At 35.9% G+C, this 133,087-nt stretch overlaps 2 protein-coding genes across 3 annotated transcripts in view; one reads left to right on the top strand and one right to left on the bottom strand.

The window, feature by feature from the left end:
- LOC120176253 (ferrochelatase-2, chloroplastic-like) overlaps positions 1 to 9,839 on the top strand; it is a 19,521-nt gene extending 9,682 nt beyond the window's left edge. The window contains exons 3-4 of one of the 2 annotated variants that reach the window (XM_039182708.1): positions 8,782 to 9,048; positions 9,561 to 9,839. In XM_039182708.1, the coding sequence (XP_039038639.1) occupies positions 8,962 to 9,048; positions 9,561 to 9,743 (270 nt within the window). In that variant the 5' untranslated portion in view covers positions 8,782 to 8,961 and the 3' untranslated portion in view covers positions 9,744 to 9,839. Of the gene's footprint in view, positions 1 to 8,542; positions 9,049 to 9,560 lie in introns of those variants that run through there. The other variant, XM_039182707.1, reaches the window with a different exon arrangement.
- A 12,794-nt stretch (positions 9,840 to 22,633) lies between these two features.
- On the bottom strand, positions 22,634 to 69,040 carry LOC120176222 (E3 ubiquitin-protein ligase CHFR-like). Its single transcript, XM_039182684.1, has 14 exons — positions 68,910 to 69,040; positions 68,079 to 68,229; positions 60,721 to 60,818; positions 49,082 to 49,143; positions 48,860 to 48,951; positions 48,653 to 48,776; positions 47,060 to 47,146; positions 46,429 to 46,537; positions 31,579 to 31,686; positions 24,594 to 24,694; positions 23,967 to 24,032; positions 23,793 to 23,880; positions 23,057 to 23,117; positions 22,634 to 22,766 (listed from the first exon to the last, which is right to left on the bottom strand). Exons 1-14 carry the CDS (start codon positions 68,968 to 68,970, stop codon positions 22,634 to 22,636), a joined length of 1,341 nt encoding a protein of 446 aa, XP_039038615.1. The 5' UTR covers positions 68,971 to 69,040.
- Between the last annotated feature and the right edge of the window lie 64,047 nt (positions 69,041 to 133,087).

Here is a 133,087-nt window from a genome sequence, read left to right as displayed (position 1 = left end):
AAGGGTGACAAAAACACTTTCCATTTCATAGTTGAAAAAGTGCAACATAAACTTAGTAATTGGGTGGCATCTAAATTGTCTCTAGCAGACCGAGTCACTCTCGCTCGCTCAACTTTGCTTGCTATTCCAAATTATGTTATGCACTCTGTTGCTATTCCTAGAGGTGTTTGTGACCAACTGGAACAAATCGCTCGAAGATTTATCTAGGGCGGATCGAGAAACACACCTAAAGTTGCTCTGGTGAAGTGTGAGACCTATTGTCAACCTACTGAGCATGGTGGTCTTGGATTAAGGCCCCTTCGAGCTTAAAACAATGCTTTCCTGGTTAAGTTAGGATTTAACTTCATCATGAAACCCGATGCTTTATGGTCCAGGATCATGAGAGCCAAATATAAAATTAAGGATAAATATCCATAAGCATTGAAGTGAAAAGTGGTTCTTTTATTTGGAAATCACTCACCCTAATTTGACCTATTATGTGTGATAGTGTTAGTTGGCCTATAAAAAATGGTCGCACGACCAACTTTTGGTTCAATTCTTGGATCACTGGTATGAGCTTGCTGGCTGACAACATCAACACGAATCAACTTCATTTCCCTTAAGCTTTCGTTCGTGATTTGATTACTAGTGATGGAGGTTGAGATGTTCAACGTTTGCATCAATTACTCCCTATTGACCTTGTCCAGCGTGTGTTAGGAACTCCTCCTCCCTCATATGATTTAGGCGAGGATCTTCCGTTGTGGTGCTGGGATCAGTCGGGATTGTGCTCTGTGAAATATGCCTTTGTGTGTACCTAGAAGGATAGTTGGGATGAGCTTGATGCAAAATGGAAGTTAGCATGGAGTTTCAATGGCCCACTGAGGATTAGACAGTTCATATAGTTACTTCTCCATTACCGACTTATGACCAATATCGAACGAAAAAGACGAGGTCTTACGGATAATGATCGTTGTCTGTTGTGTGGCGCTGAGGAGGAATCATTACCCATATCCTCAGGGACTGTCACCAAGCCCGAGCAATATGGAACCATATTATTCCAGCTCAATCTTCTTCTTTATATTTTTTACTGCCATTATTTGATTGGTTGCACCTTAATCTTTCTAACTTTGCAGGGAACGATACTATGGATTATCACTGAAGACACCTTTTTGGGATCCTTAATTGGAAGCTTTGGAAGCATCGCAATAATGTAGTGTTTAACGGGCAAATTATGCTTCCTCCAATCCCCTTCTATCGGGCAAAGCTTGGGCATGCTGGATCAAACAAGGCAAGGCAAGGCTATGTATACAACCCAACTTGTTCAACATAGATGCTCGACCAAATGGAAGCCTCATTCTCTGGGATTTTTAAAGTTAAAAACGGATGAAGCGATGCAACCGAGCTCCATGGAAGCGGCTAGTGGAGGTGTATTTCGAGATAAGAATGGTAAGTGGAACGTTGGATATAGCAGGAGAATCGACAAATGCACTACCCTTCAAGCCGAATATGGGTTGTTGCAAATGGTCTTGAACTTGCTTGGCAACATAGCTTCCGACATATTGTAATCAACACCGATAATATTCAAGTGGTTTGCAATCTCAACTCTCCTCCCAGTCGTTTGATCCTACGCTTCTTAGGAGAATCCGTGCTCTTTTCAACCAGTCCTGAAGTGTTAGAATCAGTCACACTCCGAGGGAAGCTAATCGACTTTCTGACTACCTTGCTCGCAAGGGATATTTCCGAAGCATAGAGATTTCCACGCTCACTCAGTCCCCTCAGAAAGCTCATCACGTTTTTAATTCAGACCTGACTAATATGCTAGATCAATCTACCCATTAATTTTGTGGCTATCTTTGTTACAACAAAAAAAAAAAAAGAATTAAGGACCTAAATCTTGAAATGAAAAACAGTAACGCACTATCAAAATTCCAGCTTTCGAACACCATTGAATTCCTAGCTTTCCATACAGACCACAAAACAACTCCCGATATAAACTTCCAAATAGAAGACGAGGACATTAGATTAGACCAAGAACACAGTAAGGACTTGGGGTCGTTGGGAAAAACTGATGAAATATCTCATACCCTTAAAAATTTATTCCACAGCTCCCCTGCAACTGGACATAAAATGAAAAGATGTTGAATTGTTTCTTCCTCCTTAAGGCATAAGGGACAAAGAACATTATCCACGGGAACCCCTCTTTTCCTCAGCTCCACTCTAATAGCCACTTTATGATGAGATAACTGCCATAAAAATGTTTGAACTCTGGGAGGAGCGAATCCAGACCACACCCACTTATTCCACTGATAATTCCCTCCAGTTATGCAAGACAGTACCAATCTACATGATTTAACCGAGAACATACAATCACCTTTCCTTGACCAAGCCAAAAAGTCATCGACTGAATCAGTTAAAACAATATTACAATCAAAGACATTAAAGAAATCCATTGATCCAATTCATAGTCGCATAAATTCCTCCTTAAACGAATGTTCCACACCCAACCATTGTTTTCCTAACTACCAAAATCAACAACTATTCCCCATTTATTGGTAGATAGAGCAAAGATCCTAGGAAATTGAAATTTCAGAGTTGAGTTGTTAACCCAAACATCATTCCAAAATGCAATTGACCTACCATTCCCCACTTGAATCTTCGAATTTGACCCCAAATAATCTCCAATAGCGTCATTTTTCTCGTAATTGTTCATAAAGCCTCTCCATATCCAAGAATCTTGAGGAGTAACAACCTTACTAATAGAAAGAGATAAGTTACTGATATTATGTTTGCAACAAATCATCTTTTTCCATTGGGAATCTTTCTCATTTGTAAACTTCTAAACCCATTTTCCGAGTAACACTCTATTAATCAAACTCAAATCCAAGCCACCCTCATCAAATGGTTGACACACCAAACTCCAATTAACCCAATGAATTCGATGCTTTACTGGACCACCCCCACAGGAATTTAGCCATTATTGAGTTCATCTTTTGATTAACCTTAGGAGGAATTATGAAAATAGATAGATAGAAAATCGACAAAGAGGACAACACAACCTTTACCAAGATCAATCTCCCAGCCATCGATAGAGTTGAAGCTTTCCAGCCTGCTAACTTGGTATAAAAATTCTGTATTACTGGTTCCCACAACAGTTCTGAAATTTTGATTGTACCTATCGGAAGGCCAAGGTAAGTCATAGGAAAAACACCCACCCCACAACCTGCAGCGAAAGCACAATCCCTTAAAATATCCTTTTCCAAATTAACACCATACAACTTGCTCTTGGAAAGATTAAGGTCTAACCCTGACATTAAGCTGAAAACCCTCAGCACTCTCCTAATGTTAAGAATTTGAGTTGGAGAATCCTTGTAGAAAAGGATTAAATCATCTGCAAATTGCAAGTGAGTTAATCGTAAAAGATTATCAACCCTCCCAATGCTGAACCCTTCAAACATACCACAATTAACAACCTTTGTCAACATTAAATTCAATAATTCCCCTATGATATTGAACAAGAGCGGAGACAAATTGCATCACTGTCTTAACCCTTTACCCATCTTAAATTCCTCTATAGGAGAGACGTTAACTAGAACTGAGATAGAAGCAGATGAAATACAATGTTCGATCCATGAAATCCACTTATCTCCAAAACCCATAACTTTCAATAGCCTCAATAAAATCGGCTATTCCACCGAATCATAAGCTCTTTAAAAATCAACTTTGAAAATAACACATTTCCTCCCCTTATTTCTCTAAAAATCAATGGCTTCATTAGCTAAAAAAAGAACATTCAAGCAGGCGCCTTCCAGGGATAAAGGCAAACTGTGAGAGGCTTATAGTGTCTTGAATAACTGAAATAAGCCTTTTGGATAAGACTTTGGAGATAATTTTATACAGGCTGCCAACTAAGCTTATTGGTTTATAATCTTCAATACCTATAGGATTTAGAGTCTTGGGGATCAAAGTTATGAAAGCATGATTGACCCCATGCTCCTAATTCCTTCCATTATGAAAATAATCAACAAATTTCATAATGTGAGCCTTCAGGTTTATCTAGAATTTCTTGAAGAAACCCATCATGAACCTATCTGGACCCGGTGCTTTGGATCTGTCCGAATGAAAAATTACCTCCCAAACTTCATGCTCAGTGAAATTCCTTTTAAGAACCTTATTTGTACATGATTCAATTTCGCAAAATTTAGATTTAATTCGTCCACCTCTAAAGTTGCTTTTGAATTGTAGTTTTGCTTGAAGTAATCTAAAATACAGCCTCTCAACTGCACCGGATCTGAAATAACATCACCAGCTACCTTCAACGATGAAATGGTATTAATGTTGTTTCTATTCAGAGCACATAAGTGAAAAAACTTGGTGTTTCTATCCCCTCGTTATTCCGCTTCAATCTTGACCTCTGAAGCCAAATACTCTACTCCTTCCTATGCAAGTACCACAGTTCCTTTCTCGATGTACCAAGCAGCTCCTTTCTGAATAAATATCCACCACTCTGAAACTTTAGCTCCAGGTCGTTAATTTTTGCTTCCAATTCTGAAATATCCTCTGAAATCCCCCTATGGTAACTTCTTGGCCAATTCCTGATAGCCTGCTTAATTCCTTTCAGAAGTGTAAACAACCCGCTACAACCGTTATCCTTCCTCAAATTTAAGAAAGAATTTTCAACGACCCCCGTAAACCCCTCTCCCTCTAGCAAATAGTTGAAAAACCGAAACGGCTTAGGACCCCAATCATTGCATTCTTCTACTAGTACCATCGGATTGTGATCCGAGAGGGATTTGGGTAGCATTCTTTAGATCACATTACGAAAATGATTTAATAGTGAACCACTTATCAGAAATCTATCTAGCCTTACCCAAGTTGGAGACTCTCTGAAATTGCACCAAGTGAATCTCCCCTTACTAACAATAAATCCATCAGATTCAAACGATGAACAAACGACCTAAACATCTCCATGGAATGCCAATTATGTGTAAATCCACATTTCTCCTCAGGAACCAAATATGCATTAAAATCCCCCCAATACAGACAGGGAGATTCAAGCTTTGAACGAAACACAAAAACTCCTTGAAAAACTCCTCTTTGTCAGTCTCCACTGAAGGACCATACACATTTATAATAACACATTCAAAATTACTCAACTTTAACTTCCCTGTTAAAGCCATAAATCTTATCTGCTTATATTCCGTGCTGAACTCAAATAGATCCTCATTCCACAAACACATCAAGCCACCTGCAGAACCATCAGCTGTAATAGAGCTCCCACATCTCAGCAAATTGGCCCCTAGCTTCCTTCTCAATCCAGTTCGGCAAACATTAAGTTTATTTTCCTGCAAAAGCAAAATGGACGGCTTTTCTCTAATAACCAGTCTTGCCACAACTCTGATTTTTTCTTTTTTTCCCCAGCCCCCTAACATTCCAAGAAATAATTTTTAATTTTGACATATGATTTGATTATCGTTAACCACCACAATAAATATGAATGAAACGATCAGGGACCTTTTCGAGACCCCTTCATCTGCAACTTAAATATTTCATCTTCTAGAATCTATTGCTCCCCTTTAAAAGAAATTCCCAGCATGTCACAAACCTCCCTAGTAGCAACAACTTCCATCCTAGCTTCAGCAAATTCTTGAGAAGACTGTGAATGGTCCCTGACATGTTCCAAAGAATCCCTGACCATACTACCAATCACCCTTCTATAAACTCTATCAAAAAAGTTTATTGTAACTTCATCAACCGAGCACACACTTCCTGAATGAGAAGGTGAAACTCTTAACTTTCTCTGGTTAGTAGAGATATTTGAACAATAAAGAGCTTGAGCAGGATTTTCTGAAGAGGCCATAAAGATCTCCTTAGCTAAACTAGAGCCATCCTAGATTGCTCCAGAACTGGTTCCATCTCGGATCACCTAGATTCTGTCTCTTCCACTCGAATTTGGGAAGCTATCATCCTTACAGCTGCACAAATGATCCTCCATAACCATCTTTATTTTTTTAGGACCGACCGGATTATTCCCAGAAACAAAATTCCCATGGCTACTTCTCTGCCCACAAGATTGTTCAATATCCAACTGGACATCCTGTTCTCCTTGGATGAGATCCTTCTCCTCCCTTAAAGTCTTTCTCCTCAACCTAGAATCAACATCCTCTACCTCAAGCATAGGATAGGCTGAACTGTTATTAGGTTGCAGTATAAATTTTTCCCCAGTCCATTTTATATTATACGCAGGCCTAGGAAGACGTAAATCCTTAGTAATGGCAAGAGTAACCTCATTATCCTCTGGTTGGGCATTTTCATATGTGAAAAATAATTCTCTCAGACTCATACCCAAGTGATTTCCCAATTGAGAAGTCCTATTATCCATAAAACCTAACGACCCACAATGTGATGTTCCTGCTTTTGACTTACTCGAGGAAGCATGTCTCTCACTAACTCCATATTAGCCACAATTATGACCAATATTCAACCAGGACAAAACTTTAGTCCTAGAATTCTCTGTTCTCTCATTTTTATCTGTTGCTAGAATATGAGAATGAACATCCTCCACCTTGGAAAGGACGTAATTACTGTTTACCTTTTTTGAAAATTTATCATCCTTCCTACTCCACAACTCCTCTGGTTGAATCACCCCAGACCTGATGAAGATCTTGAGTTTGAACGATCTACCGTAAGAGCCTACAATAGCCATTTCTGGGACATCAAATGGACTCTCCACCCTGAGCAAAACTTTTACTGATGATAGATCAGATCTGTTCTTTGATTCTTCCTTAAAACATATAAACCTTCCCATGTCCTAGTAAATTTTTCCAAGAAAGCCTCATTCCAGCACAGAAGAGGCAAACCACATATTTCTACCTAGCACAGATCCAAAGGAACTCCATTCTCATTCAGAACTGGAGGCGACCAATCAAAACAAGAAGATAGCTCAACCTTCTTATTCTCCCAAACATAAGAGAACTCATCAATCGACTCAAAAGTGATGAAGCAAGCCTTCCATGCATAACCCTAACTCAAAACATGGACTCCCAAACCCTCTATCTTCAAAGCATCCTTTATCGACTCATAACTCAAATCTGGTTTCATTAACCTAGTTAATGATCATTTAACTCAATCCGAATTAACTGTCGGAATATACAACTCCCAAACATTCCTCCCTCCACTTGCTTTCTTTTTGACACCATCCAGGTTTGACCCTGAGACTTGTACTCTTATCATGTTGGTATCAGACTGCACAACCTCCTTGTACAATCTATCATCCCTAAAAATTTTCATCGACAGTGCATTCCTCCTAGTGTTAGAAGTCTCATACTTTCCAGACATACTCCCCAACGTCCTCTTCCCAACATCAACCTCCCTCCTACTTGCCTTATGGTACTTAGCAACCCCTATAAAGATTCTTCTCCCATCGAACCACTTCCCATTGATAGACTAAACTTCTTTCTTCCTACTTTCCTCATCAGCGAATTGAACAAAAGCAAAAGTAGTGGACTTATAATTTGATTTCTCTAAACAATGAGGAATGAAAATCCTCAGAATCTGACCATAAGGACTAAAGAAATCCCTTAATACACGCCTTGAGACTCTCTTACTAAGATTGTTAATGAACAAAGTCTATTACTCAACAGAGAAAATGGACATTTCCAAAGCTTCTCTCGCTCTCTCTCTACCCAGCGTGCTCATTTCATGTGCGAGATGGCTGAACCATACATCCACAAAACTTCTTTTGAGTTCTAGTCTTTCTCCAGATCTTACTGCGACAGGAATGAGACAATGCATGATCTTGTTGTGTTACCCCATCTAACCACTCTCGCCAAAAACCCCTCACTCTCTAAAGCTTTCTCAGCGAACTCCAAATCAAGATTCTCTTTAATCAATCCTACAAGAGACAGATCGAGGTAGAATGTGAAACTCAAGCAGACCACCTCACTGTCCCTCTTTACTACTTGGACTTCCTCGCTTTCAGATACCTCCTTCAATCTCGCGACATCCTCCAATGCCATATTTTTCTCCAGCGTCCATTCCTCCTCCGGCCTTATCGCCTTTTCCTGCATCCTGATTCCCTCCGTAATCGGGAACCCATCCGCCACCTTTTCACCTCGAACGACCTCCACGTACTTTCTAGAGTCTCTGGTCTTGTTTGGCCAAACCTTAAGAACTCTTCCTTTCATGATGCCGATTTATGCGCTCCTGAAAGCGGGACCTCTCTCTAAACCTGTTTTCCCCTACTCTAGGAAAACATAGCCTTTGCCGGATATCTCGCCATCGTGACCGAAATGGTTCGATCCTCTAATATCTTCTTATTCATTCTCCTTATGGCCACATCCATATGTCTTCAGGAAGCAAAGTGCACGAAGGCGAATATAGAGCTCCTATATCTAGGTTTTTTATTGTCTGACGGAATGAAGATAGAAGTCACCTTCCCATATTGACCGAAAGCTTCCCTCAACGCTTCTCTCGAAACCCGCTTACTTAGGTTGTCCACAAATGCCGTCCATTCCTCCCTGAGATCGCCGTTTCTCTCATCTAACCTTCTAACCCTGGCATTCTTTTGCTTGTGTCTTTTGCATTTTACTTCAGCCACAACTTCTTGGGCTATTGAAACTGTAGCATTGATTATCCAAGCAAAATATGAAAATGTAGTTACTTTTCAAAATTTTGAGGTTTGACTTGTTGCTTCTTAGGCCAGTAATTGGAACTCTTGAAGAGATTAATGTTTAGTATAAAGAATTGGCTTTTTATCATCTGATTGTGTAATTACCTCACATAGCTTATATTGACTTTTTCTAGTTGCATTATTTGGTCAATCATCACCTTTGCCTTGGGCTGCTAAAACTTTGATATTTGATTCACAGCTTTGTAAGCGAACAAATTGAAACTCTTGAAGAGATTGATGTTGAGTATAAAGAATTGGCTTTAGAATCCGGTATACAAAATTGGGGTCGTGTTCCCGCATTAGGATGTGAAGCAATGTTTAGATCAGATCTCGCTGATGCTGTAATTGAGAGTCTTCCATATGTGGGAGCTATGGCAGTTTCAAATCTTGAAGCTAGACAGGTACTTTAAAGCTTTCCACTATATTCTTATAATTTAAGAGAAGTGCCTTTTCTAGAGCATTGAAATATGGCTTGGATTTATTGAATATATGAAGACTTAAATACGTTTTGAATGTATACATGCTGCAACTAAGCTTATTTGCATGAAAAAGTGCATGGTTGTATCTTGCATAACAGTGATGCCTTGATGTGTTTCATTTATGCACTTGAGTGATGGGACTGTAAGGAACTTCAGATCGTAGTACAGAATTACTGTTTCCTAAAATCACATGGCAACTTTTGAAATCTTGACGGGATAAATTAGTTTAGGTCTGGTACCCCACTGGTGGTGCATTTTTACTGGTCAATGTTATAAAATGAACTCCCGAGTAAGTGAACGATGAAAGGACTTGTAATACCTCAAAGAAGAGTTAGGTCTATAAATAAGATTGGTTATTGTGGCAATACAAAAATGACATCGTGTTGTTTCAATTGCACAATGCTACCATGGTTTGACATTGTGTTTTTGTGCAGTCGTTAGTTCCCCTGGGCAGTGTGGAGGAGTTTTTGGCAACTTATGATTCGCAACAAAGGGAGCTCCCACCACCTGTGATAGTTTGGGAATGGGGTTGGACGAAAAGTGCTGAAACTTGGAATGGCAGAGCAGCCATGCTGGCAGTGCTTGTGCTGTTGCTACTCGAGGTCACAACCGGATAGGGATTTCTGCATCAGTGGGGGATATTGCCCTTGTTCCACTAAATCCGACACACTCGTAATGAAGATAAGTGTAAATTTTGATATGATAAGCAGCAATTTATATACATTGTATTAGAGAATATGTTCATAGATAAAATACGTGGGAATTGGGTGTCGAGATTCAATGCATTAAGATCACACACTGATGCAGGGAATAGTTTTTAAGTCTTTGAGACACAATAAGCTCTGCATGCAATTTTAGTTGTGTGTGAAAACTGAAAAGGGAATGCCGGTCTTGTAATCTCTCTCTCAAATTCAATCTTTATTATCTTTCTTTCTTGACAATGGAGATCACTTATCTATATTTATACATAAGGCTTTGTTGTTATCACGGGTCAATTTGATACGGAATCAGTTGGTAAATTATTAAAATATCTCTATTTTTGAAAATTAATATTATTATAAGGATGTTTTTAACTTTTTCATATAATTTTTAAGTAAAACTAAAATATTATTTAACATTTGAACATCGGAGACCAATCGATTCATATTAAATTCTTTCGTCATTCCACTAATAATCAGGCAGATCTGAGTGAAGGAAAATGTTGTTGCATTCATCAGTTATGTTATGGCAATGGTTTCGGCGGCTGTCGAGGTTTGCTGTTTTATTTCTAACCTTACTTGATCAGAGGTGGACCCAATTGGATTGTGTATAATATCATACCTAATTATCTAGGCTTGTAAACGAACCAAACGTTAAGCGAACCAATCGTGAATCGTTCGTTGGAAAGTTCGTTTATGTTCGTTTATTTATTAAATGAACGGACATGAAAAAGATTTTATATTCGTTTTATTAAATGAACGGACATGAAAAAGATTTTATATTCGTTTAATTAAATGAGCGAACACGAACAAAAGACTCTTCGTTCTTTACGTTTGTAAACGTTTGATAATCTATTCGTTTATGTTCGTTCATTTATGTTCATTCGTTTATGTTCTCCAGACCTGTTTGAAATGTAAAGATTTAATAAATTTTAACCTTAAACCCATTAAAAGTTTAAATTCAATTAATTTTATACCCAAATAAAAACTACTCAAATCAATTAAAGAAAACATAAATCCTAAAATTATTTGAAAAGAAAAAATTTCTTCTCGAATATAAACCCAATTACTTTTATGTTTGTTCATTTATATTCATCCATTTGTGTTCGTTTACATTTGTTTATATTCATCCATTTGTGTTCGTTTACGTTTGTTTATATTCACCTGTTTGTTTCTGTTTACGTTCGTTCATTTGTGTGCGTTTATTATTTAAACTATAACGTCCTAATCCAGTACGACCCGAAGATCGACAGACTAAAGCGTCACATGGACCACTGGAGTGGCTAACCCAATTTTTTTCTCTTTTAAACAACATATTCATTTACTTTAAAATCTATCCATCGTAGAAATAACAAAATAAATACATAATACTTGTTTTATAAATACGGGAGCCCCAAAATGATTTAAGTTAAAATTTACTAAGTATCCAAAACATATCATTTCAAATCGAACATATAAGGGTCCATATACAATACATGCCCAGTAACATAAATCTGAGACGTACTCAAAAGCTGCCGGCTGAGTGCAGGGTGATCTAGGTTATGGCTCCTTCAAAAGCTCCTTCTACTAACCTGGGCGCGAAAACAAATTCTGAATGAGGAGCTCTCAAGCTCAGTGCCACATTAATAACCAAACTATACTACATGCGTCCTAATGCACATGCTATTAACATAACTATTAGCATACGAGTATGCTACACTAAATCATACATACAGATGCAGGCATCGTGGTGTGGTTGAGGGGCTATATCTCGAGCTCACGCAGCCCTCTACCCTACCTAAGGTGGAGTTCCAAAATTCTACATCGAAAACTATGCGTCCGACTAACTTGCTCCGTCGATCCTTGTGGCATCTACACACAATTAGCAAAGAAATGCCTAGTGCACTACCTTGGGTTTGGCAAGATATCCTAACATAAAATCGTTTCTTCTGTTACTAGGGCAGTTCGTGTGTTCGATTCATTTCCCGAACGTCACAAAAGGTAAGTTTTATGATTCCCAAAGTTATAGGGTTTCTAGGTGAAAATTCACATTGTTAATATTGTTCTCACTTGATATCTTATTGGAGAATTAAGGATATTTTGGGTCACTCAGCAATATCTCTAGATTTCATAAATTTCTTATTCAAAAAAGTGTGATGGTATCTGTTGAGTTAATCGATTTACGGAATCGGCCAAGAGGGGGGTGAATTGGCAATTAAAAATTTCGTGGAAGCTTTTGCAGAAAATTTAAAGAAATTGCACAGCGATTTACAGTGGTTCGACTTTCTCAAACAAAGTCTACGTCCACTACCTTAGCTATCCACACTAAGGATTTTCCAACAAATTCACTAATTTGTTCTTTCTTTTGAGGCCAAAGAGATAACCTTACAAAATCCCTCAAGGGTATACCCCAACTCTTGAGAACACTCTCTTTCCCAAAGAGAAGATTACAAATTTGCAAACTTACAAGAAAACCTCACAAGGTAAGATGTTTGCACAATTCTAGAACAAAGAAAAGAACACTCAAAGATAAATACAATTGAGTACAAAAGTGTTCTTGAAAGCAAATGAATATTGGATGAAAAATAGGCTTGAAATGCTCAAACTTGAGGTTTGATGCTTTCTCTTTGATTATCTCTTGATTCTAGTTGCTTGATGTTTCTTGTTTTTGATCAATGGCTCCAGAACTTGTTTAAATACCCCTTGAATCAATTCTGAACGTTGGTGATAATTAGTGGGGATAATAGAGCCGTTTAAGTGTGAAAACAATTAATTTTTCTAGGTGGAGCGTCTCATGCATCGATGCATGATCAAGTATGCATCGGTGCATTCGTGTAAAATTAAAATATTTTGACCGTTGGAACACTTGATGCATCGGTGCACCAAGTGTGCATCGATGCATGAAATGCATTCGATGTTTGAAAAATAGCCTGATGCATCGATGCATGGCTTGTGCATCGATGCATCAAATGCATTCGATGTTTTGAAAATATTCAGAGTGCATCGATGCATGGAGAGTGCATCGGTGCATGGAATGCATTCGATGTTCAATTAATTCATTGATGCATCGATACATGTACTGATGCATCGGTGCATGCCTTTGAATAATTGATTTAAGGCTTGTTTTTGGTTCAAAATACTTTGTGAAAATTGTTTCAAAAATAGTTTAAGTACAAATCACAATTTCACACATTTAGTAAGGATTAAAATTGATCTTGAAAAACTTGGAGTAATAATTTGATATTCGATTAATTGAATCGAATATAAAATTGTAAAATCATTTGTAAAATCTTAAAATTCATTTCACTTAATTTGTTATATCGAAATATCAAAAATGTTTTCAACAATCTCCCCCTTTTTGATATAACAAAACATTTGAGTAATTTTAAGATTTGTTTAAGAAATTATTTTTGAAATCGATTTTGAAAAACTTACTCCCCCTTACTATATAGCACATCTTAAATTTTCTCCCCCTTTTTGTTAAATCAAAAAGACTCTATATAAACGTTTTAAACAAGAATTTTGAAAAACATTAGCCAATTGATATATTAATAATAAGCTGCTAAGATCACAATCAAAAGAGAGATTAGCCATTAGTTTTCATAAACAATATTCATAATAAAATGTGAAATGGAATAATTGGTCATATATCTAATGATGCAAAATGAATAAAATTCAAACCAAATATATTAAAATTAAGTTCAAACATTTAAGCATCCAATAATCCAAACAAACATAAACATTCAAATCAAAAAGTTTAACAATCCAAGTTCTTAAAGTTTAAAAACAAATATCATCAAATAACGTTTAATCATCCATAGCGGAATCGGGAGGAGGAGGAGGATAATGAGCTCTAACTTCAAGAGTAAGAGCATCCATACGATCACGCATCTCCCTCTGAAACTCAGTTATCGTAGACTCCATGGAAGTAAAACGCAGATCAAACGACTCTAGAAAAGATTGGAAATAAGGTGGCGTTTGATCATCTTGCCGAGCTGGTACTTCCTCATCAATATCTCTCATAAGCCTTTGAAGCTCTGGATCATTATCAGCGTCAGGAGCTGGAGGAGGAGGAGGAGCACGAGAAGAACTAGGAGCAGCTCGTGAAGAACTAGCTCCCGGGGTTTGCTTACCGGGTCGAAAAGATCATAGTCCGGTGTTCTCATCCAATTTCCAATCCGATTTCTTTAAGGATGTGATATTGATTGGGTTTTGGAGCGGAATAGGATTGTCAAGGGAGACATCTAGGCCGAGTTTGATAAACAACTTGCTTAGTAGACAACCATAAGGTAGGGTTTCTACATGCTTTGAGGGAATGATGTTTATGATATCGACAAGCGCGCTAAAGACAATATGTGGAAAATTGATTTTCTTTTTGTTCTTTATACAGTGCATCCACCATAAGTCTGTAGTACGTAGTGTGGAGTACCGACCTGCGGATGGTCTAAACCACCAAGAGATCATTAAGTGAAGAAATCGATCGTGGTGAGACCTAAAGGTACTGACACTAGCATTAGGAAGATATGGATATTCCACATCTTCCTTCTCATTAAATAAACCCTCGTCATCTAAACCAAAATGAGATGCGATGAATTCAGAAGTAATAGTGACATATTGTCCTAAAAGATAGGATCTAATCGCTATAGTACCGCACTGAGTTGTGTTCTGAATACAAACCGCATTGGAATAAAAGATGCGGACAAGTTGGTGAAAGACGATGGGTTGAAGAGAAAAGAGTTTATCAAACTTCCATCGGCGAAGAATTGAGAGGTATTCAAATTCAAGTTTTATCATAGCTTGTAGAGAAGGAATACGCTCTTCCCTAATACGATAGGATTGGAAGGAGTTCATGTACCTAGAGTACAATTCATCCCTACGGTTTTCAGGCATGTTAAAACAAGTACTAATGAGGGATGAAGGAATATTGGATGGATTTTGAGGTCTAGGAGCGGGAGGACGGTTTTGGTGAGACCGACTCGAGGATGACCTAGGGCGTTTGGGATTAGACATGGTTAGGGAAATCGGAAAAGAAATATCACCTGCAATTTAAAAACACATGTATGCACAAAATTCAAATCCAAAACTCAAATGAGTCCTCAATAATTCAAGGTTCTCTAACAAAATCCTAATGGGCAAAGTTTTGAAAACCTATTTAAAATTAATATCATAATACGCATAGTTTTCATGAAAACAACACAATTCAATCAATAATTTTCGAAATAATTTTTTTTTAATTCAAAATTTCCAAAAAAAAAATTGAAAAATTATGCGTTTTTGATGAAATTCGTTGTAGAAACTAGTTTAGAATCATCATATAACCAATGCCCGATAATTATTTCAAACTAGAACTAATCTAAACGAGTCCTAAGTTCAAAAATTAATAAAATAGAGTTTTTGAAAAATTACCTTGAAAAAATTCGGATTGAGGGGAATGTAGAGATGTTTTGAGCGATTTAATGATTGTAGCAGGTTTGTAGGATAAAAATCTTGAAGAATCCGATGATTTCCCAAAGGTTTTGAGCAAAATGGAGATTTAGGACGAGAGGGGGACGAACGGTCGGTTTTAGAGAGTTTTGGGGTTTTTTAGAAAAATGAAGAAGATGAAGCATTTTAACCTAAAACCCGACGGATGCATCGGTGCATGGTCTTATGCATCGATGCATATTCAAGGATGCATCGATGCATTGTTAAATGCATCGGTGCATGAAGCGCAAAAATGTCAAAAATCCATTTTAAACACTTAAAATGCTAAATAATTTGGCTCTAATGGTAATGGCAACTCATATATATCAAAAATTAATTATGTTCAAACAATTAAATTAATCTTTAATCGATTTTTGAACATAAAATTAATTTTCACTAAGAATCACAAACTCCCCCCTAACTAATAGCAAGAATGCAATCAAAAATTATTATTATAAGCATTTTTCAAGATTTATTAAAAGTGCTAAAATTATTTTAAACACTAAGTGAAGATAGGTCAGTTAAACCTAATTCTCTCCTAAGTGTCCAAAATCTTTCCTTGTCTAAGGGTTTTGTAAAGATATCCGCTAATTGGTGCAAAGTATCAACAAATTCTAGAACTACATCTTCTTTAGTGACATGGTCTCTAATGAAGTGATGTCTTATTTCAATGTGCTTAGTTCTAGAGTGTTGGATGGATTTTTAGTGAGACAAATAGCACTAGTATTGTCACACTTGATAGGAATAGTACCTACTTCAATTCCATAATCAAAAAGTTGTTGTTTCATCCATAAAACTTGTGCACAATAACTACCGGCTGAAATGTATTCCGCTTCAGTGGTAGATAATGCAACACAATTTTGTTTCTTTGAAAACCAAGAAATCAGCATATTTCCAAGGAATTGGCAAGTACCGGAGGTGCTTTTCCTATCTAATTTGCATCCTCCATAATCCGCATCAGAAAAGGCATGCAAGCTAAAGCTAGAGTCTCTAGGATACCAAAGTCCTAAACTAGGAGTGTCCTTAAGGTATCTAAAGATTCTCTTAACAGCTAGTAAATGTGATTCCTTAGGACATGATTGAAATCTAGCACATAAGCAAACACTAAACATAATGTCCGGTCTACTTGCAGTTAGATAAAGCAAAGAGCCAATCATTGACCTATATAATTTAACATCTACACATTTACCTCCTTCATCTAAGTCAAGCTTTGTTGAAGAGCTCATTGGAGTGTTATGAGGTTTCCCATTTTCCAGTCCAAACTTCTTGAGCATATCTTTGACGTACTTAGCTTGATTAATGAAGATGCCATCTTTTCTTTCTTTGCTTGATTTGGAGTCCCAAGAAAAATGAGAGCTCCCCCATCATGCTCATCTCAAACTCACTTTGCATTAGCTTAGAAAATTCTTGGCAAAGAACATCATTAGTAGAACCAAATATATCATCAACATAAATTTGAACTACTAATAAATCTTTACCTTTTCTCTTTAAAAACAATGTAGTGTCAACCTTTCCTTTTAAAAATCTTTTTCAATTAAAAAATTTGACAATCTTTCATACCAAGCTCTAGGAGCTTGTTTTAAACCATAAAGAGCTTTTGTCAATTTTAAAACATGATCCGAAAAATTTGAATCTTCAAAACCTGGAGGTTGTTCCACGTACACTTCTTCTTTTATAAAACCATTTAAAAATGCACTTTTAACATCCATTTGATATAATTTAAATTCATTGAAACATGCAAATGCCAATAACATTCTAATTGCTTCCATCCTAGCTACGGGAGCGTATGTTTCATCATAGTCTATGCCTTCTTCTTGAGTATAGCCTTGAGCAACAAGTCTAGCCTTGTTCCTCACTATATTACCACTTTCATCAAGTTTATTTCTAAAAACCCATCTAGTACCTACAGTAGATTTATTACTAGGCCTTTCAACTAATGTCCATACTTTACTTCTCTCAAATTGATTTAATTCTTCTTGCATAGCCATAATCCAATGTTCATCTTTTAATGCTTCTTTGATGTTCTTAGGCTCTATGCATGAAATAAATGCAACATAATTACAGATATTTCTAAGAGAAGATCGAGTAGTTACCCCTTTTGATGGATCACCTATAATTTCACCATCCTTGACATAGTTGTACTCTCTTGGAAAAATATACTTCCCTTTCTTCAATGGTTGGATTCTCGAGGGGATCATGAGTTTCTTCATCTTTTGTTTCTTCCTTTGATGATGATTCTCCAACGTCATGTCTAACGTCATTTGCTTGTACAATACCTACATCATCATTAACAGAAGAATCCTTCCTCGGAAGGGGATTATCATCGAAAACAACATGTATAGACTCTTCTACAACTAAAGTTCTTTTATTAAATACACGATAAGCTTTAGAATTTAAGGAATAAACCAGAAAAATTCCTTCATCACTTTTAGCATCAAATTTACCAAGATTTTCTTTACCGTTGTTTAAAACAAAACATTTACATCCAAAAGGATGAAAATAGCTAATGTTAGGCTTTTTATTTTTGAGAATTTCATATGGAGTTTTCTTTAAAATTGGCCTAATCATTACTCGATTTACAACATAACAAGCTGTATTTGTGGCTTCCGCCCAAAAATATTTTGGCAAATTATTTTCACAAAGCATGGTTCTAGCCATTTCTTCTAAAGTTCGATTTTTCCTCTCAACAACTCCATTTTGTTGAGGGGTTCTAGGTGCTGAAAAATTGTGGCTAATACCATTAGAATTACAAAACTCAATAAATCCAAGATTTTCAAATTCAGTTCCATGATCACTTCTAACACTAGTGATAGAGTAACATTTTTCATTTTGGATTATTTTTGAAAATGTGATGAAATTTCTAATGCTTCATCTTTAGTACTTAAGAATAGAACCCAAGTGTATCTAGAATAGTCATCTACCAAGATAAATGCATATTGTTTTCCTCCCAAGCTAGTAGTTCTAGTTGGCCCAAAAAGATCTAAATGGATCAATTGTAATACTCTACTAGTTGATACATCATTAATAGATTTAAAAGAAACTCGTTTTTGTTTTCCTTAGCACAAGCATCACAGATTTTATCATTATCAAATTTAAGCTTAGGCAACCCTCTTACTAAGTCTCCTTGAATTAACCGATGCAAAACACTCATACTAGCATGACCTAATCTCCTATGCATAACCAACTATCATGCTCATCCTTAGCAACTAGGCATAATAGTCATATCAATAGAATCTAAATGCACCATGTAAATGTTTCCTATTCTATGACCAACAAGCATAATCCGTTAGATGCAATGTCAATGACTTTACAACCATTAATTTCAAATAAGACATTGAATCCTTTATCGCATAATTGACTAATACTCAATAGATTATGCTTTAATCCATTCACATATAAAACATTCTTAATTTGTATGGAAGATGTATTACCTATTGTACCAATACCTTCAATGTGACCTTTTGAATTGTCTCCAAAAGTCACTTCTCCTCCATTTTTGGCGTAAGCTCAATGAACCGGCTTTTGTCTCCGGTCATGTCTTGAGCATCCACTATCAAGGTACCATGAGTTTGAATTTGTTTCCCGTGCCTTGTAGCAATGCTCCTTTCCCTACAAACATAGATTAATTTTTGATTTTTGGTACCCAAATTCTTTTGGGTCCATATTCATTAGTTTCCAAATCCTAGTCCCCTTAGGTATCCATTTGTGTAGGATATTTTTATCTTTAGTAGTAATGAGTTCTTTAGGAACCCACATACTTCTAATGATTTTCCATTAGAGGTTCTTTGGGGACCTCTATGATGTAGTTTCTAAAAACTTTTTCTAACAAAGTTGGATTTGAATTTCCACCTTTTTCAAAAAGTTTTGTTCCAACTTTATCAAAGAAGTTTTAAGATCATCAATTTTTTTGATGATCATCATTGATCTTTGAAAGTAAATTTTGCAAATCTAAATTTTTCTTTTCAAACTCTTCTAGTTGATTTGCAAATCTTTGATTTTACTTTCAAGATCGTTGTTGGTTTTGGATATGAGTTTGTTTTCATTTTTCAATTTTGAAACATCATTTTTATATTTTAAAAACATTTCTCATAATCCGAAGCCAACCATTGTACTCCTCAATAACTCATCATAAGATAAATCATCAAAATCGGATGAGTTAGAGGTTACCTTAGAATCTTCCCTGAATGCCATCAAGCACAAGTTTGCTACTTCTTGTTCCTCTTCATCGGAACCTCTTCATCGCTCCATGTAGCCACATGAGATTGGGTCCTTCTCTTTTGGTTCATTTTTGAGGCCTTCGTTTCGTTTGAATTTTCTTCCTTGGTAAGGTCTCATCATTTTTCTGAACCGTTTGGCAAACAATGCCATTTCCTCGTCATCATCATTATTAGAATCACTCTCATCTTTGTGGATTTGAGAGCAACTCCAATATTTTTTTCTTCTCCTTTTCCTTTGGTGTCTCTTCAACTTTATCAAGGTCCACCTCATCTTCGAGCATCATCTCATGAGTGAGGAGTGAACCGATAAGTTCTTCAAGAGTAAGGACGATAGGTCCTTAGACTCGATTGCCGTCTTCTTTGATTGCCATGATTTTGGGAGGGAGTAGACTAACTTCCTCACAAGCTTTTCATTGAGATGATCTTCCATATGATTTGAGACCATTGACAATCGTTGAAAAATATCCGTCAGCTTTGATGTCTTCATTTGGTTTCATCCTGAAATTTTCATAGCTATGCGTTAGAATACTAATTTTTGATTTCTTTACCTCATATGTACCTTCATGTGTGACTTGAAGCTTGTCCCATATTTCTTTGGCGGTTGTACACGATGAAACTCTTCCGTATTCATCTGGTCCAAGAGCACAAAAAATAATATGGATGGCTTTGGAGTTGAGCTGGAACATTCTGTCTCTCCTTCACTCCCAACTTTGGATGAGTGATAGGCTTGATGTCCTTCTTCTACGGCATTCCATGCTCCCATGTCACTTGCTTGAATGAAGTACATCATTCTATTCTTCCAATAGGCGTAATTAGCTCCATTGAAGAAAGGAGGCTTGTTGACGGGCATCGAATCAAGACCGAAGTCGTAATTTGAAGTGGAGGCCATTGATGACTTGGTAATCGATGTAACTCTTCCCGAATCGACTCAAGAGGTGATTAAACCTTTAAATGAGTGAGGCTCTGATACCAATTGTTGAGTTAATCGATTTACGGAATCGGCTAAGAGGGGGGTGAATTGGCAATTAAAAATTTCGTGGAAGCTTTTGCAGAAAATTTAAAGAAATTGCACAGCGATTTACAGTGGTTCGACTTTCTCAAACAAAGTCTACGTCCACTACCTTAGCTATCCACACTAAGGATTTTCCAACAAATTCATTAATTTGTTCTTTCTTTTGAGGCCAAAGAGATAACCTTACAAAATCCCTCAAGAGTATACCCCAACTCTTGAGAACACTCTTTTTCCCAAAGAGAAGATTACAAATTTGCAAACTTACAAGAAAACCTCACAAGGTAAGATGTTTGCACAATTCTAGAACAAAGAAAAGAACACTCAAAGATAAATACAATTGAGTACAAAAGTGTTCTTGAAAGCAAATGAATATTGGATGAAAAATAGGCTTGAAATGCTCAAACTTGAGGTTTGATGCTTTCTCTTTGATTCTCTCTTGATTCTAGTTGCTTGATGTTTCTTGTTTTTGATCAATGGCTCCAGAACTTGTTTAAATACCCCTTGAATCAATTCTGAACGTTGGTGATAATTAGTGGGGATAATAGAGCCGTTTAAGTGTGAAAACAATTAATTTTTCTAGGTGGAGCGTCTCATGCATCGATGCATGATCAAGTATGCATCGGTGCATTCGTGTAAAATTCAAATATTTTGACCGTTGGAACACTTGATGCATCAGTGCACCAAGTGTGCATCGATGCATGAAATGCATTCGATGTTTGAAAAATAGCCTGATGCATCGATGCATGGCTTGTGCATCGATGCATCAAATGCATTCGATGTTTTGAAAATATTCAGAGTGCATCGATGCATGGAGAGTGCATCGGTGCATGGAATGCATTCGATGTTCAATTAATTCATTGATGCATCGATGCATGTACTGATGCATCGGTGCATGCCTTTGAATAATTGATTTAAGACTTGTTTTTGGTTCAAAATACTTTGTGAAAATTGTTTCAAAAATAGTTTAAGTACAAATCACAATTTTACACATTTAGTAAGGATTAAAATTGATCTTGAAAAACTTAGAGTAATAATTTGATATTCGGTTAATTGAATCGAATATAAAATTGTAAAATCATTTGTAAAATCTTAAAATTCATTTAACTTAATTTGTTATATCGAAATATAAAAAATATTTTCAACAGTATCGATACTTATCCCCGCAATATCGATACTCGACAGCTTAAATCAACTATAGGAGAAGGGGTAGTATCGATACCCCTCTTTGAGTATCGATACTCAGACAACTTAAATCAACTATAGGAGATGGGGTAGTATCGACACCGCAAGGCCCTCCCCTAAGGTGTAGCAGAGAAGCCAGAGCCCATCACAGCCCTACGTTCTCTATGAATAACTATTCTTCCAACCGCCTGTTTTGCTAATCAATCAGCCATAGAATTACACCACCTAGGACAAATTTAAGGATGACGTTAGCCTGCAGCAACAGCAACGCGATAGGTAAAAGCATAGAAGAGCAATCCGATGGGGCGATGGATACATTCAGCTACCAGTTAACCATAACTGCACAATCAGATTATATTTCCAGCCCATGGTGTTTAACCACTTGGAGACCATAAACATTCTTATCGCATATTCGATATCCATAAGTTCTGCTTTCAATTAGAAACCACCCCCTATTGGAACCAAAAAAGACAGTAACAGCACACCCGAATTATCCCTTGCGCCTGAATTATTCGAAAAATTAACACTGTTGTATTCTATTATTCTACTTAATTACGTTGACAGAGATGGGAGACAAGAATTTGCGAGTCAAAGAGCCATAGGCTTCCGCCGCTGCCGCTGCTAGAAAGTACACTGCTTCCTGCTTCTGTTTCCCTTGGATGAATAAATAAAGTACCGCTCACGTTGTTTTCGTTGTAGTACTTGTTTGAAGAAAATTGTTGAAACATGCATGCATGCTTATGTTAAATAATACCATCTGACGTCCCATACTCGTCTCAATGCAATGGAACTACTATTATGGGATTTAATGGAAGTTCTAAAAATCAGAACCAGTATTGAAACTGTAAAGACCAAAAAATACCCTCCGACTTGTGTAAACAAAACGAAGAAACACGAGCAGTAAGATCATATATGTTGTTTGGAGGGCCTAAGTTTAATCATCACAAAAAAGAAGCCTACATATTAGCTTCCCCTAGTAGGACGACACACATGGTTCCTTTTCCTAGCATGTTCTTCATTGTGGTGTTGTGTTCGACAAGCATGTCCATACCAGCAGTCCTCCCTTTGCAATGCATCAGGTGGTAGGCGCTATAATCACATGTTGAATCAGCATTGAAGTAAGAAGAAACCATTTATAATCAAGTGCTGCATTCAAAATAGAAAACCATACATCACCATTCTCAAAGCAAAAAGATGGTCAACCCTAGTCCCTAAATATAATATGTCACATATATTCGTATTTATTTTATATGAAAAGAACCAAATATGAGCTTTTGCAGGAAACATGATGGTCCTTTGGGTATCGTTGACAACGGAGGGTGTAGGATCCCTTAAAGATGAAGATTTCAAACCATATCTTAATTGACTCAAAACATTACCTGCAAACATGAGTTTCTGAAGTTATCCCCTCAGCGTGATTGAGTGGCATCCTTGTTCGGTCTGCAAGCAAGCAAAATTATAGTTTTGGAAAATCAATCATGGAGCAAGTGAAACCCAAAAGTAACAAAATTACAATAATATATAGAAGTTTAAAAAGTATTGAGGTCAACTATTTGAGTGTTGTTTGTACATGATTTATAGTACTGTCTCCATAGTGTTTTTAGAAATGACCATCCAGCTCAGTTGGTAGAGCACAAGGTTCTAAACCTTGAGGTCGTGGGATCAAGTCCCACGGAGGGCATTTCATAATTTGGAGGTCTCCTACGGAAGCTGCTCTCAACCTGGTGTTGGGGGCAGCCTACTATCTTACCTCCCCCTTACCCCATACATATGGGAAAAAAGGGACATCCATTTTCTCCATAGTGTTTTTACATGCTGATAAGAACAGTATGTATAAACTTAATTTCGTTTAATACTTTACTGCTGGGACCAGATCTTTTACTTTAATATACCAGCCTGTTTCAGTCAATCAAAACTTTTTCCTCGGTAATTTGCAGCACATATTACTAAAAGATAAGAAAGGTTGGAACAAATGAATAGAGATAAGAAAGGTTAAATTACTAAAAGATAAAGATAAAGATGACGTACCAATAGAACCTTTGTTACTTAGACAGCACACGAGAATTAAGCATCCAATTTTTGGAGCAAAAAGAATATGATAAAATATTAACATACCAATTTCCCTATTGTTTAGCTTTCTAATCCATTCTGCAACAACTTCCTGTAAGGTTCTGCCCGACTGTCTAATACATCTTTCCGTGATCTATGAAAAAAGAAAAGTGCACCAAATCAGAACTTTACTAGTAATGCAGCATAATAGAATACAATATATTAAAGATAAGACCATACATCTTGTTCATGTCTGTTCATTTCGTGTGCCAAGAAAGGAATCCTAGTGATAGTGTGTTGAGATATCTGCACAACAAATTTATCAGTAAAAGTCATAAATTTTGTATGTCATAACATTGGAACCCAAAATAGAATGTCGGCAACGTGAAATTGTACAGCAGTCTTGCAAACAGTGAAAGAGGAGCTTTTCAAACAATTTAAGTTTCAGCAATTATAGTGGGGCATAATGATACTCAAAAACCAGAATACCACTCAAGAATACCATTTACTTGTATCAAATGAAAGGCATCATAAGCAGGGTCCAAGAGAGGGAGATAACAGAAAATGAGGGAGCTATGATCAATATCATAGATCATTTTCCAAATGGGAAGGGGTATTGTCAAACCAAATTGCTCATTCAGATCGACAAAAATTCCCATGTTGGAATATTTTATTCAAAAGACTGCAAAATTTGAAAAGTGCAGGACAGAATGTCAAAGTAAGCTTGCTTGTAGTGAAAGGCATGTTTAATGAAATGTGCAACATCGGTCATCCATAAAAAAACACCACATGCTACGAGAAGAATGAAAACAGTGACATTGGGAACTGTATACAAAAAATAGACATGAACATCAGATCACTATGTACCGGTCTAAATGTCTCATGGTTGCACACAGGATAAAATTCCCCTCTGGTAACTCTTTGAGCGTGCCAATATGCACCACAAAATGTACCATCACATCCCGAACCTGCAAAATGAATTAAAGATTCTTAAGAAATGAAAGAGGTTTGATCTGGAATGTCAAGAGACATTCCCGAGACGATCAGACTAGGAATTCCAAATTTAAAATTACTGTTGGAATTCCTAAGATTAAGGACAGATTTCTTACCTTAGTCCTAGGAGTAACTTTGTAAAATAGGATCTAATCTTAGTCACTGATTCTTAGGAAGTTACTGATTTTTAGGGATTGTTTACTTATTTGTACATAGTCCTCTCTATAAAGGTTGTAAACTAATTAGCAATCTTATCAAAACCGGATCGGACCAGCCGGTTCGACCGGTTGAACCGGGAACCGGTTGCCTGTCCGGTCCGGTCAACCTCCAAAACCAGTTTTGCAATGAACCGCTAAGGGAGTGTTTGGATGGGGGAATGTGGGATTCCCATGAGAATGTAATCCATATTCCCCCGTTTGGTTAGCCCGGGAATCCCATTCCCGGTAATGTAAGATTACCAATAGTAGATTTTTTGGGGTATATTACCGGGAATGTCATTACCTTCCTTTCCTTACGAATTGTTGGATTACCGGCGTTTGGACTAAAATGCCCTTAATTTTTTTTCAAAAATATTTATTCTGTCATTTAATAATAAAAATTCTACGAAGGTTAAATTAGAGATGTATCCATATTCCCCCGTTTGGTTAGCCCGGGAATCCCATTCCCGGTAATGTAAGATTACCAATAGTAGATTTTTTGGGGTATATTACCGGGAATGTCATTACCTTCCTTTCCTTACGAATTGTTGGATTACCGGCGTTTTGGACTAAAATGCCCTTAATTTTTTTTTCAAAAATATATTTATTCTGTCATTTAATAATAAAAATTCTACGAAGGTTAAATTACAAATTTATCCTTAAACTATTTTAGATTTACAAAAAAAATCTATAATTAAAATTTTATATGAAGTTCAGGGGTTAAAATAAAATTTTAACCCTTTCATTAAACCTTTTTATATTTTCAATTTTATAAAAAAATTATATAAATTTTATGAATTTAATTTTTAAAGAAATATATAATATTTCCAAATTGTTAAAAAAACAAATATATAATAAAGACAATTTGGTCAAATATACATTCCAATAATCTTTTATTCCTTTAACCAAACACGGTAATCTTACAATCCTGCTAAGCAAACCAAACACAAAATACAACATTCCCAGTAATCTTATTCTCTGGTAATCTTATATTCTCATTGGTAATCTTACATTCCGTGAACCAAACGCACCCTAAAGAACCGGTAGAACCGGTTGGGAACCGGCAAAACCGATGTGAATCGGTTGGGAACCGGCGGTTCTGTTTTTTTTTTAAATTAAACCAACCGACGTCGTTTGTTATGATTTTTTTTAGCCCCAAATTTATTTTAGTTATATAATTATCATAAAAAAAATGAAGGTTAATCTTTTCTTGTTTATTTTAGTTATATAACTATATTTATTATTTAATATGTTTTACACTTTTACTTGTTAAGTATTGTTTGGAAATTTAAATTTAACTTTGTATTTATTTATCATATTGCTAGGTGATGAAGATCTTGATGCTATGGACTTTCAAGTTCAAAGTGATGCTATGGAGTTTCAAGTTCAAAGTGGTGATGGCGGTGGTAGTTCAACTAATGAAGAAGTTTTTTCCAATATTTTGGAATTAGAGGGAATCAATTTCAATGAATATTACAATAATTGATACTTGTATCAATTATGTACTTTTTTATTTAGTTGTTGATGAATTTCATTAGGTATTGACCTTAAATATTATGTTGTAGTTGATTTGAATCATTTGGTTTCTCTTGATATTATGGTATTTAACTTATATATGTTATAACTTGTGATATTTTTATACCTTTTAATATTGTGAACTTAAAAAGAGTTATATATATATATTGCTTTGAATATTATGTAAAATTTTAAAAATATTATTTTATATAAACCGGTTCAACCACGATTGAACCAGTACCTTCACCAGTTTAAAATTCAGTCCGGTTTTAAAAACATTGCTAATTAGTAAGAAATAACAAACTTCCTTCTAAGTTTGTTCATGGCATCAGAGCTTTAGGATTATTTCAATCCTTCTCTTTCAACTCTGATTTCTCTCTCTAAAAATGCCTCCTTTTTCTCCCATGAGTGACGAAACTCTATTCGAATCTGGAACTTCACAAGTACCTCAAAGTGTCAATCAGGTAACCACTCAAGGTGACCTTAATTCCTCACTTATAATTACAAATCATCGTCTCAATGGAAAAAACTTCTTACAATGGTCCTAATCCATTCTTATGGTGATTCATGGTCGTGGAAAACTAGAATACATCAATGGAGAAATCCCAAGACCAACCATAGCAGATCCTACTTATTCTACATGGGAGCTCAACAACTCAATTATAATGGCTTGACTAATCAACTCAATGGAAAGCCACATAAGTCGTACTTACCTTCTATTCAAGACTGCGAAAAATATGTGGGATGCAGTCAAGGAGAACTACTCTGATCAGGAAAACGCTTCTCAAGTTTTTGAGATCAAACTCAAATTAAAAGATAATCGACAAAGGAAGCTCGAAGTAACCCATTACTACAACAATCTGAAGATCCTATGGCAGGAACTCGACATGTATTATGAGGCAGACCGAGGTGAAGGCTTGGAACACACCAAGTTTATGACACATCTCAACAAGGAACGACTCTATGAGTTCTTAACAGGGCTAAACCGAGAATTGGATGAAGTTTGTGGGCGTATTTTGGGCAAAACTTCTCTACCAACCATCGGTGAAGCATTTACAAAAGTTAGAAGAGAGGAAAATCGTTGCCGAGTCATGATGGGAGATGTAAAGGAATCTAAAACTGTGACAACACTTGGTCACCGCCCTGCTGAAACTTCAGCCCTTATCTCCAAGGGGCTACAATTCCAAAAACACGGGGCTAGAAATGATGGAGGGTCAACCCGACCATGGTGTAACCACTGCAACCGTGTTGGTCATAAAAGGGAAAAATGCTTCAAACTCCATGGCTATCCTGGAAAAAAGCAGAAGGACAACAAGACTGCAATGTTGTCCTCTAACACCTCTACTGCTGCAGATGATGCTCTCAATGTTCGCCTAACCAAAACTCAACTTGAGACTCTTCACAAGTTACTTGGTACTTCTACTGCTCATGGATCTCTAGCCACCCAAGGTATCGTCCTCAACATTGCCTTTGATTCTAACAACTATTCCTCTTGGATACTCGATTTGGGTGCTTCAGATCACTTGACAGGTAACTCCACTTTGTTTCACACCTATACACCCTGTCATGATCAGTCCCGAATCCACATAGCTGATGGCTCTCACGCAATGGTGGTTGGATTAGGAAAAGTACAACAGAGAATTTCTCTCTCGATAAAGTCCTACCTGTCCCAAACTTGTCCTGCAATTTACTTTCAATCAGTAAACTTACCAAGAATGAAAATGTTCTTGTTGAATTTTCTGCAATTGCTTGTGTGGTACAGGAACAAAAATCGGGGAGGATGATTGGCACTGCTATTGTTGATGATGGACTTTATTTTTGGAATAAAGAGAGTGCACAAGAAGGATTAACTCTATCCACTTCAAAAGAGGACACAATTATGTTATAGCACCGTAGACTACGGCATCCAAACTTCTTGTACTTGAAGAAACATCTTCCAGTGTTATTTTGAAATAAAAGTGTTAGTTCCTTGAAATGTGAAATTTGCCAATTATCCAAACATACCTGTGTACTATACCCATTTAAACCTTATATCCAGACCCCACCTTTTTCATTAATTCACAATGACCTATGGGGAACCAGTCGAGTAAAGAATGTTATGGGAGTTAGATGGTTCATAACTTTCATTGATGACCACACTAGGGTCTGTTGGGTCTACCTCCACAAAGAGAAATTTGAAACACCCAAAATATTCCAAAACTTTCACTCAATGGTTCGAACAAATTTAACTCTACGATACATACTCTCCGCACTGATAATGGAAAAGAATATTTTAACTCCGCAATGAACCAAAGATCTTGTCCCGACACCCCTCAACAAAACGGGATCTCCAAGTAAAATAACTGACATCTCCTTGTTGTGGCACGAGCCCTCATGTTCACCATGGGTGTCCCAAAATACTTGTGGGGAGAGACTGTCCTTACTGCCTGCTACCTCATAAATACCCTTCAATAGGCCTTTCCCTTATTTCGTGTTCCCAATCTACCATCGAAAATATTCGGTTGCAAAGCTTTTGTCCATAATCATCAACCCAATCAATCCAAACTTGATCCTCGAGCCTACACTTGCGTCTTCAATGGCTATTCCCCCCACACAAAAAGGCTATAAGTGTTATTCACCCACCTTGCACCGAATGTTTGTTTCTCGAGATGTCACCTTTTTTTAGAGCGAACCATACTTTGCAGCATCTCATCTTCAGGGGGAAACTCTCAATGAATGAGACCTTTAACACCCTTCTCATTATACCACTTGATCCTACCACTACTATCACAAACAAGCCTAACAACCAAGGTGCCATTGTAATCCCAGATTTAGACACTATTTCCCCTATGCGCAAGAAATTAACATGATTAATCACACCACCGAAGGACAGGCACAACCACCTGATCCAGGAAGACAGCAAGAATAGGCTCCAGAAATTCGAGTTTACTCTCGATGGGTTCATCCTCCTGAAACGGATACAACAGTGCCAATTTCATCCCCAACCGAGGACTGTTCTGAAACAGAAGTCTGACCTCCATCTCCATCTATCTATCTTCCAATTGCAATTCAAAAAGGCACAAGGAGTTGCACTCAACACCCTATTTCTCAGTTTGTGGACTATGGAAACTTATCTAAGTCTTACAAAACTTTTGTGTCTAATGTTGATTATGTAGAAACTCCAAAAATATAGAAGCTCTTGAACCGAGTGGAGGCAAGCTGTGATGAAAGAAATAAAGGCTCTCAAAAGCAATGAAACTTCGAAAGTCTCGGATCTACCTAGTGGGAAGAAGACAGTAGGATGCAAATGGATCTTCACTAAAAAATTAAAACCCGATGGCAATATTGATCGACACAAGGCTCAACTTGTGGCTAAGGGCTTCACCCAAACTTATGGCCTTGACTACGAAGAGACATTTGTACCAGTTGCCAAGCTAAACACCATTCGAGTTCTTTTATCCCTAGCTGTCAACTTGGATTGACCCTTGACTCAATTAGATGTAAAAAATGCATTCCTCAATGGAGAATTAAATGGAGAACCCATGACTCAATGGAGAATTAAATGAGTGTACATGGATTTCCCACATAGGTTTGAAGAAAGCAAGAGCCATGGGTGTAAGTTCAATAAGTCCTTATATGGGCTGAAGCAATCTCCAAGGGCGTGGTTCAACTGATTTGCCAATGCTATGATCAATAGAAGTTACATTCAAGGACAGGCAAACCACACCATGTTTTACAAACACTCGGAAAGTGGAAAATGTAGCTTCCTCATTGTTTATGTGGATGATATAATTTTAACAGGAGATGATTCAAGTGAAATTGAGAGGCTAAAAGAGTTTCTTAGTGCAAAATTCGAACTTAAGGATTTGGGGAATTTTAAATACTTCCTTGGAATGGAGGTAGCCAGGTCTAAGGCAGGAATCTCCATCTCCCAAAGAAAGTATGTTATTGATCTACTATCAGAAGTCGGTTTGTTAGGCTGCAAACCAACCAAAACTCTTATGGAATTTAATCTTAAATTGGGAAATGATAAGGATGGAGAAGAAGTCGACAGGGGGAGATACTAAAGACTAGTAGGGAGACTTATCTACCTATCTCACACCCGTCCAGACATTCCCTTCGGTGTGAGTGTTATCAGCCAGTACATGCATGCCCTAGGGAGAAGCACCTGGAAGTTGCGTACAGGATATTAAGGTATCTGAAGGGGACTCCTGATAAAGGCTTGCATTTCAAGAAAACAACCAACCGAAATAATGCAGATTGGGCAGGGTTTTTTAACGATGGATGTTCTACAAGTGGTTACTGTAGCTATGTTTGGGGTATCCTCGTGACGTGGAGAAGCAAAAAAACAGTTTGTTGTAGCACGCAACAGTGCAGAGGCATAGTATCGAGCACTATCCCATGGTATATGCAAAGAAATCTGAATACAACGGCTAATGGGAGAACTAAAAGTGTCCTACACCAGATCTATAAAGATGTATTGTGACAACCAAACCAAACAGCTGTCAGTATAGCACATAATCCTGTTCACCACGATTGCACCAAACATGTGGAAATAGATCGCCACTTCATCAAAGAAAAAATTAACTCAGGAAGAGTGTGTCACCTTCCTACCTACTAGATAACAAGTTGCAGACTTGTTTACCAAAAGCTTGAGCAGAAACATGTTTGAGGAATTGATTGGTAAGCTGGGTTTGATAAATATTTACACTCCAGCGTGAGGGGGAGTGTTGGAATTCCTAAGATTAAGGACAAACTTCTTACCTTAGTCTTAGGAGTTACCTTGTAAAATAGGATCTAATCTTAGTCACTTGAATCTTAGGAAGTAACTGATTTTTAAGGATTGTTTCCTTATTTGTACATAGTCCTCTCCATAAAGGATGTAAACTAATTAGTAAGAAATAACAACCTTCCTTCTAAGTTTGTTCAATTACACATACAACTGGATAGGGACTATATTGAAATTTTAATAAATTGAGTAGAGGAATGGCATTTAAAGCAAGCACCCAGTCAATTACCTACCAGGGTAGAATGAGGAAAAAAGTTATAGAGAGAAAATCCAAGGTGGACAAAATAAACTAGAGGGAAACAGAGGAAATTGGAATGCAACAGGAAAATGAGGGAAAACCAGAAAGAATCATCAGAACAAGACAAATTTTAATACTTACAATGTTGTGGTGCATGCGTATTAGCCCTAGAAGGCATCATTCCACCACAATTTTGACATTGTAAATGGATTGTTTGCTGGTTGCATTGAAACCCACCAATTCCAGAGCCTGAAAGTTGTAGTTGAATGATCATTGATTAGAAAAAAAACAAGAATTAGGCAAAATTAAGCTAATGCAGCGTTTGGTTGGGAGAATAGTCATAACAATCCCCAATGCTAATGCAGATGTTTCCTTCACAGAATGTTTATTCAATGTAATAGCCAATACAACCTCATCACTGAGGCTGTAATAGCTATTCTTGGCTTTGTTATTCATGCTCTACACCATTTAGTACGGAAAGCCTAAAAACAAACCTCTCCTTTTCCGTTCTAAAATGAGAGTAGATAGTGAAGAAAGGAGGAATGAAAGAAAAAAGTTAAATGGAGAAGGGAATGGAAGAGCACAATGATGCCAGATTATGCAGGTAGCGTTGGCTATAGCAACAGCTCCTACAAGAGAGATAAAGTACCGAGAAACCCAAAAAAATCCTCAAATGACGCAATAAATAATGCAAAAACAAAATGATTTTCTCTCTTCAAGGTTTTAGGTAAAGGGAATGTTTTAAGCCTTAAGGGCTTAGGGCTTCAAATTTGGGAAGGATGAATAGGAGTGTCAAGAGATGAGAATGTCAAATTTTGGCAAAGGATGACAAAAAGAGGGCTATTTGACCAGTTTTTTCCTAGGCAGTGGGTGGCAAAAATTAAAGTAAAGCTACTTATAATATGAATAAGAAATCATATCAAACAATGTATGTTTATATTAAACATTATACATATTCGAAATTATTTTTTCAAAATAGTTTCAAACATAATACTTAAATATAAATCATTAAATGATTTCATATATTACTTTTAGAAAATATTAAAAATGATTTTATTTATTTTTATTAAAGAATACCTAAGATAAGCAACAAGTAGCAGCTTTTGCATATTTTCAAGATGAGTGAGAAAGGTATAGAGAGAAATAGAGCGAGTGTGATAGGTTGTTCATCCTCACATGAGGAATGGATTGTCTTTGTTGATAATCTTAGCAAGAGAGTTATTAGAAGTGAGTTAAGAGAGATTTTCAATCATTATGGCAAAGTAGTGAGGGTCTTTATTCCAAATTTTATGGTTAAAACCGAATTACAAATCATCCACGTTTGGCTTTGTTCAATATTCGACGGAGGTGGGCTGTAGAAGTGCAATCCAGAATGTTAATGGAACGCTGATTGATGGGATGAGAGTCACAGTGGGGGTTGCTAAGTACAAGAAGGACAGGAAAAGAGAATCAGGTGATAAAAATCTTCAATTAGACGGTAGTAAGCTAGCTACAGTGGACAAAGGTAGGCAGTAGGAGGAACTGGAAAAATCGGGAAGTTTGAGGGATGGTAGAACGTATAAAGAGGTGTTGAAGACGGATAGAAGGAGATCGGAGCATGTAAGAGCGGAAAAGAAGGAAGGTCAAAGCAAGGCAGCAAATGGATTAAGGAGGGAAATGCACATTCCTACAGAAGATTCAAGCTGGGTGAAAAACTCCTTAACAGGGATTATTAAATATCCCTTAAAGCCTGATTTGGTGAAGAAGGCATTGACAAAAGAAGGATTTGAGGTCAAAATAGTAAACTGGGGTTACGTAGGGAATGCTTGTATTATTATTTTCAATTCAAACGAAGATTTCTTAGATGCGTGGTCGAATGTCTGAGAGAAGTTGTTTTCATGGTTTCTTTGGTTATCTTCGTTGCTGAATGAAAATGGAGTTCCATTGGCGTATTGTCTCGTTGAGCTGGTAGGGTTACCACTTCTTACCTGGAATAAGCCCTTTCTGGAGAAATTAACAGGAAGGTGGGGAGAGTTTGTGTGTATACTGGAGGAGACTAGAAATAGAGAGGATCTCTCATCAACGAAACTATTGTTAAGGGTAGCAAGCCCTTTTGACGTCCCTGAATTTATTACAGTAGGGTCTTATAGAAGATCTTTTAAAGTTAAAATTATTTTGGGAGGGAGTTGTAAGAAATCCTCAGGTGAAATCGGAGATGAGTTGCAGAAGATCTCAGATGATGGTCACAGTGCTTATTATTCGAAGGAGGATGATGGAGGTAATTCAGAAGAGGAAGAAGACAAACTGGGATGGTCAGCAGAGGTGGTAAGGTCAAAGGTGGACATGTGGTTACAGAAAAGTCATGATAGTGGGTGGAATGAAGGAGGTGGAGATCAATGTCTGAAAAAATAGTCCCACACGAAATCCAAAAGTCAAGGGTTGTCGGAAAATTTGAAATTTGAATCTGAGTCAATTCCCAATAGGGATTACGCTGGTCTTGGGCTGAGAGATGTTGAGGACCAGATTTCTTCAGCCCATTCTGATGCAAACTGGGAATCTTTCTCTCCAGTCAAAAAATTAATTCATGATGGGCCTACAGTTAAAATAAATTGGGATGGGCTAGGGAAGAACAATGAATTACCATCTCTGTATGATTCTATAGAGGAAAGTCGAAGCAAACGTTCTTGGTAAGGAAGTACAAGGACAAGTGTTGCAGGAGGAAAATAAGGAAGTCGCTGTGAAGAGCTCTAAACGATGGAAAATGGGGTTTCCTATTTCAGCATGTTTGTCCATCAGAAGTGCACCTGATGGAAGAAGAGGAAGAGGTTGTTTTACTCGAGTGTATAGAAGGACAAGAGAGACGAATCTGGCTATGTTCAAATAGTGAAGCAGACTTATTTTATTCAGAGGATACTCGAAATAAAGAACAAAATATTACAGTTTGCAGGAATATTCAACAGCCTGCTTCAGGAAAAACGAGTGGAAAGGAGAAGGTTATCAATTGTTCTACTAATGATCAGAATATTTCTAGGGCCCCTTTAATTTGCAATAACTACCCAGAGAGTGTGGCAACAGTTTCTTATATTGCTTCAGGGACAGGAAGAGAGCATAGAAGGATGAGAAAATTTTTAATCAATGAAGCTTTGGAGCTGGTTAATATTTTTACGGCTTCCTCACCTTCTTTTAAGAAATGTTTGGAGGAAGCAATGGCCACATGGAAAGTTTGTCAGATGTTAGGTATTTCTTTCAAGGAAGGGAAGAAGGCATTTATTGAAAAAATACTTAATCTTGAGAATGGTTCGGAGGTAGCAAGGAAAGTATGATATGCAGGTCAGCTTATGCTGTTTGCAGGGTGTGTTTTTCGTTCTTAGGAGTAAAGTCATTATATGCAAAAATTTAGTATCCTTTCGTGGAACATTAGAGGTTTAGGGAGGAGAGAAAAGCTTGTTTCTGTCGCAAGGCAAGTTAAGAAGGTCAAACCAATTCTGATTTTTATTCAAGAATCTAAGCTTGAACATTGTCATGAGTCGATTACAAGTAGGATAGGAGGAAATCTATTAAAGGGAGTGATGGTGTCTCTAGCCCAGGGGTCAAAGGGTGGATTGATTAGTATGTGGAATGAAAATGTGTTCAAAATCACAAATCAGCAAGTTCACAGTAGGTTTTTGGCATTGGTAGGGAATTTCATGAACGATCAAAAGGAGTTCGTTTTTATTAATGTCTATGGCCCAGCTATTGAATCTGAGAAGGAGGAGTTTTACGGGGAGCTGCTAAATTTTGTAATTTCGGTGAATCGATCGATTTGTATTAGGGGTGATTTTAATGAGTATCTTGATCCGGAAGGAAAGTTAGGGAAATCACAAAATTGACATACAATTGATATTTTCAGATCTTTTGTGCAACAAGCTAATCTTATTGATTTGCCCATGTCAGGAGGAACTTTCACATGGTATAGCAATAGAGAAGATTCAACATGGATTCGACTAGATCGTTTCCTAATTTGTGGCAGTTTCTTAAATAGTTTTCCTAAGATTTCACAATGCCTTTTACCGAATTCAATTTCAGATCACAATTCGGTTTTGCTGGAAGATAAGAGTTTTAATTGGGGCCCCAAACCTTTTTGATTTTTCAATTATTTTTTACAGGAACAAGGTTTTGATGATTTGGTTGAAGACTTGGTGGCAATTGAGAAGAACAAGAAGATTGGAGGGGGAATTTTCAGGACGTTAAAAACTGCAAAAAACAGATCAGAAAATGGCCTGGAAGTAGACATTTAGGGCTGCCAGATTCCATTTCCTTGCTCGAAGTGAAGATATATGACTTGGAAAGAAAGTCACAAGATGGAATCTTATCCAAGGGGGAGTGGGATCAGTTGGTTGAATTCAAAGGAGAGTTATGGAGGCTGTTACGGATTGAGGAGAGCATTTGGTGTCAGAAGTCCATAAATAGATGGATGAAAAATGGAGACAAAAATACGAGGTTTTTCCACCTTAGTGCTATGAAAAGGAATATAGTCAACACTATCCATTCATTGAAGGTTGACGGGAAATTTATGTCGGATCCAGAAACTATAAGATGTAGTGTACTCAATTTCTACAAGACTACTTACAATACTAATTCAGTATTGGAGTTAGAGGGTTTAAATTTTGATTTTGCGAAGTTAACACCTTCTCAAAGTGCATATCTGGAGGTGGAATTCTCTGAGCAAGAAATGTGTCAAGCAATCTATTCCTCTGAAAGTGCAAAAGCTCCTGGTCTGGATGGTTTTACCATGGGTTTTTATAAAAAAATATTGGGTACATCTTAAGGAGCAAATTATGGAGTTTTTTACAGATTTTTATAAAGGAAAAAAGTGGGAACATGGGTCAATCATGCATTTATTACCTTGATTCCTAAGAAAGGTAATCCCCAGAGAATTGAAGACTATAGGCCTATTAGTCTTGTGGGCAGCCTCTATAAAATACTTTCAAAAGTTCTAAGATACTTCTTGCTTGCGGCAAGGATATAATTAGTCCTTCACAATTTGCTTTTATGCCGGGAAGGTAATTGTTGGACTGCTCTTGTTTAGCTAATGAAGGAATTGATTTTTGGAGGAAGCAAGGGCTTAAAGGGGTTGTTTTTAAGGTGGATTTCAGTAGAGCATATGACACTGTGGAATGACAGATTCTCCTAAGGATAATGAAAGAGATGAATTTTGGTGAGAAGTGGTGTTCTTGGATCACACAATGTATTTCCACAGCTTCAATTTCGGTCCTAGTGAACGGCTCTCCTACGGAAGAGTTTCCTATAGCTAAAGGCTTGAGGCAAGGTTGTAGTCTTTCTCCTCTTCTTTTTATGGTTGGGGACCTACTTCATTTGATGTTGACTAAAGCAGTGGATTTGGGTCTTTTTCAAGGTTTCTCTTTTGGCAAGAATCAAAATTCCTTTACTTTGTCCCATCTTCAGTATGCAGATGATTTAATTATCTTCTGTCGAGCTTCAATTACTCAGATTAAGAATGTTAGAAGAGTTATGAGGATTTTCAGTTTAATGACGGGGCTTCAACTCAATCTAGCTAAAAGCAAATTGTATGGTATTAATGTGGAGAATGACATCCTTGATGATTGGGCAAGGGATATTGGTTGTTCTACTGGTTCATTTCCCATGGTTTATCTAGGCCTTCCATTAGGGGCGTCAAAGAATTCAGAGAAGCTTTGGGAGCCAATAATTGATAATTTCAATCAGAAATTGGCAGGTTGGAAAGCTTCTTTATCTATGGATGGTTGATTGGTGCTTATTAAGTCGGTATTGTCATCCTTAACTATCTTCTACTTATCGATTTTTAAGATGCCTTCTATTTGTCAGCGGTTAAATTCTTTGATGTCGAATTTCTTATGGGGTAGAGGGGTTGAGAAAAAGAAAATGCATTGGGTGAGTTGGAACAAGGTTTGCAAGCTGTTGAGTGGTGGAGGCGTGGGTGTTGTTGACTTGCAACTTACAAATCGAGCATTGTTGGGAAAGTGGTTCTGGAAATTTGCTAATGAAAACAACTCCATTTGGAATGGCTGGTAGATTGGTGCTTATTAAGTCGGTATTGTCATCCTTACCAATCTTCTACTTATCGATTTTTAAGATGCCTTCTATTTGTCAGCTGTTAAATTCTTTGATGTCGAATTTCTTATGGGGTAGAGGGGTTGAGAAAAAGAAAATGCATTGGGTGAGTTGAAATAAGGTTTGCAAGCCGTTGAGTGGTGGAGGCTTGGGTGTTGTTGACTTGAAACTTACAAATCGAGCATTGTTGGGAAAGTAGGTCTGGAAATTTGCTAATGAAAACAACTCTATTTGGAAGGAATTTTTGTGTAGCAAACATGACGTGAGTTGTCATTCCATGGATATCAATAAGGTTCTATCCCAAAAAGATTCTTGGGTGTGGAGAGGAATTGTAAATAACTTTATCAAGGATGATGCCATTGGAGTGTCTTAGATCCCATGCAAAGTTACAAATAGGGAATGGCAAATCTATTTCCTTTTGGAGTGATACTTGGCTTAGAGAGTTTCCATTGAAACATGTTTTCCCTAGGATTTTTGCCCTATCTACAAATAAAAGGGGTAATGTGGCTGACTTTGGGTGTTTTGATTCGAAGGGATGGGAGTGGAACATTAAAACGAGGAGGAATCTTTGTTATTGGGAAGTGGAGCAGTTGGTAGAACTTTTAGATAGTCTGGAAGATATCAAACTTATAGAGTCATTGGAGGACTGTTTGTTGTGGGATGGACCGGGTGAGGGATTGTTTTCTGTTAAAGCATGCAAGAAATCGCTTTATCCTATTTGTGATGAATCATTTCGGTGGAATGAATGTGTATGGCTGGGATTAGTTCCTCCTAGAGTGGAGACTTTCCTTTGGAAACTGTCCCATCAAAAAGTAGTTGTGAGAGTGGAATTGTTGAAGAGGGGGATTCATATAGGGGAGAACATGCTCAGCCCTTTATGTAATCAAAGGGAAAAATCAGTTTAGCACCTATTTATTTCCTGTCATGTTTCCTGGGAACCGTGGAATAAAATTATAGACTACTGGGGTGTTCGGTTTGCTCTTACATCTGACCCACCATCCCTGCTCAGTTCATGGTCTGTTTTAAGGCCAAATTCTGCTATGTGGAAGTTTATTCCGGGGTAGTTTTCTGGTCAATCTGGAAGATAAGAAATGAAATCATTTTTGAAAAAGGAAAGCTGAACTGAGTCTCATTGTTCTTCTATGTTCGTTTAAGGCTAGCTAAATGGTTTTTAGCAAAGTATCCCCTTCTATCTATTCAGACTGATTCTTTAATTGGTGATCCTTCTTTGGCTGATAACTTATCTACTTGTAAGGAACTGAACAGGATAGTGCAATGTTGGAGTCCTCCTCCAGTTGACTTTTTTAATATGAATGTGGATGGGGCTGTTAATAGTGTTGGGATGATGGCTGGAATAGGGGGTATTCTCAGAGATTGGAATCGGGTTACACTTATTTCATTTTCAGAAAATGTTGGTCCTACCACTATTATTCTTGCAGAACCGAAAGCTATCAGAAAAGGCATTGACATCTTTGTTTCTTCTAACTGGGGTTCGAAGGGTAGGCTAATCATTGAGAGTGATTCCAAGCTAGCAGTGGATTGGATCAAAGATCTTGCTTTAGTTCTTGTTTTTCTCAATAATTTTGTTAAGGAAATTGTGTCTATTGTTTCTGTTAAACAGATTATTGTCAGGTGGATTCCTAGGTGTTGTAATAGTGAGGCCGATAAACTAGCAAAGGAGGGGATCGGGTGATGGTGATATTTGTTTTGGTTGGTTGATTTGTTTGACAGTTAAGGTGTTAAAGGAGTGCGTTATGTTTTTATGTATTCTGTTGAAGCTTCTTTTATAAGTCTTATGTAATCGGATTGTCATTAATAAATTAAGGTACTCTTTTCCTCCTACAGTTAGTAGATTCTTGTCCTAGGGTAAAGGACTACTAGGTGGGAGGTTTTTAATGAAACCTCCTATTCCTATCAATCTTTTTTTATTTGATAATTCGTTACTATGTACAACATATTTAAATAATATCACAAAACATTAATAATGTTTATTATTTAATTCAATGGGTAATAAAATGGTCATTTTGTGCATATTCCTTGCAGTTTCTTCAGCATTACTTTCAACAACCAAACAACGTAAATAGTACTTTTTTCCTGGAGAAAAAGTAATAGTATTTTAAATTATTCTATTCAATGAACCAAACATCGAGATACGTATTTTCCCCTATTCTATTCCCTACCGAATATATATTTCATTCCTCATCTTTTTTTTTATAGGATTATGAGGTCTCATTAAAAACCTCACTCATAGTTGCCTCTTAAACAGAGGCAACTAGCGGAAGGAGGAAAAGAGTACCTCAATATATTAATAAACCAGAATTATATACAACTATAATTTACAACCTCACCCGAAATAAAATACCAAACATAACCACCAACACTAAGGACATTCAACCTATCCCCTCCTTAGCTAACTTGTCTGCCTCCCAATTACAAGTCCTAGGAATCAGCCTAACCATAATATCCCTACCAGAAATTACATCCCAATTTCCCAAACCAAAGAACTGAAGACCGAAGGAGCCTTAGGAGGCCTGAAAATCCAATCCACTGCAGTTTTACAATCACTTTCGAGAATAAGTCTTCCTTTCAACGCCCAATCCGAATGTAGAAATAGATCAATTCCTTCTTTAATGGCTTTCAACTCAGCAAACAGAGGAGGACCTGATCCGACAGGCTTAGAGAAATAGATCACGGTAGAACCATTCGAATCTCTCAACAGACCTCCAATTCCACCCTGCAAACCATCACTTCTAACAGCCCCATCCACATTGAATTTATAAAAATCAAGTGGAGGTGGATACCAGCACAGATCCTTCTTCTTCTTGTGAAAATTGACTGCTAAACCATCTGCAAGCCTTGGATCTCCTATTAATAAATCTACCTGGATGTTAGCTTTAGGAAATTTAGCTAGGAACCATTTGGCCAACCTGAATCTGCAAATGAAGAACAGTGTAGAGCTCTCAAAATTCCATTTTTCAAACACCACTAAGTTCCTAGCCTTCTAAATCGACCACATAACAACACCCGGGATGAAATTCCAAATAGAAGAAGCCTTCAAAACAAACCATGAACTAAGTAGAGACGGGGGATCTTTGGGCAGAACTGTATTAACCTCCCATTAATTGATGAACAAATTCCACAACTCCCAAGCAACAGGACAAAACATAAATAAATGGTGAATTGTTTCTTCCTCCTTTTGGCATAAAGGACATAATAACTCTTCCAAAGGAACACCTCTTTTCTTCAATTCCATTCTGACAGCTAATTTTTGGTGAGATAATTGCCATAAAAATGTTTCAACTTTTGGGGGAGCCAATTCAGACCAAACCCATTTCTTTCACTGAAAATTTCCTCCAGAGCTACGAATAAGAGCTGATCTACAGGCCTTAACTGAGAACAAACCATCTCCACTCCCTGACCAAGTTAGAAAATCCTCAACAGCATCAGTCAAAACAATATTATCAATCAAAGTCATTAGAGATATCCATTGATCCAATTCCCAATCGCATAAATTCCTCCTCAGACAAATATTCCAACTCCAACAATTATTATCATAACAGCCAAAGTCCACAACTTTCCCCGTTTTGTTAATCGATAGAGCATAAATCCTAGGAAATTGTTCTTTTAAGGTGAAATTATTAGCCCAAATGTCATTCCAAAATTCGATTGATCTACCATTCCCCACTTGGATTTTGGAATTGGACCTCAAACAATTCCCAATATCGTCTTTTTCTCATAATTATTCACAATTCCTCTCCATATCCATGAATCTTGCGGGTTAGCAGCCTTATTAATTGAAAGAGACAAATTACTAATATTGTACTTGCAACAGATCATCTTCTTCCACTGAGAATGTTTATCATTTGCAAACTTCCAAACCCACTTCCCCATAAGCACTCTATTCGCCATCGACAAATCCAGGGCACCCAAACCACCCTCCTCGTACGGTTGACACACAATTTTCCAATTCACCCAATGAATCCGCTTCTTCAAGGGATCGTCCCCCCAAAGGAATTTAGCCATCAGAGAATTCAGCTTTTGGTTAATCTTTAGGGGATTTTGAAAATAGAGAGGAAGAAAATTGGCAAGGACGACAAAACAGACTTCACTAACACTAATCTCCCTGCCATCGATAATGATTTTGCTTTCCAACCCTCTAATTGCTATTGAACTTCTGCAAAACTGGTTCCCACAACAGATCCGAATTTCTATAAGTACCTATCGGTAAACCAAGGTATGTCATAGGAAAAGCCCCCACATCACAACCTGCGATCGTAGCCCATTCCTTTATAACCTCCTCATCCATATTAACTCCAAATAACTTGCTCTTAGATAAATTAAGTTGGAGGCCTGACATTAAACCAAAGACCCTCAATACTCTCCTAATATTCATAATTTGGGCAGAAGAGTCCCTGCAGAAAAGTATTAAGTCATCTGCGAATTGTAGATGCGTCAAATGAAACTTATTTTCCGCCCTACCAACACTAAACCCTTCAAACAGAGCACAATCAGCAGCCTTAATCAACATTAGATTCAGTAATTCCCCAACAATATTGAACATCATAGGAGACAAACTGCAGCCTTGTCTCAACCCTTTCCCCATCTTGAATTCATTAGTCGGAGAACCATTGACAAGAACAGAAATTGAAGCAGAGGAGATGCACAAATAAATCCAAGAAATCCACCTATCTCCAAAACCCATAATTCTCAGAAGTCTCAACAAGATCGGCCATTCCACCGAATCATAAGCCCTTCGAAAGTCCACCTTGAAAACAACACCTTCCTCTCTTTTTTCCTCCAATCATCAATAACTTCATTAGCCAAAAAGGCACAGTCCAGTAGTTGCCTTCCGGGAATGAAGGCGAACTGAGACGGACTAACCAGAACATTAATAACAGCCGCAAGCCTTCTAGCTTGGACTTTGGAAATTATTTTATATAGACTGCCAACTAAGCTTATCGGTTTGTAATCTTCTATACCTTCAAGATTTCTGATCTTTGGAATCAACGTTAGGAATGAATGATTGACCCCATGCTCCCAGCTCCCAGCTCCTTCCATTATAAAAGTCTTCGACAAATTTCATAATATATGGCTTCAAAGATGGCCAAAATTTCTTAAAAAAACCCATGGTGAAACTGTCTGGCCCCGGTGCTTTGGCACTATTCGAGTGGAAAACTACCTCCCACACTTCCTGTTCTGAGAATCTAACTTCAAGAAGCTTCTTTTGATCATCTGACAATTTAGAAAAATTCAAATTGATTTTGTCCACCTCTAGGGTTGTTACCGAGTTAAAATTGTCCTTGAAATAATCAAAAACAAAGCCTCTCAACTGATCTGGGTCTGAAACAACATCCTCAGCTACCTTCAATGAAGAAATAGTATTAAACCTATTCCTATTTAAAGCACACATGTGAAAAAACTGTGTTTCTATCCCCCTCAATACTCCATTTCACTCTTGACCTCTGTAACCAAATGCTCTCCTCCTTCCTATGCAAATTCCATAGCTCCTTCCTCGAAACAACCAGCAAGTCCCATTCTTGAAAAGAAGTCCCCTCTTCTTGTAGCTTCAATTCCAGACCATTAATTCTGGCTTCTAATTCAGAAATATCATCGAAAAATCCCCTGTGATTATTCCTTGGCCAATTCCTAATAGCCTGCTTAGTTCCTCTAAGCAGTGAAAACAGACCCCTACCACCAATACCCTTCCTTAAATTTGATAATGAAGATTTCACCACCCCAGCAAACCCATCTTCCTCAAGCATGTAATTATAGAACCGAAACGGCTTAGGACCCCAATTATTGCATTCTTCTACCAACAAAATTGGATTGTGATCCGAAAGGGATCTAGGAAGCATTTTATTGATCACATTTGGGAACTGATTTAAAAATGAGCCACTAATCAAAAATCTATCCAGCCTTACCCATTTAGGTGACTCTCTATTATTGCACCATGTAAATCGCCCCCTACTAGCGGTAGATCCATCAGATTTGATGACTGAATAAAAGACCTAAGCAGATCCATAGAGTGCCAATTCTGAGTAAACCCACATTTCTCCTCGGGGTCTAGATAAGCATTAAAGTCCCCCCCCCAAGCAGACCGACAAATTGATGCTTTGAACAGCACACAAAAAATCCCTAAAAAATTCCTCTTTATCAGCCTCTACTGATGGACCATACACATTGATAATGACATTCAAAATTGCTCGTCTTGAACTTCCCTGATAATACCATAAATCTACTACTGTTAATCTGTGCAATAACCTCAAAGTAATTCTCATTCCATAAACATATTAGACCTCCTGCCGAACCATCAGCTGGAAAAAAACAACTACCTCTGAGCAGATTACCCCCAAGCTTTCTTGTTAATCCACTTCGACAGACATTCAATTTTGATTCCTGAAGTAATAAAATAGCCGGCTTTTCTCTAAGAACCAACCTCGACACTGCCCTGATTTTTTAGACTTCCAGATCCCCCTAATATTCCATGTAATCATTTTCAGTTTTGACATTTAGTTTAATAACATTCAACACCATATTCAATCCACAAGGTACAATCAAGAGGCCTTTCCAGTCCCCAACATCTCCATCTTGAAAATCTCTTCCTCTACAATTTGATTCCCCCTTTTAAAAGAAATTCCCAACAATGTCACAAACTTCCCTAGTATATTCCGCTTCCTGCCTGGCTTGAACAAAGTCTTGAGATGGCTGAGACACCTCCCTAGTGTGTTCCACTGACTCCCTGTCCATACTACTAGTCACCCTCCTATATATTCTATCATGAAATCTTACTTCCACTTCACCCTCCGAACATACGCTACCCGAATGACAGGGAGCAATTATGAACCTTCTCCTATTCATTAAATTTTTTGACCGAGGAAAGCCCTGACCAGAATTTTTTGTAGAATCCAAACTACTCTCCTTATCTAAGAATCTGCCATCCACCTCATGGTCACCAGATACACTATTCCTATGAAAGTCCATCTGTCTATGAGAATTTAGCACAATATCCTCAAGTATACTCCGCTGTTCGATAGCCTGCTCTACAATCAATTCAACACCCTGCTCAACTTGTACCAATTCCTTCTCCCCCCTGAAATTATAATCACTTGCCTAGGATTATCAACTTCTACAGGGACCAAAGAATTGACTGAACTGTTATTGGGCTGAAAAATGAGTTTATCTCCAATTCTTTTTACATTATATGCAGGCCCAGAAGGACAAATTTTCATTGTAGAGTTCAAGGAAGCCTCATTAACATCAGATTGGGTTTTTTTCAACGGGAGAAATACTTTCTCTCAATCCTAGCCCCACGTGACCTCCCACTTGGAAAGACCTATCTTCCACAGAAACAGACAGCCCACCATTGGACTTTTCTGCATTTGACTTTCTTGAAATATCCTGACCCTCAGTAACTCCATTCATACCACTATTATGGCCATTATTCAGCCAAGAAATAACTTTATGCAAAGAAATCTCTGCAAAATCTTCTTCAACTGCTCTTTCTGGAACACTCCTCTGACTCGGATAGGACAGAATCACTGTTCACCTTGTTTGAAAATTTCTCTTCCATCTTCCTCCCCAGTTCCTTCGGCTGGATCAACACAGGCCCCATGAGAATCTTAACTTTGAAAGATCTACCATAAGAACCTATAGTAACCATTTCTGGAACATCGAAGGGACTGTCCACCCTTAACAAAACCTTTGCAGACGAAACGTCGGATCTTATCTTTGATTCTTCCTTAAAACAAATGAACCTTCCCCAATCCCCAGTAAGCTTCTCCAAGAAAGCCTCGTTCCAACACAGTAAAGGCAAACCACACAGTTCTATTTGGCACAAAGCCAAAGGAACTCCATTCTCATTTACTGTTGGAGCTAACCAATCGAAACACAAGGACAACTCTTCCTTCTTGTTCTCCCAAGCATAAGAAAATTCATCAACAGAATCGAAAGTGATGATACAAGCCTTCCAAGCATAACCCCATCTCGACACCTGGATTCCCAATCCCTCTAACTCCAAAGCTTCCTTTACCGACTCATAATCATAAGATGATTTCATTATTCCTGTTAATGATCGTTTTACCCACTTGAAATTGTCTGTCGCAATATGCATCTCCCACACGTTCCTCACACCAGCAGCATTACGTTTGCTACCCTCCACAAACATCTCTGACTCTTGTTCTCTTCTCTTGTTTACATCAGACCTCGCTACTTCCTTATACGTTCTGCCATCCCTGAAGCTTTGCAACGACTTTGCCTTTAACCTATTGAAAGCCAGATCCTGCCCTCTTGACTTGATCCTCAACATACTCTTCCCATCATCAACCTCCTTCTTAGTTCCCTTATGATACTTAGCAACCCCTACTGATAGTCTCCTCCCATCAAACCATCTCCCATTCACAGACTGGATAGCTTTTTCCCTACTTTCCTCATCAACAAATTGGACAAAAGCGAAAGTTGAGGACTTGTACTTTGATTTCTCTAAAAACCGCGAAATGAATATTCTCAAAATCTGACCATAAGGGCTAAAAAACTCTCTAAGCACACGTCGTGAAACCCTCTTACTAAGATTATCAATTAACACTGTCCATTCCTCAGCGGAAGCAATGAACTTTTTCGAGTTTTCTGCACTTCTCTCTCTACCTATCTCACTCATTTTTTTTTATCGAAGGGATATTGAAACCTTTGTCATTTCATTCCTCATCTATTTCATTAAATGAACCAAATGTGTAGAAGACAAAAACGCCAACTAAAGGTAGGAAAAGAAAAGAGAGATCTTGTTGCTATCCATTTTTCTTCTTTTGAATGCAATGCACAATAGAACCGTTAAAGATTGAGAAAGATAAGTCTGGCATTGCATGATATAAAGTGAAGAAAGAAAAAAGAAGCTGAGTATTTGGAAAAAACGATATAGAAAAATCTCACCACATTGAGGGCATTGAGGTCCTTCGTCATCACTTTCTTCACCATGATATTCATCATCAACAAATGCCGGACCCCTTTTCCTTTGACTACCTCTTTCAGTCCTAATGACCTAGCACAAGTACAAACAATGTGACAGGAGGAGAAAAAAGAGAAACATCACAAGTAGATTATACCTAAATAACTTATGCAGTACCATGAATATGGCTAACCTCTGAGGATGGATGTTATAAGAAAGAAATTAATTCTAAGGGGACCTCAACCAAAAGGAGCATTTTGCAACACTGATACATTGCGGTGCTTTAGCATTTTAAACTATTGAGGATAGTCTTGAAGGTGTTGCTTAGTGATTTCCCAACTAAAATGAGAACTTCTAGAAGTCCGGTAATTAATTATATTTGAAAACTACAGTTAGGTTACTACAACATAAAAAAAAAAACAGAAGTTAACTATAGCATTGGATGTTAACAGTAGGTTAGGATGCACAACCAATATCTGCATGTTAATCATTAGTCATTACATGTCATATTTGCCTTACCCAGAGCATCAATAGTCGAGGCAATTTATCATAGTAAAGTTCTCTCATTGTCAAACCAGAAAATAAATTACAAAAATTTAGAGTGCAACTACTCACAAGATTTGATCTTATCGTCGCATAAGAGTCTATAAGTGCAATTTCTTCATTTGAACGTTTTAAAGAAGGATCCGCTTGCAGGATCTCCTGAACAAAAAAGCAGTTAACTAGATAAAAACGAGAAGATAAAAATAATATCACACCCTACTCTGGGAAGTTGACACAGATTTCAAACACTTTAAGTGCTCAGTGCTCATAAATAGGAAAAATAATATCAGCAAGATGTGATAAGGAGACCTCGATGCATACAAAAGAGGCTCAAAGAACAGATATCACTAAGTAGCTTTTAAGACGAGCAATAAACTGGAAACACAAACGGGATTTGTGAATAAAAGATATCCTGTTATATCCAGAGATGGCAAATAGCAAGTTTGAGTCGAGTTCTAATTGGGTTCAAATAGTTCTAGATTTGGTTCAGATCATAGCTCAGGTGATTCTTGTTAGTACAAGTTTTGGGCCATTTAAGATTTCAAGCGACTATTTTTGTAACCTAAGATCATTGATTTCTCTTCCTTCAAACAAGTTGTCAAGTCAATATCTTAGATTAAATAATTTCATATAGAAATTTCTCCTCCTTCAAACAAGTTGTCAAGTCAATATTTTAGATTAAATAAATAATTTCATATATAAAAATATTATGTGAAACTAAAAGTTTATAAAGATTCTTTAACAGAAAATTTAAAGTAATACTCCTTCAATATAACTGCATCAGACAGAAATTCAATACCCATATTGCAAATGAAAGAAATATAATTTATGAGGCATTTGAATTTTTTTTTTTTTTTTTGATAAGAGGCATTTGAATATTTTCAATTTTAATAAAGAAATCTAACCTATCTATAGCATTTTTTTCAGGAGATATAACTATAACACCCTAAGTTCAAAAGCTAACTTTTTATGGTATACATTGTAGTCACTTTAAAGTTCATGTTATTTAAAAATAAAAATAAAAAACAGGAAAAATTATGTGACTTCAATTTTCATTTTAAAAAATACATAATATTCCTATCTTTTGTCCTTGATTGCACATACATTTTCTAATTGCTTGTCATGTAGTAGATCTTAGGGGTCGGAAACTGAGAGACCAGATCCCTTTAATAGAGTTGAGGATTCAATAACAAAATTTAACAGTTATGACCCAAAATGTAACCAACTTAGAATTATGATTGTTCATCCTATTTATTCCTATTTCACCCAAAAAAACATGTTCTTAAGGTGAAAAGTAAATCTTTTGAGTTCTATCAATTGACTTTTTAACAAAAGTAATCTACAAATTCTCTTGTTTTATTCCACCCAATTTCAAATTCACTAGAATTTGCTTAATCAGCAACAATAAGAGAAAAAAGTACCAGAAATGCAGCCAGGCATATCTGTAAGTAACACAATATTAACTCCTTACATTATATTGCCTCAAATATATGTTCGCAGTTTGAAGCTACTGACATGATAAATGCAGCAACACCATGTCATACATTTCAGTCATCAGTTATTGGTGTCCTGTCATTTACTTTAGATGGTACTCTACTACTAATTGGGGATGATTCAAGCCATATTCCCAAATAATAACAAAATAAGAAAAATTCAAAATGTTACCTCCTCAATATTGAGCAGAAATGGGTTTCTTCCAGCAAATTCTACAACAGCTCTACACTGGGGGCATAAAACACTTGAATGTTTCTTCTGAGACCGCTTTACCCACTCAGAAAAGCATCCGTTGCTAAAGGTAATAAAAGGAAGTTAGAACTAAAATCAATTGTGGCAATTGACATTACTGAAACAATCAACAAATAAACTACATACCAGAAGTTATGAAGGCAAGAAGAAATAGTGATAACATCATGCCATATATTCAAGCAGATGCTGCATTTTGCATGCTCAACATCCATACAGATCTGGGAAAATGCCATGAACAGAAAATACGTGTGTGTGTGTGTGTGTATATAAATATATGCTATAAACAAACCAATCGATAACACAGTGACAATGAGAGAAAAAATATTAAAAATGATATCTGTGATTCACCTTCAATTGCTTTTTGCAGGTTTCTTGACCAGGGGTCAGTTTAAATATGTAGCTCAAGTATTCTGGAAGAAACAAGAGAAAATTCAGACATTAACCAACCAACACATGTTACATCATTTAAAAAACTACTACTATTATTTAATAAAATATAATAAAAAAATATACAAGTTCTGTTGTACCAAAGATGAATTCTTTCAGTATAAATGGAGCATATTGGCTCATGGACAACAAAAAATAATGACATTAACCAGACAACACATGTAACATTTTAAAAACTACTACTATTATTTAATATAATTATAATAAACAAAATTTACAAGTTCTGTAATACGATGTACGAAAGATGAATTCTTTCAGGCAAAAAGGTAGAAATGGTGCATATTGGCTCATGGACAACTTGATTTATATATATTTGCCTTTTAACAGCAAAACACGGATGGTTGTCAATTTTAATTAAACTCAGGGGTTGTTTGTTTACTTCAGAATGATTAAGCGCCGAATGATTCAAATGCTGAATGATTCAGAGGCTCTGTATGAATTAGTTCTGAATGTGACATGTTGTTTAATAATGACTCTGAATCATTCAAAATGTACTTCTGTACTGAATCATTGTACTGAATCATTCAACACTGTTTTGCAGAATCAGTCAGCACTGAATCATTCAGAGGTGCGAAACAAACGCGCTGAATGTTGAACGATTCAGCATTCAACGCTGAATGGTTCCATTAAGAGGCAAACAAACAAACTCTCAGTAAAGCAGCACAGTAATAGAGAACAAAACAACGATATTGTTTAAATAGGAGGATAAAAGGGAAAAAAATAATAAGGTATGATGGTAAGTTTAAGAAAATAAACAAACAAATAGTCCAATCAAGGCCATAACACTCGTCAACCATAGCTTCAAAACCTGTAACAAAATTCCATCCACCAAAGCTATTCCACTAATTATCTAAAGCCAATTATCCAAATATGACAATGATTTTTCAGTTCCAAAAGGTCCTTAATGTGACATTTTTTTTTAAGAAACTAGGCCTCGTTAAACCCCCCCTTCATATCTGCCACTGTACAAAAGTACCTCAGCGGACATTGGAAGGAGGAAAGTAGGAAGAAAGCAATCCAGTTTGTGAATGGGAAGTGGTTCGATGGGAGGAGAATCTCTGTTGGGTTCCTAAGTATCAGAAGCCAAATAGGAGGGAGGTCGTTGATGGGAATAAGACGTTGGTGATCAGGTCAGGAAAGCAGGATGTTTCTAATAACGAGAGGAACGCTCAGTCGATAAAAAGCTTCAGGGACGGCAAATCGTATAAGGAGGTTCTGAAGTCTGATTTCAACCCGAGAAGAGAACAAGTGTCAAGGATAAATGTGGAAGGTTTCAAACAGAAAGCAAGTGGCGTGAGGAATGTTTGGGAGATGCATATTTAGAAAGACAATTCGGAATTGGTTAAACGTTCATTAACTGGGATAATGAAGCCATCTTGTGAGTACGAGTCGATTAAGGAAGCTGTTGTAGATTGAGGGAATGGGAGTACAGGTTTCGAGATGGGGTTATGCATGGAAGGCCTGCATTATCACATTTGACTCGGTTGATGAATTTTCATATGTATGGGAGAATAAGAAGGATGAACTATCCTTATGTTTTGATTGGTTGGCGCCAGTTCTGAATGAGAATGGAGTTCCATTGGCTCTGTGCCAGATAGAATTATGTGGTTTGCCTTTACTGTGTTAGAATGAGGCTTTCTTGAAAAAAATTACTGGGGACTGGGGGAGGTTTATCTATTTTAAGGAAGAATCTAAGAACAGATCTGATCTCTCGTTGGCAAAAGTTCTGCTCAGGGTGGAGAGTCCATTTGATGTTCCAGAAACGGTTACTGTAGGTTCCTATGGTAGATCGTTCAAAGTCAAGATTTCTTTGGGTTCTGTGTTGGATTAACCAGAGGAGCTGGGGAGGAAGAAGGATGAGAAATTTTCGAAGTCAGAAGAGGAAGTTTGGTCAAAGGAGGGCACATGGTTACAATAAGCACAAGATTGTGGGCAGAATGTAGGAGATGGGGAACACTCTCTGAAAGGATAAAGTCCGGCACGAATAACAACAATAATGGGTTGTCAGGTCAATTTGAATTTGAATCAAACCCAAATAGGGATTTTGCGGGTCTTGGGTTGCGAGAGGAGGTGGATCAGATTCATTCAGCCCAATCTGACTCTAACTGGGAATCTTATTCCCCAGTTACAAATTTAATTCTTGATGGGCCTGCTGTTAAAATAAAGTGGGATAGGTTAGAATTAGAAAAGAATGAAGAAATAATATGTGTCTTATTTCTTGGATGAGTACAAGGCTCCTTTTATACAGAGGGAAATTACAACAAAAAAAGGAAACTAATTAGAGCCAATATTTGACAACTTCTACTTTTCTACTTTTTCTTGATTTACATCTTTTACTTTCTATATTTACATAGAAAACAGATCCTAGAATATCTCACAAATTACGACTAAATCAAGGCTTTTAATGACGAAATTTCCAACACTCCCCCTCAAGCTGGTTTAAAGATATATTCCAAAGCCAGCTTGCTAGTCAGCTTACCAAATTGCTTCTTGTGTAGTCCCTTCGTTAGTACATCAGCTAATTGTTCATCAGTTGGAAGATATGTCATGCATATTATTCCCGCATTGACTTTCTCCTTGATGAAATGTTTATCCACTTCTATATGTTTCGTGCGATCATGAAGAACTGGATTATGAGCGATAGCAATAGCAGCTTTGTTGTCACAATAGACCTTCATTGGAGTCAACTAAGAAAACTTCAATTCTTCAAGAATCCTTTTTATCCACATCGCCTCGCAGATTCCATGGGCAACGACTCTGAATTTTGCTTCAGCACTACTTCTAGCTACCACATTTTATTTTTTACTCCGCCATGTAACTAGGTTTCCTCCAACAAAAGAACAGTATCAAGACGTTGATCTTCTGTCTGTAACACTTCCTGCCCAATCTGCGTCTGTGTAGACTTCAACTTGAAGATGTCCATGTTTCTTGAACAATAAGCCTCTTCCTGGAGTTCCTTTCAAATATCTTAAGATCCTATAGACGGCCTCAAAATGCTCTGCCCCTGGTGAGTGCATGAATTGACTTACCATGCTAACTGTAAAAGCAATATCAGGCCGTGTATGAGACAAGTAAATCAACTTCCCTACAAGTCTCTGATATTGTTCTCTGTCCTTTACTTCTTCAACCTTAGCAGCTTGTAACCTCAAGTTTGGCTCAACCGGAGTTTCAACCATCTTACAATGAAGTAGACCTTTTTCTCCAAGGAGATCAAGAACATATTTTCTCTGATTGACAAATATGTCTTCCTTAGATCTTGCAAATTTCATTCCAAGGAAATACTTAAGAGCTCCCAAGTCCTTAATTTGGAACTCCTTTGCTAGTCTTTTCTTCAGAATAGCTAATTTTGTTTCATCATCACCAATGAGTATAATATCAACATAAACAATCAAAATTGCAACTTTACCATCTTTTGAATGTTTATAAAATACTGTGTGATCAGCTTGACTCTGCAAGAAGCCATAACTGATAATTGTCTTTCCAAAGCGGTCAAACCAAGATCTTGGTGACCGTTTGAGTCCATATAGTGACTTATGTAATCTGTATACTTTTTTACTGCCAAGTTTCTTCTCAAATTCTGGCGGTAGGCTCATATACACCTCCTCTTCCAGATCACCATTGAGAAATGCATTTTTAACGTTGATGTAGAGGCCAATCGAAGTTCACTGCAAGAGATAACAACTCTCTAATAGAATTTATTTTAGCAACAGGAGCAAAAGTCTCTTGGTAGTCAATCCCATATGTCTGAGTAAAGCTTTTATCCACCAATCTCGCCTTGTATCTCTCAACGCTTCCATCATCTTTACTTTTTATTGTAAACACCCATTTACACCCGACTATTTTCTTTCCTTTGGGTAGATCGACAATCTCCCATGTACCACTTCTCCTTAGAGCATTCATCTCCTCCATAACTACTAATTTCCAATTCGGATCATCCAATGCTTCCTGTATATTCCTTGGAACAAACAAATGTGAAATCCTAGATGTGAAAGCTTTATGGTTTTTTGATAGTCTGTGATAGGAAAGATATTTTGCAATGGGATGTTGAGTGCAATTTCGGACACCTTTCCTAAGTGCTATAGGGACATCAAGATCAGGAATACTAGGTGAATTGTTGGACAAAGTGGAGGAAATCAAAGGTGTAGTAGGGATAGGATTACCTGAAGTTTCGACACCAGAACTCAGATCTTCAGATTGGTTTCGTGCAGGGTTGATATTTGAGTCTTTATTTCTCAGATTAAATCTCTTCCTAGTATAAAACTGAAGCTCAGAATTCAAATCACGTTGATTAGTTTGTAGTACTTCTCCCCCCTGAACGAGAATCTCCTTCATTAGGCACCAACAAACCTGGTTCTCCTAGGCAATCATTATTAGAAACACTTGAATTTGGATTTTCAAAGCGACTAATCTAAGAAATGCATGGTTTTTGTGTAGGATAAATGACATTGGGTAGTGGGATAGAAATGTCCCAAAAATTGTCTTCTACATCACTTGTCTCCCCCTGAAGAGAATGTTTTGTGAAATAAGGTTTTTTTTTTAAAAACGACACATCCATACTCACATGAATTTTTTTTGTTTGAGGATCAAAACACTTATACCCCTTTTTATTTGAAGAGTACCCCAAAAAAACGCATTTAATAGCACGTGGGTCAAGTTTTGAACGAAATTGACATGGGACATGAACGTAGATAGTACATCCAAAAACTTTGACAGTTAAATCAGAAAACAACCTTGTTCCAGGAAAAGATGATTTTAGGCAATCGAGTGGTGTTTTGTATGTTAACACCTTAGTAGGCATCCTATTTATCAAGTAAGCGGCTGTTAAAACTGCTTCACCCCATAAGTATTTGGGAACATGCATGTAAAACATTATGGCACGTGCTACTTCATGTAAATGTTTATTTTTTTCGTTTTGTAATGCCATTTTGTTGAGGGGTATCCCGACATGTAGAGTGATGAAAAATCCCTTTTTCTTTCAAAAAATCACCTAAGTGTCTCGAATGTTATTAAATCAGCAGTCAGAGATCATTTTTTCAAGGCTTTCAATGATCAGTTTACCCTTCATGTGGAAGACATTGGGCTGGATTTTTCTAGTATTTCTCTCAAACAGAGTTTGAGATTAGAGAAAGAATTCACTGAGGAGGAAATCTGGGAGTCTCTTGAGTCTTGTAATGGGAATAAAGCTCCTGGGCCAGACGGTCTAAATATGGGATTTTTTAAAAGATTTTGGAATATGCTTAAAGGAGATGTTATGAAGTTTTTCAATAACTTCTATTTGGAAAAAGAGTGGGAACATGGTGTTAATCATACTTTTATTACTCTTATCCCAAAGGTATCAAATAGTGGTGACCTTGATGACTTTAGACCTATTAACTTAGTTGGTGGTTTATATAAGATCCTCTCCAAGTGTCATTCGAGGAGGTTGAAGAGCTGTATTTCAGAATTAATCAGCCCCACACAATTCGCTTTTATACCAGGTCGTCAAATATTAGATTGCTCTTTAATTGCCAATGAAGGAATCGACTTTTTGAGGAAAAATGGACTCAAAGGTTGTGTTTTCAAAGCTGATTTTAAGAAAGGTTGTGTTTCAAAGCTGATTTTAAGAAAACTTATGATTCGGTGGATTGGAATATTCTATTTTTAGTTATGGAGAAAATGGGTTTCGGTTCCAGGTGGAGAGGATGGATCAAAAAATGTGTAACCACTGCATCAGTGTCTGTTCTAGTTAATGGAGTCCCTACTGAGGAAATTCCTATGGCAAAGGGTCTTAGACAGGGATGTCCTTCATCCCCTTTGCTGTTTAATTTTATTGGTGAACTCCTTAATCTACTGATTTTAAAGGTTGTTTCACAAGGGCTGTTTTCTGGATTGACTATTGGGAGGGATGAGGGGTCTTTTAATCTATCTCACTTACAGTTTGCGGATGATCTCATTATCTTTAGTGGAGCTTCGAAGATGCAAATTCTCAATGTGAAAAGGGTCCTTTGAGTGTTCCAAGTTGTTTCGGGTTTACAGCTCAATATGAAGAAATGCAAGCTGTTTGGTGTGAATTTGAATGATGAGGAAGTGTATGAGTGGGCTAATACTATTGGTTGTTCTGTTGGAAGCTTCCTTCAGAATATCTAGGGCTTCCTTTGGGGCTTCTAGGAATTCTGCGGCTATTTGGAATCCGGTGATCAGTAATTTTTCCAAAAAATTAACAGGATGGAAGGCTGCATCTCTTTCTTTAGAAGGAAGACTGGTTTTGGTTAAGTCGGTTCTTTGTTCGTTGCCTATTTATTACTCGTCTCTTTTCATGATTCCAGCATCGGTTCTTAAAACTCTGAATTCAATGATGTCAAATTTCCTATGGGGAGGGGGAGTTGATAAAAGTAAGATCCATTGGGTTAGCTGGCCGAATGTTTGCAGATCAAAGATGGATGGGGGTTTGGGTGTGCTGAATTTGATGAATAGAGCACTTCTAGAAAAATGGTCTTGGAGTAATGCAAACGAAAAAGGGTCTGTATGGAGGGATTTTATTTATTCTAAATATAATTTGGATCCTTCTTTGCTATTGTTTGACAGTAAGACTCCAAATAAAGTATCTTGGATTTGGAGATTAGTGGTTAATAACCACTATAAAGATGACCCTATTAGCTCAAAGTTGAGAAGTATGTGTTCTATATTAGTTGGAAATGGTAAATTTATTCGGTTCTGGCAGGATATTTGGGCTTTGGATTATCCACTTCTTATTTTCCCTAGACTTTTTTCCATTTCGATCAACAAATCAGGCAAATTATTTGAGTTTGGGGAGTATAGCACTTCCGGCTGGATTTGGGATGTGCAGTTTCGTAGGAATTTAAATGATTGGGAGATAGAACAGTGGGCTAATTTGATGGTTGTTATCTCGGCGTTTGCTCTAACTATGGATAGTTCGGATGGGATGATTTGGAAAGGGTCTGGGGATGGGGTGTTCACTGTTCAATCTACTGTTAATCTTTGTTCTTCAGGTTCTTTAGGTTTGGATGAGGCTTACTTTTGGAATAAGATTGTTTGGAGTGGCCAGCTGCCACTAAAAGTTGAGTCCTTTATGTGGCAGGTTGTTCTAGGGAGGTTGGCGGTTAAAACTGAACTGGTGAAAAAGAGGAATAACAGGCATTCAGAACCTGTTATGCCCTCTTTGCATGATGAAAGAAGAGACTCCTTCACATTTGTTTTTCTATTGTCCGGTGGTGTGGTCTGTTTGGAATAAATTTCTAAAGTTTTGGAAGATTCAATCTGTTTTCCATTATAATGCTAAAAGTTTTCTCTTGGCTTGGGATGCTTTGAAGACTGATTCTTCGATTTGGTCTCTCATTTCGGGGGTCATTATTTGGACTACTTGGAAATCGAGGAATTCAATTGTTTTTTAATTCGATTTGGTCTCTCATTCCGGGGGTCGTTAGTTGGATGAGGTTGAATTCTTCTTCTTAGCAAGGTTTAGGCTGGCTTCATGGTTTCTAGCGAAGAATAAAGGGGTGTATATTCTTAAAGACTCTTATTTCAGACCCGTCCTTAGGGGACACTTGTTCCTCCCATTCTAATATGATTGTGTCTACTATTCCTTGGCATCCTCCTCCTATGGATTTTGTGAAAATTAATGTTGATGCAGCTACGACTAAGGATTGGAAGAAGAGCGATTTAGGAGGAGTTTTAAAAGAGTCCTCTGGATCTACATTAGGGACCTTTAAGGAGCCAGCTGGTCCGAGGCCTCCAACATTTATGGAGTAAAAAGCTATTCAAAAGGGCCTACTCTTCTATGCTGATTTTAGGGAGACGATAAAGGACCGACTGATTATTGAAAGTGACAGCAAGATGGCAGTGGATTGAGTTAAGGGAGTTGAATTATGTCTTGATGTTTATGCTTATTTGGTTAGAGACATTGTTCACTTGCTTAATGTGTTTGAAGGCGTGGTTAGATGGGTAAATAGGACAACAAACTTAGAGGCTGATGTCTTAGCTAAAGAAGGAATTGGTTGATTAAAATGTTGATGTATAAGGGTCACAAGGTTGCCTTGTGTTTATCTGCCTGTGTCTAGTGCACTTATAGGGATGTATTTTATGTATACTATTGTTATGTTCAATAAAATCCTAAGACACTCTTTTCCTCCTTCCACTGATTAAGGAGCTTACCTACAAGCACCGTTAATCAAGAGGGAGGTTTTTAACGAGGCCTGAAATTCTTATCAAAAAAAAATCACCTAAGTGCTCATTAAAATATTCCGTTCCATTGTCAGAATGTAAAATACTAATCTTGGTTTGAAATTGGTTTTCAATCAGTGTAAAAATTTTTGAATAAATCTCACGTCAGACTTTTTATTCATTAGATAAATCAAACATAACCGTGTGTGGTCATCAATAAAAGTAACAAACCACCTTTTACCAGAAATAGTAGTAACTTTAGAAGGGCCCCAAACATCACTATGAATCAGATAAAAAGGTTTGGAGGCCTGATAATCTTTTGGTAAATAAGGGGAACGACGGTTTTTTGAAAAATGCAATTTTTATAATGAAAACAATCAATTCCTTTAAATAATTCTGGAAATAAGTGTTTCAAATAAAGAAAACTAGGATGTCCTAGTCTATAGTGCCACATCATTATTTTCTCTCGAACAAAAATTGAACTAGTACCATTAAAGCTCTGAACTTTTTTATTACTGATAGATACTTCATCAAAGTAATAAAGACCTTCAATCATCCTAGCACGTCCAATTATAATCCCCGAGTTCCGGTCCTGAAATTCACAATATGATTCAAAGAAGGTAATGTAACAATTAGAATCTCTAGATAGTTTACTGACAGACAAAAGATTGCAGGCTAATTTAGGGACATGAAGAACATTATTGAGATTAATTTTTTCTGTCAGTTTAATGAGTCCTTTTCCTGCAATAGTTGAAAAACTAACATTAGCTATTCTAATTTTTTTCATTTCCAGGGCAAGGTGAATAGGTATTAAATAAATGAGAAAAACTAGTCATGTGATCTGAGGCTCCGGAATCTATTATCCACGGAGAGGAATTTGGACAAGAAAGGGCTTTAGGATTACTACCTGTTTGTGCCAAAGAAACACTAGGAATACCGGATGAGAAATTGGATTTTATCAGTTTCAAGAGTTGATCAATCTGCTCTTTGTTGAAGGGACAAGGGACCTGAGTCAGCTTCACTTGCCGTAGGAATTCCACGATTCTTTTCTCCTTGCTTGTTGCTTTTCCAGTTAGCAGGTTTGCCATAAATTTTCCAACATGTCTCACGTGTATGGCGGGGTTTGTTGCAAAAATCACACCAGACCCATGGTTTTTCATCAGGCCTGCGCTGGTAGTTTGCTGCCGTGTAGGCTGCAACATCACTCAATAAGGCAGAATTTTCAATAAGGTTGCCTTAGATCTCACGCAAAACTTCATTTAGGGAATGGTAAATCTATTTCCTTTTGGAATGATTCTTGGCTTGGGGATTTTCCATTGAAACTGCTTTTCCCTGGAATTTTTGCTCTCTCTTCAAATAAAGAGGGTAATGTGGCTGATTTTGGATGCTTTAAATTGAGTGGATGGGAGTGGAATATCAAGACTAGGAGGAATCTTTGTGATTGGGAAGTGGAGCAGTTGGTTGAACTATTGGATAGACTTAGACATAAAACTGATTTATTCTTTGTAGGACAGTTTGCTATGGGATGAGTTAGGAGAGGAAGTGTTTTCTGTAAAAGCATGCAGAAGAACTTTTTACTCTTCTAATGTCGAATCATTTCCATGGAACAAATGTGTTTGGATGGGCCTAGTCCCTCCTAGAGTGGAGGCATTCCTTTGGCAAGTTGCACATAAGAAACTAGCGATGAGAGTGGAATTGAAGAAAATGGGGGTTCCTATAGGGGATGATATTTTATGCCCTTTATGCAATCAATGGCAAGAATCTGTCCAACATCTTTTCATCTCCTGCCAGGTTACGTGGGAATTGTGGTACAGAATTATTACCTTTTGGGGTATTCAATTAGCTTTTCCTTCTGACCCACCCTCCCTTCTCAGTTCATGGTCTGATTTGAGCCTTATTCGACTATTTGGAGGTTTATCCCAGGGGCAGTCTTATGGCCAGTATAGAAGTTTAGAAACAAAATTATATTTGACAGAGGAAAGATGGACAGATTCTCTCTTTTCTTCATAGTTTGGCTCAGGTTAGCGAAATGGTTCCTAGCAAAGTTTCCTAATCTCTCTATTCAGGTGGATTCTTTAATAGGTTACCCTTCATTGGCAGACAACCTTTCAGATGTTAAAGAGTTTATTAGACCGGTGGTTTGCTGGAGTCCTCCAACAGATTTTTTTAAGATGAATGTGGATGGAGCGGTTAGTAGTGTTGGGATGACTGCTGGAATTGGGGGTATTCTTAGAGATTGGAATCAGACTGTGTTGTTTTCTTTTTCAGAAAATGTTGGTCCTAATCCTATCATCATAGCAGAGCTGGAAGCTATCAAAAAAGGAATAGACACCTTTGTTTCCTCAGAATGGATATCAAAGGGATGACTCATTGTGGAAAGTGATTGTAAATTAGTTGTGGAGTGGATTAAAGATCAAGTCAGTGTTCCTACTTTTCTTATAAATTTTGTTAAGGAATTAGTGTCTTTGGTTGCTGTGTATGAGATTATTGTGAGGTGGATTCCGAGGAGTTGTAACTGCGAGGTTGATTTACTAGCAAAGGAGGGGATTGGGTGATAGTTTTCCTTGTATTATTTAGCTAAGGTGTTTTTCAGTAAGGTATTATAGGAGTGTGTTTAAGTTTTATGTAATTGGCAGGATTGTTTTAAGTCTTATGTAACTTTCTTGATATCAATATATTGTGGCACTCTTTTCCTCCTTCCGCTAGTTGGTTCTTACCTTATGGTATAGGACCTCTAAGAGGGAGGTTTTTAATGAGGCCACCTATTCCTATAAAAAAAGACATATAAAGCAATATAAAACTTAGAAGCATAAAAATAAGATGTGAACAAATAATAGTGTTTTTGGAGTATAACAAATAAGACTGAACTTGTTTAGAAGCATAAAAATCCAAATTCAGAAAAAACAAAATGATTTGTACTGATTAAGATGTGAACAGTTCATTATAGGAATAACTTCTGTTTATAAAATTATGTAGAAGCAGGGTATGAAACCAACAGTAGACTCCAAAAGGCATAGCATATTATCCATGATGTCGTTTCCCTCTCTTATAACTTTTCCGTCACACCAAACAATATTAACTCAAACTATCACCTTTTGAGGGGAGGGAGAACCCCTGACCCTTGAGAACAATGTCCAACTCCCTCCAGTCGAATGATAAAAAGTTAAGAAAATGATAATGCCCTCATTTTCAATAGAAACTAAACTCTAAACGTCCGTTTAATTTGAAAAAGAAAATCAGAAAGCAATCGCAACACTTGACAATTTAATCATTGCTATTGATTGGAAACTTTAATCAATGAGATACACTTTGCATAGATTACTATCTAAATCAAGAACAAACAATGTAAAGAACAAGTTACAGAGTGATCTAAAGCTGACCTTCTCTATTAGGACCCAAAACTATTTCAGTGCCAGATTTGATTTTGATGACATCTCCGCTTTGGACAACAGCATCATCAACAAGCATATCATTTGAACTGCAGTAGCTCAATGCATAAGTAGAAAAGAGAAACAAGTTAGAAAAGTTGTGTACGTAGTAATAATAGGTGAAACAGAATACAAGATTTACAATGGAGACCACTATACATCTATGCCAGAGCTACTGAAACCCTGTCCTAACTAATGTTACCTGGTTCGCTGATCGGTCCAGTACAAGGAACAAAAACTATAACGTAATTCGATAGGGGTACTCTGCTTTGGTTCAATTAGTAGGAACGAAATACAAGTTATTGGAACATAAAACGTTTTTCTGGAACTTATATGTATAAATTTTGTGTTTATATAAACACATAACTCTAAATTAATAACTCTAAAATTGGTTAACTGTCAACAATTTTATGATAAAAAAAACTATGAGTGGGAGAGCTAGAGAGAGAGTTAGAGAGCAGCGGGTAGCGAACTTCTCTTCAAACAGAGATAGAGTGCTATCTAGAGGAGTATCATGGGTAGCGTTCGTAGATAATCTTAGTAGGGGTGTGCATAGAAGTGCTTTATGGAATCGATTTAACGTTCATGGCAAGGTGATTAAGTTGTATATTCCGTTCGTTAATAGGAGACCTAATTATAAGGTCAGTATGTTTGCTTTTGTTCATTTTGCAAGCAAGGAGGATTTGCTGAAGGCAGTGGAACGGATGAATAATGTTGTGGTCGATGGGAGGAGAATACTGGTATCGATTGCGAAATATCAGAGAAATAGTGCTGCGAGAAGCTTGAAGCAAAATAGTGTGTTGGGGTTTAGAGATGCAGGTGCAGAGGAGTTGAAAGGAAAAAGACCAATATCCCGGATGGATGTTGTAGAGAGAGAGGAGCTGTTGAATAAGTTTCATGATGTTAGAACTTACAAGGATACGGTGGTGGGGGTGAAAAAAGGTGATGGTCATCATTTGTGCAACGTAGGAGATAAGAGGGAGGTGAAAAAGCCTATGCAAGTGTTTATTCCAACGGAGGAGAGGAGATGGCTGAGGTCGTCTTTAACAGGCATTTGTAAGGCGATCTTCGAAGTGGAATTTGTGCAAAGGGCATTAAGGAATAAAGGATTCAATGTAAAGGTGGTCAGGTGGGGATATACAAAAAATGCTTGTTTGATCGTCTTCAACACAGTGGAGGAGAAAGAAGCATCGATAGAAGAGAAGTGGGAGGCTTTGTCTTTCTGGTTTGAAAGGTTGTAATCTGTTATGGAGGAGAATTCCGTCCCTTTAGCCTACTGTGTTGTTTCCTTGTTAGGTGTTCCATTAAATTGTTGGACGGTGCCATTCTTCACCAATTTGGCATCGAGATGGGGCAAGCTAGTGAAGATTCATGAGCAAACAGTTCAAAAAGTGGATTGCAGGGTGGCTCATATGTTGCTAAGGGTGGAGAGTGCTTTTGACATTCCTTCTCATGTTTCCATTAACACGTATGGAAGATCGTTTATCATTAAAATTAAAGTGGAAGGGAGTGAAGATTTTTTTCCAGAGTTGGACGATGTGGTTGAAGATAACGGAACAGTGGCTTCTCGGGAGGAGAATTCGCCGGACTGGAGCCAGCGGGATGTCCAGGAGGGACAGGAAGAGCAGTTGGGTGATCAGTCCTTGTTAGACTCTCAGGACAGGGCTGAAGCATGGGTACGAGGTGATAAACAAGGGGTTGATACGGTTATCGATGGAAATTTGAAAATAATAGAAGGGACAAAACATATGTTGGCTGTTGACTTTTGTTCTACGGAGGTAGCAGCAGTAGGTGATGTTCCCAGTCAACAGAGAGTGTCAGAGGATTTTAATGAAGAAAGAGAAAAGGAGAGAACCGTGGAAGGTGTCACCTTGGGCCAGGATAAGGGTGTACAAGATAATGGGCTTAATACCAGCTTGGTCTGAAGTTAAACAAGTGGGCCTGATCAAGGGATTTTAAGGTCGAATACTGTTCGTATCCAATCTGTAGAAATGGCAATTGGTGATCAATCTGCTTTAAACTTGCAGAATCGGTCTATATCACCGGCGAGGCATCGTCATACTGGGAAATGTGCGTCAGTAAGTAATATTGAAAGAGATTTTTATAAGAATGTTTATTCTAGGAGGTGGGAAGTTAAGAGTTGCAATGGCAAGGAGTTAGCTTCCTTTGCAGAGAATGAGAATGAGGGGGTGGCAGAGGCATTGGAGTGTTGGAATGTGTCCAAATTGTTGGGGGTGAAATTCAAAGGAGAGGAAGCTTTTATGGCTAAAATGGTTCCAATGGTGAATGAAAGTAATTCGAAGGACGGTCAGTAGTTGTAGCTGGGTTGTAAGGTTATGATATATTAATGATGGTTGAGTGGTCGATGATGTCTTGGAATGTTAGAGGTTTGGGTAGGAGAGTGAAAGCTTGAGCTATTAGGAGGTTTGTTGATGAGAAAAGACCTACAATTTTATTTCTGCAAGAGTCCAAATTGGAGGTTGCCAGTCATTTGTTAGTGAGGAAAATGGGGGGAAATTACTTACTGGATCGACAATAGCTACTTCCATAGGTTCTGCTGGTGGATTAGTAACCTTGTGGAATTAGAAGGAATTTGTGATGGAAGATGTAGTCATTTATAGCAGATTTGTTGCAATAAAAGGGACTATGGAGGGACTCTCAGGAAGTTGCTGTTTCATTAATGTGTATGGCCCTAGTGTGGATGCAGAGAAAGAGACATTTTTTAGGGAGTTATTATCTTTTTTGGATAACGTGGATTGTCCATTATGCTTAGGAGGAGATTTCAATGTAGTTTTGTCACAGGAGGAGAAAGGAGCTGTGAATTCGTGTCTATGAATATTTTTAGGGATTTTGTGAGCAAGGCAAATTTACTCGATTTGCCACTGTCTGGAGGCCGTTTTACATAGTGTAATAATAGGGAAGTTCCTACGTTTGAGAGGTTGGACCGTTTTTTGGTTGATCAGAGATTAGTAAGTTTGTTCCCGAAGCTAAGTCAATCATTGCAGCCAAGGTTCGTTTCCGATCATAATATTATTCTGCTGGAGAACAAGGATTGCAATTGGGGCCTGAAGCCGTTTAGGTTGTTTAACTATGTTATGCAGGAGGAGGGTTTTACTGAGATGATGGATAAGGAGCTGAATATTTGTAAAGAGGAAAAGGGGAATCCCATGTCTAAGGTTCTTAAGCGGGTGAAGGGCGTGGTAATGAGATGGTTATTTAGAGTTGCCTGGAAAATTTAACTGTTGGAGAAAAGAATTCAGGAAATGGAGTTGGATCTGCAACAAGGCCTTCCCTCAGTGACAATGAGGTCAATAATTGAAGCAAAGAGAGATTTATGGGAGCTCCAAAAGAAAGAAGAATCGATTTGGTTGCAAAAATCGAGACTGAAATGAAGAATGGAGGGAGATAAGAACACCAGATTTTTCCACCATTCTGCTATAGTTAGAGGGAGAAACAACGGCATTAAGTCCCTTATAGTGGGGAATGAAGCCATAGAAGATCCTACCTTAATTAGAAATTCTGTGATGGAGTTTTTCAATGGTCTGTTTTCTCAGGAAAATTCTTTGGAGGCTGAGGATATAAATCTGGAATTTTTAAAATTATCGGAAGGGCAGAGGTTAGCACTTCAAAAGCAATTTTCGGAAGAAGTTTGGAGAGTAATTGCTGATTCGGATAGCAACAAAGCTCTTGGCCCAGATGGTTTGAATTTAGGTTTTTTCAAGAAATTCTGGTCTAATTTGAAAGATGATATTATGCTGTTTTTTAATGACTTTTTCGAGGGGAAGGAGTAGGACTTGGAGGTGAATTATTCCTTTATTTCTCTTATTCCTAAGAAGATTAACCCAGAGGGGATGGGGGATTTTAGGCCAATTAGCCTTGTGGGAGAACTATATAAAATTTTGTCAAAGGTCTTGGCTAGGAGGTTCAGTTTGTGCATTAATGACATTATTAGTCCGTCCCAATTTGCATTTATTCAAGGGAGAAACATTCTGGACTGTTCCTTCATAGCAAATGAAGGAATTGACTTCTGGAGGAAGAAAGGGTTGAAGGGGGTGGTCTTTAAGGTGGATTTCAAGAGAGCATATGATTCAGTTGATTTTGTTGAAAATATTGGGTAAAATGGGGTTTGGCGAAAAATGGCGTTCTTGGATGTATCAGTGTATGTCAACAGCTTCTATTTCTGTTCTACTGAATGGGACTCCTACTGAGAAAATTCATACAAAAAGAGGTCTTAGACAGGGATGTTCGTTATCACCCTTGTTGTTTAATTTGGGTGGTGAATTGCTTCATTTGCTGTTAACTAAAGCAGAGGATTTGGGACTGTTTTCGGGTTTTGAGTTAGGAGTTCAAGATCGTTCATTCAAGCTCTCGCACCTACAATTTGCGGATGACCTTATTATTTTTTCAAAGGCTTCAATTCGGGATTTGAAGAATGTTAGAAGGGTGCTTTAGATTTACGAGTTATTGGTGGGGTTGAAGATTAATCTAGTCAAGAGCAGAATTTTTGAAATTAATATTGAGGATGATGTGCTTGTTGATTGGTCTAAGGAAATTGGATGTTTAGTGGGTAAGTTTCCAGCAGATTATTTAGGCTTGCCTCTGGGGTCTAAGAGAAATTCTGTTGCAATGTGGGAGCCAATCGTGCAGAATTTTTATAATAGGTTGTCTGGTTGGAAGACAAATTCTCTAGCATTAGCAGGGAGGGTGGTGTTGATGAAATCTGTTTTGTGCTCTCTTCCCACTTATTTCCTTTCTTTATTTCGAATTCCAGTTTCGGTGCTGCATAAATTAAACTCTATAATGGCTGCATTTTTATGGGGGGTCGACTGATAAAAGAGACATACATTGGGTGAACTGGGGATTGGTCAACAAGCCGAGAAGGTTGGGGGTCTAGGGATCCCAACTTAGCTATTCTGAACAGAGCATTGTTGGGCAAATGGGTATGGAAGTTTGCCTCTGAAAAGGATTCTTGGTGGAAGAGAGTAGTTTGTTGTGTGAATAATTTGGACCTGAACTCCAAAATGTTAGAGAGTTCTTTGACTGCTCGTGCCTCTTGGATTTGGAGAGGAGTGATTAATAACTTCTTTTCCAATGATGGGTTTGGTGACTGCATTAGGAGTAATTTGCGGTGGAAAACTGGAAATGGCCATTATGTGGTATTTTGGAATGATGCTTGGTTGGGAGAAGTCCCCCTCAAAGATTTGTTCCCTAGATTGTATGCTCTTTCGACGAATAAAGAGGGGAAAGTAGTGGAGTTTAGGGAGAACCATGCTGCAGGCTGAGTGTGGGATATTCAATTCAGAAGAAATCTGGTGGATTGGGAGATTGAACAATGGTTGCATCTGATTTCTATGCTGAATAACATCTCTTTGTCTCATGACGAGGAAGATTGCTAGATTTGGTTAGGGAATGGAGAGGGATGCTTCTCTACTAATTCATGTATCAAGATTTTCTTTGACTTGGATGGTATTGAGGGGAATCAGGATTTTTGGGACAAGAATATTTGGGTAGGGATAGCTCCTCCTCGTGCTGAAACCTTCTTATGGCAAGTAGTTCATCAGAGAGTGATGGTTAAGGAGGAATTGTTAAAGCGTGGAGTGGCTGGAATTGAAGATCCCTTATGTTCGTTGTGTGGCAGATTTGGGGAAACTGTTTTTCATCTTTTTTTGCATTGTGAGGTTGCTTGGGGACTGTGGGCCAGATTTTTGAATTTGTTGAATGTTGCTTAGGTGATTCCTAATAAACCCTTAGACTGTATCACTCAGTGGGATGAGCTTCTTCCGAACTCTAGTATTTGGAAATTCATTCCAAGGGAAATCTTGTGGACGGTTTGGAAAATCAGGAACGAAGTTATCTTTAAGAATGGGAAGCTGGATGTGGTGTTGTTGTTCTTTATTGCTCGTTTTAAAATAGTTTCTTGGTTTGCTGCTAGTTTTGATATGCAGATTCCTTTCGACTCCCTTGTGGGTGACTTAACACTTGCTGATTCAATGGTTAGTCACAAAGCAAGATCCCAACCTTCTTGCTGGGTTCCTCCTCCAGTTGAGTTCATTAAGATTAATTTTGATGGAGTAATGGTGAAGGGGTGGAACAAAGGTGGTATAGGAGGTCTGATTAGGGACAGCAGTGGTAAGTTGATTCACTGGTTTTCTGAAAAGGTTGGGGGTGGTCCTCAGATTATGGCAGAACTTTTGGCGATTAAGAGGGGGTTGCGCTTGCTTATTGATTCTGGTGAGGTTCTTAATCAGAGGATTATTTTAGAATCGGATTCTACTAACGCGCTGAAGTGGATCAAAAATCCGGAATTAAGCACCCCTTTATTCCAATCATTGGTGAAGGAGATCGTCTCTATTATGGAAGGGATGGATATTATGTTAAGGCTTATCTTGAGAGCTGCCAATTGGGAAGCGGACAGATTAGCTAAAGATGGTATAGGTTGATTAGCTGCCTTTGTATTTGGGGAGTTGGAGTGTATGTTTCACTTTGTTTCTGTAGGTTTTTGTTCTCAGTCTTATGTAATTAGTGTCTAGGCTTTCCAGCTGATAGTGGTTTTTAAGTCTTATGCTTTCTGGGAAGGTTTAGTTTGTTGTAAGGGTTGGCAATGTATTATTCTTCTGATCAATAAAATTATAGGCGCTCTTTTCCTCCTTTCAATGTCCTTCATGTTACTTTCATAACATGGAGGGTAAATAGGGGGTTTTTAATGAGGCCTCATCTTCTATAAAAAAAACAATTTTATGATAAACTATATATCAAGGGGATAATTAGTTTTACTGAATTGGATCACTAATATTCCCAAATTTGGAACTGAGTACACCAATTCAAAATTCTCTTGGGAGATAGTGATTTCTGGTAACAGAGGTCCTAAAGTTACTTTGATTACACCAATTCAAAATTCTCTTGGGAGATAGTGATTTCTGGTAACAGAGGTCCTAAAGTTACTTTGATGATTCATTTCATTTGATATCATTTGTTAGTCCTACTCTATCTCTGTAACTACTTTGTTGCATCATATAAACTTCTATGGGCCAAGAAATCAATCTTCACACTCCACGAATAACTTCATTAAAATTTCCTCAAAGCAAAAAGGCAGGTAGAATTATATGATTGATCATATACATTATCAAACAACAGGGAAGAGAAGTCTGGTTGTATGCACGTTTTTCTTTCGGAATGACAATAAGACCAACATTTACAGATTATAACAGGTAGCTCGATCAAGACAAGCCTTTATTCATGACATATAATACAACCTTCTTAGCTACCGGAAAAAGGAAGCAGACACAGGTTAGTGAGTGATTTGTAGATACCTTTTATTTTGCATCATCGCGGTTAACATATTCACATTCCTTGTTATTTTGCACCAGTCATGCTTCACTTGGGAAGAGAGTGTGATTTGAGAACTTACAATAATCTCATCTGAACATATCTCAATATCCGACTCTTGCAAACCTAACGGAACTGCAAAAATTAAAACTTTATGAATATTCAGAGCCATATTGGAAAAGAAGTCGCCAAAAATCTACAGTAAAATCCTCATTCAAGTATTCCATCACAGGCAAAAGAATCATCATGCCAAAAAACCATTTTTTGTGTCGAAGTCCGACATTTGATTCTTTGAGAGCTCCTCGTATCAGAAATTATCCTAACTGTATTAATAATTGTCGCAATGAGAGCTACATAATATCCAACAAAAATGGTACATTTTAGCAATAAGCCAAGAATCGAAGGTAATGAAGATGTAAGACTTGTCCTGAAACTTGATACGGCAATTGTTTGCAGTTGAATCAAAGAAAAGCCAAGGGCTTGCCTAAATTAATGAACTACTTAAGCCATTTTTTCCGTTTCGGTAACAGAAAGTACGCTCGTTAAAGAGTCTATTTGAAATTATTCGATCAATAGTTTCAAGATTGAAACAGCATGATTTTACTTGGGGTTAAGCCAGAATAAACTTTTTTTCTCACATTTCAGTGCAATATACCCTCTGAATACAATCTAACTTAGAATTCCCAAATGAACGCATAAAAGGGAAAAGACAACGCAATAGAGTGACGATTGAACGAATAAAGAAAAGTTCTTTTTTTTTTTGGAAAAACAAAAATGATATAAGGATGGGAAATTGGGTGGGGAGGGGGTAATACCAAGCTTAGCCCAAATTTGGGAGGAGGGTTGTGACGCAGAACATTCCCCAACTTCTGCCATGAATCAAATGGAGGTGCTATCATGTAGAACTGCAGCCGGGGACTGGGTTGCTGTGGTTGTAGTTTCAGAGAATATGTAGTGTATTGTTTCTTCTATGACCGCTGGTATTTCAGTATTAAATAATAAAAAAGAAAGGCTTGCTGCGGAAGAGAATGGCTGACACTGAAGCGCAGCGCATAAAGTCAACGGTCAACACGGCGAGGTGTATGTCGTAGGGAGTACAGTACGCTTTTCCTAAATGTTATGGGTTAAATTGCACTCATGATCGTTTATGTTTGATTATGATCTATTATAATTATTTATTTTAATTCTAAATTAAAAATATTCTAGAATTTAAATAATTACCTATTGTTATAATTGATTATCACATTATTAGTTGACAATAAGTTTCCGAAAGTAATTCTTTTTTAGAATCTTTGTATGTATTTGATATGGATTTTAATAGATTACAACTTTGATTACTGCTAATTCTTTATTTTTAACACGAATTAAGTGTTTATGTTAAAGATATTATTATTATTTCTTAAATTTTGAGTTTAAATACTAAGAATACCAAATATACGAGTATTCAATATCAAATGGCTAATGAATAACCTTATTGACCCGCATGCATAATTATAACCCACGTACACAATTAACGAGTATTAAGTCTAACACGAACTACTTATATTTAGAATAAATACTATTTTTTAATCACTTTAATTTAATAAAATAAACACTCAGTTTACTGTACCTAGGTTTGGAGAGTATAGCTTCTTTCAACAAATCCAATTGATTAATAATAAATGAAAAAAATGTCTCAACCCACGTTTTGCCATGCTGTTAATCAGTTTGGGTTTCTGCTTTCTGGAACGCGATCGCCGGGACATTGCACCAGCGTCGAAAAGCGAACAACCATGGCCAGGTATTTTTGTTTAACGATTCACAGATCCACTTTAGGAGTTAGACCTGGTCTTTATTTCGAAGGTTTTTTTCTGCGTTTGTACTAGGGCTCTTGATGATTTTTATTCAGTTTCTGTATTGTGGGTTAGCAAGATAATTGCAAGTTCTGGAATGGTTTGTGATTACTTGGTTACAATCTATATTTTTTTGCTCTGCTGGATTTCTATCACTGCTCCCGTAGCATGGATGAGAAATTCTCTGGCTATCGACACCATTCCCATAGTGATTCGACGCGAGGCTCTGGTGAATGGCTATGGTTTTGTTGTTTTCTTGGATGCAGATACAGTCTGCTCCAAAATTTGGGCATTGACTTTGACCATTGGTTTTTAGAGTGTTCGGCGGTTTCTTTCGGGGAATGGATTCCTCCACAATGGCGGCGCGTGTGTTGCACACCACCCTTGGCGACGATGACTTCTTATTCCGTGATTATAGGTAGATGGATGGTTGCGTATCGGACTCAGACTCTCGCTATACAAAGGTTCAATAGATACCTAAGCTTTTACGACGCCCATACATGTCAGGCTTTGGAAAAACTATTTGATTGTTTCGACTCTTCACGTCATCTATAATTTAAGTGAACTTGAGTTATAAATTTGAAAATAAATTTTAAATAATTGTCTATTTTTTATTTACATATACGATTGAAGTGAAGATTTACCTTAAAAAAATGAGATAAAAAATTATTATTAGTTAGAATCACAAATGACTTGATGAATCGAAATCATTTAATAATTTGTTTAGACTTTGGCTACGAAACTTAGAGATCTGGCGTGGATAGTTATTAGGTTACAAACTATGAAAAATTATTAGATGGTCTCGGCGTACCATTTTATCCGCGGTCTTAATCAATAATAATTTCTCATCTCATTTTTTTCAAGGTGAATATTTATATCTTTCCTATATATAAATAAAAAGTCGGCAGTTATTTGGAAATTATTCTAGAATTTATGACTCTCTTCAATGTACCATGAATGATGTGGTGAGCCGGGACATAAAATAATTTCTTCAAACTATGGCAGTTTAGCTCAATTGTGCAATCTCACGTGGTCGTGTTTCCATAATGAAGGACACGTGAGTTTTTGCATGGGCCCTTGGCAAATGGGGTTTTCTAAACAAGATTGCTCTCTAACAATTACTCCCTTTCAAAAATGATTGTTTATGTATGTGCTACAATTTCAGTGGACTATCGTTTGGTCTAACGTGAGACCTGCAGTTAACTTTGCTTTCCACGCGAGACCTACGTACAAAACTATCTTCCTTACACGATCCATGCAACCAAAACAGAGACGTTTTATCTATTTAATTTCTATTGTATTGATTGGCTTATTGGTTAATCGGATAGAACAGTCGAAATCCCTTGATTTTCGTTACATTTTAAATTTTAAATCTAGTCAACTGGATTCCATTAGTTTAATAACTTCTCTGAGTATGTATTTATATGATTCAACGCTAAATCTAATGGAATGTATTTTAAATTTGGTTAAACTACGTAAATAATCACATAACTATGGTTTGGATCACGAAATGACCACCGTTTTCAAATTTACGTCAATATGACCATTGAACTATATAAATGGTTTCAATGTAGCCACTTGTCGTTAATATTTAACGAAAGTGTCTACGTGGCAGATAACAAAATTGTTATAACTAGGGAGCGGGTCCTTGTAAAATTATACATTCGCGGTGCTGGAATCATGCTTTATTTTCTTTCATTTTGGTCACTTCTTGTGTATGATTCGTTTCCTTGAATTTTTATTTAATGCAATTTAATCCTGATTCTGTTTTTAAATTGTCTAATGCCTTAATTTGAACATTGACTTTAAAATCTTTTATTCTAGTCATGTATTAAATTTATAGATTAAATCTCCTAGATTTTAGAATTAATCAATTCAATCGTCAAAATTAACTTTAATTCTTAATTTTTAATTAGATCATAATTTCAATTTAATTTAATCAATTTATTTCTCCAATTAAATTGTGATACATGTCGGAGAAATATTGGAGTTGACGTGTCATTTACTACCCCATCCTTCAGCTATTTGGAAACCAACCCTTTTGATAATAAACATGGACTTTGATGTTAATAAGAAAAGAAAAACATCACCACGCTTTTCAACCAATCTTCGTCAACATCTTTGTTAATAATTATATACACTACAAGAAAATATACCTTTAATGACACACGAACGATGACACACGCTAATTTATGACTTGCAAAAAATGTCATAAAAATGTCATGTTTTTTAAAATCTGAACGATTTATGACTTACAATAATGTGTGTCATATTTAATAGTCATAATCCAAAAAATTTAACAAAAACACGGAGTACACTTTTAATTGTGTGTAATCTGTAAAAGTTGTCTTTTAATTTCTCCCATTATTTTCATCATTTCCCGCTTCTTCCCCCCCCCCCGATAATCAGTTCATGCCGCATGCTTCCCCCTTTTTCTCTTTGCATCAGTCCACTAGTTTCGCAATTCTTAATCCCAAGACGTTGAGATGGGCTCAGCACAACAGTCTTGTCCGTTACCGTGGCTGATTATTTGTAAGACGAGAAGTTGCAGAGGAACGACAAAGTTTCCAAAAAAAATAATAGTAAAACCTTCTTGTAATTCGTTTAGGGTTTCAAACTTTAATCTCAGATAAACTTTCTTTAATCTCTTTTCATTTCCATTAAGAGTTTTCATTTTGTTGTTTTTTGTTTGGTTCTCAAGAAATGTAGGTAGGCAAAATATAGAGAGAGAGAGAGAAGACGTAGTTGTTTAATGATTTATATTTATAATTCTTGAACCTAAAATTATTTAAAATTAGTAAATACTGAAGCTCGGTTATATTACATTGCTTAATTTGATTAAACTTCTATGTTTTCGCCTTCTTTTCGTGGAAATAGAGAGCAGGCCAACAGGAGATAGTTTATTTCCATTTCAATTTTCTTTTGGTTTTTTATTTGATTTCCTAGTTGCATAACAGATTTTTTTTTCCACTGAATTTGATGATTTTAAGGTGTTTATGTGATAATTTTATGTTAATTTGGAAGATGGCGCTGGTTTGTTACACTGAAACCCAAACTATGGGGTGAAATGCTTTGCAAACTAGGGTTTTTTGAATGGTAAAAATGGGTCTTGAGGAGGGGACAAGAAATGGTGAAGGAATAGAGAGTGTGGAGGAAATTAAGTCCTCCAAGAGTAAACCAGTGGATAATGGGTTTGGATATGAATGTACGAATGATTCTGGTGATGGAAGTTCAGGAGAAAGTGAGAGTTTCCGAACATATAAGAGACGCAGGCAGTTAAGTTTGACTTTAAAGGTCAAAGTGCTAGATGGTGGGAAAGCATTGGCAAACCAGGTAGCTTTTGATAAACATGTATGAATATGTATGTTTACAGTTGTAGTTGTTAACTTTCTTTTGTTATTGTAATGTATAATGTTGAATGGGCATGGGCTTATTTCGGTACTTTTTACCTAGTTATAAGAGCTTACAGATTGTGCATTTGGGTCATTGAGAAAAAGATTAACTTGTTTGCAATCATATTGAAAGCTCTAATTTGAGACTATCCTATGGATACAAGGAGAAGATTTGACTGAGTTGTTGGGTACTTGAAAGAAAAATTCAAGCTATTGTATTAGGTTTATAAGTTTATAGCTATCGTGCATAGTATGTCATAAATATGTGAGCTTGTAATGCCTAGAAATTCACAATAATGGGTAGTTGTTACTCGTTGATGGTATTTTGGAACTCATGTGGTTTTTGGGTGGTTTTAAGTTTGGGGGTGTTATAACTCCATAAAAAGACTCAATTTCCAGTCTGTTGACTTAAGTTATTGCTCGTCTAAACAAAGTATGCATAGCATTTTAGTTACATTTAGTTGCATATAGGTTATATTAGCTTGTGGTGTATAAATTTTGCTTAGGTAATATTTATTTGGTTTGACTGATGCTGCTGAAGAGAAAGGGTTACTTGGATTGTGTTTGTACAGGAAACTTATAGAGGAAGAACATTTCAGTCGTGACAATGTAAATTTGCAAAGGCCAACGGAACATACGTAAACGTGAGGAGCATATTTATCCCGCCAAGGCAAGGTTTATCTGACGAAGTCTGAAGCAGGAGTTACGAAACTGCCTATGTCACAAGCCAGCTGGATGACCTACTTCACGTTCAAGCAAAGCCTTAATTATTCTGACATCCACCTTTCCTTTTTAGTCTGGACATTTAATAACAATTATTTAAGGAAACTCTAAAAGCATGCAAAGCCCTAGGAGATCTTTTCTTATAAATAATCAACCGTAGCCGACAAAGAAAGGAGGCAAGGAAGAAGAGAGAAGAGACTTACCCTAGGCGTGAGCAAGCAACTGTAGTGCTTCTTCACCGTCTACCCACCGACCTTCCTTGGTGTCCTCAATAGCCAGACTTTAGCAGAGCGATGATCAGGCCTCGAGAAAAGGTGATCGCCAAGGCAGGCGTAGTGCTGATCAGAATCGTCACGATAGAGCCCCCAATTTTGGGAGTCGTTCTTCCTTTATTCTTAACTTTTTATCTAGTTAGGGTTATATTAAACGTTGAATTCTGGATGATCTTTGATAACACTTGTCTAGTTTTATTTTACTTTAGCATTTTGCATACTTATTTTGCCACGACCAAACTTTTCTCCAATTGTTAAATCAATTCTTTGTCTTATTAGTTCTTAAGTTGATATTTAGTAGGACTTAGTTTGTGACATTAGTTCTAGTTGTGGTGAAAATATATTTTTCGACCAATCCCTGTGGAGACGATACTCACTTACCCTATATTACTTGAATCGATTATGTATAGTTGCATAGATTTGCTTGCCTTAACATATACATTTACAAGAGGTCATTCACACGCTTTGGAACACCATGAGCTATCATTAGCGATGAAGGCACGCATTTTGACAACAATTAATGATATGAAGTGCGACATATGATCGCTATGGCGTATCACCCTCAGACTAATGGACAAGCCGAAGTGTCTAACCGGGAAATTAAACAGATCCTTGAGAAAGTGGTCAACCCGATTCGGAAGGACTGATCGCCAAAGCTAGATGAAGCGTTATGGGCCTATCACACAGCATTCAAGACACTGCTGGAATGCCACCGTTTAAACTGGTCTATGGAAAGGAGTGTCATTTGCCTGTTGAACTTGAACATAAAGCCTACTGGGCCTATATAATGAAAAAACAAAACGATGTCATGATAGAAAAATATTACCGAGGCAATTTTATTCTGGACAACAAGTACTGCTCTACAATTCACGTCTTAAGTTATTCCCAGGCAAGCTAAAATCACGATGGTCAAGACCATTCATCGTAAATCAAGTCCATAATAATAGAACAATTGAAATCCAGAAAAAAATGATGGTTCCATCTTCAAGGTGAATGGGAAGAGGCTAAAAGAGTATAAAGGAGCCCCAGTCATGCGCGATAAACCGGCATCGTTGGCACCTGATGCCCAAGAGTTTAGCTTACTTACTTGAACAAAATTCGTTGCCTAGGCAACAAAAATTTGAATTCTGTACATAAATAAATTAAGTTATTTTCTGCTTTCATTATCCGTTTTGTTTTATTTCTTTATTTATTGTAGGTATACAAAGCAAACGTGGCAGCATGGGGAGATGGAGCATAAACGAAAAGAAAGGAAACCCTAGGGTAAAAAGGTTTAGGCGGCAGAATAAAGAGGGAAAGAAATCTTTTCCCCAACTTTACATCCAATCATATATTCCACATTCAATGCAAAATATTTTCCCCGGCTGTAAGGACAAAATTACCCCGAAACTACCCATTACTTTCAAAAAAAAAATTGTCCAACTCCTTCTTCTTCATCATCGTGCCTCATTCTCTCTACGAAGCAAGAAAATTTTTCTTTCTCTCAACAAAATCTTCTCATCGCCACCACTGATTTCACCATACTAACCAAGTAGCATGGTAAGATCAAGGAAAGCCCCAACCTCAACACCAAGCTTTTAGCACTTCCAAACAGCTGAAGCCGAAGCACATTTCAAAATACTCCAAAAACGTCAAGTGTATTTGAAAGATGGATTCGTCTTTCCAGTAGAGGATGAATAGCCATTTTGACCGGAGGTTATGGATGTGATAAAGAAACATAACTGGGAGAAGTTCGCTTGCCATCCCAAAGCACCATTAGATGCTCTTCTTGACCCTTGAACTTTTGTAAATAGTTTGCGGTAATATGTTGTAAACAATACTGGTGATAAATATTGAGGGGTTGGCAAGACAGGCTCATACGCTAGAGTGCATATTTGATACCAGCGCTTCTGTCATAAATAAGACAAATCCCATTATCTCTACCATGTATCACATGTGGCAAAACATATTGTTGAAAACATTTTGATGTTTCGATATAACAAATTAAGTATAAATGAATTTTAAGATTTTAAAATCTTTTTCGAAGTATATTCAATTCAATTATTCGAATATCAAAATATTACTCCAAGTTTTTCAAAGAATAATTTCAATCCTTACTAAAGTGTAAAATTGTGTTTTAAACTTAAAATATTTTTGAAACAATTTTTACAAAGTATTTCGAACCAAAATCCAGCCAAAAATCAATTTTATGAAGGGATGTACCGATGCACTCATTGATTCATCGATGCATACCCATTTTGAATGCATTTTGTGTACCGATGCACAAGCCATGCATCGATGCACTCTTGAATATTTTGAAATATCGAATGCATTTTGTGTACCTATGCACAGACCATGGATTGATGCACTCCTGGATCTTTTTAAACATCGAATATAATTAATGTACCGATGCACCCCTAGTGTACCGATGCACCCCTAGTGTACCGATGCACTAAGTCTTATAATGGTCAAAATATTTGAATTTTACACACAGTGTACAGATGCACCTTGACTATGCATCGATGCACACACGATCCCAACTATTTTATTAATTGATAATTACACACTAACGGTTCTATTGACTTCACCAATGATCCCCAACATTCAAAAGTAATCCAATGTGTATTTAAACAAGCTTAGGAGCCATTGATCAATAATAATTAAGAAGAGAAGCTAGAGAATCAAAGAGAACGCATCAAACCTCAAGTTTGATCATTTTTAAGCCTATTTCATTCAATATTCATTTTTTTCTTTCAAAAACACTTATTGTGCTCAATTGTATTATTCTTGAGTGTTCTTTATTTGTTCTAGAATTTTGCAAACATCTTGCCTTGTGAAGTTTTTCTGTAAGTTTGCAAATTTGTGTATTTCTCTTTGGGAGAGAGTGTTCTCAAGAATTTGGGGTATAATTCTTGAGGGAGTTGTAAGGTTACTCTTTGTCTTCAAAAGAAAGAACAAATTAGTGAATATGTTGGAAAATAATTAGTGTGGATAGCTAAGGTAATGGACGTAGACTTTGGTTGAGAAAGTCGAACTACTCTAAATCGCTGTGCAATTATTTTTAATTTTCTGCAAAAGCTTCCACCAAAAGTTTTAATTGTCAATTCACCCCCTCTTGGCTTTTTCGTCGATTAATTAACAATTGGTATCAAAGCCTTACTCATTTGAAGGGTTAATCGCCTCTTGAGTCGATTCAGGAAGAGTTATATCGATATTCAAGTCATCAATGGCCTCCACGTCAAATTTCGACTTTGCTCTTGATTCAATGCTCGTCAACAAGCCTCGTTTCTTCAATGGAGCAAATTATACTTATTGGAAGAATAGAATGAGGTACTTCATTCAAGCAAATGACATGGGAGCATGGAATATCATAGAAGACGAATACATCATTCCTTCCACTCATTCAAGATTGTGGAGTGAAGGAGAGAAAAGAATGTTCCAGCTCAACTCAAAGGCTATTCATATTACTTTTTATGCTCTTAGACTAGATGAATACGGGAGAGTTTCATCTTGTACAACCACCAAGGAGATATGGGATAAACTACAAGTCACTCATGAAGGCACAGACGAGGTAAAAGAATATAAAATTAGTCTTATAACTCATAGCTATGAAAATTTTAGGATGAAACCGGATGAAGACATCAAAGCTATGATGTATAGATGTATAGATTTTTCATGATTGTAAATGGTCTCAAATCATATGGAGAGATCATTCCAAATGAGAAGCTTGTAAGGAAGTTAGTTTACTCTCTTCCTAAAGCTTGGCAATCAAAGAAGACGGTGATCATCGAGGCTAAAAACCTAAAGTCTTTAACTCTTGACGAGTTAATTGGTTCTCTCCTCACGCATGAAATGATGCTTCAATATAAGGTAGACCTAAAAAAGATTAACGAGACAAAGAAGGAGACAGAGAAAAAGAAGAACGTATGAGTTGCTCTCAAATCCACAAGAGATGAGAGTGATTCGGATGAAGATGACAATGACGAGGAAATGGCATTATTTTCCAAACAGTTCAAAAAATTGATGAGGCCCAACTGAGGAAGAAAATTCAAACGAAATGAAGGCTTCAAAACTGAATCGAAAGAGAAAGACCCAATAATTTGCTACGAATGCAAAAAGCCAAGGCATGTCAAATATGATTGCCCACAATTGAAGAAAAATGGTCAATCAAAGAAGAAGCACAAGGCTCACGTGGCTACATGGAGCGATGATGAACAATTCGATGAAGAGGAACAAGAAGTAGCAAGCTTGTGCTTGAAGACCATCGGGGAAAGCTCTCAGGTAACCTCTAGCTCATTTAATTTCGAAGATTATTCTTTTGATGAGCTATTAGAGGAATATACTGGGTTGGCCTCGGATTATGAGAAATTATTTTTAAAATAAAAAAAATGATATTTCAAAAATGAAAAAATGAAAATAATCTCATATTCAAGACCAACAACGATCTTGAAAGTAAGATGAAAGAATTGCAAATCAAATTAGATGAATTTGAAAAGAAAAATATTGATTTGCATAACTTAGTTTCAAGAGTCAACGAAGATCATCAAAAGAAAATTGATGATCTTAAAGCTTCTTTTCATAAAGTTGGAACAAAACATTTTGAAAATAGAGAAAGTTCAAAATCTAACTTTGTTAGAAAAAGTTTTAAAAACTACAATCATAGAGGTCCCCAAAGAACCTCTATAGATAAAATCGTTAGGAGAATATGGGTTCCTAAAGAACTTATTACTACTAAAGATAAGGATATCCTACATAAATGGATACCTAAGGGGACTAGAATTTAAGAAACTAATGAATATGGACCCAAAAGAAAATGGGTACCAAAAATAAAAAATTAATCTATGTTTGTAGGAAAATGAACATTGCTACAAGGCGCAAAATACAAGATCAAACTCATGGTACCTTGATATTGGATGCTCAAGACATATGACCAGAGACAAGAGTCGGTTCATAGAGCTTAACAACAAAAATAGAGGAGATGTGACTTTTGGTGATAGTTCAAAAGGTCACATTAAAGGTATAGGTACTATAGGTAATACCTCTTCCATACAAATTAAAAATGTTTTATATTTGAATGGATTAAAGCATAATCTATTGAGTATTAGTCAATTATGCGATAAGGGATACAATGTCATGTTTGAAACTAATGGTTGTAAAGTAATCGATATTGCATCTATTCGGATAATGCTTGTTGGTCATAGAATAGAAAACATATACATGGTGCATTTAGATTCTATTAATATGACTAATTTATGCCTAGTTGCTAAGGATGAACATGATTGTTGGTTATGGTATAGGAGACTAGGAGATACTAGCATGAGTGTTTTACAACGACTAATTCAAGGTGATTTAGTAAAAGGGTTGCCAAAGCTAAAATTTGATAATGATAAAATTTGTGATGCATGTGCTAAAGGAAAACATAGAAGAGCTTCCTTTATGTCCATTAATGATGTATCAACTAGTAGAGTATTACAATTGATCCATATAGATCTTTTTAGGCCAATTAGGACTGTTAGCTTGGGTGGAAAATAATATTGCTTTTTATTGGTATATGACTATTCTATATATACTTGGGTTCTATTCTTAAGTACTAAAGATGAAGCATTAGAAAAATTTATCACGTTTTCAAAAGTAATCCAAAACGAAAAAGGTTACTCCATAATTAGTATTATGAGTGATCATGGTACTGAATTTGAAAATCTTGGATTTACTAATTTTTGTAATTCTAATGGTATTAGTCATAATTTTTAGCACCTAGAACCCCTCAACAAAATGGAGTTAATGAGAGGAAAAATCAAACTTTAGAAGAAATGGTTAGAACCATGCTTTGTGAAAACAATTTGATAAAATATTTTTGGGCGAAAGCCACAAATACCGCTTGTTATGTTATAAACCAAGTAATGATTAGGCCAATTTTAAAGAAAACACCATATGAAATTTTCAAAAATAAAAAGCCTAACATTAGTTATTTTTATCCTTTTGGATGTAAATGTTTTGTTTTAAACAACGGTAAAGAAAATCTTGGCAAATTTGATGCTAAAAGTGATGAATGAATTTTTCTGGGTTATTCCTTAAATTCTAAAGCTTATCGAGTATTTAATAAAATAACTTTAGTTGTAGAAGAGTCTATACATGTTGTTTTCGATGATAATCCCCTTCTGAGGAAGGATTCTTGTGTGAATGATAATGTAGGTATTGTAAAAGAAAATAACGTTAGACATGACGTTAGAGAATCATCATCAAAGGAAGAAACGAAAAATGAGGAAACACACGATGTTCTCGAGAATCCAACCATTGAAGAAAGGGAAATTTTTTACCCAAGAGAATACAACTATGTTAAGGATGGTGAAATAATAGGTGATCCATCCAAAGGGGTAACAACTCGATCTTCTCTTAGAAATATATGTAATTATGCTGCATTTATTTCATGCATAGAGCCTAAGAATATTAAAGAAGCATTAAATGATGAACATTGAATTATGGCTATGCAAGAAGAGTTAAATCAATTTGAGAGAAGTAAAGTATGAACATTAGTTTAAAGGCCTTGTCATAAATCTACTGTATGTACTAGATGGATATTTATGAATAAGCTTGATGAAAGTGGTAATAGAGTGAGAAACAAGGCTAGACTTGTTGCTCAAGGGTATACTCAAGAAGAAGGTATAGATTTTGATGAAACAAACGCTCCCATAGCTAGGATGGAAGCAATTAGAATGTTATTAGCATTTGAATGTTATTAGCATTTGAATGTTTCAATGAATTTAAATTATATCAAATGTATGTTAAAAGTGCATTTTTAAATGGTTTTATAAAAGAAAAAGTGTATGTGGAACAACCTCTTGGTTTTGAAGATTCAAAATTTCCAAATCATGTTTTAAAATTGAAAAAAGCACTTTATGGTTTAAAACAAGCTCCTAGAGCTTGGTATGAAAGATTGTCAAATTTTTTAATCGAAAAAGGTTTTTCAAAAGGGAAGGTTGACACTACATTGTTTTTAAAGAGAAAATGTAAATATTTATTAGTAGTTCAAATTTATGTTGACGATATAATATTTGGTTCTACTAATTATGCTCTTTGCCAAGAATTTTCTAAGCTAATACAAAGTGAATTCGAGATGAGCATGATGGGGGAACTTTCATTTTTCTTGAGACTCCAAATCAAGCAAAGAAAAGATGTCATCTTCATCAATCAAGCAAAATACTTCAAGGATATGCTCAAGAAGTTTGGATTGGAAAATGGGAAACCTCATACCACTTCAATGAGCTCTTCTACAAAGCTTGACAAAGATGAAGGAGGTAAATGTGTGGATGTTAAATCACATAGGTCAATGATTGGTTCTTTGATTTATCTAACCGCAAGTAGACTGGACATTATGTTTAGTGTTTGTTTATGTGCTAGATTTCAATCATGTCCTAAGGAATCACATCTACTAACCGTTAAGAGAATCTTTAGATACCTTAAGGACACTCCTAGTTTAGGACTTTGGTATCCTAGAGACTCTAGCTTTAGCTTGCATGCCTTCTCCAATGCGGATTATGGAGGATGCAAAATAGAAAAGCACCTCCGGTACTTGCCAATTCCTAGAAAATATACTAATTTCATGGTTTTCAAATAAATAAAATTGTGTTGCATTATCTACCACTAAATCGGAATACATTTCAACCGGTAGTTGTTGTGCACAAGTTTTATGGATGAAACAACAACTTTTAGATTATGGAATTGAAGTAGGTATCATAACTATCAAGTGTGACAATACTAGTGCTATTTGTCTCACTAAAAATCTCATCCAACACTCTAGAACTAAGCACATTGAAATTAGACATCATTTCATTAGAGATCATGTCGCTAAAGAAGATATAGTTCTAGAATATGTCGATACTTTGCAGCAATTAGCGGATATTTTTACAAAACCTTTAGATAAAGAAAGATTTTGGACACTTAGGAGAGAATTAGGTTTGATCAACCTATCTTCACTTAGTGTTTAAAATAATTTTAGCACTTTTAATTAGAAATGAAAAATGCTTATAAAAAATATTTTTGATTGCATTCTTTGCTAATAGTTAGGGGGAGTTTTATGATTCTTAGTGAAAATTAATTATATGTTCAAATATTGTTTAATGATAGATTTTTTTGATTGAACATAGCTAATTTTCGATATATGAGTTGCCAATACCACTAGAGCGAATTAATTTAGCATTTTGAGTGTTTTAAAATGGATTTTGACATTTTTTTGCATAATGCATCGATACACTAGAGAGTGTACCGATGCATCCCTTGAATGTGCATCGATACATCATGAAGATACACTGATGCATTCCTTGAATGTGCATCGATGCACTCTGATGTGCATCCATACACCCGTTGGGTTTTGGGGTTTAAATGCCTGATTTCTTTATTTTTCCAAAACCCCAACCTAAATATTCTCAGTTGTACGCCTCTCTCTCACTATACTCTCAAAATTTGCTCAAATCCAACGTTTTAAGTCAGAATTCAACAAGCTTACATCTCATAAACCTGCTAGCAATCATTAAATCATGCAAAACATCACTACACTCCACTCAATCCGAAATTTCAAGTTAATTTTTCTAAAAACCTCTGTTTTATTATTTTTGAACTTAGGACTAGTTTTGATTAGTTCTAGGTTAAACTAAGTATTGGGCATTGATTGCATAATGTTTATAAACTAGATTTTACAACTAATTTCATCAAAAACACATAATTATTCAAAAATTTTGGAATTTTCTAATTTTAAAAAAAATGTGTGTTTTAATTTAAAAAGTGTTTTTTTGTTGAATTATTTTATATTATGATTTTTAAACATTGATTTCAAAAATAGTTTTCAAAACTTTACCCATTAGGATTCGGTTTAGAGAACCTTGAATATTTTTTACTCTTATTGAGTTTTGGAATTGATTGTATTGCATACATGTGTTTAAAATTTGCAGGTTACATTATCTATTTCGATTTCTTGAACATGTCTAATCCTAAACGCCCTAGGTCATCATCGAGTCGCTCGAGTCAAAACCGAACTCTCGTTCCTCATCCACCACAAAATCCAAATCCAAACGAACCTGAATTGACCATTCTTAATTCTTGCTTTAACCAACCTGGTCGTCGTAGAGAAGAACTCTATCATAGGTTCGTTAATTCCTTCCAATCATACAAAAATCGGGAAGAACGTATTCCATCTATTCAAGCAATGATGGATATGAACTTCCGATATCTTCCTATACTTTGTTCTTGGAAGTTTGATAAACTGTTCCAAATTCAGCCTATCGTTTATCACCAATTAGTCCGCATCTTCTACTCCAATGCGGTCTGTGGCCAAAATGAGCGTCAAACCGCAACCGTATGAATTGGATCCTATCTTTTAGGTGAATTCATTTTATTGAATTTTACACAATTGCTATCCATTTTGGACTAGATAACGAGGGTCTTGATAATGAAAAAGATATTGTAGCTACACCTTATAAATCTAAGGATAGTGTAAGTACCCTAAGAACTAATCATGAGCAATTCCTTCACTTGATGATCTCTTGGTGGTTTAGACTATCCGGAGGTAGGTTCTCTTCCCTTAGAGTTATAGATTTATGGTGGATACATTGTATCCAACATAACAAGAAAATAAATTTGTCATAGATTATTTTTTGGTGAGATAGTAGATACCGTAAACGTTGTCCCATCCAAAAATGTAGAAACTTTAGTTTACAGCTGTCTCCTCAGTAATTTGTTTATCAAACTCGGGCTTAAGGTTTCGGTTGATATTCCCATCCCTCTTCAGAACCAAATCAATCTCACTTCCTTAAAGAAACCGGGATGGAAAAATGAAGGTGATAAATGGATTCGATCCACTGAGCAAACACCGGGAGCTAGTTCTTCACGAGCTCCACCTCTTCCGGCACCGACAACGGACGATGATCCAGAACTTCAAGAGCTATTTCAAGATATCGACGATCATGTACCCGAAGATGAGATGGTACAGCAAGAGGACTCCATACTTTCGATCATTTGTGGAATCATTTGATCTAAGGTTTGCATTCATAGAGTCCCATTTAACCGCTATGAGGACTCAACAATTGGAATTTCAATGGGAGATGCATGAACATTTCGATACGCTCACACTCGAGATGCGAGCACATTATCCTCCTCCTCCCGATCCTCCTTTGGATGACTAGACCTTGCCTTGCTTTAGTTTTCTTGGATCGAACTTAGGACTCATTGTTAAAACATTTTGAATGTTTTTATATTATTTTATATTTAAATTTGTTATGGATGCTTGGATGTTTAAACTTTAATGCTTATATTTATATATTTGGTTTGGTTGAATTTTTAATTTGAACTTATTTTTTATTAATTTTTGCATCATTTACCTCATTTAGAATATGACCAATTTACCATTACACATTATGTATGAATATTGATTTATGAAACTAATGGCTAACCTTTCTCTTGATTGTGATCTTAGCAGCTTAAGCTATATTTAAAGTTTAATCAATTGGCTAATTTTACAAAATCTTGTTTAAAAACGTTTTATAGAGTCTTTTTGATTTAACAAAAAGGGGATAAGAAGTGTTATAGTAAGGGGGAGTAATTTTCAAAATTAATTGATTTCAAAAATGATTTTTGAAAGAAAATCTTAAAATTACTCAAATGTTTTATTATATCAAAAAGGGGGAGATTGTTGAAAACATTTTGATGTTTCGATATAACAAATTAAGTATAAATGAATTTTAAGATTTTACTATCTTTTTCGAAGTATATTCGATTCAATTATTCGAATATCAAAATATTACTCCAAGTTTTCCAAAGAACAATTTCAATCCTTACTAAAGTGTAAAATTGTGTTTTAAACTTAAAATATTTTTGAAACAATTTTTACAAAGTATTTTGAAGCAAAATCAAGCCAAAAATCAATTTTATGAAGGGATGTACCGATGTACTCATTGATACATCGATGCATACCCATTTCGAATGCATTTTGTGTACCGATGCACAAGCCATGCATCGACGCACTCTTTAATATTTTGAAACATCGAATGCATTTTGTGTACCGATGCACAGACCATGCATCGATGCACTCTTGGCTCTTTTGAAACATCGAATGTAATTAGTGTACCAATGCACCCCTATTGTACCGATGCACTAAGTCTTATAATGGTCAAAATATTTGAATTTTACACACAGTGTATCGATGCACCTTGACTATGCATAGATGCACACACACTCCCAACCGTTTTATTAATTGATAATTACACAATAACGGCTCTATTAACTTCACTAATGATCTATAACGTTCAGAAGTAATCCAAGGTGTATTTAAACAAGCTTAGGAGTCATTGATCAATAACAAATAAGAAGAGAAGCTAGAGAATCAAAGAGAAAGCGTTAAACCTCAAGTTTGAGTATTTTTCAAGCCAATTTCATTCAATATTCATTTTTTCCTTTCAAAAAAAACTTATTGTGCTCAATTGTATTATTCTTGAGTGTTCTTTCTTTGTTCTAGAATTGTGCAAATATCTTTCCTTGTGAGGTTTTTCTGTAAGTTTGCAAATTGTTTGTATTTCTCTTTGGGAGAGAGAGAAAAATCCTTAGTGTATGTTTTTTGTATTTTTGTATTTTTTTTATCTTTCCTTGAAGGAGTTGTAAGGTTACTCTTTGTTCTCAAAAGAAAGAAAAAATTAGTTAATTTGTTGGAAAATCCTTAGTGTGGATAGCTAAGGTAGTGGACGTAGACTTTGGTTGAGAAAGTCGAACCACTCTAAATCGATGTGCAATTATTTTCAATTTTCTGCAAAAGCTTCCACCAAAATTTTTAATTTCCAATTCACTCCCCCTCTTGGTTATTTCATCGATCGATTAACTCAACACATATGTATGTAAGTTTGTAAGGAAGAATTCCCAATAGTCGATATCTTCATTTTCGACAATTGCGAAAGTGATGGGAAAAGTTTTTTTGTTGTCGTCTTCTACAACTATCAATAACATTATTTGAGTGTATTGACCATATAACCAAGTGTCATCAATTTGAACAATCGGCTTGAAGTGTAGGAATGCATTGCAAAAAAGTCCAAAAGAGCCTTTAGAATTGGTAGATACCTTGTACAACACAATTCTTTTCGTACGTTGGGACTATTTCCAATTTCACAAATGTTCCTGGAATGTGTTTCTACATCAGTTTAAGCCATGGTCGTAATTCATTGTATGATTCCTCCTATTGGCCTAACGAATTTTGTTGGTCCCGATACCCTGTATACCATGCTTGTGGCAGTCAACTGTGTACTCGTATAGCGATGTAACTGAAGCAATATAGGTCGCAACTGTAACATGTGGATTTGATTTGGGCAGTGGAATAAAGGCTTCAAAAAGCACATGCACATCAAAGTTATGATGATCTTGAATCAAGATGTTGGCGATGCATGTATGTGGTTAGATGCATTTTTTGAGTTTCCGTAGGTTGTTCATCGTCTTCAATCGTGATACACAAACCCTCGAATTACATCCCTACTTCTTGTGGAGACATTCAGCGATGTACTTATTTGCATCCAATTTTTTTCATAGTTGACATGACGGATTGACGTATGTTGTAGTTCTTGATTGCAACCAAAACTTGTTCTTTTGTCCTAAAACTCATTCGTAAAAAGAGTAAGTAAAATTTCCAACTTATCAATAAACAAATTAAAATAAATAATGAAAAATTAGAACATTATATTAACTTGAAAACCATTCCAACATAGAGATCACCATTACTACGTTGATTGTATTGCTCAATGTGTGGGAATTAGGAAAATTTTAGAGCGTTGAAAGATTCTATATCAATTGTTGTAAAGTGCATTGGTGGCTGGAAATAAGAAAATAAGCTTTGTAGCACGTAGAACCGTTGTAGGCGCACCATATTCTTTGTTGTCTTCTTCTTCTGGTGGCATGTTAAGGTCTTTTGGTTCTTCATAGAAGGGGCCTAACACATCACCATCGGGGACAAGCTCTCTTATTGGTAATAAGAAATAATGCGGGTTACAGAATATGAGAGTCTGGTATCTCTCATTTTTCAAGATGTGTGGTTCTACTAACGTACTATAGATATCACGTGATGCATGGTACGATTTTCACTGAAACCAATTTATTAATTTATTAGAAAAATAACTCCCAATATGAATCGACTAATGGAAAATAGTTCGCATAACTAAAAATTGTTCGATAAACTACAATTGCTCAATTAACTCAAAATAAAATAGTTTAGTGCAAAATAATAAAATAGTTTAGTACAAATATTTCAGTTTTGAAGAATGAAATAAATAAAAACTAATATTGCCTATTTCCACTAGTTTTACATCGTGGTGGATGACGAGTCCGACGTAGACGTAATTGTGATTCCTCTTCCTCTTTAGCAATATTATCATCATTAGAATCAACAGTTGTATATGGAACCGATCCATCACCGGCACTGGAATCGGGAGCGATGTAGAATATGCTTCACGACGGCGTCTGCTCAACAATATCAGATCTAAAGTTAGCCACCAATTGTGTCAGTGGTAAATTGAACTGGTCAAAGACGACGGTGAGGAAACCTTCCGAGAACTGCCCCATTTGTTGAAATTCTGATTGAGTCGAGTGGGTGGAGACAAGGTCAGGATGTGTTAGCGGTGTCTAAGGAGGTCTCTGTGTTGTTTTCGATGAGGCGGATGCACCTTGTTGTCTTCTTCTTCTCTTCCTTGACTCCCCCACGTTGTCTCCCCGTCCGTGGGCGACTCTATGGAGGAACATAAATTTTTCGCGCTCGCTCCTTATCGGTCAATATTTGTGGAATCCCATATTCTTGGTACCACCATATATAATCGTATGACACGCTGTGGTCGAAGGTGGGTTGAGTCATGGGAGTCCTCTTGAATCTTCAGACCCACTCGTTCAGATACACCGCATTATGGTCCGCCCAATTAATTTTTGTCTTCCTTTGTTACGTCAATCGATGCAACTGATCCAAGCAAAGTGGATGTGGTGGAATCGATTGGATATAGTTAAATTGTCAAAGGACGCGCTCGGTAGGATGTCACTAAATTATCTCACACAAGATCAGCGGGACTGACACAATGTACACGAGTGCCCTAGTCAGCCGAATCTCATGCGGTATACAGTCGACAATAGCAACACCGCAGTAAGGTGTCCACAAGAACTATAAAATTAAAATAACATAACTTTGTTAGCTAAAAACCTCAAATAAATTAAATTATTATAAAATTATAAGATAAAATTTGAAGGAAAATATTTTATTACGTGATGTCCAAACTTATCAATCAAGAGTCTAAAGTATAGTTAATATGTTGGTAAGTGGGAGTGAGAGGTTTCACCCGTCCACCTATCATTAATATAATAGAATTGTATTATTTGTTAGTAATATTATAAAAAATAGATAAAATTATTTTTTTACCTCTTAAGTAACTAAAATTCATATGGGACTTGTGTTTTAAGGATCATTCAAAAAAATGGCATTCAGATCCAGGCCCACGACTGCAACAACAATAAACACCCTCCAATGACATTTTTTGTCAGATCTACGGCTCTACAAAGTTTCTAGAACAAATATGTCAAAACTGTCGACCCCCAACTTATTTTTATTGAATCACTCAAATTTTGCAAATGATTTGACCACATCAGATGCACCTTATTTCGAGATTTGTCTGGCATTAAAATCCCCCAATAACTCATAGTATATGCGCATGAGCAAATCAATTTAAAAAAAAATAATAAATTAATATAACTACTTAATTTCTAAAAAATTAGATAAATAAATTGAAATATTAATAAATATTCATTGATAAAAACATCTATATTTATCTCCTTCACTTCATGCTCCATATTCTGGGGCCGATTTATAAAATTTTCATCCAAAAAATTAATTTTTATTTTTCCACCATGCGTGCATCATCAAGCGGATCATCTCACATACGTTTCTAGGGCCATCGGCAACACCAGTAATAGCTACTCCATCAATAAGCAGTCCTAGATGAAATGTAAAATCTTGTAGGGTAATAGTTGCCTCCCCACACGGTAAATAAAACGTGTGCGTCTCTGGTTTCCATCTTTCCACCAACGCATTTATAAGTGGAGGATGCAACTTCACACCGTCTCGAGTTATACTACCAATATATCTGAAACCCGCTAAATGTAAATATTCAATAATATCCACATATGGCAGTGTCACACGATTTATATGACACTCTAATACACGTTCATATCCTTATGAAATATAAATATTAAAAAATTATTTAAATACCAAAACAAATAGACTAAATAAATAAATAAATAGTAAAAATACAAAATAATATTAATTAATCTACCTCATTATTTCGCCTCCAATAATCGAATACGTGACTTCGATCATGTCTTAATAGACTCACCGCCATGATATGAGATCTTTGAATCTTGAATATATGAAAGGGATGGGTGTGGTGATAAATAGGAGTGGAGGGCCCTATTATAGCCCTTCCCGCACCCGGGGAAACGCGGATTTAAATGCAACTCGCGTCCTACAAGACGCGAGTTACGTTAAAAACATATGGAATTTATTTTGTTCCCAGTACCTTGCGGTTTGTAAGACTCGAGATTACTTTATCTTTTAAATCTCAAAATATATTATAATTATAATATTATTAATTATTTATTATATTTAATATTTTACACATAAATTTTTTTATTATTTCAAAATGTACAAAATATATTTTATTTATTTATTATATTAATTTAATTTCTACGTTTCAAATTAGGATGTTATACGGAATACGAAAGAACCTCGCGCTTTGCATGCCGCGAGGTCCTTTATAAATCTCGCGATATTTTGGATCATAAAGGTTACCTCGCGTTTCGTAACGCACGATGCCATTTTATCTAATTGTTTTATTGTCTTATCTAGAAAGTGCGTCCACATCAGATGTATCTCGCGTGTTAAAGAATATGAATATTTAACACACAGATTACAGGTCGTGAGGTTGTCTGATGTGGACGATTTTAATGTTATTCTTTCTAATAATTTATGGAGGTTCTATTTCTGTAAATAATTATTTGTTTGTGGTTTTTAATATAAAATTGACCGGATAAAACTCCTTTCTCAAGCACCTTGACATAAACACAAACCACTATCTATCATAAAGGACCTTTTAGGGTAAATCACGAATGACTACTTTTAAATTTTATTGTATTTTTGTTTTGGTTGCAACCTTTGGAAATGTTTTTTTAATTCAAATATGGCATAATTTGAGAGGGATGAAAAGAATAATATATCTCAATTCTATAATTAGGATTGTAAATGAGACGACACAGATTGTGAGTTATTCAAGATCAACTCAGTCAAAGCTTGATAAATATTTGACTTGAATGGATTCGACTCAAGCTCGAGTTCTTAACGAGCCGAAATGAGCAACTTGATACTCGACTCGAAAAGCTCGTGAGCAACTCGAAAATGTAATACAGTAAGATTTTATTTTTTTAAAATAAACAATAAATAATATTAGCATTTAATTGATGATTTTTTTTAATGAAGTATAAAGTTTTTCATGTATTTAAGGTTTAGGTTCGAGTTTGAGTTTGAGGTTTTAATCGAGTTTGAGGCTTTAATCGAGTTTGAGATTTTTTTTCTTTCCAAGCTTTTACGAGTTTCAGTTCATGATTTCGAGTTCGAGTCGAGCTTGAAAATTTTAGACTAGCGAGTTTTCGAGTCGAGCTTCATTTTAGAGTTTTCGAGACAATTCAAGCTCAGCAATACTCGAGTTCAACTCGACTCGTTTATAACCCTATCTAAAATGATAAAATAAAATGAAAATAAAATCTTAAGAAAAGTTAGAGAGAAGACAGAAATATTTTGAAGTTAGTCATGTCATAAACGAAATCAACGATAATCAAACAATAAAAAAGAAAGATATCAATTATGGAAAGATGGAGGGTGGAATATTAGGATAATTTCATTACTATTAAGTTAATTTTATTAAATAAAACACTCTAAAAACACTGTTTTGATATTACAGTTACACAATTAAGTTTAAATAATTTAAAAATAAAATTCAAAAAGTAAAGTTTTAAGTGAAAATTTTAATAATTAATGATGAAAAAGATAAAAATCCAATGGCTGAATGCATACTTTATCTTTAAAACATAGATATCAGGCTGTACTACTGAAAATATTAATTCTTATTATTTTTAGATAATATTATTTGAAATTAGATTATTTAGTGATATATTTTATTTTTTATCATTTAGATCGTTTTTCCTTTTTTTTTTGTTAATATAGTGTAAGTATAAGACAATATATGTTCAAAGATAATTTTCAACCATTTGACATTGAACTCTCATACTTTTGACATTCTTGATCCTTGAACTCAGAAGCTCAAGGAATAATAACAATTATTTTACTATTGAAATCACTTGACTCGTTTCATTTAATTCACTTCTTAAATTCTATTGTAGGGATAATTTTAATTTCACTATAATTGAGCTTTCTTTTCTTTCTTTTTTGAATAACAAGGAGGCAGCACGCCTCACTCCCTATTGAACCCTAAAGCGTCCTTATCAAAACTCTCACGAACGTCCTCTGGCACATGAACATGCAGACGTTCACAAAGCTGGTCTCTCCAAGCCATACGAGCTAAACCATCGGCTACCGTGTTACACTCTCGAGGTACGAATCTAAATTGAAGATACCAGTCCCTTTGGATCATATCATGATCGGACACAACGGAGGAGACCCCTTCACTACCCTCCTGAAATTCAAGAACACCCAAAGCTTCCTTACTATCAGTTTCTACCACGACCCATCTAAAATTTCTCTCCCAAGCCATCATAAGAACCACATAGATGCCCCAAAGTTCTGCATCAATAACCCGAACAAAGACCAATACGCTTCGAAAACCCCACAATGCACTTGCTTCGCTGGTTCCTTAACACTCCCCCACAAGTTGCCAATCCCGTCGAAACTGGTCTCGCACCATCTGAATTAAGCTTCACCCATTGATCTGTAGCTACCCTCCCTCGTTGTGATTAAGGGTGTTCAAAAATACTTGACTGAGATGATTTAACCCGCCGACCCGATCAAAAAATTGGTTATTCTTTTAAAAACTATTCAAATTCCAGGTCAGGTATCCAGGCCTGACATTTCTCAGATCGGATTTGGGTCACAAAATTAAATTTTTTTGGTACCCAGTTAGCCGAGTACTTTGTTACATTCTTTTTTAACAGCAGTGAGAAAATAGTTGAAGGGAGGGTCTCAAAAAGGCTCGGAGAGGTCTCCTTTTTGGAACAGCCCTTCATCAAGGACGACAACCTGTTAGTTAAAGACCTGGTTAAGCAAACTGTTGCAGCACTTGGAGAGAACATAAAAGTTCGAAGATTTGTTCGGTTTACGCTCGGAGAGACAATCGGAGATACTAAAACAGAAACTGAAGCATGATAGCGGTAAAGTCGGAACTTCCATTGACAACAGCGAGAAGCATGTCGAGTAATGACTGTAGGAACTAATTTTGGACGAGAAAATAATCTGATTATTTTTTTTGACGTGTTTAAGCAAAGTTTTCAATGTAGTGGCCTTCATTTGTATGAGAATTGTATCTTCTCCGATTTATTTTTGTAAAATGGAAACACCATTAAATCAAAATAATAATAATAATACATATTTAATTATTAATAATTTTATATATTAAATTAAACTAATAAAATAAAATAAAATAAAATAATCCCACGTAAAAAAATCATTTTTAAATTCTATGTTTGGATGTTGGAGTATGTAATTCAAACATTTAAATTTGTGTATTTTTTTAAATTAATAATTTAAAAATAAAAAAAAATCGAATACTTGATTACGGGTACCTGTAGCATTTAAATTAATAATTACCATAATTACGAGTACCTGTAACATCGGGACCGGGACACATGCCGGCCAATCAAGTACCCGAGGACCCGCGTACTCGGATTTCAACACCCTAGTTGTGATATCCTATTGGAACCACGGTTGGCAAGCACTGTCGACAGTTCCTGTAGATTCTGAGAACTTTGCTGGAGCACGGTTTCAACCTCGTAATACTCTATATCAAACACTAGTTTGTTCCGACGATTCTAGAGATTCCAAATCACTAACCCATATAACAAATCCTAGTCTTCCCCCCACGTTTAGGAAATAGTCAGGATGCTGTAAATTCTGATTAATCCAATGAGCTATGTCACAACTCATAAACTCATCCCATCGATTCGGTTTCAAAAGTTCCCTCCAAGTAGTTACTGCAGCATGACACTCGAAATATGTGAGAGCTAGTCTCTTTAGCGACCCTACAAAGAACATAGCTCGCATCCTCAGTCATATGGCGACAGACCCGCTCCTTATTATAGAGAAGACGATCCTTGCTAATGATCCAGAGTAACATTCGCACTCAAGGAGACCCCCTGTACCTTTGAATTAAATCCCACGGTACAGCAGCGGCATTAATTTGACAGGATCCTTGAAAAGCATAGGCACTCAAAACTGTAAATAAACGTTTTTTGGACAACTTCCATCCCACTGTTGAAAATTCTACAATTCTAGATTGTTGAAGTTTGGTGGCAGCTAATTCTAGATTGTTGAAGATTGGTGGCAGCCTGTTTGGAATTCAAAGTTAGGCTGTTGTTTTTGTTGATTTTGGGCAAGTGATTATTACAAAATTGAGTCCTTGAATTTTAGGGTATTTATAAGTTAGTCATCAATCTTCAACTATAAATACCCTATCTCATTTAGCTTCAAAATCATCCAAAATCATTTCTTTCTCCCAATACTAGAGGGTTTTCTTATGAGTAGTGAGTATTTTGTAAACAATTGTAAATTTTCTTTCTTGTAAAAGATCTGTAGCAGTCCGGATACGTAAGCATAATTGGTTGAACTCCGTTATCAATTCCGGGTATTATTTTTCCGCTTTTATTTCACATTCTCACTAATCTGGTTATAGGAAAATTACACATTTATTTCCCAACAACTGATATCAGAGCTTTTGGTTGTGAATTTTGTCAATTTTTTCGTATTACTATTCACATGAATAGTAAAAATTTTGTCGGTGATACGAATTTATCGATTGAGGTGTTCTAATACACGATGGTTCGCAAGAATTATCAGAAACGATCCAAACGAAGCCAGATTCGAGTGGGAGCGATGGCTGCAGACGAAGGGAAAGTGAAAATTAAAAAGTTCGATGGTGCGGACTTTGGCTTTTGGAATATGTAGATTGAGGATTTTCTAAATCACAAAAATATATATCAACCTGTCTCAGAAAAGCAACCAGAGGGCCTGAAGAATGAAGACTGGGCTCTTCTCGACAGACAAGCCCTCGGAGTTATCCGATTGACGTTGTCCCGAAATGTTGCTTTTAACATAGCAAAGGAAAAGACCATGGCGGGCCTTATGACGGCTCTCTCCAGTTTGTATGAGAAGCCATCAGCCTCAAACAAAGTTCACTTGATGAGGCGATTATTCAATTTGCGGATGGCGGAAGGGGCATCAGTGGCTCAACACCTAAATGAACTCAACACAATCACAACCCAGTTGAGTTCCGTGAAAATTGAATTCCATGATGAAGTTTGAACTTTAATTCTCTTATCATCTCTACGAGACAGTTGGAATGCTACTGTTACAGCAGTCAACAGCTCGTTGGGAAACAACAAATTAAAATTCGATGATGTTCGGGATCTGGTATTGAGTGAAGAAATTCGACAGAGAGAATCGGGTGAAGCATCAAGCTCCTCAGCCTTGCACACGGAGTCTAGAGGGAGAACTTCAGAATGAAATTCAAATCGTGGCAGATCAAAATCCCGAAGGGGAAAATCAAGAACGGGAAAGAAAGATTTTACCTGTTATAATTGTGGCAAGAATGGCCACTTGAAAAGAGATTGCCGAGCACTGAAGAAAGATATCGGCGCACAGGAAGCCAACATGACAGAGAAGACAGGTGATGCCATGATTTTAAGCGTCAACAGTCTGATTGAATCATGGATCTTGGATTCAAGGGCATCTTTCCACTCCACCCCATGCCAAGAAATCATGGAGAACTATGTTAGTGGTGATTTTGTGAAGGTTTATCTAGATGATGATGAAACCTTGAAGATCGTCGGAAAAGGAGACATTCGATTAAAGTTGCCAAACCAGACCACCTAAAAGCTGAAAGGAGTGAGACATATTTCTGGCCTCAAAAGAAATTTGATTTTTGTAGGGAAGCTTGATGGAGAATGATATAGTACAATTTTTTCAGGTTGTGAATGGAAGATTACCAAAGGAGCACTCGTCATTGCTCGTGGTAAGAAGACCGGTACTCACTATATAACCTCAAATTTAGAGAATATCATTACAGTAGCAGATGTTGATGGAAAATCAAACATATGGCACCAAAGGCTTGGCCATATGAGCAAGAAAGGGATAAAGACACTTTTGTCAAAAGGAAAGCTGTCGGATCTAAAAAATATAGATGTCGGACTATGTGAAGATTGCATCTTTGGCAAAAAAAGAAAGTTAATTTTGCAAAGATTGGCAAGACACCCAAGGCAGAAAATTTAGATTTGGTTCATATTGATGTATGGGATCATCTCCAGCTCCATCTTTTACAGACTCATTATATTATGTCACCTTTATCGATGATTCTACGAGGAAGGTGTGGGTTTATTTTTTGAAGAAGAAATCAGAAGTCTTTGATGCCTTCAGAAAATTGAAGGCCATGGTGGAAAATGAGACTGGTTTGAAAGTGAAGCGGTTGAGGTCTGATAATGGAGGAGAGTATAGAAACAGTAGATTCAGAGATTTCTACGCAAATAATGGGATCAAGATGGAGATAACAGTTCCCATGACACCGCAGCAGAATGGTGTAGCAGAGGTCATGAACAAAACTCTGAATGAATGTGCCAGAAGTATGAGGATACATGTCGACTTGCCCAAATTTCTATGGGCTAAAGCTATCAACACTGTAGCTGACCTGATCAACCGTGAGCCCTCAGTTCCCTTGGATGGTGGAATACCAGATGACGTTTGGAGCAAGAAAGAAATAAACCTTTCACACTTAAGAGTGTTTGGTTGTATTTCTTATGTATACATAGATTCTGTTGAAAGAAGTAAACTTGACGCCAAGTCTAACAAATGTGTCTTTGTTGGTTATGGTGGTGATGAGTTCGGTTATCGGTTTTGGGATTATGAAAATCGAAATATCATCAGAAGAAGAGATGTCATTTTCAATGAGAATGTGATGTACAAAAGACAGATCAACCATAGAATCAAGTAGCTCCAATACCGAAGCTGAAACAAAGGAATTTGCTGAGTTCGAGGAGATTTTTGGAAAAGATGTTCAGATCAGACCTAAAGCAGTTCAAGAAGAACCAGACACACCAGAACTAAGACACTCCTCCAGAATTCCTAAACCAACACAGCGTTATTCGCCTTCTTTGTACTACTTGTTGCTGACAGACAATGGTGAACCAGAGTGCTATGATGAAGCAATGCAGGTGGAGGATTCAGTCAAGTGGGAGTCTTCCATGAAAGATGAGATTGACTCGCTTATGTCAAATCAGACGTGGAAATTAGCTGAATTACCACCAGACAAGAAAGCGCTCCATAACAAGTGGATTTACAGGATCAAAGAAGAGCACGATAGGAGCAAACGCTACAAAGCAAGATTGGTTGTCAAAGGTTTTCAGCAAAAAGAAGGTATTGACTACAATGAAATTTTCTCTCCAGTCGTAAAATTGTCTACAATCAGACTGGTGTTGAAAATTAGAATCTACATCTTGAGCAATTAGATGTAAAGACAGCTTTCCTTCATGGTGATTTGGAGGAAGAAATCTATATGAGGCAACCAGAAGGCTTCATAGAGGCAGGCAAGAAAAACCTGGTGTGCAGGTTGAAGAAGAGCTTGTATGGTTTAAAACAAGCTCCTAGATAGTGGTACAAGAAGTTTGATAGCTTCATGGGTAGCAGTGGTTTTACCAGATGCCAAGCAGATCATTGTTGCTATATCAAGAAGCTCGACAACAACTTTATTATTTTATTGTTGTATGATGATGACATGCTCGTTACAGGTTCAGACATGTAAGAGATTATAAATTTGAAGCAAAAAGTGTCGATGCAATTTTCAATGAAAGATATGGGTGTTACAAAGCAAATTCTTGGAATGAGGATTAAGAGAGACATAAAGTCGGGGACTTTGATGTTATCACAGGCTGAGTACATCAACAAAGTACTCTCCAGGTTCAACATGCAAGATGCTAAACCAGTAAGTACACCTTTAGGTATTCATTTTAGACTCTCCAAAGAACAGTCACCAAAGACGGATGAAGAATGTGCACACATGGTGAAAGCGTTGTATGCCTCAGCAATTGGAAGTCTGATGTATGCCATGGTTTATACCAGACCAAATATTGCTCAAGCAGTGGGAGCTGTTAGCAGGTACATGAATAATCCGAGCAAGGAACACTGGGAAGCATTCAAATGGATCCTCAGATATCTTTGGGGTACCACTAACAAAGCACTTTGTTTCAAAGGTGGAGATACAATACTGACAGGCTATGTAGATGCTGACTTAGCCGGAAATGTTGACATCAGAAGGAGCACTACAGGGCATGTCTATACTCTAGGAGGAACCACAGTTAGTTGGGTTTCTCAACTACAGAAGATAGGTGCTCTCTCCACAACTGAAGCAAAATATGTCACTGTTACAGAAGCCAGCAATGAGATGGTTTGGCTCCAAAGTTTCTTGGAAGAGTTAGGCAAGAAACAAGAAAATAATGTTTTGTATTGCGACAGTCAAAGTGCTATCCATCTAGCGAAGAATTCGTCTTTTCATTCCAGGATGAAGAACATACAATTGAGATATCATTTTATCCGATTTCTTCTGGAAGATGAGATTTTAAAACTTGAAAAGATCAGTGGAGCTCAAAATCCGGCAGACATGTTGACAAAGATGGTGACTACGGACAAACTGAAGTTGTGTTCAGCTTCAGTTGGCATGCTAGAATAACAAGACAAGAAATGATGTTACATTGATCGAGGTGTGAAGACATATTAAAATCAGTCTTCAAGTGGGAGATTGTTGAACATTATACAATTCTAGATTATTGAAGTTTGGTAGCAGCCAATTCTAGATTGTTGAAGTTTGGTGGCAGCTTGTTTGGAATTCAAGGTTAGGCTGTTGTTTTTGTTGATTTTGGGCAAGTAATAATTACAAAACTAAGTCCTTGAATTTTAGGGTATTTACAAGTTAGTCCTCAAGCTTCAACAATAAATACCCTAGCTCATTTAGCTTCAAAATAATCCCAAATCATTTCTTTCTCCCAATACTAGAGAGTTTTCTTGTGAGTAGTGAGTGTTTTGTAAACACCTGTAAAATTTCTCTCTAGTAAAAGATCTGCAGTAGTCCGGAGAAGTAAGCATAATTGGTTGAACTCCATTATCAATTTCGGGTATTATTTTTCCTCTTTTATTTCGCATTCTCACTAATCTGGTTATAGGGAAATTACTCGTTTATTTCCCAACACCCACCACATTGGTACCATAATTTGGTAACGGCGGTCGAGTCGCAGCTATAGCAAGTTGCGCATTAAGAGGAAGAAGGGATTGGAACAAATCCCACATTCGTTCTCCATTGGGATGAGCAATTAAAGCTACAATTATCCCTCTAGGGAGGCCATAACCTAATCCAAGAGGAGCCGATGTAAAGGACCAAAATCCCCTAACCAATCATCAAACTAGAAATATATCGATGTACTATCTCGAATAGTCCACCTTAAATTATGCACAACATCACACCAACCATGAAAATGCCCGACCAAAGCCGAGCACATCCTTTATGTTTCACCAAACTCGGCGCAGATTCCACAGGCTTATACTTAGAACGTAAGACCCGAGCCCATAGTTGTGATCGGAAAGCCATTTTCATAAGAAAAGCTTCATTCTGAGTGCGAATCATTTTCATTCTGATACCACCATATTTTATGGGTTTGCACATCTCCTCCCATTTTACCAGGTGCATACGTCTCCGATCTTCTGTGCCTCCCCAAATAAAGTTTTGGATTACCCTTTCAATCGCATCACAATATTTTTAGGAGATAACTAGTTTGATAGCCTAGACAGGAATTGCCGCTAAGACAACTTTAGCCAAGACAATTCTCCCTGCAAAGGAAAGGTAGCTAGCCTTCCAACAAGCTAAATACTCCTAGAATTTTAGAACAAGATAACCATAAGTCACAGAAGATACCTGATTATGAAGTAAGGGAACCTCATATACTTCCCCAAATCATCTACTCTCGTGAATTGAAATCCATTACTTATACCCTTGCAAGTGACATCGTTAACATTTTTTGAAAAACAGATGTTGGTCTATGTTAGAATGATCTTGTGCCCTAAAACAACATAGAATTATGCTAACACATGCTTAATCACCTCCAGTTAGAAGAAGGACTCTTCAGTAAATAACACTAGATCATCAGGGAAGAACATGTATGACAAAAAAGGGCCATTGCGAGCAAGTTTAATCAATTCCCAAACCCCCATCTCCACCGTCCTCTGAATAGTATGACTTGGTCGTTCCATGCATAAAATAAACAAAAAGGGCAAGAGAGGGTCACCTTGGCAAAGCCCCTAGTAGGTTAAAAACTTTCCGTTTTCCTTCAATTCCAAAAAATCTGATTGCTAACCGAGGAAACACAAGACATGATTAAACGAATCATCACTCCAGGAATTCCCAAATTCGTCAAGGTATCCTCAATTAAATGTTACTCCAACCGATCATACGCTTTTTCTAAGTTAATTTTAATTACCATTTATTCCTTATGACCTTGTTTTATTTTCATTGAATGGATTACCTCATGTGCAATGACAATATTATTTGAAATGCTCTTACTATGAATGAAACTTGTCTGAGTCTAATTAATCCAGTTTCGGGAGAAAATGTTTCAGCCGATTAACAATAATTTTTGTAACTACTTTATAAAGGACTATACGAAGACTTATCGACCGAAACTGGACAAAACTTTTCGGATAAGGAACTTTTAGAATGTCACTAGAAAAGTACGGTTAATATATGCATGAACAACGTTGCATCAGAAACAGTCCCGCAAAACATACCCAAATTTGTGCCCATAATGTCCCAATTGTTTTGAAAGAAAGAGGAATGGAAACCGTTAACTCTTGGTGCTTTCGACGGGTGCAGCTCAAACACTGCTTGTTTAATTTCATCATCCAAAATGGCACATGATAAGGCTGCAAGTTTCTATGAGAGGAATTGATAAAACCGACCCCATAAACCATACCTTCTGATTGCCTTACCTGAAGATGAGAGCAACTTCTGGAAAAAAAAATAATCACCTCCTGCTTAAGACGGGATTGATCCATACACCAGCTTTCATCGACCATCTGTAACGAAATAATAGTGTTCCTGCGCAGACGATGTTTAGCAGAAGTATGATAGAACTTCGTATTTCTGTCCCCATCAATAATCCAATCACTTTAAGATTTCTTTCGCCAAATAGTTTCTTCCTGCTCTAACACCGAATTATGTTCCATCTTGAGATTACTTTCTAACTCAAGAAGATGCCTCAACTCTCGATGGGCCAAAGCTGTATTAATATCCTAGAGTCAAACTATTAGCTTGTTTTTTTTTCAAATGTCCCCAAAAGTGTCAAGATCCCAAATAGTAAGCATTTCCTGTAAAGAATCTGCTTAAGATGGGATTGATCCATACACCAGCTTTCATTGACCATCTGTAACAAAATAATAGTGTTCCTGCGCCGACGATGTTTAACAGAAGTATGATAGAATTTCGTATTTCTGTCCCCATCAATAATCCAATCACTTTAAGATTTCTTTCGCCAAAGACTTTCTTCCTGCTCTAACACCGAATTATGTTCCATCTTGAGATTACTTTCTAACTCAAGAAGATGCCTCAACTCTCGATGGGACAAAGTTGTATTAATATCCTAGAGTCAAGCTATTAGCTTGTTTTTTTTTCAAATGTCCCCAAAAGTGTCAAGATCCCAAATAGTAAGCATTTCCTGTAAAGAATCTGCTTAAGACGGGATTGATCCATACACCAGCTTTCACCGACCATCTATAACGAAATAATAGTGTTCCTGCGCCGACGATGTTTAGCAGAAGTATGATAGAATTTCGTATTTCTGTCCCCATCAATAATCCAATCACTTTAAGATTTCTTTCGCCAAAGACTTTCTTCCTGCTCTAACATCGAATTATGTTCCATCTTGAGATTACTTTCTAACTCAAGAAGATGCCTCAACTCTCGATGAGCCAAAGTTGTATTAATATCCTAGAGTCAAGCTATTAGCTTGTTTTTTTTTCAAATGTCACCAAAAGTGTCAAGATCCCAAATAGTAAGCATTTCCTGTAAAGAATCTACTTAAGACGGGATTGATCCATACACCAGCTTTCATCGACCATCTGTAACGAAATAATAGTGTTCCTGCGCCGACGATGTTTAGCAGAAGTATGATAGAATTCCATATTTCTGTCCCCATCAATAATCCAATCACTTTAAGATTTATTTCGCCAAAGACTTTCTTCCTGCTCTAACACCGAATTATGTTCCATCTTGAGATTACTTTCTAACTCAAGAAGATGCCTCAACTCTCGATGGGCCAAAGCTGTATTAATATCCTAGAGTCAAGCTATTAGCTTGTTTTTTTTTCAAATATCCCCAAAAGTGTCAAGATCCCAAATAGTAAGCATTTCCTGTAAAGAATATGCTTAAGACGGGATTGATCCATACACCATCTTTCATCGACCATCTGTAACGAAATAATAGTGTTCCTGCGCCGACGATGTTTAGTAGAAGTATGATAGAATTTCGTATTTCTGTCCCCATCAATAATCCAATCACTTTAAGATTTCTTTCGCCAAAGACTTTCTTCCTGCTCTAACACCGAATTATGTTCCATCTTGAGATTACTTTCTAACTCAAGAAGATGCCTCAACTCTCGATGGGCCAAAGTTGTATTAATATCCTAGAGTCAAGCTATTAGCTTGTTTTTGTTTCAAATATCCCTAAAAGTGTCAATATCCTAAATAGTAAGAATTTCCTGTAAAGAATCTGCTTAAGACGGGATTGATCCATACACCAGCTTTCACCGACCATATGTAACGAAATAATAGTTTTCATGCGTCGACGATGTTTAGCAGAAGTATGATAGAATTTCGTATTTCTGTCCCCATCAATAATCCAATCACTTTATGATTTCTTTCGCCAAATACTTTCTTCCTACTCTAATACCGAATTATGTTCCATCTTGAGATTACTTTCTAACTCAAGAAGATGCCTCAACTCTCGATGGGCCAAAGCTGTATTAATATCCTAGAGTCAAGCTATTAGCTTGTTTTTTTTCAAATGTCCCCAAAAGTGTCAAGATCCCAAATAGTAAGCATTTCCTGTAAAGAATTTGCTTAAGACGGGATTGATCCATACACCAGCTTTCATCGACCATCTGTAATGAAATAATAGTGTTCCTGCGCCGACGATGTTTAGCAGAAGTATGATAGAATTTCATATTTCTGTCCCCATCAATAATCCAATCACTTTAAGATTTATTTCGCCAAAGACTTTCTTCCTGCTCTAACACCGAATTATGTTCCATCTTGAGATTACTTTCTAACTCAAGAAGATGCCTCAATTCTCGATGGGCCAAAGCTGTATTAATATACTAGAGTCAAGCTATTAGCTTGTTTTTTTTTCAAATGTCCCCAAAAGTGTCAAGATCCCAAATAGTAAGCATTTCCTGTAAAGAATCTGCTTAAGACGGGATTGATCCATACACCAGCTTTCATCAACCATATGTAACGAAATAATAGTGTTCCTGCGCCGACGATGTTTAGCAGAAATATGATAGAATTTCGTATTTCTGTCCCCATCAATAATCCAATCACTTTAAGATTTCTTTCGCCAAACACTTTCTTCCTGCTCTAACACCAAATTATATTCCATCTTGAGATTACTTTCTAACTCAAGAAGATGCCTCAACTCTCGATGGGCCAAAGATGTATTAATATCCTAGAGTCAAGCTATTAGCTTTTTTTTTCAAATATCCCCAAAAGTGTCAAGATCCCAAATAGTAAGCATTTCCTATAAAGAATTTATGTTACGTTGAACATCAAGTTATTGCTACCAATGTGTTCGAACTAGCTCTTTGTATCTCAGCTGATCATGCCAAGAAAAGAGGAAGCGAAAAGGAGTGGAAGAGGATTGGAAAATCAGAGCTTTAATTAACATTATTAAAGGTCGATTATTCGACCCCAATTTGTCAAGGTAAAACACATGAGTATCCGGGAACCACCTAAGCCATCTTTCATTAGCTAAACAGCAGTCTAAACATTGGTGCAACAAACCCCTAGACCATGTAAATGGGTGATCCTAGAATCCAATATCCGAAAAATCCAAATTAAAATAAACTTACAAAAAACTGCCATTCGGAGCAAGCTTACCAATCGCACCAACCCGACGTTCATTAATGTTCAAAATGGCATTAAAATCGCCGCCTAGAAGCCAGGGATGTGCACCCCCAGATCAAGGTCTGCCAGAGATGTCCAAAGGTGCATTCGAACTAAGATCGAGGGGCTCGCATAAACCACGATAATAAACATCGACCAATCTACCTCATTAGTTTCCACTCGTACATGAATAAATTAATTTGAAATTCGAAGGATTTCCACTTTAACAACATCACCCCATAAAAGCCAGACTCCTCTACTAAAACCATGAGCCTCAACACGAAAACAATTAGTAAAGCCAAAAGATTGAACAATGAGATCCGTACGTTTACTACTAACCCTCAGCTCAAGGAGTGCAACCATCGACGGGGCATACCTCCCCACAAACTGATGAAGATGGCGATGAAAAGTAGGGCAAGCCACACCTTAAGTGTTCCAAAACATACAACTAAAAATGGTAACAATAGAAAAGATTAAACTAGGCTAACCCCAGAACTCCCTACTTGCCCCTGTACAACTTGAACTTGATCATTCATTCTCGTCCCCCCATTGTCCACACTCAATTCAATTGAAGGAGATGTTTCTTGAGGGACATTGTTGACATGATCTAGATAGTTAGTCATCGTTTGAATCCAATCCAACAAGATAGGCTTATCAGGTGTTGTGTAAGGCTTGGCCTTTTTCACCTTTAGTCCTTTGGCAGTCACTGCCTTAGGACCACTACGTGACCCATTCTTATTCAAAGGAAGCCTTTCCTGAATACCTCCTCTTAACTCTATCGTACCATCACTGATCTTGACCACCAAATGGTTACCACCCCACATATCAAAATCTTCATCTGCATATTAGGTTCATTACCCCCAATAGATGGGACTACGTTGACCACGCTAAATCTAGTTGGGACGTTCATCTCATGGCTAATGTCTCCCAACGGTATCCTTCTTGTCTCCTTCTGAGTTGTGGTAACCCCGTGAACATTCACATGATTATGACGCCGGACAGAATAATGATTATCCTGCAGGCACTCCAACAGATGATTCACAAGAGAAAATTATCCCAAAAAAACCAGAGAAAAAAAAAGTCTCTAGGGTTTAATAAAATATTATAAAATCAAACAATGCCCAAAATCAATCCACAAGCCGGACTATTATAGCCAAAAATCGTCTTTATTCGAATTTTGCCAAAAATAGCAAAATCCCGAAAATCACTCTAAATTGAAATTCGAAATAAAATAAGCAATCTCCAAAAAATCTAGCCTAAATCAGATTTAAATTGACTTCCTAATTGACAATCGAAATATTACCATAAATAGTAAAAAATATCTAAATCTAGTGATTCGGAGAGGAAAATGGCAGAATTTGAGGTTGAAAAAAAGGCCACATGCTCAATGTGGAGAGCGTGCGCGTCGAAATGAGCTTTTCGGATTGGGGTCTTATACGCGATTCTGACACCTGTAGCCAAAGTTATGGCCAAAAGACTGAAACATACTCAAAACGACCCAAATGAGGAACATGTCACAATCAATTCCCGCCTTTGCGCTGATCTGCCAATTCATGGTATCTCAGTGCCATCAAGGTGCAATCTGACAGCTCAGCATCATCTATCTCGGATCCCCCTGCATCATATTACTAGACGCTCCAACTTTATTGGTAACCTGCTGAAGGTTACTCCTCATCGTGTTTGTCATCTTTGCATTAGCATGATTACTAGATGATCCAACTCTATCGGTAGTATTCGAAAAGTTGTTCCTCACCATGCTCAACGTCATTTTCCCATAAGTTTTATCCAACGAAGTAGGTCTTGTAGAATGTTCCGATAGCACCTAGTTCGACTGTTGGTTCTCTTCATTACCTTCATCCACTAATGATGCTAAGACATCCAATCTAGATCTACCAGATTGAGTATTCCCTTTAGTAGCATCCACTTCTCCCTCTCTAGGCTTTGAATTCATGATTTTATGCCTTGTCGCCGCCATCCAGGGTCCAAAAAACTCATCTTCGTTCTTTTGATGCATCGAATCAGGGTTTCCACCAAAGCATCTGATTCCCACTAAAACCCTACCAACACCATCATCCTGAGTGGATACCGAACCCGTCTCCCTCGATATTCACCAAAACGAGCAATTCAGATTATGAAAGTTTCATAGCACAAACTTTACAATACTTTGTACCTACTATAACTGAGCTTTTTAATTGTATTATCACCATCCATCAATCTCGATTTTCATAGAATATTTGAATATATTTTTATTATAAAATCTTTCTACTATATGTCATTATAGTTTTTAGGGTAAAGTATAGTAATGGTCACTGAACTTTTCTAAAGTTTTAATTTAGGTCCCCAAACTTTTAAAACTTGCAATACAGTCTCTCAACATTTAGTCCGTTTGCATTATGGTCCTCGACGTTACACTGCCATTAGTACGTTTACAATATGGTCGCTGAACTTTTCAGACGCTTGCATTTAGGTCCCCCAACTTTTAAAACTTACAACACAATCCTCAATTTCATTCTAATCCCCAAATTCCTTTTCGATCTCGAATTTCCTTTTTCGCTTCTCTCTTCTAATTTCTAGTGTAACTAAGTTTTGTTAGAAATACAGAGTTGAAAAATACTACTAAGATGAACTAAGTATCATTGTTGAAAGTCACCAACAAAGCTGGAATTATTTTGTATAAATGACATATAATAATATTTTCGTTTAATCCTTGTGGTTAAAGATTTTCCAATAGATGATCAAATATAATGAAATCTCAAATAGCGCATTCACCTCTCAGTGTTTTTCGGAACTCGAAATGCATCATGACAGGGTCAAGTAGCTGCTCCAAATATACTACTCTGTCATGATGTCTTTCAAGTTGCGTGCATGCAGAATTGTCTTCTAAAGTTATAATTCAATACAATTCAGCTGTAAAATTTCCAAAACATGTAAAAAATCCAATTCGTTTATGATATATCAGTCCCATAATCAACATTAACTTATTAAAAAGAATATGAGCTCACAGGACGCCGAAAATCACAGGTCAGATCAATATAATTCCTAGTAAACTAGTACTAGCAGTATCTCAGATTGAGCCTGGCGATTTCACTATGTCGATACTCACAACCAATTCCCTGATTTATAGAAAACCCAAACAAGGAGATCAAAAAAATTTAGCCTAGGACCCTATTTCACTTCTATTCGGATGGACTTAATATATTTCATAAGGAGTACTAAAAATTTTGATTAAGAAGAAAGAAAGAAAATTATATGGTTTTGGTTCAAAACTAACACTGAATATCCAGATCATTGACATGCAGTTCCAGAAATATAAAAATTTCCACAAAAAAACACACAATGTGGGATGAAAATAGGAATGTGCGAAAGAGGAAAAGCTTACTTCCGGATAGCCCAAAAAAGAAAATAAATACCTTCTTACAAGTGAGGGGAGAGGCTAAGAAATAAACGCAATCGGTGTTGCGTTCCAACAATTCTTCCTCCATTGTTTCTTTGGAAATAAAAAGCTAAAAGACAGAGAACTGCTTGGGTTTACAATTTACATAGTGGAAAATTGAAGAACAAAAACCAAACGAGAGTGCATGTGAGCGAAATAGACTAAGAGGTGAATGAGTTATTTGGGATTTCATTATATTTGATCATTTGTTGGAAAATCTTTAACCACAAGGATTAAATGAAGAAATTATTATATGTTATTTATACAAAATAATTACAGTTTTGTTGGTGACTTTCAACAATGATACTTAGTTCATCTTAGTAGTATTTGTCAACTCTGCATTTCTAATCCCATTTTCTTCTCACAATCATTTCATCGAACATCTATGCTTCACCTGAGATGACCTGCATCTAACATTACACCTTGAATCATTGATGGTCCCGATAGTCCCTTGGTCGAGTTTTCTCTATATGGACCCTTATTCAAGTCAACACCTCTACATAATTCAAAGTTATATTAGAATTTCCCATGCATCCCCGACTGAAAAGTTACGCTGGAAATGAGAAGAGAGAAGCAAAAAAGGAAATTCGAGATCGAAAAGGAATTTGGGGTTTAGAATGAAGTTAAGGACTGTTGCAAGTTTTAAAAGTTAGGGGACCTAAATGCAAGTACCTAAAAAGTTCAGTGACCAAATTGCAAACGAACTAAATATTAGGGACTGTATTGCAGGTTTTAAAAGTTGGGGGACATAAATAAAAGTTTTAAAAAAGTTCAGTGACCATTACTATACTTTACCCTATTTTTGAAATAATTATTAATATTTTATTTATTGATATACAAATTTTTTTTAATACAAGGGATTTGGAACCAAGTTAAGGTGCTAAAGCTAAACTTCCATTAATAAGCAGGATCTCTTCAATAGCGACAAGCGGTTGCGCTAGCGAGTGAGATTGAGATGTCGACTCTTAGGCTTAGTTTTTTTTCACTGTGCAACATCTTCAAACCTCTTATGTCTGCGTCGCGCAGACCACACGCAGACATTAGGCTTCGCAGACCGTTTGTTTTTTTAGAAGACAGAAGCTCTTCTAACGTCTGCGTGAGCTCTTCTTGGTGCAGACATGATTTTATGTCTTCAAACCTCTTCAAGAACAATTATAAAATATGTTTATTTATTAAAATAATTTTAAATAATTTAATAAGGTTATTTATTATTTTAAAATAATTTATTATAAAATAATTTATTTTAAAATAATTTATTATAAAATAATTTATTATAAAATAATTTATTTTAAAATAAATTATTATAAAATATGGATTAATTTATTTTAAAATAATTTATTTTAAATAATTTATTAGTATGGATTGATATATTTTAAAATATGGATTGATTTATTTTAAAATAATTTATTAGTTTGATTTATTTTAAAATATGGATTGATTTATTATTGTAGTTGTATGGATTGATTTATTTTAAATAATTTATTAGTATGGATTGATTTATTTTAAAATATGGATTGATTTATTTTAAAATATGAATTGATTCATTTTAAATATTTTATTAGTATGGATTGATTTATTTTAAAATATGGATTGATTTATTTTAAATAATTTATTAGTATGGATTGATTTATTTTAAAATATGGATTGATTTATTTTAAATAATTTATTAGTATGGATTGATTTATTTTAAAATATGGATTGATTTATTTTAAATAATTTATTAGTATGGATTGATTTATTTTAAAATATGGATTGATTTATTATTGTAGTTGAATGTATTTATTTATTTTAAATAATATATTAGTATGGATTGATTTATTTAATAATTTATTATTGTAGTTGTATGGATTATTTAAATTTCAGTTTTGTAAAACTAAAATTATTTAAATCTCAGTATTGCAAAACTCTTTTAAGTTTAAAAAATCAGTTTATTTATATTTCAGTTCATTTTAGCAGTCTGTAGACGTTAAAAAACAAACAGTCTTTTTCTTGCAGATTGCAAACTTTTGGTCCACCTCTTCTGCTGCAGATGTGGTCCGCAGACTGCAGACCTTTTACCTCTGCAAAAACAAACACCACCTAAGAGGCATTCGTGATCGTGTCCGCAGCTTTATTAGCTTCATGACCAATGTGCAAGAACTGAATGCTCCATCTTTTTAAGATTATCTCCCTCAAATGACTAACCATATGCGAAATCCCATCCATGTTCACACCTTACCGAAGATGGGAAAACATCTCGTTGCAGTTAGTTACCACCAAAACACAATGAGAACCAATCTTTCAAGCTAAATTCAAACCCTCATAAACTCCCCAAGCTCCACATCTAATACTGAGCAAACACCAAGATATTTAGAGAAGCCAAAAATCTATCGTCCTTGGAAATCACGGATAATCCATCCACATGCAGAAAGATCTGTAGAAGGATTTCTGGCCCTATCAGTGTTAATTTTCAACCAATCTGGGGGGGAATGCCAACAAATTGAGTGGATCACACTTCTGCACTCTTCTACAGATTGGTTCATGTGATAAACTTGCTTCTCCGAGACAAGTCGAAATGCAAGTTTCATAAGGACTGCCTCGTTTTGATTGACCATTCACCTTAATCCAAGCCCTCATTGATCCATAGGGTGATAAACTTGCTCCCAACAGACCAAATTAACTCTCTGTTTCTCATTCGAACATCTCCAAATGAAATTATGAGTCAATTTCTCAATCTCTAAACAAACTTCTTTAGGTAGAATACAAGTTTGCATTGCATATGACGAAATTGTATTCAACAACGATTTCGAAAGCGTCACTCTACTAGCAAAAGATAAGGTTTTTTCTTTCCACCCAATCAATCTATCTTGGACTTTTTGAATTAAATATTCATAAGTTCTCTCGTAACACGTTTATACAGGAGATAAATCCCCAAATATTTTCCAAGGTCCTCAACTCTAGAGAATTGGAATCTGTTACTAATATCATCACAAAGGGAGCCATGCACATCAGCATAGAAGAATATATTAGTTTTATCATGACTAACATTGTGAACAGAACTAACACAAAATCATGGATAACACGTTGGATCAGATCAAGTAAAGAGAGCAAGACCTCAGCAAAGAGTTAAATCATTAACAAAGAACATGTGTGATATGGACTGTCCACCATGTGAAAGAGTAATATGCTTCCAACTACCATTGTACACCTTTCGCTATATAGATTGAGACAAACGTTCCAAACAAAGAACAAATAGGTACGACGATAAGGGTTCTCCTTGTCGAATACCACGAGTGGGAATAAACGACTCAAACATAGCCCAATTCCACAACACTTGAGTTGAAACCGTTGAGACACAATTCATAATGGGTTGGTGGAGCTTTTTAGGACAACCAAAATCAAGGAGGGTATCATCAATAAACAACTATTCCAACCTGTCATAGGCTTTCTCCAAATCTATCTTAATAGCCATCCATCTCATCCTCCCTTTCTTATGACGCATTGAGTGGATTACCTCTTGAGCAATGACAATGTTATCCATTATACTTTGTCTAGGAACAAAGGTTGTTTGAGTTTCAGAGATCAAGTCAGGAAGTAGCGATTTAAGGCAGTTAACCACTGCCTTAGTAACAATTTTGAAAGTTATCGTGCAGAGGTTAATATGTCTAAACTGAGAGATAACCTCCGGGGAAACAATCTCTAGGATCAAAACAGGTAGCGTTCTATTAATATCAAGAGGAATCAATCCTATCATGAAGCAATTCTGGACCAGCTTACACACCTCTGGTCCAACTACTCCCCAATTACGTTGAAAAAAAAAGCCTGGAACCACCTATCCACCACAGGTGCTTTCGATGGGGACATTTAAAAAACTCTCAACCAATTTCATCATTAGAAACTAAATTGGATAGCAAATCCACCATACCATCTTGAAACGGAGGAAAAAACCCACGAACATTGTACGTATATCAAGAGAATCCCCCACTAGTGAATAATTTTGAGAAAAATTAACTGTAATTATACTCAACTCCTGTTGATCCGTACACCAAGTACTATCATTACGACGCAAAGAAAGAATTATCTTTTTCTTTCTATGAATTCTAGCACAAGTATGGAAGTACCCGGTGTTACGATCGCCATGGAGAATCCAATTACAATGAGACTTTTGCATCCAAATACTCTACTCTTGCTCAAAAAAGCTGTAGATATTAATTTTTTCATCATATTATTATTATATTACCATTATTATTATTATTATTATTATTATTATTATTATTATTATTATATATTACCATTATTATTATTATATAAATTATTATACAAGCCCAAATATATTACAAATCCCGGAGCCCAATAACCAGGCCCATTTTGCACAACCAGAACCGGCCCAATCCAGTCCAGGCCCAGTAGAACCCTTCTAGGGTTTCCACCATTTCAGTCAGCCGCCTCAGCTTGCTGTAGTTGGATCTAGTCTTGATCCAACGGCTCAGATGGTTCCAGCTTGAAACCCTAGGGTATCATAACCCTATGGACCACGCGGCGTCGCCTCAGCCAGGTGTCTTGTCCAGCCGATGCTGACGCTCCACCGCTGCCACGATGCCTCCGACGAAGTCTCCAGAATATTTGAAGAGAGCCGTCCACTTTGAGGGCTATGGGGTGAATCACCACATAGTTTGGTGACTCACCGAAATGAGCCATATTACCCGGTCCAACAGGCGTACTTCAATGGCTATAAAGACCATCGACGAACCTGCAAAAAAAAGGAGAGAGCAAGAACTTGAGAGCAAAACAACACCAACAACCAAGAAAACATAAACGAGGAAACAGAGAACAACCAACAAGCACCCACATCAAGCAGTAAGCCAAAACAAAAAATAAAGAGAGAAAAGCCGAGAGACGTACCTCGTCGGAGCCTCCTTACGCCGTTAAAGCCGAAACGTCAGAGGTAACCACTTTAGATCTACGCGTTTTGGTAGTGATCTAGGCTAAAATACCTTTGGTTTTGGCTTTAGGGAAAGTCGGGATTTAATTTGGGGTAGATATATAATTTTTCGGCCACCATTGACAGTGACTGTCGGCAGTGGTCGGTGCTGGAGTACGACGGCCGGTCGATGTCTGGTTTCCCTCCGGCGAGGGAAACTTAGAGAGAGGAGAGAGCATTTTGAATCTCTCTCTTTTAGAGAGAGAAGAGGAAAAGGAAAATGAGGGCTTAGGTACTGTTAGGGCCAGATTAAAGGGTATTTAAACCCCTCCCTGAACGACGTCGTTTTGGGGAGGGGATATTTGTGTAATTTCCCACAAAGGTTAAACCATACGCGCATGCCCTCTATGTTTGTATCTTTGCAATTTGGTCATTAAAATCAATTTTCATACGTATTAATTATATATTTTAATTTTTCTTTATTATAATTTAGTCGATGCACCATAGTTATATATATTTAGGGTAAATACAATATTTAGTCCCTAAAATTTTAATTATTATTATTGTAATCCCAAATATTTTATTATGGTTAATTTATACTCTTAATGTCTATATTACATGATAATTCTAATTATGTACATTAATTATTTATATTTTATAATTTGATCCTTAATTTTTATATATTTTTCATTTTAACCATAAGTTTTATATATTTTATATTTATGAAAATGATCCTATAGTTTTAATTTCTTTTATATTTGCAATATTATTTTATTATTACTTTTATATTTTAAATTATCACTTTCATTATTATTTTAGTATTATTTTAGTCATATAAATATATATATATATATATATATTTAATTATATAATAATGTTTATTTATTTTTAATATCAAAGAAAATGGCAGTCTTAAAGCAACTAGATGTCATATTCTTATATTTTAAAAATAAATAAGTATCCTACTTATAAAAACCAGAAAATACATATTGTTTTATTTAAATTATTTTCTTAGAAAAATAATCATATTTTAATATTTATTTATTTTTTAATATTAAGAAATGGGCTGTCTTAAAGCACCTAGAAGTCATTTTCTGATATTCTTAAATAAATAAATATCTTATTTTTATAAATTATATATATTAATTTATTTTAATTATTTTTAGAGAAATGTTTTATTAATATTTTTTTTAATATTAAGAAATGAGCTGTCTTAAAGCACCTAGAAGTCATTTTATGATATTTCTAAGTAAATAAATATCTTATTTATAAATATATATATATATATATATATATATATATTTTCTTAAACTTATATTAATAAATTTGAAATAACATGATTATGAATTAAATATATTTTTGAATTTTTAAATTTCCAATAATAGAGACAATTTATAATTAATAAGTACCAATTTTGGGTGTTATAGGGGTGTTAATCATTCCCTAAACGTAATCGACCACGAATCCCTTTTTATTTCTAAAAAGAATGAATTTTTGGTCAAACGCAGATCAGTTTATCTTTTAACTGATGTTTTTTTAAAAACTCTTTTAAAAGATAATTTTTAGGTATTCGACCTACCTAACCCAAAAAGGTCGATGGCGACTCCCAAAACATTTTTTAATCAAAATCATTTATTCATTTTAGTTTTCCCGCCAAGTAAAAATGTCGTGCCTCGGAGAAAAACGGTTACGATAGCTTGGCGACTCCACTGGGGACTTGGTCAAGCTTTAAAATCAATTATAAATTGTCTCTATCAATTAGAAATTAAAAATTCATATTTATTTAATCTATAATTCTTTTCTTTCAAATTTTTTATACACTTATAGTTTTTATACTATTATATATATATATATATATATATATATTCTTCTTTATTTTGTTTTATTTTCAAGTATTAAATTTTATTCTTTATTTGTTTGTCAGAGGTTTGAATATTTCTCCTCACACACAACATGTACATTGCATAACATAAGCTTTATAATTAAGCTTGTCCCTTTTAAGTGGGAGTGAAAGCGACGTCTTCGTGAGAATTTATTCTCCGTATCAGACCTAGCAAGCAACTTTCGGGGTTCATATGCTCCATGTCTTTATGAGAATTTATTCTCTGTGTCAGGCATAGAGAAATGTGTCCCCTCAAATTAAACTCGATCCGTTTAAGTCTGTAATGGACTATGATTAAGGGTTTGGCAGCCCAAGGGGCACCAACAAGGACAGTTCGAGTACCTTTACTCCTAGAACTGAAACCTTGCATATAATAAACCCTAGAAATTCTCTTGATCTAAGATTGTACTGAACCTCTGTCCGTAGGTGTACACAAAGGAGAAATAAGCTCTAGCTTTTAATTTCTTTTCTTTTCTTTTTCCTGAATAAATGCATGTGAACTAGAAATCATGCAGTTAGGTTAATTTTTCCAAACAAAACATGAAACTAGAAAGCATGAGGTTAGGATTTATACCTTGATAGATATAAATTTTTTCTTTCCATTAGTTGGTACTAACCATTTTTTTTTCTTATTTTTTCCCATGCATGTTATTTTGCTCTAACTTGTTTATATTGATTTCTTTTGTTTGCATTGCATGATCATGGCATAACCAAAAGGTGTTGACTTGAAAGATTGTTCATCAAATTGGAAAGAATTCATAAATGGACAAAACATTTTATGATCGAACAAAATATGACGCAACCATGGAATGGCATCCGGAGGGAACTCCGAGGATAGAGGAGAGCTATGCATCCAAAGATCGTATGCCCATTGAAGGGCAAAAGAAGATACGAGAAATAAGAGAGCAGATGTCCAAGATGATGGGTAGAATATCTGTTTTGACCAAAGGAAAATAGATTCCTGCACAAAAAAGAGAGATCTCAATGAAGATAAATCTGCAATCTCAGATATGCAATGGACTTCTGATCCTAACCAATTTGAGAAATTACAGAAAATCATTATTCGTATTCACAAGTTATCTGGAGATACCAAGGAAACGGTGACAACTGTAAAAGCTCCTAAAGATGAGATGAAATCATGCAATATGAAATCATCGAAGTTTAGTCTGCTCCTGGCGTCTAAAACTCAGGTTCAATCCAAAACAAAAGGTGGTTCTCATGTTGATGCTATCCTTATATCATATAAAGAGTTGTATGAAAAGCTACTTGAAGAACGAGAAGTGGCTCCATATTACATAAAACCATTCCAACCTCCGTATCCAAATTGGTATGACATCAACGTTTATTATGAATATCATGCCAGAGTTCAATAACGTACCATCGCGAATTGTCTTTCCTTCAAACGTCGAATCCAAAGTCTTTTGGATCATGGAACCTTATAATTTATGATAAATGATCGACCTAGTTGGGTAACTGAAGGTCCTTCTAGATTAATACCAAAAGTCTTCAAAGGTAAAAGTATCAGTAGGGGTGTCTAGAAGAAAGACAATTTGCTGAGGTCTGAGGCTCAAATACGTCATTTAAAGATTGAAAACGATAAATTGAACACCAGAATGGAAACTATGCAGGAAGATTTTCAGAAGGTTAGTCAAGCCTTTCAAAATGCTGGCATAGGAAACACCCCAGAAGAGTGGATAACAGGGGTCACTAAACTGAAAAAGAACTGCAACATATATGAAGATCTTGTCCAAGAACTTCTTGGACATAAAGGTTCTCTTATAAGGGAGAATGAGAAATATTGCCTACAACTTCGAAGGTTGATACAGAAGATGGAGGAAAAAGAGAATGTCATGGAAGAAGCTGCAGTCCAGACAAGCAATATGGTCCATAAAATGATAGACTAACTTGGCTTTAGAGAAGTTAGGAGGGAAAGTTATTCCCTATATGTAAAGTTTTGTTGAAGTTAGGACTAAAAGCTATCCCTACATGTAAAAGTTTTGTTTGATGCACGGAAACTTTTGTGTTCAATGAAATCTGTTCTAAGATGATCACTCTTGAGTAACACCTTTTCATACATGCATTTGCATTTCACATCTTTGCATTTTCATTTTGTATTCATACTTGTATGTTTGCTTTTGCACAGTTTGCATTCTTATTTTTGCATTTATACATTTTCGCATTTACATTACATTTTTATTTATTTAAGTATTATACATTAATTATAAAAACATGTAAATAATTCATGAAAGGTTTTGTAACAGTAAAATCAAGATCATTCATTCATATTACTATATCATCATCATGAAAAAAATGGAGCAATCTTATGAAGGACTACAAGATCAGTGGTCAGAATAATTAATAGGGTTATCTACGGATACAAGGAAAGAAGCATCGAATTCAGTACCAGATAGATCAAATCAAATTATTAAGGGATGACATCTGATAAATAAGAGATAATAACTAATAAAGAGCAACCATGCTGTCAGATTGAAAAGTCGAGAATAATAACAAACCCTTTGGCATCCCACTTGAGCCCAAAGAATAGCCTCATTAATTATTCACAATATGAGGAGAGATTCAAAAGGATTGATAAAGCAATCAGAAATATAAAAGGTGTTAATGGCTCCCACAAAGAACTAGAAGCAAGAGAGCTCAGCTTTGTTCCAGATTTAGTTATTCCCCATTAATTCAAAATGTCTGATTTTGATAAATATGATGGCACCAGTTGTCCCCTAATTCACTTGAGAATGTTTTGTAGAAAAATGGAAGGATATTTAAGTTCTGATGATCTGTTAATTCACTCTTTCCATGATAGCCTTATTGGCCCAGCAATAGTATGGTACAATCATTTGAATCGAGAACAAATCAAGAGATGGGTTGATTTAGCTGATACGTTTTTGGGACAATATCGGTATGTTAAAGGCTTAGCTCCAAAACGTATGAATCTTCAAGGAGTAAATATGAAAGCCAATGAAGGGTTTAAGGAGTATGCCTTAAGATGGAGATGAGTGGCAGCGCAAGTTCAACCTCCCATGGTAGAAGAAGAGATATCATGTATGTTTCGAGATTCCCTTCCCGCTCCTTTCTTTGAATTAATGTTGGAAAATCCGACAAAGGAATTCGATAATCTTATGACAAATGGAGAATTAATTAAAAATGTAATCAGCAAAGGAAACTCAAAAGTCACATCCAAGAGCCCGACGGATCAAAAAGCGAAAGCTGATAATGTGAAATAGTGTCACATCCAGAGTCCCTGCAATTGCAAAAGAAAAAGAGCAAGTAATTGTTCAGATCGACCAAAGAAAGTCATGCGATCAAGAAAAACTTTGGAAGTGTTCCAAACTTCCATTTCAGACTTATAACCTCATTTGATTAAAGGTCAATACATCACACCAAGACCAACGAAAATGCCACCAAATCCTTCTGCTCATAGTTATGATCAAGGTAGTGTTTGTAATTTTCACTTGGGGGTAATGGTAAAGGGACATTTAACAGGGAGTTGTTGGCCACTGTTAAAAGAAATAGAGACGCTTATTGACAAAGGAGTCTTGACACAAGAAATGATCAAGAAATGGGGGGCAAATGAGGACAATGACCCTGATCCTATTACACACCCAATATTAGAGGAGAAATGATAGATGCAAGCTAAATAAACAAGTGGAAGTTGTTATCTACCACTGTAGTACCTTTCTAATTTCATCATCTTGTTTGAACATGTTTTTGTTCCTTTCTCCACTTTTTGTGATCAATAAATTTGTGTTGCTTGTAAGGTTATGAGCATTGAGTCAATTTTGCAATCTTGTAGTTCTTTGAATATTAACTGGATTAAAAAACTCTTTAAATGATTAGAGTTATAATCTTTGACAGAATATCAGGATTGAAAACTAGAAAAACAAGGACCTTTGACCTTACTTCAGAAGAAATATAACCAAACACTACCCTTTCCACAAATATGAGATAGTCTACTCCAATTGAAATAAATTATAAAAAGCTTGGTATTTACATATAAAGGTGTACAATATGGGGCATCTTATGTAACATTGCAAAGCTGACTAGATTGCTTTTATATTGATAAAATTCGACAATGAAACTTTGACAAATCTAATCTAAATTCATTTGGTAATGAGATTTTATGAACTCTACCAAAACACCTAGACTATAACAAGTTCTTCTTAACAAGCTTAAGAAATTGGATGTGGATACCCATGTTATATTATTATATATATAATAAAGTTTGATTTATCCCCCTAGAGCAATTGGTTAATAGCCCTGGCTTTATGGATAATATTCAGCTAGTCTGTTATGCTTGAGTTGTCCCTCTAGAGCAAATGGTTAATAGCCTCGACTTTATGGATAATATTCAGCTAACTTATTATATTATTATATACAATAAAACTGTCCCTCTAGAGCAATTTGTTAATCACCTCAGCTTTATGGATAAGTTTCAACTATCCTGATAAAGGTTATTATATTATTATATACAATAAAGCTAAATTCAGCCAGCCAAAATGGCAAATGTTTTAAGAAATGGACTAAGAATGTTAAGAAACACCTGTTATAGTCAACTTCACACGAGCACTCAAAAATTTCATTATTATATCGATGTTTTCACATTGCTTTATGAAGGATTTCAGAGAATTGAAATGGAAGTATTCTAGAAGGTCTAGTAACTGTTATGCTAGATTGTGTCATTTTGTACGTATCCGGTTAAAATACCAAGTCTTTAAAGTGATGCATGTGACAAAGTTCACAAAGAGCGAGAGAGAAATGACATCTTAAATAGATATAACCATAGAAAATAGGAAATCCATCGGGAAACTAACCCATAAATCTTGATACTTGTCAAAGAGCTATAATTCTCAAACATTAAAGAGTTGTTGATTCTTTTGATATTCTTTGAATTCATGCTTATGATTTGATTCTATTGTGAATCTGTGATAAGCAACACTTTACAAAATTCTTTCATTCTTCGATAAAGAAAGGAGGAAAAACATTTTCAAATAGGACAATCTCAAATGAGGAAGGTCCTTGAAGCAAGTTGTGGCCTATTCTACCTCTATTGAAGAAAAGGAATAAACGAGGTCAGAATGATGAAGCATTTCACTTTCTTGAAAGTTAGTGGTCCAAGAAGCCAGAAAGTCTAGAGAATTGAACTTGTAACACTATCTTGTGACATAATTAGCATTACATCAAGAAAGATTATCACTTATCTCGTGCTGAGGCCGATAAGAAACACCAAACAAATTATTTTCCCCAGCCATCAATCCATGTCTCTAGCAGATTCTCCAATCACATAGTCATAAGTCTCATTAAGGTGTATTATGGGAATGAACAAGTCACCACTTGCACTCTGGTTATACCGTGATATTGGTTCAGATCTTGATGCATCATTGTTGTCTCTCCCATGTCGATCATTTTCTTTGTCAGGATTATATCCATTATGTCCTTCAGAAGATTGTTGAACTTGAATTTGAGAACTTATGGCACAGAATAAGAAATTGGAACAAATTCTACACTTATCGATCTTTCATATTAGATAACCTTGGTTACAGGATTCCAAAAATAGAGATAACCAAGTTTTTCTATCAACTAAACCTTTCCATGGTTTATTTCTTCCGGTAAGGTTGTTACACTGGATGCCACCGACAACAAGGTCGAATTCGCCAAATCTACTCATTAATTGCTCCAACCGATCAGCATTCAGTTCTTGCGCATCTATTTTCAAATGTATGCCAAGACAGTAAAGGCAACCTCTGTATTACTAATCTCAGAGAAAAGAGACAATACATTGATACCACCAGGGAACAAGTCTCTAGCAGATCCTCGTGTATGGTTTTTAGGGTAACCTAGAAGCATTTCCACCTCATCAGATTTAAATGGAACAACTTTATTCCTTCTAACCCATACCAGATTCCATTTTCAGCATTCATCAAGAACATACTTCTGGACACTCGAAGGTGGCTCATCGTCATAAGCTTCAAGAGCCTTACGGATACTTTCTGTCAATTTGGCACTTCCTGTACATGTTTATAAATAGTTCAACTTTGTTCTTGGATCCCAGGAAGGTCACCAGTTTTTGGTCAATGGAAAAGCATCATGTATGGCGCGTGGAAGAAGCGGAATAAGAGGAAATCTGTTCTCAATTGGCAGCACAAAAATACTTCGAATCTATAAATTCTGGCTCTACATCATATAAGTACTGTGACATTTCGGTCCAAACACCAACTGGAGCAATTGCCACATTCTCGTAATAGAAATAAGGAGGCCCAATAACATATTCTGGAAGTGTTCTTTGAGTTATCTGATCTGGTTTGGTAGAAACCCCAAAACCAATCATTAGATTTAGAAGATGAAATGCATGATCGTCTTCATTAAGAAGCTTCTTTTCAAGCTTCATCTGCTTCTTCCTTTTTTTAAAAAAAATAATAGCTTGAGTTTTGCCTTTTCTTGTAATTGGGATCATTGCATAATGACTTCCTATCTTCTACCAGAAGAATTGCATCAGCAGCCTTAGCCATTTGAGCAACACATATAAAATCTGTCAACTCTACAATTGATGAATCCGGACCTCATCTCTCCATGGCTATTGAAGCCTCAGCCTCTGAGTACTCCGTCAAGTACCAACAGTTTATTCTCCTTATTAGAATCAGAATTCAGGATTTCCTCGATATCAGAAGAACTATCAATATCTGTGAAATCATCCTGAAAGATTGCTTCATAATCATATGAGTAGTTATCAGAATCAACATGTTGCATGGGTGCAGACTTTTCAAGAGCTTGTACCACTGTATATGTAGTCTTGCTATTGCATCAAAATAAGATTACTGTTCACATAAATTGGTTTCTCTCCCACATAAAAGTATATTCCAGAAATAGCCTTCACTGAAAACAAGGTTCATTATGTCGGTCTGGAATGAATTACCAAGCGATTTATACCACTCTGTCCGACTAGATCCCTCCATATCCAAAAAAATAGGCACCTCATTCAGAAGAGGCACATATCTCATACATTTTCGTCAAAATGATTGATTACTTCTTAAGTTTGTGACAACATGAAGAGAATTCCTTAAGTTATTTGACAACTGCTGTTTAGTGACATCAGAGTGAGAGTATTCAATATAAGCAGATTTGGGGCACGGATAAAGCCACAACTACCCACAACAGTACATTATCGAAATTGGACCTCGTGGGGATCATGATATTGGAATCAAACAAACATTGAAAGTAAGTCTTACAGTTTAGAAGATTGGGGACATTTTAAAGGCCCAATTCAGACAGATCCATGCGAGACATCTTGAAAGCCCATTTCAACCATAAATAGAATGATGGGGCATTTTGAAGGCTCATAGTAATATGAATATTTGGGCATTCTTGGAGGCTCATCTCAGCAAGAAGTAATGTTGAACACACTTTTAACATTTGTATCAGCAAATTTTGGGGCATTTTAAAGGTTACTTCAGACAGATCCATGTGGAGCATTTTGAAGGCTCAGAATAACAAGAAGTAAATGATGGAGCATGCTGAAAGCCCATTTCAATCAGAATCATGAATGTTAATGTATTTTGAACGTTTGTATTAGCCAATGTTGGGGCATGCTGAAGACCCATATCATCTTATGCAAAAAGATCATTGACTTGAGCAAATATTTCCAATAAGACAGAAAGGAATATAGAATGAAAATGGTGAAACAGTGACAGTGGAGCTGAATATACATAATTGCTTCGTTCATCAGACAGTCATGTTATTGAACAAATATTTACTCAACACGCATGGTTTCAAATACCCAATCTTCTTAACCATGTGTCACATGACAACATGTTCTTTGTTAAGCTATATCACGGTTGCATGAATAAAGATGGTCCCCAGGTAGACCATTCGATCTAGGCTTCAGTTCCTCAAAATCTCAAATGCAGGAATCACGCAAACATCTGAAGAAGAGATGGACGCAATCCACAAGAAGAAGCATTATTTTAAAATGGGTCATCTGTAAGTCCTTTAGTGCATGATGTTTTCAAAACCTTCGGGTCACCTGTAAGCCCTTCAGTGCAGGATGTTCTCAAAACCTTCGGGTCATCTGTAAGCCCTTCAGTGCATGATGTTTTCAAAACCTTTGGGTCATCTGTAAACCCTTCAGTGCATGATGTTTTCAAAACCTTCGGGTCATTTGTAAGTCCTTCAGTGCATAATGTTATCAAAGCCTTCGGGTCATCTCTAAGCCCTTCAGTGCATGATGTTATCAAAGCCTTCGGGTCATCTGTAAGACCTTCAGTGCATGATGTTTTCAAAGCCTCCAGGTCATCTGTAAGACCTACAGTGCAAGATGATAAGACCTCAGGGCCATTCATAAGACCTCTGGGCATAATGTTTTCAATATTTCCATTCTACTCAAAAGAAGCCAAATGAAAAAATTATTGTCTTTTTCGTCTTTGCTCTATTCTTGTTAACACAAGAATGAGTAAAGAGGGGCAGCTGTAGACATTAACATTTTCATCATATTATTATTATTATTATTATTATTATTATTATTATTATTATATTACCATTATTATTATTATATATATTATTATATAATCCCAAATATATTACAAATCCTGGAGCCCAATAACCAGGCCCATTTTACACAACCAGAATTGGTCCAGGCCCAGCAGAACCCTTCTAGGGTTTCCATCATCTCAGCCAGCCACCTCAACTTACTGCCGTTAGATCTAGTCTTGATCCAACGGCTCAGATGCTAGGGTATCATAACCCTAGGGACTACGCGGCGCCACCTCAGTCAGGTGTCTCGTCTAGTCATTACCGACGCTCCACCGCTGCCACGATGCCTCCGACGAAGTCTCCAAAATATTTGAAGAGAGCCGTCCACGTTGAGGGCTATGGGGTGAATCACCACATAGTTCGGTGACTCACCGAAATGAGCCATATTACCCGGTCCAATAGGCGTACTTCAATGGCTATAAAGACCATCGACGAACCTGCGAAAAAAATGAGATAGTAGGAACCCGAGAGCAAAACAACACCAACAACCAAGAAAATAGAAACGAGGAAACAGAGAACAACCAACAAGAACCCACATCAAGCAGTAAGCCAAAACAAAAAATAAAGAGAGAAAAGCCGAGACACTTACCTCGTCGGAGCCTCCCTACGCCGTTGAAACCGAAACGTTGGAGGTAACCACTTTAGATCTACGCGTTTTGGTAGTGATCTAGGCTAAAATACCTTTGGATTTGACTTTAGGGAAAACCGGGCTTTAATTTGGGGTAGATATGTAATTTTTTGGCCACCATTGATGGTGATCGGCGGCAGTGGTTGGTGCCGAAGTACGACGGCCGACCATTGTCTGGTTTCCCTCCGACGAGGGAAACTTAGAGGGAGGAAAGAGCATTTTGAATCTCTCTCTTTTAGAGAGAGAAGACGAAAAGGAAAATGAGGGCTTAGGCACTGTTACGGCCAGATTAAAGGGTATTTAAACCCCTCCCTGAATGACGTCGTTTTGGGGAGGGGATATTTGTGTAATTTCCCACAAAGGTCAAACCATATGGCAGGCCCTCTATGTTTGTATCTTTGCAATTTGGTCATTAAAATCAATTTTCATATGTATTAATTTTATATTTTAATTTTTCTTTATTATAATTTAGTCACTGCACCATAGTTATATATATTTAGGGAAAATACAATATTTTGTCCCTAAAATTTTAATTATTATTATTATAATCCCGAATATTTTATTATGGTTAATTTACACTCTTAATATCTATATTACATGATAATTCTAATTATGTACATTAATTATTTATATTTTATAATTTGATCCTTAATTTTTATATATTTTTCATTTTAACCATTAGTTTTATTATTTTTATATTTTAAATTTATATATTTATGAAAATGATCCTATAGTTTTAAATTTCTTTTATTTATTTGCAATATTATTTTATTATTACTTTTGATATATTTTAAATTATTACTTTCATTATTATTTTAGTCATATAAATATATATATATATCTATATATAATTAAATAATAATGTTTATTTATTTTTAATATCAAAGAAAATGGTAGTCTTAAAGCAACTAAATGTCTTATTCTTATATTTTAAAAATAAATAAATATCCTACTTATAAAAACCAGAAAATACATATTGTTTTATTTAAATTATTTTCTTAGAAAAATAATCATATTTTAATATGAATTTATTTTTTAATATTAAGAAATGTGTTATCTTAAAGCACCTAGAAGTCATTTTATGATATTCTTAAATAAATAAATATCCTATTTTTATAAATTATATATATTAATTTATTTTAATTATTTTTAGAGAAATATTTTATTAATATTTATTTATTTTTTAATATTAAGATATGGGTTGTCTTAAAGCACCTAGAAGTCCTTTTCTGATATTTATAAGTAAATAAATATCTTATTTATAAAAATAAAAATATATATATAGATATTAATATATTTTCTTAAAATTATATTAATAAATTTGAAATAACAGGATTATGAATTAAATATATTTTTGAATTTTTAAATTTCTAATAATAGAGACAATTTATAATTAATAAGTACCAATTTTGGGCGTTATAGGGTGCTAATCCTTCCCTAGACGTAATCGACCACGAATCCCTTTTTATTTCTAAAAAGAATGAATTTTTGGTTAAACGCATATCAGTTTATCTTTTAACTGATGTTTTCTTAAAAACTCTTTTAAAAGATAATTTTTAGGTATTCGACCTACCTAACCCAAAAATGTCGATGGTGACTTCAAAAATATTTTTTAATCAAAATCATTTATTCATTTTAGTTTTTCCATCAAGTAAAAATTTCGTGCCCGGGCGAAAACCGGTTACGACAAAGGTTATTAAGATCATCTTTGAGATTTTTTTCAAGCTCAAGAATATAAGTAGAGTGCCTAGTTTGAAGAGCTCAATCAATCTCTCTCAAGCGAGCTACAATCATTCATTTATGTTTAACAATTAAACCAAAGATAGAGATGTTCCAATCCTGTAAATTATATCGAAGAACAACAAGATTCAAAGCCAAATCTCGGTCTTTATCCCACGAGGTCGTAAGAAGATCCTAGAAGGAATGGTGATCTTGCCATTCAAAGACAAAACGAAAAGGCTTAACTCTCGCAATCTCATTCACTAGTTTAAGGTGTAGGAGCAAAGGTCGATGATCAAAACCAATACGCTCGAGATGGAAAACAGTAAACTCCGAAAAAGAAAAATCTAACGAGAGTTAACAATATGTAATCACATACTCTCATATCATACAAAAACATAATATATTTAATCAACCAGAACATATATCATCATGCATTTAACCAACAATAATATATAACATTAGGCATGGTTCATTCATGTTATTTCTTTTATTAGTCCATGATATATTACCGAGAAATAAAATCCGCCACCATTTAAACATATTCTAAACATATCATAACATCATATCAATTATTATTATCATTATCTTTCATTGTTCATTTATATATTTTCTTTTAATAGCCCATGTATATCATTGAGAACTTAAGGTATGTGAGTGCATTGAGGTTGTGCACAAATGCTCTCACCATAGCTCGTATAAATTGAACCGAAGTGACGCGTAGAAATTACACCGAAGTGCCACATAGAATGTCCCGAAAGACCACTTAGAATGTCCCGAAGGACCACATAGATATCCCGAAGGACCACGTAGAAATGTCCCGAATGACCGTGTAGAACCCTCGACTCTTTGCATGTCAATTATACCCTCAGCTCTCCTATCACATACTATGGGCTTTATCATTTATATCATTTCCCATAACTTATCACATAGACATTTATTCACATAGATCATTTTCACATAGACATTTATTATATCTTATTTCACATAGACCAGTAATCACGTAGGAAATTTCACATGGCTTATATCATAGGTTCATGTAAACACATAGATCATATAACACATAGATCCTCATCATATAGCTTATATTACATGTTCGTATAATCATTTATGTCAATATCATACAGTTTATATCATATTTTCATGGTATCACATGGGTAAATGCTACTTAACTTATCTCACTTTTTCATTTAATCACATAATTCAATTATGCCAGTTTACATAGGTTATCACACAGTCATGTATTTACATATCTAATGATCATATATCATATTTTCATATATTCACTTAGTTCAGTATCATATAGCTTATGTCACAAGTTCCCCTAATAACATATATCATATCACATAACAGAGAATATAACAATACATGTTCATATACTAAAAGCTACAAACTATACTCATATTCATATACACATAGAAATCATATTAACAACATACTATTGTTCATGAAATCAGAATATTGGAAATAGACTCATCGTAAGTCTTATTTCCCATATCACCATATATTATAAGTATATGCACTCACCTTGGGCTTACTAGTCAAAGCAACACTTTTAACTCTTATCTCTCACTTGATCAATTTTATCTCATTTACTCATCCGATACTTGCTTGCGTTCTATATCTACACAAATATATGATTGACATCCATATCGGAATTCATATCACTATAATCAATTCTTACTAATATAACTAAACAAATCACTTAATTTCATCAATTCCATATGAATAGTACCAGTACCTAAGGTACAATATCAATACTTCTTTACTTATAGTATCGATACTATACTTCAGTATCGATACCCATTCTCGGTTCTGGAATTTCATCTTAAAAATGGTATCGATACTTATATCCTGGTATTGATACTACTACTTCAATATCTATACTCAATGAATAATTCCTTACGTTTGACTTATGGTATTGATATTGTTCATCCAATATCGATACCCAAAACCCAAATATCATAAACTTTGCTTTGAAGTATCGATATTGTTCATCCAATACCGATACCCTTTGCCCAGAATACACTCATTTAACCTGAAAATATACCAAAGCTTATATAAACTTCATACTTTGAACTCATTTCATTACTTCAAACTCAACTATACTCACTTAAACCATTTTATATCACTTTAACACATCATAATATTCAATAGGTTTAATTACCCCATTCATACATGAACTATACCCGATTCTTAGTTTCATACATAAAGTTTAAAAATTATCGATTAACTACATAATGTTTTCTGTCGTTAACGGAAAGTGACGTGGAACCCTATAACCATGACATGTGGCACATTAAAAAACATGTTTTTAATAATTTTTTTAGGTGAATTAAACTATTCATCATTCAACTATCTTCTTACTCTTATTTTAGTCACTAAAGTTTAAATTTTTTTAATTTAATTATTAAACTATAGAATTGCTCTTATTTTAATAACTTAAATTTATTTTATTAGTTTTTTATGACATGACATCTATTAATAACTCAAATTTATTTTATTAATATTTTATTAATAACTCAAATTTATTTTATTAATATTTTAATAACTCAAAGTTTAAATTACTTTTTTATTTTAATTTATTTGTATGAATGGGGTAATTAACCTTATTTTTAATTTAATTATTAATCCTGATTAACTTCAGTAGGCTCTTGATTTATTTTTACATTTGCAAACTACATTTGATTGTTTGAGAACCCAATTTGTTCCACACAAACTACATAGATCACATTCTCAACTATAATCTCTATTGATTCTGATATCTTCTTCTCCATTTTTGTAGTTAACAAACAGTAACTTTTTCACAGTCTATCGATTGATTCGCGTTCTCGCCAAGAGCTTCGAAGGTTCCCCAAATCTCTACTAACCACTTTAGAGTTATATGGCTCCAAAAATATAAAGGAATTCCAGCAATTTCTATCCATGTTTCTCTATCTATTGCATCCATACTTTCATTCCACATTTCTACCTTACTGAAAATCTCCTTCAAATAGGACCAATCCAAGTCTTCCAACAACAAGAACAAATCTTCGTCTTATATTGTCAGCAGATATAATTTACCTCCCAATTATATGAAAGAGATATAATTTACCTCCCAATTATATAAAAGAGAGGAGAATAAATGACTCGAAGTGCAGTTCATCCATGAAAAGAACAGTACAACATTAAAACAATGTCACTTTCCTCAAACTTTCCCTCGACAAAACTACGATCGGTCTGTTGGAGGGCGATCGCAGTGCAGGCTCTTCTTCTTTGCAAAACCCCCTTAAACCCTAAATTCCCAAATCCTTATTCCTTTTCCACCTCTTTCCTCATAACCAAAGTCCCAAAGAAACACAAACCCAAATACTCCAAACCTTATGAAACGTGGTTCCAAAAAAGACTGAGATCGTAGAGCGATGACCGAACATTGAGTTCTATTGGAGTTTTGAATTGAAGAGGGTTGGGTGTTAGTGGACGGCTTAGATAATTGGAATTTGAGATAGTTGTCGCAATGATTGTGGAGGGAAAACATATGGATTTCATGGTGCACTGTGCTTTAGTGACTTTTTTTAAACTTTAGTGACTAAAATAAGAGTGAGAATGTAGTTGAATGATGAATTATGTAATTTACCTAAAAAATAAAAACATGTTTTTTAAGTGCCACGTGTCAGTTTGTTATAGGCCAGAGGGTTCCACGTAATCTTCCATGATGTAAATGGTTATACCCATTAACGGCAAAAAACATTATGTAGTTAATCGAGAATTTGTAAACTTTATGTATGAAACTGAGAATCGGATATAGTTCATCTATGAATGGGGTAATTAACCCTATTCAATATCTCACCATAACACTCGAAATTCAAAATCTTACCAAATTTTCAACTTTGTTATAAATCCTTTCTAACCTCATAAATCTCTTATTCTTACTGATGACAAGTCAAATATGACTTAAAAATCCATTTACAAATTCTTTCTCAAAAATTCACTTAAAACCCCAATATATTCAATCTCTCATAATTTATAAATTCTTTAGCTTTTGCCTCTCTTTAAACTTCCTTAAACTTTTTTATCATCTCAAGAATCAAAACTAACTTAACATAAAAAAATCCGCTTACCTTACCAATGGAGTTACGGGAAGAGAAGAAGAAGGAGAGAGCTGAACCAAAGTGTCCAGATATTTCTCTCTTTTCCTCCTCATTCTCCACGTGGATATATAGACACCAAAATGAATTTTTAATTTATTTCTTATCAAATGACCATAATACTCTTCCATCCTTACTTCTTTTCTATTCAATCCTACACAAAGATATTCCAATTAAGTCCCTAAACTTTTCAATTCTTCAAAATTAACCATAAAGTTTCAAAAACTTACATTTTAGTCACCAGCCTGTTTTTTAGGATGTTACAATTCTCCCTCTTAAGAAAATTCGTCCTCAAATTTTCTCTGCACAAAGAGATTGGGAAACTATCTACACATATCCTATTTGAAGTCCCATGTTACTTCCACTACTTTATGATTCCCTTACAAAATTTTAACCAATGGAATTGTCTTATTACTCAGCTATTTAACTTCATATACCAAAAATTTTACATCGGTTCTTCCTTTTAGATCATGACAGATTAAATTCTATTTCTTACGGTGCTATGATGTGACAAAAGATCTATTCACTATCTCTTATGTGTCGAAAAAAATGAAAATATTGATAACCTTTTCCATTTTGGCTGCAACACTCCTTGCTATACTACTGATCCACCTCTTTTAAAATCTCATAAGGTCCAATTAATGTAGGACTGATCGATACTATATAGAGAATATTCTTCGGAACAAGATGTTGAGAAATATTTTATCATCTGCTTAGAAATTCCATTTCATTTCTCTTCAAATATGTGTAAAACTTTTGTTAATTATCAGCTATCTAAGAATTATCTTAATTAATCTTCACTTTTTCTTCAACTTCTTTGATTCAATCTGTCCATACCAAATCTCAATATTTCCCTTCGAACCAACTTAATGGTGTCCAACATTTCTTTTACGCAAAACTTCTCTTAAAGCTATCTTGATACCTTTCATAACTTGTTGATATACTACTCATTTAAAACAAACTTAATGATAATTGTTCATGTGGTATGATAACATTCATCCAATTTTCAATCTTTAACTCTCCCTTTGTGGTTACAATTAATAAACTTATCTTTAATCTGTAAGGAATTACATCCATTCCAATCTTTTCACTCATTCGATTATGCACCTACTTTTAATCTTTATAAATTTGTAAAAATATAATGTCACTCATCATGGAAATAATAATGTTATATCCATACGGTAATCTCAATCATTTCCACTCAAGATCATGAGTCAGTTAATTTGTTTCATCAATCTTTAATGGCTTACAACATAAACCAAACCTTTATTCTTGTACCATCTTCATCTGAATTACAATACACATATTCTTTTAATCATCTAAAAAATAACACGCTTATCTTTAACAACTTAATCAGAGAGAAATATAATCCTTATCTCTTTGACTACATTTACATGGCCAAGAAACACAACATTAGACAAATCTATGTCACACTTAATTAATTTATTCTGACATTTTTCTTCCGATCTTTTAAACTCTATTCCAATCACCCTTACATAACTTTTTTAAAACATGAATAATCTGCTTAAACTATATATCTATGCATGGGTATAAATGCTACATCTAATTTGAATTCCTGAGACCTTGTTCAAAAATTTCCACAACTTTGAGGTAACCTTAAATCTTCATCAGATATTATTGAGACATATAGTTCACAAAATCAAACAATCTTTTCATATAACCTTACGTACTTATTTAAGGAATATTAACCTCATTAAAATAAAGGGTGCTAACTTAATCCATTTCTTCATAAAAATCCCAATTTAGTCTTCGAATAAATTATGATACAAAATTCATAACAACTCTTTATCATTTCCACTTAGAATTGAAATTTTTCTTACTTCGATACCAAACTTATAATCTATACCGCATATAACCCTTGTCATACTTGATCCTTTAAACTCAATCAGTTAATTTCCTTAACTATTTATTTCTTCATACATCAAAATCTTCTTGCAACATAGGTCATATCTTTTTCTTCAAGCTCTAATACTCTTTTACTATCATTTATACTCATCTCTGATTACCAATCTTTATCACCTCTTCATACTCTTGATAGTCAACACTACTTGTACATAACCTTATTCTTTATCATTTCTTATACTTGCATTTTGTCCACTTGATTCATCAAATACCAGATTTAAATACTCATATAATACATTTAAAATACTGCGTCTACTTCAATTTACATAATTTCTAACAAAACTTTTAATATAATTTACAAAGTTTATATTTAAATCTGACTTCTTATCAATCAATCATTCTTAGCACCTTATTTAATCTTCCAACACCAGACCCTACTAATTGAGTCTGTCTGGCTCTTATCGGATTTGATCTTTTAACATAGGGTACAACTAATTTAGACCTAGTATGAAGTTGAAAACCATAATCTCTTTCTCTCTTTGATGGTGTTGAACTCTATGAAGCACCAGTTCTCTTAATCATCTGAGATTTTTGTTCTTCAACCTCTCATTCTGAGCTCTCTCTAGAGCTTTAGCGCGATTAACCACTTCTTGAAATGGGGACAGATTTAAAACCAGTAACATTCTTTTAATTTAAGGCACAAGCCCTCAACAAACCAATCACATGCATCCATTTCAGTAGGAATTAACTCAGCAGCAAATCTGCTTAGCTTATTAAACTTACATTCATACCCATACACGGTGTAATTCCCATGCTTCAAGCTCATAAATTCTAGCTTTATTTGTCTTATAAACTGGCCACCGATGTATTTATTCTTGAACTCTTCTACAAACAATAACCACGTCACTTTATCTTTTAACATTCTCATGGTGACATTTGTCCACCATACTCTAGCTTGGTCGAGTAGTAACAAAATTACTCCATCTGACTTCTCTATTTTATAGTAGTGGAAATCTCCTAACATTATCTTCACAATATTTAACCAAAGGTCCGCAACAACATGACATTCCTTAACTTCACACTTTAACTCGGGTGCTCCTAACTATTTTTAACTCTTTCGCTACATTTATTCTAGGAGTTGAGGGAATAAGAGGTTGGAAATGTATCAGAACATCGTTCAACATCCTAAAAAACACCCCATGATCTTATAGAGGAACTCCCTAAGGTGTTCGTTCTTCACCCTGTCTGGCCAGGGCAGGTGAATTGCTATTACCTTCAGGTCTATCACCTCTCACTTCACTTGGGAAGCCTCATAGTCAGACATCTAACATAACAATTCAACTCTATTAACAAGACAACACATTCCTTACAGTATCATATCAGAAATATTTCACTTTATGTTGGTATATATACTTTTTAAAACAGACTTGACTTCGGTTTAAAACTAGAATTGGCTAGATCATAGCTCTGATACCATTAAATGTAACACCCCAACCCGTATCCAATCTGAATACGAATTCAGGTGTCACGTTGACTTTTCAAATCGTTTACTTTTAAAATATAATTAAAAACTTAAATTTTTGCTTATATAAAAATAGTGGAACCCTTGATCAAAGTGAATAGATAGAATTTAACTAAATTCCAAAATATAACTTAATAATTTGCATAAATATGGTAAGGTTTGTTTACAAAATTGATCATGGCATATACGATTCAAACATTGAATTCCATGCCAACTACTTTAATGAAACAAAATAACATATTGTATACATTGTTTGTGATCTGATCTTCTCGTATGGATATGACGTTTACTATGATCTTAGCTTTGCTTTTCTTTCTTTTCTGAACCTGCATATGAAATACTCACACGCTAAGTTGAAGACTTAGTAATGCATAAAAGGCATAAATGACATATTGAAACATGTAATCACATACTCTCAAAACATACAAAAACATCATATATTTAATCAACTAGAACATATATCATCATGCATTTAACTAGCAATAATATAAACATTAGGCATGGTTCATTCATGTTATTTTTCTTTTATTATTCCACGGTAAATTACTAAGAAATAAAATCTGCCACCACTTAAACATATTCTAAACATATCATAGCATCATATCAATTATCATTATCATTATAATTCACTATTCATTTATATATTTTCTTTTAATAGCCCATGTATATCATTGAGAACTTAAGATATGTGAGTGCATTGAGGTTGTGCACAAATGTTG

This window comes from Hibiscus syriacus, unplaced genomic scaffold (genome assembly GCF_006381635.1).
Source record: "Hibiscus syriacus cultivar Baekdansim isolate YM2019G1 unplaced genomic scaffold, ASM638163v2 tig00112231_pilon, whole genome shotgun sequence".
Lineage (NCBI taxonomy): Eukaryota > Viridiplantae > Streptophyta > Magnoliopsida > Malvales > Malvaceae > Hibiscus > Hibiscus syriacus.
Note: the sequence above shows the minus strand (reverse complement) of the source record. Positions and strands in the feature narration are given on the sequence as shown.

Excerpts from the sequence above, each read along its gene's own strand:
- LOC120176222 (XM_039182684.1), bottom strand. The coding sequence starts at position 68,970 with ATGGCAGAAGTTGGGGAATGTTCTGCGTCACAACCCTCCTCCCAAATT. Across the intron at positions 48,952-49,081 it reads CCTGCAAAAAGCAATTGAAG|ATCTGTATGGATGTTGAGCA; the intron begins GTGAATCACAGA and ends GCATTTTCCCAG. Across the intron at positions 24,033-24,593 it reads ACCATGAGACATTTAGACCG|ATATCTCAACACACTATCAC; the intron begins GTACATAGTGAT and ends TTTGTTGTGCAG.